Source organism: Seriola lalandi, unplaced genomic scaffold, assembly GCF_002814215.2.
Source record: "Seriola lalandi dorsalis isolate HSWRI2012SDOR001 ecotype SW California unplaced genomic scaffold, Sedor1 jcf7180002054946, whole genome shotgun sequence".
Taxonomy (NCBI): Eukaryota; Metazoa; Chordata; class Actinopteri; order Carangiformes; family Carangidae; genus Seriola; species Seriola lalandi.
The window spans coordinates 1,032,050-1,165,892 of NW_019525497.1; the positions used below are offsets into that span (position 1 = coordinate 1,032,050).

Below are 133,843 nucleotides of genomic sequence, written 5' to 3' on the forward strand. Positions count from 1 at the left end.
GGTGGGAGCACGTCATGTTGTGGCCACTCTCGGGCGAAGCTCTGGTAGTGTCCAGCCAGCTGCCGGGCTGTGGCGATGGCGTGCAGCTCGCAGAACTCCCTCCAGCCTCTCGGGGGCACTGCCACGCCAGGGCCTCCTCCTGCTGTTGTGGTGGTGTTGGCTGGATGGATAGTGTTACCATTCATTGCAGTAACCAGACCGGCTGAGAATCACTGCTGCGAGACAAAGAAGTTGAAAAGAAACAGAAAAAGAAAGAGGGAAAGAGAAATTGATGGTTGTAGAGGAGGTGGGGGTAAAGGAGTCGATTTGAAGAAAAGAGAGGAGATGATTGAGGGACAAACAAAGGAGAGATATGGAAATGTAATTAGAGGCAAATCAAGATAATGCAGAGTGTTGAGCAAGAACTGGAGCACTAAAGATGGAACTGGCAAAATAGTCAGAGCATTTCTTTGAAATATTTGAAAGTTTGAAACGGTTCAAACATTGAGAAAGAACAGCCAAAAGTCTGATTTTATCTGCACTCAATCTTAAACGGCCCAAATTGGATTACATGGGCCTGCAAAGAATCTCTGGCAATCAACCAGTCATAGAGTATCTTAATAGATAAGGACTGCCACAGTTCACTCAAAGGACAATGTGTAACCATTCAATTTGGGAAAAAAAAAAAAAAACTGAATCAAGAGCGTAAACACTCTGAGTACCTATAGACTTAGGAAATCAGTTGAGGTGAATAAAATAAAGAGAGAAAATGAGGAGAGGGAGGTGTAGTTGCATCAGTAAAGATGACTAAATCAGTTCCAAATTGCACCGATATGGATACAAGTATTTGAAATGAATGAAAACAGTAATAAGTCATTCGGACAGTCACTGAATGAGGCCCTGGCAGAGGAAGTACGGTTAGAAAATTTCTCAATCAGCCACACTGCCTGCTCGGCCATCTGTGTGTTTGTGTGTTTACATGTGACCTGTTTCGATATTCCTTCTGCTTTTTTTCTTTTTTTTTCTCTTCTCAAACCCCAAAATGAAGACTTCATTATGTCAGGACCATTACATGGACTCTGCACCCTATTTATTCAATCAATTTGTCTCCTTCAGCAGATAATGATAGACCAGGCTTGTTTACCTCAGAGAAAAACGCACTGCTGCTCCGCTAAATTTCTCACTAGTGAAGGGAATAACTGCTTACAAATGGGGTTTGACGATTATTTATAATATGTCATTGTACTGCACGCACTTGCTTGTCATTTTTCTCAGATTTTTTTAAAGCAGATTTTCCTTGGATACATTGAGGTGGTGGTGCTCGATAAACCTTGGACAGCTTGGCCTCCAATAGTTTGTCTCGGCTATTTGTTATTCTCTGTTCTGTGCTTTGTTTCACTTCCCTGCTCCTGTGGCTACACACTGATACACTGTATTCTGGTTAGTTTCATCTCAGTAGGCTTGTCTTTCTGAATTATGAATTTAGAAGAGTCAAACATTTATCAAAATGTAGTGTTTCCCATCATCATCCTGTGCAGAAAGACAGTTCTGTACTTCAACAGTGCACATCCTCATAACCATCCACCTTGGTTAGCTCCTCGCTTCTTTTGTAATTAGACGGATGAGTGAGTGGTTTTAAGAGTGAACCACATAAGTTCCACTGAAGAGAGGAAACAGGATGCATTCCTAAGTATTCAATAAGAGCCAAACCCTGTGCTTCATCTTTTCAGACACCCTTATGCCATTCCTTGGTGTGTATATACACACACCGCTGACCCACAAATACAGTCCCCCCTTGGTTAAAGAAGATTAGTAGTGGGAGAGACACATTTCTAAAGAACGTCATCAGGCCTTAGCTGATGCAAGAATGGAGCTTCTTGGTTTACGCAGAAAGCCCGTGGATGATACAGTGTTGTAAAATCAGCCACAGAGATGCGAGATTTTCACACTACTGTGCAGCAAAACACTGACCTTTATATGTGCCAATCATGAGATATAGGGACATAGAATAACTTTGTCTGATTGTAAACTTTGGCATGATAGGATTCTGCAGTTACATTTGTTGCATAGGATGATAATGGTTGATAATGGTATTTGGAGAAAAGCATAAGAGACAGGTAGAATATCTCACCATGAAACACTTACAGACAGGAAAACATTGACAACAGACATCAAAAGATAAAAACATGCATTACACCTAACAACTGCAGCTCATTTCTATACACTATTGTGCACATGCTTCCCATAAATGAGCAAGCTGAACAACAGTTGAATACACTCACAGTAAGACTTCATCTTCAGGAGTATTAACAAGGGTTTGTCATTCTCACACTACAACATGTGCCTACAGTACATACCATCTTCCTCCAGTGCAGCAGAGAAGTGTCTATTCAAAATACAGGAAGTATGAGTATGATGTATATGCATACGGGTGTGTGTGGGTTGGTGTGGGGGGAGTCACAGACTGTGGTCCAACAGATCACAGAAAACCACAAGAAATAAGGGGGGGGGGGGGGGGGGGGTGTTGCTGTGGTCGGGCCAAACATGGAGCAACATGTCTCGTTATCTGTTGGCTAACATCTCTCTCCCTCTCCGTGTCCTAAACGACGATATTCAGAGAAGAAAAGCTGTGAATTCTTGAGACTGTGTCATGCAACGAGCCTGCTGCACTTTATGTATCGTCAAACATACCAGGGGACGCATACGTCAATGAGGGAGTGAAAACTTGGCATCGTGAAATATTGCGTCACTAAAGTTCCTGGATGTGTCCTGTCACAACAACCAATTCCCTTCCTGTACTTTGCAGAGCATGCTCAGTGCATGCCCCCTTGTGCCCCTGCAGCTGGCCCCCCCAGAAGCCTGTTTCTATCTGCCTGGCCAGCCCAGCGATGACTCAGCACTGACTGACTACAGAACACACACACACACACACACACACACACACACACACACACGCGCACACATGCACACGCGACACACACACACATACAGACATACACTTCCTCTCAATGTATCCCTCTGGGGGCTCGGCCGTCACTGTTCCCATGGTTTTCCCTTTCATTTCATCCTCACTGTCCACTGGTGTGAGGATCTCCAGATGTGTTTGGGTTCATGCTTCCTTTACTGTTACCTTGACTAAGGGCCTAACAGAGCCACAGTCCAGTTGTGAAGGAAAACAAAGAGGCTAATACAGTTTGGTGTCTCCCTTCTCTGTTCTTATCCAGAATCTCTAACCTCAACGTGGTGCTTTGTTATCGTATTATTGTTTTGCTAGACACGATCAGCGGGGGATGACACAAAAGAAAGAGGCCAATTCAAACACACGACATTTCAAATGGAAAACTTTCCTGCACAATAGAGTCAAAGTTCCTGCACTCCCTCCTTTCTTTCTTTCTTTCTTTCTTTCTTTCTTTCTTCCTCACCTTACTCATCACTCCCTCCTCGTCCTCATCTTCCCCTACAATGCCTACATTCTTCACTGTGACACACGCACATGCGCGCACGCACAAACACACGCACGCACAGGCACACTGATTGCTTTCTTCGTCTCTCTCATGTGCTTTACAGAAATCTGGCACAGCTTTTTCCTGCAGCGTCAACACCACAAGCAGCCTGAGAAACTGCTGTCCTGAGCAACTGTGGCTGATGTCGACATCAGTCGCAGGTTTTCTGACAAGAAAACAAAAATTTGTTTAACCAAACAAGTGCTGCTGTTTTGCATGCCTCACCTATGACTATGACTGTAATGCTGCAGCTCAATTGCCACTGTTTAAAATAGCAGTCAGTAACAGAGAGCGACATCTACAACACTTGCCTTTATTGGGCAGATGCACGTGTCAGACAGGTGCTGGAAAAAATAGTCTGCCAGGAAAGCAGCTTGTGACTGACTGACATTCAGAGAAATATAGCAGTCTCTTCATCTGAACCACTGACATGCACTGTGCAGTCCACCAAATAAGGAACCATAAGTCAAACTACTTCGATCGGCTTCTCAAATGTGATGATTTGTTTCTTTTCTATGTCTACTCTTAGTAAATTGAATGTATTTGTGTAAATTAGCCAAAAGCTTTTACACAATTATCTAATGATTAGTTAGGAACTGATCAGCTCGATATCAATAATGTTAATAATTACCCTGATGCACTATTCGGGAGGTTGTCTTCTGTGCAACTCAGTCACTTCAAAATCTTAGTATAACTGTGATGTGAGTTGTTTAGTTTAAAGAATCAATTTTAAGATCTAAATGTGTTGAAAAGTGAAAAAAGATATCAGCCCTATACCAAATTAGGATCAAAGACAATAAAAGTGAGTAGCACAACATCTTACCTTCCCTCATAACTTTGGTGCTTCCGACACCAGAAATGGAACTAAACTCCCTTTTTAGTTGGGACAGCCTACAACAGTTTTTAATCAAGCAGGAAGGAAACAGGATGCGTGAAAAGACACACATGAATTGATCTGGTGAGCATGAGTAAACCTCATGACTTGTGTCAGCTCACAGAGCTGATTTGTAACACAACATAACATTGAACGGGATGAAGGTGTGATGCTGTGGTATGTCATTCCCACTAAATGCCAAGACACCACGTGGAAATGGAGTTAGGAGTATGCCTAGTTTCAGTACGCCTGAAACCAGCATCGCCTTCAGTAAGTCTCGGACCATAATGCTAAAACACAAACATTATCATTACATCTTTAAGATTAAAAAAAGAAAAAAAAAACGAAAAAAAAAAAAAAAAAAACATAGGAGAGATGGCATTCATTTTTGTGCACAACCAAGAAATTTAAATCTACAAAGACACACAAAGACTGAAGCTTATACAACACAGAGAATTATCAGTTCTGCTGGTGGCAACCCCGTTGTTGGGAAGCCCTATTTATATCTCAAGAGCTTGGTATCAGCTCTCACACACCACTGTTTGCTCCCTGTTGTCCCCAGTTGGGGACAGCTCTTGCTTGATGCAATGGACACACACACACATAGGCACAAAAGAGGTCTCTGAGCTTTCAGGTCATGAAATCATAGAAGGCAACAACCACCATGGCTGCATGCTACGGCCAGAGCCAAAGTGCCCTAGATGCAGTACTTCTAATGACCACTAGATGTCTGGTTGTTAAAATCTGACTGGGAGGAAATATATGGAAAACACCCCAATTAATGATTCGTCCTTATCATTTTCACAGTTATCAATCTATTAAAGATGATGTTGCGTTTTAAGGGGTTTAGGTGAGTGTGTGTATAAATATTGACCTGGTGGTAGAAATAATTAGTCAACTAAGTGATGTGTCCATTGACTAACTAATCAGCAACTACTTTGATTATCAATCATTAAAGTAATTTTTTGGCTGAAATGCCACACATTTGACGATGGTAGCTTCTCCAATGTGAGATTTTATTTATTTTTCCTCTCATCTCCCGTCTTACATTATAGTAAACTTAATCTCTGGATTTTAGGCCGTCAGACAAAAAAATCCATTTGAAAATGTCATTTTGGGGCCCCTCGAGAAACCTATCAGCAGATTGATCGGTAATGAAAAGAATGTTTACCTACAGCTCTGATGCACTCCAGGACGTTGTGGTGTGTATTTTTCTCACTATCTGATGTTTTATAGACCAAATGATTTATTGATTAAGTGAGAAAATCATTGTCAAATTAACATTGGAAATAATCACACCGCTATCCTTCTGCTCCTGTGCTCAAATTTGTGTTTTCTCACATCAACTAACATGATGTCAGCTAGCAGTAAACACAACCTCCACTCCTACAAGAGTCCCTTGCAGAAAACTATGTATGACGTCACAGACACTACCTCCATGTTGTTACAGTCATACTTACAGCAAGCGTGCACATCTCACTGTTAGCTGACAAGTTGAGCACTTCTCTTGTTCTAGCACACACAAAGACATAGACATGTGTGAGCAACTCGTCGGAGAATGTGTTCACATGTACACCTCCATGCGCCGTTTGGTTGTTCATTACTATAGAAATAGGATGTTCTCCTAATTGTCATACTCATTACATAAAATGCAATTTACAGCAAGCCACATCCTTCTGACCTTTATATAGCCCCGGCCTTATTACCGAGATCAGCCGGATCCAATCTACTGCTTACGACTCAATTAATCTGCATGGCATCAAGGCTCTCTCAGACATCAAACACTTCAGTTTTTCCCGTAAAAACTGAAGTGGAAAAAATAAATTAGAAAAAAAATGTGGCAACATGTGCATCACAAGGTCTGGGATGAAAAACAGATTTTGTTACCACCTTTGAATTTTAATTCTCTGAATCACAGAATGAATCACAGAGCTAGGGATAAATTTACAAAGCCGGGAGAGAATAAGTGATTGTGTGAGCGTGGGGGGTGGGAGGGTTATTAAAAAGAGAGAGAGAGAGAGAGAGAAAGCAGAAAGGAGTGAGGGAATCAAACAAAAAAAAAAGGAAGAGGAGGAGACATAAAACAAGAGTCAGAAGGACAGAGAGGAAGAGGGATGAAGGGATAATGAGAGGGCAGGCAGGAAGTGAGAGAAACAGAGCGGGAGAAAGGCGAGAGGAGAGGACATGGCGCCAGGTTTGTGGGTGAAGTTCCAGGTGGCAGAGGAACATAGACCAGAGGATCCCTGCTCTGCCTGGGCAGCATCACAGCAACAGGAAGCCCTGCCCTGCCCTGGCAAGCAGCGACCAGCACATACATGCAAAGATATTGTACACTACACACACACAAACACACACACACCACCTTTATGTCAGGGGTGGAAAGAGAATATCAAACTCCAAGTACAACAGCTGTTACTTAAAATAGTCTGCGAATGTAACAAAATCTTGTTTGTGCTGACAGCTACAGTTATAAGATAACATCATTATATACAGCCTATCAAACAGTTCTTCTTGTACGCAAATATCTACAGGGAGAAGACAGGTGATACTGAAGACTGATAATTAAAAAGTGTTACGTTGGGTTAATCAAATGACTAATTTCTTAGTAGGTGAGTTTGTGACAACAGTATATTTATTATGCATACTTATTTATTTATGATAAAATAATATAATTGGCTGTAAAGATTTAAATATATATATGTTTGCTTTCTCACAGCCTGTCAGCTTAGCTTAGCATAAGGACTGAAAACAGAGGGGGGAAGGCTAAAGCTAACAAAAATCTGCCTAAGATTTCTCTGACCAACAGCCCACAACAAAGATATTCAATTTACCTTTGTGAATGACAAAGAAGAGCATTAAATCCTGACATACGAACTGCTCGAGCCACTTATTGCTACGATGACTACGATGATGAATTATCAAAATAGTTACAGATTCATTTCCTGTCAATAGACTCATTGATCAAGTAATCATTACAGTCTGCTCCACTGTTAGCCAACACACCAGTTAACATGAACTGACGCTGTGTGACCTTTATTCATCCCTTTCACTCTGTGTTATATACCTGGGTACGACAAGCTGCCATGTGCATCTAAAAGTGTTTTTGTTTTTTTTATATGCTGCCTGATTGATCAGCTGCATGAACAAAGATTTGCAGTTGCAGGGATGGGATCGACTGAGTCGCAGTGTTCCTGTTTGTGTGAAGTGAGATGTGAAAGAGCTTTGATAATAAACAGAGCAGACGTACACAGCTTACATAATTGAAGAACATATTGTAAAGGAGGAAGTAGGGCTGAAACATGAGATAACCTTGGCCTTAACTTCTCATAACCTGAGGAAAGGATCAGCTGATTCAGGGTAAAACAGGAGAGGAGGAGCCTGCAGCTACATCGCAACTAAACACAGCCAGTCTATTTCAAATATAGATAAAATGTTTTTTTTTTTATTACAAAGTCATGGAAATTTTTTGTGCAAAGCCTCTTCTAAAAGTAAAAAATACTCAGCATTGTTGTTTCATAAGACGAATTAGAGAGATACATTGTAACACGTGATATAAAAATGAGAAAATACTGATCTATCCACATTACATAAACAAAGCTATTGGGCAAGAACAACCTTTAATCCTCTACGTTTGGCATTTAGTGTGGCAGAAGCTCTTATTCAAAGTGGCTTTAGGAAACACATATACTACGTCAACACTTTGTTTTCAACAAACAAAGAAAATATGAGGTAGTACCAGCTGTAAACTGAAGAAGCCATTGTTCCAACGCTGCCTTTGTACAACACAAGCTGGGGAACCTGTAGGAATCATTTGCATTAAGTTTCAAGGCTTCATTTATTGCTGCAGGAAAGCTGTAAGTTAACAAATTTCTTAATCTCTGAAAAAAAGGCCTGTTTTCTACGAAATTGACATGATTTTTTTTTTGTTTTTGTTGAGCTAAACTTTTTTTTTTTTTTCTCCCCAAAAGGTTTTTAGAAAGGTTGCTCACTGGACTTGAACTTCTGAAATTTCAATAAGAACTGTAAAGATTTTGACCGGTAGTATAGGGTTTTTGTTTCGGTTAGAGTGTTCTCCCACTCGGCCCTACATTCCCACAACAATGCAGGCTCCAGCACAACACAATGCTGCTATTCTTAAGACGCACAGAAATAAAGCCCCGCCGCTTTCTGGCTATTTCCTGTGGTCTGGGAACAGAGAGAGGGAGGTAGGTTGGGAAAGTAGCAAAACTGAAGGGCTGGATCTATGACGATAAGAAGGAAATTGCACAGCTATAGAAAGGATTATGAGTATCAAAAGCTAGATACAAAATCCAATGGAAAACATCCTATGTATCCACTGGGTCCCTTTAACCTAGTAAAATTCTCACTAACAAGCATCCTTCCAGCTGTCCGGCATTCTACCAACGACTAATAGAAAATGTCTTTGCACAGCCTGCAGTCTATCATTATCCTGCAAAGACAGACCCTAGCATGTCAAGGAAATATTAAAATACAGGGCTCACAGAGACATAATGACAGGCAAAAAATGAAAAGAGAGGTGAAGTTTTGACTTTGGCTGCATAGATGCGATGTGTGGGGAGCTGAGACTACAGGGGAATGAGGTCAGCGGTGACTGTCAGGCATCACAAACACTGCAGGCCTCGCACTGCAGCTGACAAACTACAATGCACAATGAGATCTATATTAGAGGTTCGAGCAAACAAACATACCATTTCAATCAGGGCTGGGAAAAATCAGGCTGAGCGAATTTCTATATTCCAATCTCAGTCAAATGTCACAACTTCATAAATGAGCGGGAATCCTAACCTGTTATTTAACGCTTTTTTTCTGTGTGTTGTTTCATTACATTCTGCTACCATGTCTAAAAACTGATGCAGTGTGCCGAGCGCTGTGGGTGATATAGACAAAATCTGTATTGTGATCATTACTGTAGTGCTCAATAATAATAATAATAATAATAATAATAATAATAATAATAATAATAATAATATGTTACTATCAATACGCAAGTATTCAGAATTGCAAGTAAAAAGGTTACATATGTTTATCTCATTTGGTTAAATGGTTTATTAGTGTTTAATCTGAACAAATACCTAAGAAGAAGTTAAATGAACTAAGAAGTTTTCAGGATCTAAAATTAAATGTATCATCCATTCAGCTGTGAGAATGTGAATCACAGCATGATTATAAAAAGACATGACTAATAATCAGGTCAAAACATGTTAAGAAATAGTGAAAAATATCCATTACAAAGTTTTCTGTTCAATGTACTGTGCATGCTGTTAAAATGAAAAAACAAAACAAAACAAAAACTGAATACTTACACAGAAACCTTTTCCTGCACACACACTTGGCAAAATAAACACTGGCCGACAGTGCATGTTACACAACATTAAATATGCATACACTGAATAATTAAACAGTTTAAGTATGTGTCTCAGCTACAAAACCATGAAAAGCTGAACTCAAGTTACTACTAGAACCCTTAAGCACAGGCTTAGTTTCTGAAAAGCTGAAAACAACAATCCATCATTCACAACTCGGTCGAGTCAAGTCAACACAATTCAGCCAATTCAAGCATTCAAGACTCAAATGTTCCAGTACGAGAGTACGACAGACAGCTCTGTCTGAACTCCACAAGCACTTTATGAATGAGTCATGACTACTCGTGATGTGTTTCTGATTCATTGTGAATTGTGGGACGCATGATAGTATTTAAGATTTGCAATACTGTATATTATGTTTGCGTGTGTGTGTGCATAACTGTGTGTGGGGTTGTGCGGGTGGGGGCGGTGAGATATAATTGACTCCTTCAGTAACTCTGATCGGCTGTGAATCATCTGCAGGCATCTGACTTCCTGGAAGGCTAATTCAGGAGTTATAAACTTTTCCACATTGGGACTCATGAAGAGCCAATTGAGTTCCAGGGTTAGCACTTACAAAATACCTCTTCCTGACACACCAAAATCACCCAAGAATCCTCTTTTGGGGGTATTTTATTTCTGCAGTGATAGCAAACTGTGCGCATGTTTGTAATAACCTGAAGTGACATTGTGCAAATTTTGTATTTTTGCATGAGAACGTGTTCCTACTTTCACTTCAACTTAGACATGACTCCTGTTTCCACTAAACACACACAGAGGAACAAACACACAACAAGCTATTTCATGTAGGCCTAAGTGTACGTATGCCGAGCTTCAACTAACAAATATTACTGCAGTTAACTGATTCGCTGTTTGGTCTAAGAAATATTTAAAAAATGAAAAAATATTTTTCACAATTTCTTAGAGCCCAAAGTGCTGTCTTCAGTTTGCTCATTTTGTCTTACTTGAAAAGATGACTGAAACAATTAATCCACTATCATAATAGAGGATGATGTAATTTCATTGGCTAATCCATTGATTGATTTACCATTGCAGCTCTATATGTATGTAAACCTGGAGACACTTCTCGTGACTAAAAAGAAAATATTCAGGGTGTGTTTCTTTTCTCAAATGTGACTGGACAACTTTTGACAACTCTTGACCTCATCCCGCATCGTACACCCACAACCCCCCACCCCACCCCACCCACCACACACACACCAACTACACAACCTACTATCACACACGTTTTGAGCGACATCCTCTTACTGCTGCAGCTAAATCAGGCCTATAATCAACATTCTTCCAACAACAAGAACAGGGGCTCATTGGGGTAAACACATGCAAATACACACAGTCTCTAATTATTGCTGCTCTGGGAAGAAAAAAAAAAAAAACACAAACACACACACACACACACACACACACACACACACACACACACAGGCACGCATGTGTGCCCCCCACCAAACGCTTGCACAAACGCATGCACACACACGCAAGAGCTTTTGTATGCCTTGTGTCTGTGTGTTTAAGTCTGAGATTTTAGGCTTAGCTGTTTGGGTGGCCAAGTGCCATGCAAGTCACATCACACATACACACACTAACATGTGTGCTATGTTGTAGAAGGTCCCCATTGTCACCAGAAACAAGCTTTCTTTTTCTTCCATTTTCTGCCCTAATTTGTCTCTTCCGTTCCTCTCTGTCCTTCTTTTACAGATTCCTACTCCTGTCTGCCTGCCAAGTTATCTCCCATGGCTCCTCTCTTCCTCCTCTTTTCCTCTGTTTCTCCTTTTGCCTCTTTTTCCCTCCCCCCAGAGGGCTGCTGTGGGTCAGACCTCTCTCGTGGTCTCATCAGTAGATTTCTTAGAACCCCTGAGGGAAGCGGAAGAGCTGGCGTCCGATAACATCTCAGTTAAAGACATGAAACCATGACATTGTCTGATCCATGGCATGTACATCAAATGTGCACAACGCTTCAAAAACATTGGAGGAATTAGCATCGTTGTGTTCAAATTCCAAGAAGCTGCAGCCTTTTCTTTCAAGGAAAGATGTCTCAGGCAGCTACCAAGACAAAAAATTCCCAACCAACTAATCATGTTAAGTTGGAAAAAAAGAATCACATTATAATTATGCTGAACAAGTGTCAACCCCCTCTCTAAGAAAATGTAAAGCAGAATCACTGTTATAAGCCATGGTGTTCAGATGGTCATAGAATTTGGGATAAATAAATGATTTCTGTCAATTAGTCATTATGTATATATATATATATATATATATTTAACAATATTAGGCTGTGTATGGGGCCACGTGCACATTTATGCGGCGAGAACAGAACTTCTCTTGTCTATACCACACTGAGCAAAAGAGAAGTAAAGACAGCACCAAAATATCCAACTGTCAGAAACCAAGGAGGTCTGTGGGGAAGTAAAAACATTTCTGAAATTCATCAGACACACTTGAGAATATACAGGCCAATTAGGCGTGTGAAACTGCACTGGACCTTTAAATTATAGTCAACCTTTTGTCTGGGGTTAAGCCTGTCTGCCATGGAAAACATTAAGTACAGTGTAGCTGGCGTTACTTCCCCACCCGAGAGGCATGTTTTTTTCTGTCTTTTGTGCTTTAATGACTGAAGGTGTGACAACTCTCACATCTAAATGACTGAACCAACAAAGAGTGTCACCCTCAGCCTGTTGCTGACAGTACTCCATTACTGATAAGTATGTACACTCTCAATGTGTTTTCACCATCTCTGATTTGTCAGGTGTTTCATTGGCGGGATTAACAGACATCAAAACATACATAAATCATTCATCACTGACTGTATCAATTTACAGTTTGTCAATTGATTTTCCAGGAAATGCATGTGTAAGAGATTAATCAATTAATCAGAATTAGGAACTGACGTATTAATTAATAGTGAAAATAATCATTAGCTGCAGCTGTATAATGGATTATTTGACAAACCCTTGGTGTTTTTACACTTTGCTATTACTACCTTTACCTAACTAAGTTACCAGTAAAAGTCCTGTATCCAAAGTATAAAGATATCATACACAACATGTATCAAAAATCTTAATGCAGTACTATTAAAGTATCACAAAATTTTACTTAAGTACAGCGTTTGAATGATACATTGTTATTTTCCACCACTGTATGAAGGATTTTATCGATAGCCGCCACCCCTGCCAACTGTTCAGCTATTTTAGTTTTGGGAACCACCACAACTACACACCTGTAGCCTGAGAGTCTCTACGCAAACAGACAGTGACGGGGCACCTCCTGTACACCAACCTGTATTTATGCGCGCGCGCACACACGCACACACACACACACACACATGAGCACGTGCACAGAAGATATGAATAGAGGTGAATCCTTTCCAACACACACACACACACCAAAATTACTGTTTTGATTTGCTGCTGCACAACACTGGATTGTGAAACCAAGTGGCTGCTCCCCATTTGTTCCTGTTCTCCATCCAGCAGTCATGAGGGAGGACCTCAGACATCACCATGGTGACCACTAATAGTTTGGTGCCAAATAATGTTGAAAATGTCACAGATGTTCACATACACTTAAGATACTACTAAGTATCATGTATCACATCAAGCACATGTTGTGTACACCTTTTGTGCCAACCGCCCCCCCCCCCCTGATGTGATGCCAAGCAGTTCAAAGACAGAAAAACCCTGCTTGGTGGCCACGGCTGGATTAATCTCCTGAGAGGCCCAGAGGGAAAATTGTGTTGTCGGACCCCTCTTGACTATACTACACATGGAAGTTTCATTACTTCTTCTGGCACCCACAAAACCAAACAGTGGGTCTAGGGCTCAACTGATTAGTTGATTCACAGAAATGTAATGGCAACAATTCGGACAATCGATTAACTGTCATTAAGTCATGTTTTAAGCAGAAATTCTGAAAATGATCTGGTACCTGCTTCTAAAATCTGAACATTTGCAAGATTCATAGCTTTCTATGATAATAAACTCAACATCTTTGGGTTTTGGACCGTTGGTCAGACAAAAAAAGGAGATTTGACCATGTGAACTTGGGCTTCAGGGAATAAAAATGGGCATATTTCACTATTTTCCAGCACTATATACACTGAACGGTCAATTGATTAGTATATAGCCGTCAGATGTATTGACAATGGATATAATAGTTGGTTGCAGCCTTAAAGTTCTCAAATGATGAAACATACTTTGTCCAAGGTTTTCTGTGTGTAAATTACTCTGCATAAAAAAAAAAAAAGAGTAAAGTGATTTGGTAAAACATAACTTTACAACAAATGAGCTCAATATAACTCCAACATCATAAGGTATTGAAAGCAGATTCTGAGATTCTGCTTCAGTGCTGCACATTTCTAACAAATTTGCGATTGATCAAATTGTATACATAGAAATAAAGTAGAGTAAACCTATGGCTTTTGGGGCCCCTATGGGTCTGGGACCCCTGGGCAATTATCCACTTTGCCCATGTGGGTAATCCAGCCTTGTTAGTGGTATGATAGGGCCCTATTTTTTTTTTTTTTTTTTAAAGAAAACTTCTGCGTAAGACAAAAAGTCTGCGCCTGCAGCACCGGCCCCGAGCCGGAGAGAGGCTAAAGCCCTTTAAATTTCACACGAGCACTTTTTTTTTCGACGATTAGTGAAGAAAAAATATGTAATTTTGGACGGAAGCTTTGTCCACATTACTGCTGCGGTTCGTCATTTTGCAATTATTCCACATGTGGTTAAGAGTTTAGTGATGTTATTAGCACTTTGAGACAGGAAAGTGATAAAAGCTGACAGGAGCTCAGTCCTCACAACATACTCACGTTCTCCGTTATCTCGGATGGGCACCCACCGCAGCACGACAACTAACCAACAAGTTGGACTTCGCATAACGGAAATGTGTTGAGAAGCATCTAAAGTAACTCAAAACGACGTCGGCGAGGACCAACAGACACTGGGCATCAGAGGAGAAAGCTGCATGCTAAAAAAACCCGTCGCTTTCGTTCTCATTGTGCGTGCATGCGACGGTTCCTCCGCACACAGAGAGGGAAAAAAAAGGAGGAAAGAAAACTTTCAGCCACGAACTTGACGCGGAAAAAGTGGCGACTCCTCATTTCCGCTGTCAAAAAAAATGTGCCGCGGTCCAGCTGCGTCAAGTTAGAGGAAATTCAAAACATCACTTCCCACTCCGTCTTTTCAAAATAAGAGACGTATACCAAGAGGAGGCACCAGTAACCAGGGCCGGATTAACCCACTAGGGGGCCCCTGGGCACAAATGACCTCTGAGACATAGTTGACATAGGTGGATGATTTAGTCCTATTCCTGAAATACATTTTTTTTCTGATGACACCCACTCTAGTAGTTTTGCTTTAGTAAAATTTGCAACGAAGAACTTTTAATTTGGTATTTCACAGTGTGGTATTGCTTTATTCTAAACACTTTGTCCACCTTCAAGAAGTAGTCTTTTTTTAAACATGCCACTGTGACTCCGTGTAACTGGTGCAGTTAATTTATATGTCAACATGTGCCTTTTATCAAGCATTAAAGGGTCTAATATCTGCAAGATCGTAGAATGGTTAATAGATTTAATAGACCATTTTTACAATTTTACTAGGAAAAGGCAAATATTATACAACTCTTGCTCTTTCTGTCAATGCCTGTTGGCTTAAGTAGTTAAATGATGACTATTGCTGTCTTGGAAGTTGCAAATCCTTTGCCCAGATTTTTATTTGATTTCATAGACAGGCACATATAAATTTTGGTAACACAATGTGTGTCTAATCCAATAAATTATACTACGAAATACACTGTCATGTAAACCCAACTATACAGGGGACTGTGATAAGTCAGACATAAATTGCAACAAGCTTATTCAGCTGAATTTTATTAATATACTAACGAATATGTCTGTGGAAAACACGTCCTCTACCTCACATACACTTGGTGTCCACTTGATTAGGTACACCTGTACAGTCTAATGCTGTCCAATACAAACATTCCTCCATGAATTCAACTTTTATGATGTGCATAATGCAAAGTTTTTGTTGAGACTATTATAGAGGTAACAATTAAATGATATGTTTTACCACTGAGGTCACAGTGTGTTAGAAAAAAATTGATATTATGGCAGAGCTGTATTATTGCAGAACTCTTATGTTGAAATTATCAGACAGGAAACTTCGTGTTGTCTGCAGCCGGTTGCCCCATTGACAAGTACAGTACGTGCAAGATGCAGAAACTGTCCAGACTCTATCAACAGGTCTTTTGAGATACTGTACATTTAGTTCTGTTACTGTAAACCATAGGTGTCTGTCAGTGCTTCAATAGTTATTTCTATGGTTTCACATCCTACATTGCTCCTTTCATATAGTCTAAAATCTGGTTACAATAATTCCTTTAACTGATTGACCATTACAGAACAAAGGCGGATTAAGAAAAACATTTCTATCAACTTCAAGTCAAGTGGTGCAACACTGTGCAACTAAATACACCATACTGACCTACCGTGCAAGGAGACAAGTTAAACATCACGTTTATCTTCCATGTTTCTGATCTTCCCATTGATGACAAAAATGTTTTACTAAGCGCTTACCACATACAAGATAAGATAAGCTTTTACTGATCTTCAGAGAAGAAGTTCAGGTTCAGAACAAGAATAGAAAAAGTACAGATGAAGAGAGAGAAGTAAAAAGAGAAATAAAATACAGAAATAATGCATTGAAACCTGTGGGTCAAGAGGTCAAAAAAATATAAGTATATAAAATTAAATAAATTAATAGTGCAGTACTGTCTCAAGTGAAGTGTGATAGTGGTGTAATTATAGCAGCAAAGTATATTACAAAGTATATTATCTACGAGTAATAGGATACCATGTCCTATAACAGCATCAACCAGAATAGTATATAATATGAAGTAATGATACTTTGTCTGTATTAATACTAATATTGTATATTTAAGAAGAACAAGGAAATTTCAAACACACACTTTATGCAGGTTCACATTTGAAAATGTTGTATTTGTTGTTCTCTAGAGATCCAAACCTTTGCTAGTTTCTGTCTCCAGCCCTGTCCCAAAAGGTGTAAACTAGTAATCGATTTACCTGATGTCAGGGGGTTAAGACTACTGCCTAAAATTGTTGCACAGCGACACCTTGTGAGAGACAGGCTGAACAGCACCAAGAATGTACGTGGTTTCATAAGGCCAGCCCAGACCCATGCATGAGCGCAGAGGACCCACCACACTCTTTAAAAAGAATAACAAGAACATCTAATGCTAACATCAGCCATACTAGTAAGTAAAAACTTGGCTTTCACATAGGTAACATTATTATAAATAAAGACAACTAAACTTCAGCAGATATTGTGATCAAAGAAAAATGAACTACTCACAACATAACATTAACAGTTTATTGAGCTGTTTACAGCAAATGCTTCATTCTTCATTAACAAACATCTTTTCAGGGTACCATATCAAGACAATGTGTTAAATATTTTTTATTATTCAATATAATACTCAATGTGTATTATAACATTGAAAATTGTTACTAGAATCATAAAAGTTAATGAAAAAAAAACTGACAAATTGGTTATTGTGCATTTAGGTTGCATTCTTCATTTGGCACTCTTGAATAAAGATAGATACTACTATCATTTATAGGGTTATTTTTGACACATTCACATATTCCTTTGAATATTATTGTAAAAAAGATTATTGTCTTCTGTGATTACAGTAATAGACTTCTGGAATGATACAATTGGCAATAATACAACCATAAATTTAGATGCTGCTTTGATATTGCTGTTTTAAAGAAACAAAATCCACACTGTACCACTCCTTCCCACATCGTCATTTCTGCACAAGCCAAGAGTATAACAGTAATGACAGTGCTGTGCATTGATGCAGACTGAGGGAGCTGAGCCATTGTCAAAAAGTGATTGCAGAGATGAGCCTTTGGCAAGAAAATAGAAAAAAAATAACAGCAGTACAGTGGAAAAAGAGTCAAAAGTTAACCCTCCCATCGTTGTGGTCCTATGATAATGGTTGCGAGTGCAATAACATTATAAAGATAAAATAAGGCACCTATAAAACAAAAATGTAAACAGCTATGTGATTGGATGCAGACTGCTGGTGTTAATTTCCAACATGGAATAGTAAATATTTGTATAAAAACCAAGAGGTTAGATGTTCACGTACAGTATAGGCCTCCAACAGTTACACTCATTCAGTAACATTAAGGGTTAATATGTTGTAACAAAAAAAAACCAACAGTTGCATAAAATTAAGATGATTTGATTGTTTAACATGAAATTATCAGAGAATTATGAAGACAAATGTTAAGTCCTGTAAGTTCAAGGATAAAGAGAATCAAAAGAGAACTAAGTGACAAGCACTCTTATGAAACAGCATCATCTGGCCGCTGGCTAACAAGGGCTAAAAATACCGGGGTGTGTTGCTCTGAGCTAGACATCCAGCTCCCACCACAGTCCCCAGTGACTGTCGAGAGGATGTTCTGACATTAGCAAACCACAAGGCCTCTGGGGCGAGATATGCCCCGGTGGGAGAATGGAGGAGAATCTGGACTAGTTTTTCTCCAACACCGTTTCTTATTTCCAGACTATCCACGATTCTTTATAAAAGTGTGTCTATTAAAATGATGTCAGTGTTGAGGCGGTTCAAATTTGCAGGAAACTCGAAATCATGAATTTAAATGCGAGATGTCCTGGTGCCCATGCCATTAGATTGTAAAAATATCACCAACCGTTCAGTGGTCTCTGCTCTGCTGTTTCTTTACTTTAATCTTATCTTCTTAATTTCCAGATTCAAACACTTTGTTTCAAACAGTTGTGTATTGTTTCATCTCCGACAGGGGAAAGCTTTGACATCACCACATGGGGACTTCAGTCATACAGCTGCAGTATTTTCTATGCGCTATGGTTAATGTATCACTATAGCAACCTGTAATTTGTTATTTCATTTGAATTTAACAGAAACCACCCAGGGCCTTTCACTTCCATTAGAAAAATACTTAACTGTGGTGACTTGTTTATTTATGTGTAACTATAGAAAAACATGACTTTAAATCGAGGTCTCTATAGCTTTAAAGAAAACTGACCCCAAAATTGCATCCCCAACAGATGCAATTTTTCGAAGTACGTTCGGAAGCTAGAAGGGCAGAAGAAATCTTGAAAGTATAATAATAGAACAGAATACTTTTTTGTGAGTTTTATCTACTAGAAGGCCAAACTCTTTGCATCTTGTTAGAAAAACAGATTATTTTAAAAACTGTACTTTTAACATTTTTACACACAAAACTGTGGAAAAGAGCATTTTTGTATTTTACATGTATTTTTAACTTTAAGGGATTGCACAATGGATAGTGTTATTCTTTAAGAGCGATTGATTCCCCTGTGCCAGACAAGATCTGGAATCAATCTGAAATTTTTATTTGTCTTTTTTGATTGGTGATAAAACTGCAATTTGCAATTACGTCACAGTTCCCTCCCCTTAGTGTTGGGTTCAGAAGGGTGTTAACATTTCAGGATGTTCAAGAAGGAATGATGGAACTGTGGAAAAAGAACTGATCAATTTCCATCAGTTTACTGGCTCTGCAGCCACTGCACCCTCAGTTCCTCCACCTCTTTGCCGTACCAGTCATGGAGTTTGGAGAAGCAGCCAGTGCCAGGGGAGACGGGGCTTTCCAGAGATGCTCCCCTTCTTCTGGGTGGCACTGGTGGAGCCCTCACCCCATCAGCCCCATAACCAATCACACTGCCATTCCCAGAGTCTCCATAGCCTTCCCAGGCCACACAGGAAGACCCTCCCTCAACAAAACCGTTAGCCAAGGCAACTTGTGGTTTACTCCATGCAACTCCATTCTCTTTGGAACACCCAGAGATGAGCTGCACCTCATCCTGGAGGCCCTTTTGAGCAGAGAAGGGGCCTGACATCGGAGGGGCACTTGATGATGATGATGATAAGGAAGATAACGATGATGAAGAAGAGCATGCTCCAGACCTGGACCGTGCCACCTGGTTTCGCCTGGAGGATTTAGGCTTGCCCTGCAAGCCTACAACTCCAGCCCCGACAGAGCCACCTCCTGCAACCTCCTGGATCTCCTCCAGCTGCCTCTCCAGCTCCTTCACCACCAGCCTCATGTAGTCGAAGCTGGCCCGGGACAGCGCTTTCACCCATGACTCCATGGCTGCTTGGCTTTCAGCAGCCATCTTGTACACCCGTGCTTTGGCACAGTCAAATTTGATCGCGAAGGCGAACTCCTCAGCTGACTCGCACAGCTCCACAGTGCATCCCTCAAGGACAATGACACCGATGGGCTCTCGGCTTTCGCGCTCCTCAAAGTAGAAGAGCATGTTACCCTTCAGGACAAACCAGCGCCGGTGATAAGCTGTGTTGCGCTCACCCTTTTTGAACAGGAAGCCTGTCTTGTCTGGCGGTGAGTCACAGGTGGCGTAATGCGCCACGCTGCGTTCATTCAGCTTCATGTTCTCCCCTTCTCCTTTTCCTCAGAGGATTCTTTATTTACCTAAAGAACAACATAAAGACAGAGGTCATCTCCAAGGTTAAATGGATTAGGCCATATTCAAGGGTGCAACAAGAGTCTGCAGCTTTTATTTACAATGAGTCACTGCACCAGCACATTTTGCTTATTAGTTGCGCTTTCTGTTTTAAGTTGTACTAATCAGTGGTTGCTGAAAAAGAAATCTGCTCTCAGTACTTGATGATGATGTACACTTTTAGTTTATTGACATGGTAATATAGCAATACTAAGAATGTGTTTTTGCTCTGCTCCTGTTAAGAGGAAGTCAGGGCAGGGGGGTCAGCAACAAGAAAAAAAGAAAGAAAGAAAGAAAAAAGAGTTAGAGGGAGCAGATGCATGCCAATCAGACTTCAACCTACATCCTCTGGTCTCCTCCTTGCTGAGCCATCCTGGCGGCGTAAATACTGATCTTTTATTTTCATTTGATATGTCACAGAACAAGTGTGCAGACATAATCTAATACATACTGTTGCCAAAATCAAAATGTAGTATATACAGAAGAGATACTGGATAGACTTGATCTGGTGCAAAAGTAGGCCACCTTGAAAGGCTGACTTGTACTACTGTGAGAAATTGTTGGGTTATTTGCTCTGTAATCACATGTTCAATGGTAAGCTAGGGCTCAAACTGTGTAAACAACAACTAATCCAATTTTAATCTGTTAAGAAGGAAGCAGTTAGGTTAAAGTAAGGCTACCACCTTATTTATCCTAATCAATTTTGTCTGTGTTGCTGACCGGACGAAACGCTATCAAACTACGCTTTTTTGTACTTACGTGTTTTTTCTCATATCCAGCTGCCATCCACCTCTGTCCTCCCGTCACATCAGGAGCTCACAACTTATCATATCTCCATCTTCTTTTGTCTCCCTCCGTCTGTCCTCATGAAAGCTAGGGGAGACAACGGTTTCAGGTAGTATTACACACTTATGCTCACAACAAAACTGCCAGTGACATCCATGGGGTTCACCAGCTGCGACACGACAGGACTGAAGCGTCGCTGGTTCCCCACGAGCCCCCTCAAAGTGGAAATGATGATTAGCTGGTTTCAGACACGAGAGGCTGACATTTTACAGATATGAGCTGTTTTTTTCCACCTCTCTGCGAGCTAATACGTGTTTTGGACGAATGATTCAGTCTCAAGCGGGGCTGGCTGGTCACAAGATTTTGACACATCAGCACTATGTGGGGATTTGTGTCGGGCTACAGAAATAACACGTTCAATTAACACACACACACACACACACACACACACACACACACACGATGCTACAGATGTACGCTACACCGTCTGAAAGCTAGACTCTCTGTGCCAACGCATTTAGCCACTTTTGGTGAATACAAATGTGCATCCAGCGTCAGCATTTTGAGTTCAGCAGCTAACAGAGCTGTACTCAGGCAGTGAGTTAAACCCACACATTATTATAACATTAAGCTAAGAAGCTAAGCGTCACTAATTAATACCTTCAGATGAAGACGCCTCCCTCTGTCAGGCTGATATTCCCCCGGTTGTTTATTTATTTTTCCTTTATCTCTCTTCCTTCTGGCTTTTCTTTTTTTTCCTTCGTTTTCTTCACTGTCACGTGACCTGTAGGGAGGGTACATGTTATATTGTACGCGGCGAGCTGGACTGGGAGGGAATTTCACTACAGCCTTGCTGCCGTCCTGGTGAGACGTTTGGCATGCGGATGAGCGGTAACATAAAACAAGCGCACCACGTCTTTGCCCTTGGAAATGCGGCATGTGGGCAGCTGCTACACCTGCACAGATGGACCATAGATGCTTCGGTTTCTCAAATCTGAAACTGTCTTTTAAACAGGATTCTCTTGGTTAATGTGGTCCAGAATTTGACTAGTGTATTAGTGGTTTTAGATCTAGACCTGGTACAAAATGTGGTCTGGTTGGGGAAAAACAGTGAAATTGCCCTTTTTTGTGTCCTCACAAATAAGATAAATGTTTCACAAATCTAAAACAGTGTTTTAAATAGTCTTTACACTCTTTGTTAATCTGGTCCAGATTTAACAAGATTAAGTAGGCTAGATATGACAAGAGTAACTATAGTGGCTTTTATCTAGTTGCTAAATTGCTTCTCTTGTGTTTTCACAAATAGAATAAAACTTTCACAAAACTGAAACTGTGTTTTTTATCAGTCTTTAGCTTCTCTGGGTTAATGAGGTTTGAGGTTTTCACAAACCAAAGGTTTCACAAATATTGGACTTACTGGAGTCTACTTGGTCATTATGGCCAGTTTTGACAAATATAAATGAAGGATTTTCTAAACGTAGACCTGGTCTACTTTAGTCTGGATGGAAAAGTGAATGACTGCGTCTGACATTTTTGACATCTATTCAACATTTATTCTTTAACCCTTACTGTTTGTCTTTATCCACCACTGCAGTGAGATTTTTTTACTTGAGTAATATTTGTAGAGCTGAAACAATGAATTGATTTATTGACTGACTGAAGATTAATCTACAGCTGTTTTGATACATCCGTCATTTTCTTGTTCCAGCCTCTCAAATGTGCTATTCTTTGTCTCAGTTAAAAAAAAACGGCTGATAAATCAATCATGAAAATAACTGGCAATACCTCAATGTAAAAATACTCATAATTTCATTCACTGAACGAAAGATATGGCAGCAACATGTGCTACTTTCTTGTCTCCAAGGGGAAAGCCAGATAAAACACAGAACACATGCAAGGCATAAACATGAAACGTAGTGAAATGCATAAAGCAAGTGCAGCAGTAGATTATATCAGTGATGTATTGACACGTAAGTAACATTTAAATGCCATAGCTTGTAAAAGAAAAGCTAATTAAAAAAATTTATACTGTAGAATAGTTTAATCTCTAACACTGCATCATATTTTATGAGACGATCATATGCTTTTACATGCAAAATGTCAATCTTAGAAGCTGTAGCTGTTAAAAAAAAATGTGAGTGTGTGTGTGTGTGTGTGTGTGTATGCACCTTTGTGTCCATTTATTCTGCTTTGGCAAAATTGTACATTGACAGAAATGAACTAAAAGCAACTAAAGATTTGCTTTTCATTCACATATGCCACAAAGAGCTGCACAGTACAACTCCAGTCCTCTTTGGGGTTGGGTGCTTTGCTCAAGGGCACCAAGGCAGTGAGTTACACATGCACCCTAGTTGTGATTTTTCCAGTTCATGGATTTGAACTTGTGACGTTCTGCCCTGTTGCTACAACCACATCCTTCATCCTGAACTGCTGGCTGTGGACTGGGTTATAGTGTGTATGACTGTGACAGGCCACTATGAATTCATTAGAATATCATCTGGAGACAGATGATGGCCTTATCACCACCAGCCTGCTATCTCCTCACGCTAATCTTCAATTAACTGATGTAACTGCTGATGCCATTTAATGTATTTTTCTTTCTGAAAGGTTTATTCGCACTGCTTTTTGGGAGCTTTGATTAAGTGTGATGCGCTTGCAGTCAGTTTAATTTCCTCTATTTGACTCCCAGTTCACAGATTCTTGATTCTGTGAAAGATTAAATTGCAAGAGCACCGTTTCTAATAGAAAATACAAACATAAAATTATCAACACTCTCTGTAGTTGAAATGATTTTTCAGTCCATAAAATATACACAGACACACCAACATTAAGTGCAAAGTGTTTACTTTTTCACAAGTTTTTTTCCAACAGTTTGTGGACACAAAACAAACTATCACTGACAGCTTTTTTTCCCCAATCATCTTTAAAACTGATTCTTGATTGATCCAGAGTTTGGTCATGAATTCAGTCTCTGTGTCCAGTGAGAGGTGGAGTTTACAAGTGTGGTGTCTCCAGTCTGAATGTGGAGAGAGGCTGTGTGTATTAAAGAATTTTTTGTTGCTCTCCAATGTACGTTTTTCACCCTTTTATTGATCCAAAATGGCTTCTAAAAAAGTTCACCTCTATATATACATATTAGAATTCTTCCTTTTTGTTCTCTGTTTCTTTATTTTTATCTTGTCCTTATAAACCACTCTGTAATCTCTGGTTTTGATAAGTGCTGTATAAATAAACTTTTAATAGTTTTATTTAATTAGCGATGCCTCATTGGCCTAAGCAGCGTGGTAATACCCAGGAAATTTGTCAGGTTTATAGTGACTGCAGAATCAACCTGATGGACATCATATGAGGAAATGAGAGGGAATACTCCTTAACTCTGTATCATGGAGAGCAGAGCACCCTGCATGTTGGACCCACCAACAGACAGCCTCTCCACAGAAATGCATAGAAATACACAGTGATGGCAGGACAAAGTGAAGAGTCAGTCATGCATTCATTCAGTCCCATGCCTCCTGTCTGATAAAGCACAACTAGGTATTTGGTTTACGCCATTCATCTTCTCCACCTTACATTTTCTTTCTCATGGTACAGCCCGTTCTGTTAAGTTTTTTGAAGTGATAATACTGAAGCACTTGTTTTTCAACCATACAAACTCTATTCTGTTGCTATATATAAATAACTCATCCTGCTAGGCTCTGCTGAAAAACACGTACCTCGAGGGAATGTCAGCTTTCGTCAAAATACCTCTCAGTCATCCAACACAACAATATCAAAAATATCATCTCTTTAAATGTTAAAGTCTCTGTAGAAAAATGCCTGAAATATAGAGATATCAAACATGTACATGTATATTTGTATACAAAGAAAATCTGATGCAAATTATTACTTCTTCAAGGATCCTTTAAAGCTGTAACTATGCCACACTGTTCTGTATTTCTGCATGTTATCGTGGAAAAAAACATAGCTTGCATGGCACCAATTTAGCACATAGATTTTGATGTAATGAACATAATGTCTGGACACAGATCAGTGACCACGTCATCATTCATTTCAAACCATTAGTCTTTCCAAAATACGCTGTGATTTGTGCATATGGCACGCGCTGACAGAATATCACTTTCTCCTTATCTGCAGTCCAGCAGAGCATTGTTTTGCTCACAGGCAGACCTGTCAGACTCTCACGACACAAACAATTACAATTCTTAAAAGGCAAATTCCATCGGTTGAGTGGAGCTATTGATTTCCATCTGAGTATACACAGAGAAGTCTGTGTCGACATGAATCACATAGTGGCTGACATCATTTCACCCCATCTTGTACTTCTTCATTCAAACTTGCCTCTTCACTTTTGATGATAGGGTTTCAGCAGCGTTCTAATCTTTAATTCAACAATTTCTATGTAACAAAAATACCCCCTCCACAACTATAACTTCATCTATCTGTATGCACTTACATACAGTGACTGCCCTTGCTGTTGCTTCAGTTTCACAGTAACATGAGCCTGGTGGTTGTTTAGTGCTCAAAAGTCCAAGTATGAATTTGTCTAGAAGATCATGTCTCCAGTTGATTGAGAGCCATTAGTGCTTTATGTAAGAGAAGGTTGATGCTTGGCCTCAGCTGTGGCTCCTCCGTCCCCGATCAACCAGGGTCGATCAGTGTATGAAACAAGCATCCCTCCCACTCGTATCTCAAGTATCTCAATGGGTCCTGCAGAGGAAAAAGGGGAAACACATTAGTGTGAAAATCTGACTGCACAGAGGAGAGCCACTTGACAGAGTAGTCACAGTCGCTTTTCACAGAGCAAAATGAAAATATACCAAGGTATGCCCATTCCCCACACACAAGCATCCAGACACTTACACAAGTCATCAAAGTTAATAGCACTGAACTGTCTGGCACATTTTCTGTATGGATTTAAATATTTTTTAAACCTTCCGTTTTGTTAAAAGACAAAAGGGACGGCTGACTCTCCTTAAATAGCTGTGATTTTTTTCAGTTTTTTCTTAGTCAAGTCTGGAGTGGTTCATTGAGCAGAGGACCCATCTGGGTCATTGTGGCTCTTACAAATCTGATCCTGTTGTTGAGATATTGTTTACCTTCTCTGAGTAAGGTGCAGCTGATGCCTTTAACTTTTAACAATCTCCAAAGGAGCGTGAAATCCTCCGATTAAGTTTGCTTCACCACCAAAGCTTTCTAAGTTGCACTGAGCCATCTCACGCCCTTTGACTTTCTCACACACATTGCTGCATGTACTCATGCATGCCTTTTTGCACTCTCATGCACCTTTAAACACATGCACATGTATACCTTGAATATTAAAATGTATGCATATGAGTGTGCAAAGACATTTTGACACACCCACTTACTTTCATCATAACTTTGTCTGAGTCACAGATATACTGTAAGCACCAAGACAAGCCGGTATCCATGCTTAATGTGCACTAGATTTACTTTTGAATGCTCTGATGTTTTGCAATGTAGGTCATGTCTATTTTGTATTCTAGTGAACTTTGCATACAGTATCTCTATTACAGATGTAATGCCTCTGGCATGCAACACCACAATTATTTACCTTTCATTTTGTTTAATGCTTTTCAGTGATCATAATGAAATGTAGTTGATCGAAGGAAACAAAAATCTAAGTAAATGATGCATGCAGAATGGGGATGAGCAAACAGACAACTGTGTCTCTTGGCAGACTATCACCACTAACAATCAGACAGAGAAACAACAGCTAATTAATATTCATTGGCAAAATGTGTCTCACTCTGACACATTTATTGAGTATAATTGCACACCGTGCACTTGCCAGGTTGGGAAATGGGATGAGGACAGTACAGTTAGGAGACGCACTATAAGCACACATATGACTATTGTGTTATAGGACAACAAATCAGAGCTACAGGTTTATGTTTACAAATGTAGCTGTAGCAATCTAACCAATCACCTCAATGAGATTTTGAATTAATTATGGAAGCAGCAGGTTCGCTCATTTACTTGATTAAATGAGGTGTCGCACTAGTGACGTTGGCAGAACGTGGGGTTGAAATCAAAAGCACGCAACCTTTAAAATGGAGGAGCAACGGCACACAATAATTCATTAGCATCAAGGAGCAGGTTTTTTTTTTCATCGCTAGAAGGTCATTTGTAATCCAAAGGTAAGAAGTGAGGGATACAGAGGCTGTTGCAGCTCTGGGAAGACAAAGTCAGTGGACCTTTTGATTAAACATACAAATGGAAATGCTGCCAAAGGTGTTCGCTGTACAAAGTATCTGATATGTTTTAATAATAGTTACCCCACCCACATGTATATAGAGATACATGTGCACAGAAGAGATTGTTATGCATACAGCTGCTGCTTAGTGGGAGTGAAACACCATCCAAGGGGAGAAGAAGAAAGAAGAAAGAGAGAGAGAGAGTCAGGGAGAGAAAGAGAAAGAGGGAGACACACAGAGAGAGAGAGAGAGAGAGGGAGAGGGAGACAGAGAGAGAGAGGTGGGCTATGAACTAGAGCTGTGAGCTGTAGGGAGTAGGTCAGTGCAGTTGAGTCAGTCCTGACTCATGATGGAGGCGGTGAAGATCCACCTCCTCCTTGCCCATTACAACTTCATCCTCAAGCCTGGAGCACTGGAGCTCAGATAGCCATTTTAAAAACAGTGAAAAACACCTACAACCATGGTCAGAGGAGCAGAGCTTTGTGTGTAACAGGAACAATCAGATAACAAGTCATGGCTGTATTAAACAATGAACGATGAATCCAAAACTGACAGACCCATTTTTGCGTCTATAGCTGGTCAACTTGTGCAAGTGTTTCTCCCACTTCCCGCTCTGGGTGCCGTCAATGCATGCACATTAGTCGCCTTCCATCAATGCATTCTCTCCAGGCGGCTGGTTAAGGTTTGAATTGATTCATGTAAAATAATGACCTTAATATAAAATTTAAAATACATTTTGAAAGCATATTAATATTCATAGGCTACGACTTAATGGCATATTTTGTTAAAGTGCAAAAGTACCCATAAATACATATGTTTATGCCGTATTTCTAAGTTAGAGAAAAAAGGTTTCTTTGGTATTAGTACCAAAACTCAGGTGTTGTACAGGAAGTAGTATCGAAAAATTTGGAACAATACCCAGACCTAGTAAACACTGCACCAACACTGTGTGTGTGTGTGTGTGTATGTGTGTGCGTGTGTGTGTGTGTGTGTTTGTGTGTTGTGTCTGTGTGTGTGAGCATGCTGCTGCCAAACTCATTAGGATCCATTTATACAAGGTAAATACAGTGAATGTTGTTCACTGAGAGCAATCATCTTGAGTTCGAACATGCATCCACATACGCTCCTACATTGCAGCAACATAATACAGCCCAAACACCATTAGCCTCCACTGCATTACTATTTCTCTTTCACCATCTCTCTCTCTGCCTGCCTCCACCACACATGCTCTCTTTTCCCTGTCTCTTTCTTTCTCTCTGTCCCACATTTTATTTCTCCCTCTGTATCCTTACCCCACCACCCTCTCAATCTTTCTCGTATTTCTCATGGCTGAATATCTACTGATCCCTAATCCAGACGCTGATTTTAGATTGTGAGGCCGGCGGGGTCATGCATTGGATTTAGAGTCATCAGTGTGTGCTATTCATACTTTTCAGCCTTAACCTCTGAGCTTCCAACTCTAAACAGATGTGTGTGTGTATGTGTATGTGTGTGCATGTATGTATATACACAGAGTGCTGCTGATTGGTGGCCATGTTCACATCAGCCTGTGGATGAACTATATTTGAAAATTAAATACAAGACTTTTCATGTAGAATTTACTGTAAAGCCATCAGTTTTGTCCACTAACACTAACACTTCTCTCTCTCTTCCCCAGCCCACCGAGTCACTCTCATTTTCGCCCCCACAAGAGGCGAGGAAGACACAAGATGAGGAAGAATGAACTCACTCATCTATTTCACAACCCTAATTGTTCATCTGCAGAGGCTTGTGCAAAGGTACAGATTCCACTACCTGTGTGTATCTCTTTGTGTCTCCTGTAACAGCCTTTACTCGTGTATATGTGTAATACATATGTGTGCAATAAAGAATTACTTAGGTGTCAGTGTATAGGAAGATCTTAAGGCTTTGGATGAAATCTGAGGGAAGCAGGTTTTCTTGTTTCAACCAGAAGGACATGAATTAATTAGAGCTCCTCTCTGAAAGAACTTCCTGAGTTTGAGACTCGTTAGTACCAAGAGCTTCCAGAAAGACACAGATACAATTTAGTTTTAGTGTTGTCAGCAGTCTTTCGTGAAAATTTTAAAGTCCCTGTACATTTTTCAGTCAATGCTCACTGCCTACAAACATCACACTCAGCACACATGCATCATACTTGGCACGCATACATCTATGCACCTTCCCACAAATATATACACTCATAAATATACATAAACAAATACGTGTATGCATAGACTCACAGGTGTGCATCAGTGCATGCAACTGCTCTTTTTCTTCCTCCTTTTCTCTTCCTGACAAACACACTCATACATGCACAAACACTCACCGCTTCTTGCTGATCTGTCTGCGTACGTCTTAGCAGTGGCATGGCAGTGCCTTTCTCACTATTCCACTCACTTTATCCATCCTTTTGTTTCCTATTTTCCATCCTTTCCTCTCTCTCTGTTTGGATAATCCAAAGTTCAACTGGAGTAGAAAGCACTCTTAAATTAGAAAACACTATGAATGATTCAAGAATGTTTAAGTTGGACAGAACAAGGGATTGTGTGTCAAACCGTTGTGGTGGTTGATTTGCGTAGGATTGTTTTCTGGGGCTTGAGGGAAGGTGGGTGAGGAGGCACACAAGGTGGAGGAGTATTTGCTGTCGGCGGGAAACTGTGGCTGACGGAGAGGCCACCGTTTTCCAACATTAAATCATGAGGAAGAGCATGAGGTGGAGGAGGGGAGGAGGAAGAGCAGCAATGCACTGGGCTGAGCCTCAAGTCATTCAGCTCAGCCTGTAAGTGTAGTTCTGTGTCGTCTACATCATATTGGAGGTCACAGTCAGGACAGTAACCGTGGTACTGGACCTTCTCACTGAAACGGACACGCTCCCTCTCGCGAGGCTCCCTGCCGGGCGCCTTGGGGCATTTGTTCTTTTCATGACGGAGTAGTGGCATGGGTCTAGGCAATGTAGGAACAAGCCCCGACTCAGGGATCCCGCTGTCACTAGAAATGAAACACGGTGTGGAGGAGAATAAATCCCTGTTTGGTTTCAACGGGAAAACCCCGCCATTCCTCAACAGAGACCCGTTAGCCTTGGATATATTCCCTGATAACACTAATGTTGGATGAGGCAGATTCTTAATGTTGTGATCCTCGGCTCTTAGCGTGGTATGTCTCGGAGGTGGTAGGGGCGGGTGGGGTTTCTTGAGTACAGTCAGTACTGCAGGAGGGGTGACAGGGACCGGGATGATGGGCGCAGGTGTTTTAAAGATGCAGTCATCGGGGAAGAGCTTCATCTTCTCTAGGCTGGAAGCAGTGGTGGTGGTGGTGGTGGAACTCGAACTGGAGTTGAGCGTGTCCGTCTTAGAGCTGTCTGTCAGTCCGTCCTCCTCCAGTTGCAGGTCACAAGTCAGGGTGTCAATCTCATGAACAACCTGGTGACAAGAAGAAGACATGTCACTGTGACAGCTGAGGTTGGGAATAATAAACAGTGTTGCATGAAATACGACAAACACAGCTAAAAAAAAACACTGACACTGCTAACTTGGAAAACAATGATGATCGTAATAGGAGCCAGGTGAGAAAAGAAGATGAAAAATTTGCTCTTGTTTAAAATTAATGTCTTTATCTCCTCATGTTCCTAAATAATGAATTAGAAAACATATTATATAAAATTTAAAGATACACTTTATGATTTATGAGTTTAAAAACTGATTAAGATATCACTATGACAACCATGCCAGAGTGAAAAGAAATATCACTACAATTTATGAGATCAGCCATGAGCCTGCCAGCCTCTGACTTAAATGATATACTACAACAATTCCATGCACCTTCAGAACTGAGAGAAGTAACGATATCAACTATTTTCTGGAAAAAATTGATCATTTGGAATACAAAAGCAGTGTTAGGGATGAATGAAAAAGACATTATAAACATTTAACAAAGACACACAGGGATATAACAAATAGCAAATGGTACAGATATGAAAAATCAATAGACTGCAAGTCTCCTGTTGGGAAAATTAGCACAAATGTTTGTTATGTTCTGCTGAAAGACAGCAAGAATCCTTAAAATACTGCAAAAAAAAAAATGTGAGCACAACAGCCTGCACAACAGGAGACAATTCATCATGCCATGAATTAACTCCAAGCAACTTTGGTATGAAAAAGAGACAAAGAAACAAACAGATATTTTACAGAAAGCAAAAGACATGCAAAATCACATCAGCAATCCACTCTGCAAGCAACACAATCTGAAAGAGCAAATACTGTCAGTTGCAGTGGTGCAATAATGTACATAGTGTGCCTGGGTGGGGAAGAAGACATAAGAAATGCAGTGTGGCATAGCCCATTGAACATTTTTGGGAAAGGAACAGGGCTAAACAAAGAACTATTGAAATATTTGAATGAATTTGCAATCTAGAACTGTAACATCATTTATGAATACGATACACTGTAGACCATCATTACAAATGTGGACAATAAACAAAATTGTAATAAAGAGGAAATGGCAGAGATGCTCAGCTCATTGTAGTAGAAATTAATATAATATTTTGTCTCAGTTGTAGATAGATATTTAGATCGAAAGATACTTCCTTTGTCCTTTAAGAGGAAATTTGTTTTCACAGCCTGCATAGGGAAATATGACAGAACTGTTGCAGCAGAAATTTGGTTTGCTGGCACCATAAAGGCAACGCTGGAAAATGATGTAAAGATGCGGCAGCACAAGTGGAGGCAATACATAAAACATACACACAGTACATACATATACACTGTGGTTGCAGTGCTCAGCTGAATTTGATTTAATATCCACCAATCAACATGAACCAATCTAAAAGGCAAACAAGGAACCCACTACAGAACTAAACAGTGACATTAGTGCCACAGACCATTAAGTGAAATGCCTCTAGTTGTGAGCTACTGATGTACAACATATTGCATTTTGTCCACTTGCACTGTGGGCACATCCATGGACAAAGTTACTCTCCCATACATTTATGTGTGCAGTGCTGAGGCAATAATGGAATCTGCAAGGACTGAAATTGCAAGCACATGTAATAAACATTGCCCAAGGAACCATTAGCATGGGGAATTAAATTAAAAAAGCAGTTTAACAAAAGGAAGTACACATGGTGCTAAACTCTGCTGTGAATGAATAACTGATGTACTGTAATGTAATGTCCATGTCCTTCAGCCATTTTCCTGAAGTCTATCAAAAAATATTCCCATTGGAGAAGAGTTCCTTACTGGTTTACTTCCATTAGTGCAGTTATTATTGCTTTGATGCCCAGAATTGAAGTGCGGTGTTGGACATTTTATTACTAGCTGCGTGATTACTGAGGATCCAGCAGTCAATGAGTGTAATCTAATATAAAATGAGCTGAATTCATAGTATCCTATAGATGAAACACTGTAGAATTAACCTGCAAGGAAAACTCATCAGAAAGAGAAAGTTAATATATTTCCTTTTACAACATTCATAAAATAATTACGATAATGACAATGAGCTTATGTTCATTTTCTGGATTAGTGATGCTTATCTCAGAGGAGCCCACTATAAACCACCATTGCTATCATCTAAGGGTTTAAAATGCATGTCCAAACAGTGGCTGGAGAAGAGGCTGAGAGAGAAATCAAGAGAGAGAGTGATGAGGAGAGAAACAGAGAGCGAGTGACTGAGAGGGAGAGATAAATAGAAAGATAGAGCAGGGGCAGAGAAGGCAATGGAGCTAAACTCTCCATGCAGTCTTTAAATGGATAATTTGTTGGGACACACACAAGAGGTAATACCAGTATCCCAGTGTGCAGGCCCTGCTGTGGGCCAGGCAGCCTCAATGGCTGTGCCAAGCATCTGGGCAGGGTCTCTCCTCAGAGCCAGGCTCGGCTCCAGCCCTGTTTGTGAGTTATAACAGATAACTGCATTTCAAATGGATTATACCCCAAACACTGGCTTTGATAGCAACACTCCCTCGAGGTATGTGTTTAGTGTGTGCAGTGTCAGAATAACTGATCATCTACACAATTTCCTGCAAGCAAAAAAAAAAGAAAGAAAGAAAGAAAGAAAGAAAGAAAGAAAGAAAGAAAGAAAGAAAGAAAGAAAGAAAGAAAGGGCACATCACGAAAAAATCACAACATAGATTACAATGCCTTCTTGTTCTCATTTATCTCTTGCGCCTGCTGTGAGACATTGTAAACTGCTGAAAAACACAAAAGAAGTCTAATTCAGCTCAACTTGAGAAAAGGGGAGCAGAGAGGCAGAAGGAGACAGATGCTGTGTCGACTGCCCATCCATAATGTAGGAACCAGAGGCTGTACGCAATAGGGTTTTATTAGAATGACAGCCTGTCATGTTAGGGTGAGATGTTTGGCATAGCAGGCCAGGTGCCTGGTGGCTGGTAGAGGAATGTAAACATAAAATACAGGTAGGACTGCAGGTTATTACAGCTGAGGTAGTAGCTAAGGATTCAGTGATTGGCATGAGAGGAAACACTGATTTGAAACAAGCACTGAAACGTGAAAACAGAAAACCTATGCACGGAGGTGCTTCTAGATATTATTTGCTCTGAGAACAATTTACTGCAAATAAAAACATTAAATATGCTCATATAATCCCCGATTCCTTCAGAGAGACCCCCCCCCCAACTCCTATTCAGCACCCCTGTCTTTGCATCACTGAGATTTGAATAACCAATCAGACAGCTGAGAGTTTTGATCTTTAACAAGGACTCTGTAGAGAGAGGAAGACGAAGGAAAGCAAACAACGAGATAAAGAAAGGATGAAGATGAGTGGCTGTGATAAATACAGACATGTGGTGGAAGATAACAAAAGACAGAGAAAGATGAAGATAAAGAAAGAGAGAGACACCACGAGATACAGAGAGAGATGAGAAGTGAAAAGACAACTGCTCTATTATTTGGCAAGAGATAATTCACAGCAAACAACAGTCAGCATTAAGATGATGAAATGCAACGCAAAAGCGCTTTCCTGGTTGAACCAACTTGTCCATTAAATATTAATTGTGATTACATTTTTCTCACTTTCATCAGAGCCTGTGAGTCAGGGTGAAGGAGCTGTCCTGTCATTTCACACCCCACATCCTGATGTGCCAAATGTCTCTCATATGGGAGATAATGATCAAATACATTAGTGGGCTAGGAGCACAGGCTGTATGTTTTGTGTTTATGTGTGTGTGTGTGTGTGTGTGTGTGTGTGTGTGTATTGTCAAAGCCGTTTCCAGGCCCCAGTGAGGTGGACATCAGCCTCCCAGCTCCTCTCAGACAAGAATGCTTAGAAAGATCATCCTCAAACCAAGCTTGTATAAAAGCTGTAACACAACATATGGTAGACTAGTGCATATATGCAAGGTGTCTTATGGCGTTTCCTGTTCATTTACCTCTTTGAGCTCTTTGGCTACATCCTTGAGGTCTCCCAGGATGGTTTCCAAATTCTCCACGATTGTCTTGATCTCCTTTTTCACTTGTACTTTGGAGACTACTCCTTCAGCGTCTGCATTTGGTGTCCCTGACATTCTTCAGTTTCGGGCACAGTCTATTTCGTGAAGGATCTCAGGTCAAATCCTTTGGTCGCCACGCTGCCACTTTGCCAACGCATTTTTATTCAGTCCTCCGCTCCCTTTTACTTTTGCTCCTACATCACGGCCAGGACGGAGCGAAGTGGCGTCGGGCAGTGTTGTGTATCTACCACTAGGCATGCGCAATAGAGCGTAACACCAAAAATTACGGTTATGTTAAAATATTGTATCATACTGTGAGAGAAACCGTCCACAGGTTTGTGCACCTTACACGTCTATGTCCAGCAACAACAAAAGATGACGTGCCAGGAATATCCTCCACGTCGAAAGGGCGCTAAATTCAATGAAATGCCCAAACACTAACACGTTAAAAAAAAAATGTGTTAACTGTAGTAAATAAAGAGAAGAACAGGAGGAAAGAGTCCACAGGCAGTTATCCAAACCGCTACACCGTCGGTCGTTATTTTAATGGTCCATAATCCTCAGGCATCGACAAAATGGTAATACAGTCCCCCTTTTTTCTTAAATAGTATACGGTTCTGGTTGTGATGCACCCCTGAAAACTGCCAAGTACCGACACCCCGGAGGGACTTTCCTCCGAAAAATACCCCGTCAGTTTCATCCTGTCTCCATCGCAGCCTCCTTGAAGAGTCTGAGCAGCCAACGTACAGGCGCTGAGGATGCTCTTGCTCTCTCTCTCTCTCTCTCTCTCTCTCTCTCTCTCTCTCTCTCTCTCTCTCTCTCTCTCTCTCTCTTTCTCTCTTTTTCTCTCTCTCTTGACACGGCTGCTGTTAGTTTGTTCCCATTTCATAACGCAGGCATGCCAGGGTTGAAGAGGTCCCCCCATTTATTAGTGCTATGACGAGGACTGTTGTGTTCAAGGACGCATCATGAGAAAATGGGCCCCTGGGTACAGACTAGTAAAAGGCCCCCAACTCCTCCTCTATAGGACACTCAGAGACATAAAATTATTACATTTGTGTAGGCTATACATGTAGTTATCTTGCCTCTCTTTGGTCATTTTTCATAGATTTTGCAGTTGTTTTGTGTCTGTTTGTGGCCATATTCTTTCTCCTCTGGTTGTTTTACATCTGCTTGTATTTCTTTGTGGTTGTCTTGCATCTCTGTGGTTGTTTTTTGTCTCTTGTGGTCTCTTAGCATCTCTTGGTGGTAGTTAGTTAGTTAGTTAGTTAGTTAGTTTATTCACTGGCAGAATAGTAACTAGATCTGCCTTTATCATTGTCATCATAGTCACCATCACTTTAACCCTTAGATGCATAAGTGGGTCAAAAATGACCCGGTGAGGTTGTTTTCTTGAAATATCTTCGTAATGAAAAATTGTTATCATTTCATATTCCAGTTATTCCTCAAAAAACATGTTTTTGATATAATGCCATTTACATTTTTAACTTACCTTTTATACATTTTAAGAAATTGTAGTTTTTGTATTACTACACCAAGCTTCCATAAGTGGGTCAAAAATGACCCGCATGCATTTTCTATGGAATCCAATGGGAACCTTTGATTCTTATCAACTGTGGTTGTCAGGAATAAATTAACTGTGGACCACACAGACTATATCAGAAGTGTCACCCCTCAGGAAGATTATCTTGCACAGCAAGAGCTGATACGTGTAAGTATTATCTTCATATAATATTGTGTGTGTGTCTTTCATGACTGTTTTTATTATTATTTATCAACAAATTAGCCTACTTTATAACTAGCTAACACTAACTAGCTAACTAAGATAGCAAACATTACTATATATATTGTGTGTGTGCGCGTGTGTGTGCGTGCGTGTATGTGTGTGTGCGTGTGTGTGCGCGCGTGTCATTCATGATTGTTGTGTGAAAGAGTATGTTATTATTATTTATCAACAAATTAGCCTACTTTATAACTAGCTAACACTAGCTAGCTAACTAAGTTAGCTAACATTACACAATGGATATTCACATTTTTCTATTGCTGTTCTGGGTAATTTTCTTTTTCAAAAATGTTAAAAAGTGAAAAATAAAGATATTTCAAAAATGAAATTATTCTTGTGTGGTCCTAAATATAATACTAAATATTATACAAGTGATTATTCTTAACCAAAATGACAAAAATGGCATAAAAACACATTGATTCTAATATGGGTCATTTTTGACCCACTTATGGGTTTTTAAGGGTTAAAAAAAAGTTTTTCTCATTTTGTTGCAGACATAGAGAAAAGAGCTGTAATAAGGTAAAAATCTGTCAGCTGTAAAATGAAAAGTTACAAAATGTGTTAATGGTGAAAGCTCATAAAATAACGAATTCAATTTTTTTTAAGAATTAAAACTAAAAAATCTGCAACTAACAATTACTTTAATTATCAATTAATCTGCTGATTATTTTCTTGATTAACCAATTGGTCATTTAGTCAATAAAATTAAGAAAATGGTGAAAAATGTCCATTACAGTTTCTCAGTGAGAATGTAAGTATAGTTACAGGTTTTTATCAGTACTGCGTAATCGCTTAATCAACTAGTTGTTGCAGCTGTGATTAAAACATACTGAAAGAAGACTACATGTGTAAATTCATTGGTGGTAAAGAAAACAGGGGTTAATAAAATCCCGGTTTCTGATTGGTCACTGCTGAGTCCGTCCCTTCGTGATGCGGAAGTGTAAGTTACAGAAGTTCACCCTGCTGTCTCTGAAAAGCAGTGTTGATCTTGTAGCCACTGTGCTGCTACTGTTCTGAATCAGAGAATAATATCCCACAGGAATGTCTTTGTCTTTCGAGGGGAGAGTCGTTCTTGTCACTGGGGCCGGAGGAGGTAAATACTCTGTGCAAACATAACTGATAGTTAGCTAGGCTGTCACTGCTGCTAACTGTAACTACGCTAAAATAGGCTTTTGCAACGTTAGCTCCTTATGCTAACTTGTTAGTTACGTAGATCTCTGTTAGGCAAACGATCAAAACAGTGAATGCACAAGTCTCGATTTCTGTCTGTTGTATGAGCTGCCCAGCAGATAATCTCGGTATATTGCCGATTGCTAACACTTGCCAAACAGCTGCAAGTCGCAAAGTCGTTAAAATAAACAATCTATGAACCTCCTGGAAACAATTAAACAACTTTGTTGATGTTGCTATAGGACCTATACTGTATGAATTGGACTAGCAGCAGACGTTTGTCAGTCTTTTGACTCATTCATTTGAATAACGCAGAGAGCAAAGTACACGTAACGCAATGGCTCCAAATAATACCACTGTAAGTATGTGAAAGGGCACATCCACCAACAACCCACAGTCAGTGGCCAGCACAAATATATGGGCCTCGTATTACCCATTCAATAAACCAAGTGTGTAAACCAGTGCATCTGTGGGGCTTATCATGTCAGTAATGAAGTGTTTCAAACAAATATAAGAGGATCTGAACAATCTGAAATGTTGAGATATTTCAACCCTTTCCCCCAACATACTTTTTCTTGCTGTGTGACGCTTTCACTGTGAGATTTTCTGTCACTAATTTGAACCCCCTACATCAAGAGAGGATTACTGTATTTCATAATAAAAGAAAGTCAAACAAGACCTCACTGGAGTAGTGTTTTATTTGCAGAATTAAGGTAAATTAGTTTCCAACAAGTGCTTGGCCAGGCCTTTGCAACATAGAAGTATCATATTAAAATTTTAGAAACCCTAAGATCCATAGATATATAAAATAGGTAACATGTATTAAATCTAAAATCACAGAATAAGAATTAAGAACTACTATCATTTTCAAATTGATTGCTAATAACCCAACCTTAGTTATTAAAGCTATCTGATAATCCTGAAGGTTTATTTCCCTCATTAAAACAGATCAAAACACTATAATAAACTAATGTACAATAAAACAGACTACTTGATGTTGGTGTTGCAAATCTTTCAGTTTTAACTCCTGAAAATGTCTGAAATAACTTTTATTATGCAGTTTATGAGCTCTAGTTTTCTCTCATGGTAGCTTATTTTTTTTATTTTTTATTTTTTTATGACATGGCTGCTTTTAATTACAAATGGTACGTCAAATTATTTATTCAGCCAACATAAATGGTTAACTTATGCTAATAATACAAAATTTCCATATTACAGTTCAAATCAATGTTTTGATTCCAGGTTTTGTAGGGCCCTGGTTCCACTATTTACCTCGTACGTTCCCCCTGATAACTGTGGATATTGATGGGTGTGTTTCATTCTGTAGACTAATCTGTCTTTCTTTCTGCAGGCCTTGGCAGAGAATATGCACTGGCTTTTGCTGAAAGAGGAGCCTCAGTTATAGGTAAAAAAAAAAAAAAAAAAAAAGATCATCATTTTGAGCCCCTTATATCTCATTTTTTTAGAACAGGTTTAGTGGATATACTGTGGTTAGTTCAGCCAGGACTAGAGCTTATGTACTTATTGAAATGCCTGCTGAAACTGAATCCTTGTAACCTCAATTGATGTTTTTTTGTTTTTTGGCCATCTGTGTCATGTTGACATTTGGCCCAGCATGATTCCAGATGTTTTATGTGAGTTGTTAGGGACTGAACATCAGTTTCATTTATCAAATATCTTATTTAAATGTTGGCTTTTTAACACATGTTCATAATCATTTGACTACACATATGGAAAAGCAGTGGCATTGATTTCATTTATGTGATGTGTAGATTCTTGCACCTGCATGACTCAATGCTGGAGATGATCACAGGTTTTAGAGATGTCCTGGGTTTCAGGGATGCACCGATATGATAAATGGCAGCCTTGACATAACTCATCTACAAATCTTGGTAAAAGTGTCCAAAAGTAAATACAAGGTCGTTATGAAAATACACTTTATGCCACCAGTCATTCAGTCACAAACCAGACTCAATTTTCAGTCTGACGGCAATCCCTGGTTTCAAGTTCAATTACTTAAAATAATATTCCAATGAGTTTCATGCTGTGAGTTAGAAAGATTTCAAACAAAGAAGGGCTTCTGCATGTAATTGGGACTCAGTATCAGCAGATGACCCCGAGCGAAGGTATCGAAATTGGTGTTGCGAGAGGAAAAGTTTGATCGGTGCATCCCTAGATTTAAGTGATTTTTGGATATAGATCATACCACAAACTGTGGCATTCCATTCAGAAATATGCATTGTATTGACTGTCACAGTAATGATGTTACTTTTTAGACAACACAGTTCCAGGTGTTGGCATAAATATTTGCCCTTCCCAAAATAATAGCTTTCCCAGCTGCCTGGACTGGATTTGCCCTTGAACTCTGACAAGGAATCAGCTTAGCTATACTCTTCTCCTAACCTAATCACTCGTGGAGAATTGCAGAACTCACCCCATTATTGCTAATCTTTTTCTTCTTGCTGCAATAAAGTGAATGACCTTGGGGCAGACACTAAAGGGGGTGGAAAGAGTTCTGCAGCCGCTGATAAGGTGGTGGAGGAGATAAGAGCGAAGGGAGGCAAGGCCGTGGCGAACTATGGTGAGAAGTTTGGACTAGCCTTCTTGTCTTGAGTCTTCTCTGATAAATCATTATCTACGTCTGTGTTTTTTTTTCTTTTATTGCTTACTGTGTAGTAATAAGCTTATGTAATTGTCGACTTAAAAACAATATTGATTTTTTTTTTCAGTCTGACTAGCTCACTGATGAAGCTGTTAGCGAGCATTGAAGACAAATCTATTCCCTACTTAATCTTTGTGCATCTCATATACGCACAAAAAAAAGTTTTAAATAACAAAGCAAGACTTTGATCAATGTGTCTCATAGGTGGTTTTGAACCAGATTTGCATGTGGATTTGATAAAAAAAGGCATCATTTACCCGAAAACTTTCATATTTTCTATCCAGTTTAAAGCAAAGTCCAGCAGTCAATAAAAATGTTATTTCACACATCATTACTTAACAAACTGAGCAAGGGAAGCCTATCGAGATTCTCTTGTATACAATAAAACTTTCTCACAAGCTTTCTCATTGTAACTGTAACAAGTAACATTGTTTTTATCTGTAAACAGGAATTATGTAGCCTAGAATCAGCTTTATAAATGTAGCCAAACTATGAATGGTAAAACTAGATGCAGTAATTTTGAAATTAAATTATTAAGTTAACATTTCATCACTTATTAATTTTTGGTTTTCTATTGTGCACATACAGATTCTGTAGAAGATGGAGAAAAACTGATCCAGGCAGCGCTGGATGCATTTGGAAGAATAGGTGCGTATTGTTTTTGTATGGCAGAGCTGTGGCTGTCAAAGTTGATAACTATCCTAAGTGCTGCATAATTAAAATAACTCAAATGAAATGATTGTTAGTAATGTTATTGCTATACATAATTAAATTCAGTAATTTGTCTTTTCTTCCAGATATTGTTGTAAACAATGCTGGGTAAGTCATTTCACAGCAATAATCACACTTTATCTGTTTTCAGAGTGGCCATTTATTGCTGGCGTGTATTAATGGGCATATGGGCCACTATAATCATGTAAAAGAAAACCTTAAGTTTGGCACAAAGAGTGAGAAGACTTTAATTTTTTTTTTTCTTTTTCTTTTTCGGCAAGGATACTTCGGGACCGATCATTTGCCAGGACGAGTGATTTGGACTGGGGTAATTAAATTATTTCTGATATTTACATTCACCCTCATTCACTAATGCTGTGTATGGGGTCATCTCATACCATCACATTATTTCCTTTTGTTTGGCTCACCTCATTATCAAACAGTGTCACTATGTTATATGTAGTACACTACATTTGTTTTTAACTTGGGTTTCTTGTCCAAGTACCTTCTCTTTAAAAACAGATTGTGTGTGTGGGAGTTTAAAAATCTACTGTAGGCTGGATCTGATCCACAGTGTTCTAATGGGAAATAGCAGAAGTGTATAATGTTATGTGTTGTGTGGTAATGTTTGTGTAATGTTCTGTCATTCCTCTTCCTCTCCATTTCAGACCTGATTCAAAGAGTTCACTTGAGAGGCTCTTTCCTGGTGACTCGAGCTGCTTGGAACCACATGAAAAACCAAAAGTTTGGCAGGTAACTCGCCCAGTTACTGACAGCTATTGACATGGACAAAATGTGGGCCGTCCTCCTATTACGTGGGTAGCACTTCTGCAGGTCCAACAAAGTTACAGTATCCTCAGCAGACAGACCATTGCTGGACAGTATTCAAGAAGATATCAGTACGGCATAAAATTCTGTGTGGCAAGGTCTGATTCAGATGTCAGGCAAAGGTACAAAAGATACTCAATGATTTTCATGTGCTGCATTTTAAGTGGGCTCTTGAGGATGTGCACTTGAGGTAAAGATTATATAAAGCATGTGTGCCATCACATTATTATACTCATAATCTGACTCTGACTTTAATACCACTTTCACTTGATACCCTTTAATATGTCTGGCTCCATTGGTTTCGTGGTGTAAAATGGGAAAAAATACGCCCTGCATACTAATAAAAGCCCAAGACAGCACATTTAATATGAATATGTAAATCAGTAAAGAAAGAGGGAAATTACTTAATTTGGTTATGCAGCACTGTAGGTTAATCTCTGAACATTTTAAATGCTGTTTAAATTGATGACTCCACAAGAAGCAGCAACGATGTCTGTGGAGGCTCATCTCATTCTTCCAAGTAGTACAGCTTAAGAAATTCAAGTATCCAGTCGTCTGAAGTTTGTAGAATTGAAGGTGTTTTGCCACTCGGCTGAGATTCTTCACCTCTTGAATGAGAAATCCAGCGGATAATTAATACTGACCTGAAGCAGTGGGGATCTATGCAGATATGTACTTAGGGCTGTTACGATACCAGATTGTCACTACACAATTATCGTGGCCAAACTTTTTTTCAAATTTTCGATAGTTATATAGAAAATATCGCTAGAAAAAAAAAAAAAAATAGAGAAATGTCATCAATTTTGTTATCGGTTTATCTGTATTCATCTTTAACGTTGTTTATTATGTGTTTTGTCTCTTTTTTTTGTCTGTACAAAGGTGTACAAAAAGAACAATTACACTTAATGGATGGTGAAAAGGCCACCAGATGAAAATGACAAATATTACCAATATTATTATCAAGTGTATTATTAACACAATATCAGTATTTACATTTTTTAAATAACATTAGATAACTTTCTCACATGAGACATTTAGACTTGACAAACACAGGTGCAACTAATAACACTAACGATGGCTGCATTGCGATACTGAACAATCGTTAACGTTAGCAGTTACACCTGAGAGTTAAAAAAGGCCTAGTGAGTGAATCATAATTTGCAGAAGGTCACACAACCCATCTTACTTTCTTACATTAAACTGACATTTTGCAGAAGGTTTTACTGCACTGAATTAAAGAATGGCTTATTATTGAGTAGAGAACAGTTGCAAATAATGCAGTTGGCTTTATATCAAGGTTTTGATGTACGGAGACAAACACAATAATCAACAGCATTTCAGATTTTGTAGTACGAATATACATTTTGCAGTGCTCACAGGCAAGCTCGAAATTGTAATCTTTCTGTGCAGTCACCCCAAACAAAAGTTTATGCCGCATTCAAAGGTAAAGCCATAGCTGAAAGAAATGAAAATGAGAAAGGTCCATGGCCTGGCTCTGCACAATACAGGAATGCTGGATATAGAAGCCAAGGTTGTCAATAAAGCTACGTGAAAGCATGGAAGAACACATATACATATTCCTACCACGTATCAGGTCCCCAATGCAACATTTTATCATGTGATGCGCCATAAGGATTGAAAGATGTGTTTTTGTAGTAACACTTGATAGTTTGAAAGGTTCCCTTAGAAACTGAATCATAGTATATAAAAAGTATGGATATGAAAAAGGTACTCTGGTGGTTCCACGTTAGTGTACGGTATGATCGTGCTGGGATATGGATCACTGCTTTCTGATGACCAGTGAGACAGTGTGTTACAGATGTCTCCTACAGTTAATGTAGCATTGATGCTTAATTTCATTACTTTTCCTTGACTGAAATGAAATGTCTGCATGAGATTACTAGCAAAATTGTATGTGTAAGACTGTGTGTGTCCGCTGTGCATACATGCATTTATTTCTGCATTGAGCCTGTGTTCATGTTTGTTCAAGTAAAATGTTTAAGTAAATTTAATGTGTTCAGTTGTGTATCAGAGATTAAGTAGTTGGGAGCTGTGTCTGTGTGTGTGAATGGACTAGCATTGCATGACTAGGTGCCTACATGTGTGTACTGTGGTGTGTTTATGCATGCGTGAAAAGTATGTACCACTCTGTGAGATTATGCGTGTATGTGGGGGGCCGTCTGTGTCTCCCATTACTCCATAGTGATTTCTGTCACTTTGCATTAACACTGACTTGTTGCCTGGGGTTGTCTGTGGCCAGAATCATCATGACGGCTTCAGCCGCAGGCATCTATGGTAACTTTGGCCAGGCCAACTACAGCGCTGCCAAGCTGGGCATGCTAGGGCTGGCAAACACCTTGGCGGTCGAGGGACGCAAGTACAACATCTACTGCAACACTATTGCTCCTGTTGCAGGGTCACGCCTCACTGAGACCGTCATGCCCCCAGGTAAGCACAGAGATTAAACAACACTCATAATTGCATACAGTTGGTCTGTGTAATACATACTGTGATGTTCTGCTAGGTATTTGGATGCACACATGCTCTCACATATGCACGTTGTTTGGACAGGCCAAAGTAGGCAAATGTTTTCTTTTTTTTTTTTTTTTTTTTTTTTTTTAGAGCAGCTGCATAATGTAATGCCCATGTAATGTTGATTTATGAAATTTGAGGCAACAGCACTCCCGTTTGACATGCAAATTTGTCATCTAATATTCAAGAGCTGTGTTTTTTTTTTTTTTTTGCTGTTCCAAGAGCCATGATGAAATCATGCACCCTGTAAGTGCTTTAAAAGTTTTGATGTGTCAGCCCTTGATTTAATCAGGCGGCTCTGGCCTCCCTATTTTATTGTAGGTGTTAGCTATGCTTCCAAATATTCAAAAAAATGAGTAAGTATGCTAATGAAATGTTTATATTTTCATGTTAAAAATATTTCCTAAGACAGCAGGTAATGCAGCATTGGATACATAAAGTGAACAATGAAATATAGCCCAGAACAGCTCATACGCCTGGGATGCTGTGTGTTGCATATGAACTTTATATCAAACAAAAACTAAAATATCAATATTCAAAATAACAACCAGTCAGAGAATAAAGACCCATTAAACTCTATTGGTAAATGTCTATAAATCAATAGCATATTGTACATTATGCAGACTTTGGGTAGTTCAGTGTACAAAAGCAAAGCTGGCATTATGGAGGGTCTCCTTAACAGCAATACAACGGGATCTCTGTTTAAAAGGGACTTAAGTGACAAATTAAAGGACTGGTTTTGTAGCCCTGCGGTGCAGGTCGACAGTAGCATCTGTCACACAGCGCTGTGCCAACTGTCATGGGATGGCCTCACCTTGGTAAATGACATGGTTCCATATGTTGGCGTTCACTGACTCGAGCTTCTCTAAAAAAAAAAAAAAAATAGACACCAAAACTCATCTTGCTTAGCATTTTTTTAATACGAGACATATGGTGAGTAGGATTAAATCTTTAGTGGTTCATACAGGGAATTAAAAGCCTGTTCCATTTCAATATGTTCAGGACTTGATTGCGTATAATAGTAATTCATACTTTTTTAATACTTCAGGCAGTTCAGTTTTAACTTATTTTCACTCAGACCAGTATTAGTTTGTTGTTTTATATTTAATATTTGTCCAGCAGGTTTTTTTTCTATCACCCTCTGTCGTATTTGTAAGGAATAATCAGTGACTATTAATCCACGTCTATTAGTTCTGTAGAAAGAGGATGAATACTTTAGGCTTGTGTAATCACTCAGACGTTGTATCTCTAGTATTTTCAAAATGAGAAAATTGAACAAACACTGCATCATTTTAAGATACACTAACTACCAAGCAGAGACACTGAAGTGGTAGCACTTGTTTAGGACTTATATGTTTTGTTTTGTCTTATTTAGACCTTGTGGCATCTCTGAAGCCTGAGTATGTTGCTCCCCTGGTCCTCTGGCTCTGTCATGACCAATGTCAAGAAAATGGAGGACTGTTTGAGGTAAACAGAAGAAAACATCTTCTTTCTTTCTCTTCAGTAAGATAAGAGTAAAGTCTCACTGCCACTCTACTGCCTGCAGTTTTGTGTCTATTTTTTTCATTTGTCATTGAAAACAGTAATGTACCAATGACATATTCAGCTTCCATAAATAGACAATATTTTTTTGTGTCATCCGCTCATGTTTCCTCTCCTTTCAGGTTGGAGCAGGCTGGATTGGTAAATGTAAGTACTGTGTGTTTTTCCTAAGGAAATGTCTGAAAAGTCTGTATGCATCTGTGATATTCATTAGCCCCTAGTTCACCAGTACTGGATGTGTGTGATGTTCACTATGCAACGACCTCTTTATTTGTGTGTTTCCATTTGTGCAGTGCGCTGGGAGCGTACTCAGGGCCACATTGTGAGACAGAAGAACCAACCCATGAATCCTGAGGCAGTCAGAGACCAGTGGGACAAAATATGTGATTTTACAGATGCCACCAAGCCTACTAATGTACAAGGTCAGAAATACACAAACTAGTAAACACACACTCAAATACACATAGTAACTGACAAAAGCACATATATTGGTGCATGTATGTACAAAGTTTACATACTGTACATGCAACTTTACATATGCATGTACATTCATGCACACACAGACAGACACACATTGACATGCAGACAGTAGATGTCATGTTAAGACTTTCCTGTGATGTAGATCTTTATGACTTCATTCCTTTTGTCTTGAATGGTAATTTTTTCATTCCAAACATGATGATTTCTCTTAAAACCAGTAAACGCTCAACTGCTGCTTGGATGTCGTTAAGGCAGGTTTTCACACAGATTTTGTTTTGAGTCCAACTCTGAGTTGGATCGCCCCCATCCGCCTCATAACCTTGCTGGTCTGCTTTCACTGGTTTGACTCACTCTGTGTTGAGTCAGAATGATTCAGTTTGCAGATCTGCTACACTGCATGTAATCAAATATACTTATCAATGAAGTAACCACGGTCATTGCTCTTTGGATTTGTGTAGGCTGACAACCTGGTACTCTTTAGTAACAATTATTTTTCATGTTTTCAAAAAGGATTTTTAGCAGTGGAACAGAGACCCAAATACCCAGTATTTGCAGGTCTAGAAAATAGTCTTCAAAAGCATTGAATTCTCTTTTCCTTGAAAAAAGGTCTTAGAAGGTATTAACAAGTCTTACGTTTAATCAGCAAAAAACGCTTGCCTGCTGTAGGCAGAGGTGTTGATTATAAAACGTTTCTGTATACGATTGCAGGCTGTCAGGAGACGTCATACACCTCTAAACTAAGAGTGTTGCTTTGACAGTGGATTGAGGCTGTTCAGGCAGCACCATCAGACCTGTACGAAACACTGTCACCACTGCTAGCTACAGTGGCTAGGAAGCTCATCAATTCATAATAATGTCAGTTTTGGTAAAAACTTTAATGAACTTCAAATGATTGAACCATTTTTAATTGGTTAATTCATCCATCCATTTTCTTCTGATTCTCTGGGTCCATGCATCGTTACTTTAAATGTACCACTGAGAATTACTGTAATATACTGTGGGGAAATACTGGGGAAAATAGAATACAATAGATGATGATAAAGATAAATAATTCTTTGCCAAACCACGTGGTTTTCCATCATATGTTCATACTCCGGCCAGTATGATCATGTAACAGGTACTGAATCGCTTTCAGTGCGGGATCAAAACGGTCTTAAAACATCTTATATTCATCTTGTTCAAGAAATGCAGCGAACATTCACCAGAATCTCTGACACAAAGTAGAGTCGAAAAGGCAAAAATACAGATGTGTCAGTATTCCACTGATTTGCACCAACTCCCAGAATAATGCAATGGGTGTGTAATTGAAATGAACATTGAAGGAATGCAAGATTTTGATCTTTATTATTGGGGCTTTTAGTGTGACATTAGTGGATTATTATGATATGAGAGGAAAAAAGGAAAGTTGGTAATAGATAGTGTTTATACTCAGTTGGGACATACTTATGATTAAAGGTGCCATTGATCTGTGGAGTGGAACAGAAGGCATGGTAAAAAAACACCACCTTTGGAAAGCTCAAACACATTATTTTCAACAAAAAATTATCATCATGTAGTCGCACTGTTTGACCAAACTTTCGTGAGAGTGAGAAACTTCTGCAACTACATGAACTCCGATTTCAACCGAACGAGCCCTTTTACGATCAGTTCATCTGTATGTACAGAGAGGACAAGATGGTGTTAGAGATCAAGAGAATGAGGTGGAGAAAACAACTGGAGGTGAATAAGATGATGAGTATGAACAAGACAATAGTTGTTCCTGATTATTGTTTCTCTCCGCCTCTTCCATCCCTCTCCACGCTCTCAGATGTACAATTGAAGAAAGGGCGGCAGTGCTAACATTAACTGAACTGGGGTGGCAGTCCCACAGGGCACTAGCTGGGCTCATTAGCATGGCTTTGAGGTGCCTCCTCATTTGTAGCTTATTACAGAGACTTGTTGCTGCCTCTGTTCTTTAACTGCCTGCCACTGAGTGATGGTAATTAGTAGCTCTGGTCTTCCCAGTCTCACTGTGTTTCTGTTTCTCTGTTGTCTCAGCCGTCTTCCATTGTTTGTGTTGAATCTGCATAGGTATTCGTAGCTTGTGTTACCGGGGTGGATATATTTACATTCTGTTTTTAGGCAATCTCTAGACAAACAAAGAACACACAGTGTAGACTCAAAGTTTTAAGTGTGTTAACAACTAATGTTGGAACAGGGAACTCATCATGTTTATTCTTAGTGCACGTGGCTCTTGCATCCTTTTATCCATTTTAAAGCTGCTCCTGGATCATTATATGTTAGATTGGAATTCTATTTAACTTTGCTTTGATCCATTTAACTTGAGATGAATCATTTTTTCTTAGCTGTCAAAGAAAAAAATCCCCAAGCTCATTCCTGAAAAAGTGCAGGTTTCATGATAGTTATCTGGGTCATGACTTAAAGATGAACCTGATATGTGAATAAATTGTCAGATATGAGGTATATTAGCGGGAGGCAGATTTTTGTTACTTTTGATAAGAGCCGGGCCAGCTGTTTCCCTGTTTCTATTCTTTATTGTAAGCTAAGACATCTGACTGAGTGGTAGCTTCATCTTTAACCTATAGACATAAGACTTGTATCTTCTCATCTGACTCAAATAAGTGTATGTTCAAAAATGTTGGTATTTTCCTTTTAGGAATGTAGTTTGCTCAGCCTTCGATTAAGTAATACGCAGCTGCAGTAAAATAGTGCAGCCTGAAGCCGTTGAGCAATGTCAGCCAGCCAATCATGAGAGCTAAACTTTGTGTATCCAAGAACCCTTAAATTGGAGTAGATTATGTTACATCAAACAGAAGTCTCTTGTATATTCATCACGGAAAGTGAGAACCGAGTTTTCCTTTTGTATCACGCAGCAACAAGTTGTATCATCACGTTAGAGTTGATTTGCTTGCGTAATATACAAGTATTTCTGTCTTTCTGCTTGGTCTGTGGAATAAGAAATTCACATTCATAAGGCGTTATTGGGTGACACCGATGAATCATTTTGTCTATGACCTCATCTTCCGCTATGTCAGTGTCTTGTTCTGGTGTGCTTCCACTCATCTGTCATCTCTCACCTTTTGTGTAGAGTCTCTACAGTCAATTGTGAGTGTGCTGTCTCGAGTGGAGTCGGAGGGAGACGTCGGTGCAAGTCCAACAGCTGCTGCAGCCTCTGCAGCCTCGACTTCAGGCATTAATCCTGTGAGTAGAGACTGCTATTGCTGCTTTTTTTCTTTGACACTAATGTACTGTAATGTACTTGCGGGTCTTGGAAAGTCTCAAAAAATCAATGAATTCGTTTCGTCAAAAAAAAAGATGGTATCCAGTTGTGTTGGCTGTTGGGAGACTTTACACGCCTGTTAAGTGAAAGTGGGATTGTTTGTGACGGTGGATTGTGTGCACTGTGTGTGTTTCAGTCAGCGCCACCAGACCTGTAGCAAACACCGTCTCAAGTGCAAGCTACGTTAGCTAGGAAGCTCATCGATGAATGAATGGATTATTCATTTTTATTGGGTCATATCAACCATAAATTTTCTGCTGCTAATGCAGGTCTCGCTCGCATTAATATAATCAATTATATCATTAGTCATAATTGCCGTGTACTGCTGGGAAGTATTGAAAAAATTTGAATAAATAGTTCTATGCCATGTCATCCCTACTTGTTTCCCATCATACTTTCATACTGCTGGTATGATTGTGAAAGAGGTATTAGATTTTATTTTGTGCAGTATCAAAATTGTCCTTGGTAAACTTCTCTGAAACCCTGATGTGAATACATGTCAGGCTTAGACGTGTGGGCTCCCTCTTTGTTCCACTGTCCTCCTCTTCCTCCTTTTGTCCTTTTTTTTTTGATTCCTTCATTATTTTCTGTTCCTTGCAGTTTTTAACCTTATTTTCACCACAGTTACTTCATGCCTATCAATGTTTTTCTCCTTCTCATATACTTATATTCTGTCATTTCCCCCACAGAGACTGTAGAAGTGTTGGTTGAACGGTTGGCTGACAATTACTTTTGAAAGTCTGGAGCTGTAACCTCTTAGACTGTTTGAAACATGGCAGCTCATGACTCTTTAATACCACCACACTGTATTTAGTAAGAGACGATAATAACCTTCTCCTACAACATACATAAGTACTTTGATGTCTCCTGTAAATATGAAATGGTGACACACCAGACGAGTGGCAACTCAGATTAGCTTTTAAAATGTAACGTACAAAAGATGTCAGAGCACAATGGTGCAGCGATGGCTCCCTGGATGAATGCTCCTTCACTTCGCTGTGTTCCCTGTCACTGAATCACAGAAAGTGAACTGATTACAGCTCACACATGGCTGAGTTGCTTAAATAAAACATTGACCCACAAGTATAATTGCATAACATCAAATAATTATCCACAGAAACCAGCCACCATTTTCTGTTAAGATAGTTGTAGTGTAACAGTGAGACTTTGTTTAAAGACTCATTTGTAGTATGACCCAAATGGAGGAATGAGACCTTTCCTTGCTGTGTTGAATTACTAAAACATTTAGAAACTAGCTTATTCTTTGGGTCTGTGTATGATAGTAGACAGATTTTAACTATTTTTTTAAATGGTATGTGATGAAATCTCCTCTTCTTTTACATCCTGTGAGACATTTAACACTCACCAGCCTGCTTCAGTAATATCATGATTCAGTCCCTAAAAGGTTAAATGATGTACAGTACACTCAGTGTCCTCTCCACTGTCTTTAGGAGGGGTGTGTGTGTGTGTGTGTGTGTGTGTGTGTGTGTGCGTGTGTGCATGGTAGGGTGGTTGTCTAGAGAGGAGATTTGGAACAGAGTCACAAGTAGCCCCAAGACAAACATCACCATTGTGTCCTCAGCTGACATAGCTTTGTGATAAGTGCGTACGTGTGTGTGTACATGCATTTGTGTTACCTCTTTGGGACCATGTATTGCTGAAGTTATGCTACACTGTGCCCCTTCTGTGTTTTTACATTTATTTCACACAACTCTCCCGCTGCATAGAGGTCTAATCATCTTAAATATTGTTCTATGTCATAATTTATAGATTGATTGATATATGAAGCAAAACATCTGGAGCATCACATGGTTATATTGTGTGTCCTTAAGCATTATATTTTCAGTTTGTTCATACATCTGTCCGTCCGTCTGTCTGACTGTCGGGTCCCATTCTTGTGAACGCAATCTCTTGGGAACTCCCTTCAAATGTGTCCATTTGGACTCTAGGATGACCTGATTAGACTTTGGTCCTGTGGCCTCACAAAATACGTTTTTGGCCACAACTCACAAATTCATCTGCTAATTATGACATAATTTAAAAGAAATGTCTAATAGGATAAAATGATGAAGTGATTACATTTTATATCCAAATGGTCAAAGATCAACTCCACTGTGACATCATGATTTTCTGTAAAAACACCTCTGGCCATTATTTAACACTGTAACTTGGCAGGTTGGCGGAGGTAAATAACAGTAAGACTGGAGTGTTTCAGAGGGATGTTGATTTAACGTGATGATCGTTTTGGAGTTTGCAGTTTGTGGTGCTGTTCAACTGTATTGCATTTTTATTATTACTTGAAATGCATTATACAGTTGTACAGCACCATGAACTGCAGACTCCAAAATGATCATACAGTTGAATTAAAACCTCTCTAAAACATTTTCACACACACAAACTGAACATTATAGTCTTCATTAGGTCAGAGTTATTGCAGGGCTACATTATTTCAGCTAGGATTAACTAATAAACTGGAAGCTGAGTATGTAACTAGACCCAGTCTTAATATATTGAGTACAGTAAAGTTATAAACGTGCTAACAGGTTTTGTATTAATTATTTGTGTCACCTCACATGAGATTACAAGGCTTCACTGTATGTCAAGCATCAAAAATGCAGGAGACTTTATTTTGTAAAACTAAGCTATTCTAATTTCAAGTAACATGTTTAAGTACATAATTTCAAATAAATTAAACATTGAATAACAGAAGAAAGTTAGACAACCGCTTTTTCAAATTTTTTGGGGGCAATTTTTTTTGTCTATATTATTGAGCAGACAAGAAATGAGTGAAGACAGATGGGGATGATGTCCTCTGCTGGAATCGATCTGGGGTGTTGTCCACCAGGACGCTCTTAAAAAAGAAATCAGTTTTGCTTCAAGCCTAATTTTTGTTTTGAGAAACAGATTTTTCTCCTAACTTGACTTACATCTTGTATGAACCACGAACACTGCTGTTTTTGTATTTTACCTCCTTAGCTTTAGCTTTAGGGTATATAATATTAAATCCCCAGTACATGGATGTAGGACTGGTTCCCACATCTGCATTTAAATGCAGTTTTAATTAAAAATAGGCCTCCAGAGGTCGGCCTTTATAGTGATTTTCGACCAGCTGAGAGGTGGCATTACGCATAGTGTGAATCACACCATTCTGCCAAGAAATATTGTTAATTATGATATTTGAGTGTGGTTCAGTCAGATTTGAGGACCAGAAATATCGCTTTAAAGATCATTCCTCTAATTAGTACTGTGGCCTTTCTCCCCTTTCCTTCTGCAAAGCTAACTTCTTTTTTTTTTTTTAACAAATTAGTTTATTGGATTTTCTACATCACAAAAATGTCAAAAATGTTGAATTACAAGTTGCATTGTTAATTGTTGTCAAATATAACATAAAACAGGATATGTCTATAACAAATACATAAGCAATGTTATAGAAAAAGATTATATACTGTATATATATATATATATATATATATAGACCAAAAGAAATGATCAAAGACAGATGATCATAAATATTATGTAACCTGTACATACGGATGACTTTATAATGACTGGTTTCTTCATATTCCATAGGAACCATGATGGAAAATTCATGATCAGATTGAGTCTTGAAATCTCAGAGAGCTCACACAGAGGATCTCAGGGTGGGATTCAAAAGGGTTTTAAAACATTTACAATACACTGAAGGGATAAACCTTCCTGAGCTTTAAAAGGCATTCCTTATTTTGTGTCACTAACACTTGATTGCTGCGATGCTCTGTTCAGGAATTTGAGCTCATTTTCAGTCTGCTCGTTAACTGAAGTGCAAGAGCAAATTGAACACCGCTGTTTAATCTCTTGCCTCTCTGTCCCAGCCACCAGTAAAGTTCAGGCTCCATTTTAAAAGCTCTGCCTGGTCCGGCCCAGGTGTAGATTTCTGAACTGCTGATTCCTCTTTATTCTGTGAGATCCCACGGGTCTTCAAACTGCTGACCGTGGATGGTTCCACAGATCACAGATTACGTGAAACCAGCGATTGTGCCAACTCTGAGCTGTACATCTTCTGATACAGTCTTGTTCAATCTGAAGATGCATTTCTGAAAATCTGTGGACTTGTCCTTCAAGTTGTGATCACTTTAAAATTCTGAATCGTGTGTCTAATGTCTCTGATATTCCTCGTGTTTGTAGCTGCTTTTACTCTGAAAAAGCTCACAGGTGCTCTACAAACAAAGAACATTTCTTTATTCTCTTATTTTGTGTGCTCCAACTATGTAGTTTCCATTTACTGGCTTTTCCAAATACTGGCTAGTTCACTCTGACCATATATATAGCGTTTATTAAAGCATTTGTATTCAGAGGTTGAGCTGTGGATCTATTCTACCATGAGGTGAACCTTATTACTTTTCTTCAAACCCTCAAGATTGCATATTAAGTTTCTCTGTCTAAATTATAAGACAATTTCTTCATGTTTGGCTCTCAAAGTCAACACTAAAATCGTCTCCTTTCCTCTCCTCTCCTCTCAGGCTGAGGCAGTGGGACAAAAATTACCACCGACCACTTTCAACTTCAACCACGTACAGTGTATCCTCTATGCATTGGGGGTCGGCATGTCCACCAAAGACCCAGACCATCTCAGGTGTGTATCTAAGTGTTTTTGTGCTAATGACTGTCTCATAAACCAGCCTGTGTGAAAGTGAACTGAAAGAAATGATAACCACTGTACTTTTACCTTGACCTGTGCAGAGAATCTATCCAGGCCTCCAAACACGGGCCTTGTGCAGCCGTCTGTGCTGTTAATTTTTTATTTGTCTCCTATGAAAGTGTGATTTTTTTCACAGTTAAGTAACACCAACTTTTTCATTTTTAAGGTTCCTGTATGAAGGCCATCCAGACTTTAGCTGCCTCCCCACCTTTGGGGTCATTCCCTCCCAGGCAGCCATGATGGATGGCGGGCTGAGCTCAATCCCTGGACTCAACATAGATTTTACACAGGTTAAAAAACATACATATAAATGTCTGTTTTTTTTTATGCGCGCGAATAAATGTGTGTGATATTGTTGTGTGTAATATGCATATTTGTATCCATATGGTATATTTCACAAGGTCTTGTACACAAGAAGAACAATAGTAGTACACACATTAGTCACGCTAATGAGGCTTTAAAACTGTGTTGTAATTATATATCACAGCTGTTCTAATGTTTTGTGTCAGGTATTGCATGGAGAGCAGTATCTGGAGCTGCACAAACCTCTACCGACCTCAGGTATTTCCTTTTCTACTATTAAAGTACATACAGTTTGTTCTATACAAGTACCTCATGTAATTACTATAGATTTGACCATATAATAAATTTAATAAAAGCTATTTTACAGCCTCACTGAGCCATTTTACCTGGATTCATGTTACTATGTATAACAAAGCATGTAACTGGGACCAGTCTGAGTTTAATAGATTATTTAGACTTTGAAGTGAGTACCTCTCTAGGTCTTTGAGAGACCATTTTTATGATGCCTCCAAGATTACCAAATCTGATTTGGGCCAGTTTACCGCTTAAGCCATGATAGATTTTTAACTGTATGATCCAGTTATAGCATGGACTACATACGGACCGTTATGGCCCCAGTCTGTGCCTCTTGTGTATTAGCATTACATTCAAGTCACAGAACAATGTTTTTCTGAAAGATAAACCCCTGACGATTTATCAAAATAACAGAAGGTACTTTAACTGCTGTTTTGAAGGTATTTCACGACTGTCCGATGACACTTTAAACCATCCAGCCGTCTAACCAGATATTTAGACTACTGCATTATAAAGATGCAGAACCCGTTCCCCAAATTTCCTAATCCAAACAAAGGTGGTAATCAAAAATGACTTATCTTTTAGCTTGATTTGAATGTGACAGTGATATTTGTCAGTATCTGTCAATCAGTGTCTATTTTCACGCAAATATGCTTTATATTTTTTTTGTGTTATTTTCATTATTGATTAATCTGCTGATTTAAATTTTAATTTATTTGTTGTGTCTCTAAAATAGTGAAAATAAATTGATGTTTTTTTTTGTTTCATTGACATTGAAAAACCCCAAATTATTCACTTAACTATTTGTATGAAAGATGTGTAAAAATGGCAAATACTCACACTGGAGAAGCTGGAAGTGTCAAATGTTACACATTTTTGCTTGAAACTTTATTCAAGTGATTAATCGATTATCAAAAGAGTTGTAGATTAACTAATTATTTGTTTTAGCTCTAGTACAAATCAAGCAGGGAGATGATTGTGGAATTACCTTTAAAACTGCACTAAGACACATGTAGGTCTGTGACTCCAATATAACGATAATACATGTCAGGCAATAAGTGGGGCTGGTTGCAGTCATGTCATCAAGTACAGAGCTAGTTTACTAATATTAAGAACGTGCAGGACAAAATGATGATACATTATCAATGTTGGAAGTAAGTGGGTCAAACACATTTTCAGGTCAACTTACCTCTGAGGCCACCATAGCAGACGTGTTGGACAAAGGGTCCGGAGCCGTCATCCTCTTGGACGGTGAGTTTCTTTGCACTTCAGGGTGCACAACTTTTATCATGTAGTGTGTTTATTTCATATTCATTTGTTTTCATATTTAATGTGTCTTTTCCTGAAAGTTGCCTCTCAGGCTGAATTAATGAAAGTTAATTTTCAGTCTGTGTCTGCAGGGATTGAAATAATGGACTGAGAATGGCTCATATTTCTGTTTGACAATTCCATAGAGATGGATGATATTAGAACCACTGTGATCTATAATTAATCCGACTTAAAACAAATAACACAGGACCTGACGTTCCCTGAGGAGTCACTGCTGAAAAAAATATGTAATTTCTTTATACACATTAAACCAGTCAGCTTCTGTTATCCTCCTCGAGTAAAGTACATTTTTTCCTGAGACAGCATGTCACAGTGACAGCCTGCAGAAGTAGCTTTGTCTTGTCTTTATTCCTGGTTATATTTTGAACTGACCTAATGAAATGAACAAGCCGGTGAGTTGCTGTAGTCTGGATTTGTTTTGCGTCTGATAGCTGCTAATTGTCTCTTCAAAGTTTGCCTTCATGTGACTGTTTCTTCCAGCTCTACTTTCACTATAAATGTGATGTAATGAAGAAAAGTGGCTGGGGGGAGTGTTATCCTCAGTGTTTTTATTGTTAAACTTAACATGATTTTATGTGGCACTTCTGTTACTTAGTATTGAAACCTATTGCCAGGCAAGTGATACTAACTTAATAATTAGTCATTTTGCCTCTCTTCAGTCAACATCTTCAACATAGTATGATCGTATATTTCTGAAAGATAACGAAAGATACTTAACTAAAATAGTCAGAGACGGAACTTAACTGCTGTAAGTACATTTGCTCATTATTTGAATGTTTTCTTTCTCTACTACTTAAGACTTTTCCTTCATTAAACGTCCGAGGCAAATATCATACTTCTTGCTCCACCGCATTTATTTATATTGTAGGTACCTTGTGGAGTTTTCTAGTAAACAAACTGTTTCTTACCAAACACATCTTGTGTGTCCTTGAGGCCTAATTAACACACTGAATGCATTTCCTTCCTCATAGAGTATCAGTATTTGCTTGCAGGCAGTCTTCTTCCCTGCCCTTTGGCTATCGATCAATGAAAATGCCCCACACTGGCTGCGTTTGTGCGGATGCATGTGTGTCCTCAAGCGTGTACATGAGTTACAAACAAATCAGGGACTTGCAGACAAAAACATGGGGTGTCCCCCAAAGCATAGGGGATAAGACACTGACCATTAACATCAACAGCAACCCTGGTTTGTTTCTAGCCGCGGATCTTTGTTGCATGTTTTACTTCCTCATCTCGCTAGTGTCTCTAATACAGGAATAACGCTCAGAAAATACTTGTAGAAACTACATTCTGACTAGTGGTCAAAAACTCCACAGGGATACAGTTTTGATTACTTTGCAAACATTAAAACATTGATCACTAAATATGATAGATTTTTATAGATTTAACTACCCCAATCAATGCTGAATAGTTCAAATTGGCTCCACTTCAAACTGTTGCAAGATTAATATGCTGCTCACACGTTAATATACAGTAATAATAATTTAAAAAATATGATGAATAATAATATACCACTGACAGGAGACACTCTGCTGCATGATCAGAACTTTTATTGTTTCAGTGTTTTTTGCTGATTGTGAAATTTTGTAGGCAGGACTTTAACTTAACTTTTCCTATTATTTCACAGTATTGTTCATTTTACAAACTAGGTAAAGGCTCTGAAAACTTTTACCATGTATATAGTGTGAATTCTGCATGTGTGCTGTTTTACAGTGAACACCTACAGTGGCGACGAGCTGGTGTGCTACAACCAGTTTTCAGTGTTTGTGGTCGGAGCTGGAGGCTTTGGAGGGAAGAGAACCTCTGAGAAAGCCAAGGTATATGTTCCATATTTGATGTACTTTACCAAACTGGAAAAAAAACAAGACATCATTAATAAATGTTGACTCATATATGATTGGTTTTACCTGTTTTATTTCCTCCAGGCTCCTCTGCCGCCACCTCAACGGGCACCAGATGCCGTGGTGATTGATTCTACCACAAGAGACCAAGTGAGTGTGTCTGTGTGGGTTTTGTTGCAGAATAAATCAGCTGCATTGATAATATGTGGGCGGAAATGAGACATATTGTTTTTGTGCCTCCGTAATAACCATAAAGTTTCAGACAAAATTCGAAGTGTTGAACAAGGTTTTCATACCGTCTCAAAACAAGAACGCTGACTGTATGTTTGCAGCGGAAAATAAAAAAGAGAGGGGGAATAAAAAAAACTAAATCCCTTGAGCAATTTAAATGACTGCAACTGTATCACTTCAAAGCCATTCTTATTTTAGGTATCTCTTCTATTGCCTTCATGATAATTTAATTTCATTCCACATTTGTGTAGGAAAAGTTCAGGGGTTTATGAATTAGATATAGATCTAAACAACGTCTGTTTCCCCTGCGGTCACAGGCGGCCTTGTACCGTCTTAGTGGAGACTGGAATCCTCTTCATATAGACCCCAGCTTTGCTGCCATGGGAGGTGAGAGTCTGTACATCTATTGTGGCTTCGCGGGTGTTTTATTTATTTTTTTTTTTCCCATTTAATTAAATGTCTTAATTAATTTTGCTCAGGACTAAGTCTTTCCCTGGGATTTTCAGGCAAATGGTGTATTTTGATCTCATGTATGCTTAAACATGATGTACTTAAAAATGCTCTTTGGTCAGGCTTCAAGACTCCAATCCTGCACGGCTTGTGCTCATTCGGCTTTGCGGCAAGACATGTCCTCAAGCAGTTTGCCGACAACGATCCTTCCAGATTCAAGGCTATCAAGGTAAATAAGCACTGGATGGTTTAAAACCTGTCATATATTTTTTGAGTCACTGGGCCTCATGCAAGAACCACTTGTATTAACAGGTTTGAGTGATTTGAGATTATTAGTCTGAGGCCATGTACAGATAGTCTGTCTTCCTCCAAAAGAGGAGGAGAAAACACTTGTTTGATTCGGGAGTTATGTTGTGCTGAGTGAGTCTGCTGTCAGAATTACCTAAAACTAATGGAGTAACAAAAATGGACTGGATCAATTAATATTCTGTCCACCATATCATCATCATGACTCACCACTTTACTGAGAGGCTTTTTAAATTCATTTATTTTTAAAAATTTTCTTTAGATGTAATGAATTGTTTTTGGCATGGCAACTTAAACAGCTGCCTCAGGGTCTTTATGTGAGTTGTTTTCCAGATTAACATCCTCTGTCGGACCTATTGGTCTACAAAAGCAGGAAAAAAAAAGCACAATGTTTTATTTTTTTTTTATCTAACTTCACATCAAAACGTTCCCTCTTTATTTCTGTCGCAGTGCGGCTCTGCTCTGATGACATTATCTGTAGCTGTATACTGATTACTGACACTGTGGACATTTGTCAGGTTTTCACCTGATATCTGACAGTAGGACTGAAAGCTCTGCATTTTTATCTTTTCACTCATTTTTATGAACTTGAAACAAGTGGAGTGGAAGAGGCAATGTAATATGGCAATTTAAGGGGGTGTCGATTATGCAAATGTAATCTGAGAAACATGCATCTACACATGAACAGGAATGAATAACCTCATCATCTTAAAATGACAGATTTACAATAGATTTATGCCAGTAAGTCACTTCTCATACGACCACAGTTCACATAGAAAAATGAGAGAGGTTTAGGATAAGAATACAAAAATGTGCTTTCATGAGGCCCATTGACATGTACAGTTTTAACCTTTTATTTTTACAACTAAAATCTTTTGGATTGTGCCTGCACCATGGAGACATGGGAGTTTAGTGCTTGATAAACTATTTATCAGTCTAGCTAAATATTATTAATTCATTTAATTAGAGATTCATTGACTCCACCACCCTCTCTGATCCCCCGCCTCTCTTTCTCAGGTTCGCTTTGTGAAGCCGGTGATGCCGGGTCAGTCGCTGCAGACTGAGATGTGGAAGGAAGGCAACAGGATTCACATCCAGTGCAAAGTCAGTAGCTAGCATTAGTGTGGATTCCAATCATCTTAACCGATTTGTGGATGAATGAGTCTGGCTTGTAATTTCACTGCTGCTCTCTGCTCTTCTGTGATTGTGTCCTTCTGATCACTGCACTTCTCTTTCCTTCAGGTGAAGGAGACCGATGCCGTTGTGCTATCGGGGGCCTACGTGGATTTACATGCCGCTTCAGACGCTTCTCCAGTAAATCTCACCCAAGTATGCTGGCCTAAAAAATGCTCCATTTAAGCAACAATCCTCCTCTTTTTCCTTTAATCACATTCCTTCATGTAGCCCAGGAGCTCCTTTCCTTTTAGTTCTGTAGATAATAAAGTCGATTTGTACCTTTAACATGAAGATAGACCTCCACAAGTGTTGGCTCTGTCTACCTTTGTGCAGGGAGGAGGCCTTCAGAGTGAGCTGGTGTTTGCAGAGATCGGCCGTCGTATTAAAGACTTGGGCTCAGAGTTGGTCAAGAAGGTGAATGCTGTGTTCGGCTGGGAGATCACCAAAGATGGCAAGAACACTGCACAGTGGAGTAAGTGTACTGAATGCTGTGCAAGCACGGCTAACACGCCCCTAATTCTACAGTGCCATTGCAGGATGGGAAAAATATCAGTTTGTTTCACTTCAGGTGTTTATTCACAAGAGGAAATTCTTTTTGCAGTAAAAAAACAACAACATAAATTTAGTAAACTATAGTCTGTGTTTGATTGACAGCAGCTGTGATGTAGCAGTCTGCTGGCAGGCTCAGCTTGTGCTCTGCATATGATACTATGCTGGCCTTACTCCTTCTATGCTATGCTAAATTTTGATTGGCTGTATTCAAATGAGTTCTCCCTCTGTGTAGACGAAATTTTTCTCAAAGGAGAACACAAGCCAAGTCAGTTATAGAGCAGATATGTGCTGTAGCAGACAAAAAAAAAAGCAATTTAATTTCAATTGGACTTTAAAAGTGGTTTTACTTTACATGCAATACTGAATACAATAAGAAATTCATGTGATAAAAACAAGAACATTTGCAGCAGTAAGGAGACGGGTAGTGCTGAGGGGGAGCAAGACGCAGTTTATGGTACGTCAGAATTAAGAGAATTTATTATGTTGGATTTTTATAAAAGTGATAAATCAGTGCTTCAACCTGTTGCACCTACATTTTGGAAACCGGGCTCTCTGCCAAGATTGATTCACAACTTGTCTTCTGAACACGAGAGGGCTGCTGCTCACCGGTGAGACAGTGTTGCCCAGTTCATTCCCGCTCTGCACATTGAACTTCCCTCACCAGCAACTCACTGAGAGGGTCAGGACTGATTCTGTGATGGATCTGTAACACCACGAACCTCCTGTCATCTTTAAATGATTATATTGCACCTCGCTGGATCGTCACACTCTTGAAGTTTGTTGGTGACTGTTTTCCTCCTCGTAGGTCTCAACATGTTGTCAGTCTCTTGACTAATGCTACACTAACGCTCAGAAAATCAGTCAGACATCATGATTCGCTCCGACACTGGCTCATGAGACAAAGGTTGAAATATGAGTATGAGCTGTAAAGTTGACAAGTTGATTTGACCCAGATTGACATTTTGCTAACAAGCTGTCAAATAAAATCTGTGCTAATGACTGAAAAATAACTGCAAGCACGAATGAGTTGTGGGGGCAAAGCAGACCAAGGCCAGCCAAACCCAGGGAAAGTGAAGCTGTGTCAAGTTTATATGATTTATTCCGTCTTCCGTCTCTCCGCGTTGCATTTACTTTTTTTTTTTTTTCTTTTACCTCACTGTCTTCCTGTAGCCATTGATCTGAAGAACGGCAGCGGCTCCTTGCATAAAGGCCCTTACAGCGGGAAGGCAGATGTGACCATCACGGTGTCGGATGAAGACTTCATGGAGGTGGTGCAGGGGAAACTCAACCCTCAGAAGGTGACAACAAGCAGTCAGGCCTGCTCACTCATCTCTTCTGACGTGACACGCTTTAACAAAAGAGTTATTTACATGCTGTTCTCTGAATGGCCTTGATTTATCTTTTTTTTTTCTTTCTCTGCATGTTTATCCTTGTGAGTGTATCACATTAACTCCTGCTTTTGCAGTGAAGCTTTTTGTGCTCACAGAACGGAGCATTTTTCGCAACGGTTTTGCAAAACAGATGCCGGAAGGCCTTGAAATAATGAGGTGTTGGTTAAAATGCAACAACCTTTTTTTTTTTTTTTCCGACATTAAAATCACTTCTTTAACATTTTAATTAAAGCGAAAGTGTCTTTGCAGAGCCTTTCAATCTCTAATGACTTCTTCCTTGATCTACTAATGTCAAATAAAAAAATGGAAGGCATTGATCTATCAAACCAAGTTCAGGAAGCACTCAGAACGAGTAATCAATTGACGCTACTTGTTATGTCTGTAGCATCTCATCTGTCACAGGGAGTGGCCATCGCTGTACAGAATTTATATGCTTCCTGGAGCCCTTGATATTGATCTGAGGCCTGTGTGTGTGTGTGTGTGTGTGTGTGCGCGCGCGTGTGCGTGTGCGTGTGTGTGTGCGTGTGTGTGCGCGCGCGCACGTTCGTTCTCTACAAAGAGCGTCAGCAGACCGTGGTACTGAAGATCCCTCAGGCAGGGTCTTTCCCAGCCTCTCGGACGATGAAAGGAGCAGCAAGAGAAAGATTAGTTGGTGGAGCTGAAAGGGACACTACTGTCATCCAGGGCCGTCTAAGCGCCATCCCGTGATTGATTTTAGCCGAGGAACTCATTGCACATCCTCAGTGGTTCAGTTCACTCAATACTTTCCTGCTGCACCTCTCAGCTGTGAACCTTTATGCGTATGAATATTATTTCATTTGTTCTGCTGCCAAAGCAACAATGGTCACATATTCCCTTTTGCCCGAGTCCTGGCTTGTTGCTTTTCTCATTTGTATGTAGTGTTAGCTGCAGGCGTGTTGGCCCTCTTTGACTCCCTGTGCACTTGAAAAGAAGAAACAGCCGACCGGGTAGAAATCAGAAGAGACTTTGTGCTTTATTGGTAAAAATTAATCATGTGTGTGTTTTTTTCTTTTTTTCTTTTTGCTAGGCGTTCTTCTCAGGCAAGCTGAAGGTCAGAGGGAACATCATGCTGAGTCAGAAGCTGGAGGTCATCCTTAAGGACCACGCCAAACTGTGAGCCCCTCAGCCAAGCACCCAGATGACTTTAGGGAACTAACCAAGCTACCAGCTCTCTCCATCTGTCCACCTTTCTGTCCTGATTCATGTGTGCGTACTAAAATGCTTTGCCTCCAAAGAGAAATGCATAAAAAATTATCCAGTAAGATTAGTACCACTTTGGAATGAACTCTCTCATATTAAGTAAAATTTCTCTGCAGTCATAAAATGTTGATCAAGTGGGAAATGTCCTTCATTGTATCACATGGATACAGATGTTTCGAGGGAAACGAGAGATCTTTTACTTTTTCTCACATCTTCAGTTCTTGGCAACAGAAGCAATAATTCATTTCAGCTGGTTGGAGTTTAACTTGGTTGGTCCGTCCTTGCTAAATGTGCACTTAACACACCTGCCTTTAAAGAAACCTAATGGGGAAATTAACCGTTTGTCTTCATGAATTTAATTCCTTTTTTTATTTCAATCGGTCATGGTATTCAGGTGTCATTAGAAACAAGAATCAAAATGTTGCCAGACATTTGGTAAATGCACTGGGTGAAGTGATGATGATAAACCAATTTTTAATCTCAGCTTTACTAAAGTCATAATTCATCTGTTATTTCATTCTGATGACTAATTTATCTCAGTCAGTTTAAGTCAGAAACGGTTTCATGTGACTGATACTGTAATCACAACAGAAACTTTGAGATGTATAATAATGTAGTTTGCTGGTTATGAAAATAATGATTCACTTTTTTTATATCATTTCAGTGTAATTGTAATGTAATTCAATGACAGCTCGTCTATGAAAATAAATTCATCCAGAACCTTATTTCTGTATGTTTAATTAAAGCAACTATAATTGATATTTTTTTTTTGAAATAACAATGTATCAAATGACAGGGAAATGTGAGCCGCAGCTCACAGTAATGAACCTACAAAGATTTATCACCCGAATCTGCAGCGCGTCTCGGCTTTATGGAGATTTTAGTGTTTAGTTGTCTGGCTGCAGCAGTTTCTCTACCGAAAAACTCTAAAAAACCCACTGTACACTAGCTGCTCAGCACCAGCAGCTGAAGAGAGGGATATATTCACCCAGGATTTGGTAGAGGCCAAAAACGGAGCTAAAAGAGAGTGAATATTGGATTTACATTCGCCAACTCCCAATGAATGCTAATTTTGCTCTAACTGCTGGATGTGTAAGGTCGGGATTTTATGAATGGGTCCCTGTTTTGTTGTTTTGATACGATACACATTCCTGCTGCTGACAATAGGTGGTGGTAACATGCAAAGAAATTTAGCAATGTGCCAACAAAGGCAGTGAAGAAGACTGCTATCAAGTTAACGTGGATGTTAACAGTGCAGGATTTAGCAAAACAGACTTTTCAAGTGTTTTCAGAATGGAAATGCATTAATTAACAATAACTACAGGGTGTGTTACAGTCAAACATGCTTTTATTAAATGTGTAAAATTGTAGTTTACTAGCTATATAAATTATGATTTTCATTTAACTTTTAATATCAGTGCAGTTACTATTAACATCAATGGTTTTTTCTTTATAGGAAGTAAAATTATTCAGACAAGAACCAATTTAAATGTCATTTTAAAACACTTCTATAGACGGCAAGTGTTGCAATCACGGTTTAAATGAACCAGTATCTAATAAACATTTGGTGCTTTAGTTTGAGATGACAGTGTCATTTTCCATCATTTACTGAATATATTAGACTTTGATAAAAATACAATGCAGAATGTTAGATGGTAAGTAATGAGTATATAATGACTGTAGAGTATATCCGTTGTGATGTTCTTATACTTCCCTTGATTTGTGACAAGTTTGTGAATTGCGATAATGCACTGGTATGAACAAACATCACCTGTGTTCAAAATTACAAAAAAACATCTGCTCATGTTAAATAGTTTTTTTTTTTTTTATTACATTGATACATTTTCTGTATAATACATTGATTTACACATTATCTTCATTAAAAAATTAGAATTATCTGATCAAATTCACATTTGCAAGATTGAAGAGAGGAAAGCGAAGAAATCAGAGTTGAATGTGATAACTTGGTTCTTTTTCATTGAGCTGAATGAGGAAAATCACCAGTAATTGATAAAATGTGTTTTATTCTCCAGTTTTTGTCGGAGTACATATTGTCTGGCTTTGATAAAATGTATTTTAATCACCAGTTACTGCAGGAGCACAGATCATTTTCCAACCACTGATTTGCGGGGAAAAAAAAAATCGTAATGTGGTTGTTCAAACTCACAAAATGAGAAAAATGAGAAAAAGAAGCAGGAAATAAGATTACATCTGTCTTTTGATCAATTAGTGTATAATCCTAAATATGAACATATTTCATAAATATACCTGTATTTGTACAGAATAATATTCTTCATAAAGTGGCTTTTGTCATTACCTGCTGTTTGTCTACGACTAGTTGTTATAATTATGTAGGTATTATGAATCTATGTATATACATAACTGCAATAAATCTGCTTCATCTAAAAGGTATTCCTCAGTTTATCCTCCCTGAAATCAAAGCTATTGTACATTTGTTTCTCTACAGCAGCACAAGGTTCTGTGGGTCGTTCTCTTAATGGATTCTCCTCCTTCACACTTCACTGCTATAGGACAGTTTGCAGCTCCACCAACCTAGATTACAGTTTCCAAGCATGTACTGAAGGCAATGTGCTGCATTTGCATGATAAAAAAAAAAAAAAAAAAGAAACTGAATGATAAGAAAAAGTGAAGTTAAGGTAATTACTGTAATTGTTACAAAGGAACTGAATAGCAAAGCAGATAAAGCAAGTCTGCTAATAAAATTAAGATTACTACAAGGCAAACAATATTGTTTCAAAGGCAGTTTCCAATCATGGTCCACATGGAAGATTAAAGTTGGGAGTAGATGAAAGGGAAGTGCATCATTATTGGAATAAAACATTTCCACAACAAAATAAGATATCCATTAAAACTTGTTTACTGCCCCACCACAACCCCTTTCCATTGTCAAAAGCAAAGTTTCCTGCTACATGTTCTTAAGATTAATATTCAACATTTCAAAAAACAGAATGCAGCCAGAAAAGGTATTATTCAAGGTGTCCCATACCAACAAGGGGCCTTAAATTAAAGCTACTTTGTGCAACTTAACATCAGTAATAATCGATATTATCAGGACCAACAGTACTAGTACTGTGCCAGCATAGCAGAAGTAGTTCTCAGAGATTAAGGACACTTAATAATAATAGTAATACCACTGATTAAATCTAGGCCAGGATAAAACATATTGTACCATATATTGTAAATCTATGACAAGATGCTTGGGCTGCTTTATTGTCATCCCGTCTCGTTGTTATATGCATTACACTATTTATAGTTCAGCTTAAGTTTTATGTGCAAAATAGAGAAAGAGAAATGGTGCATTCAGGTAGTCCATTCCAAGTTAGGAAAACACTGGGTTCTGGCACACACGTGAACTCCAGTCACAAATTTTGACTAGCTCGATTAAAGGAAGAGTTTGACATTTTGGAAAATACACTTCTTGTTCACTTTCAAGTGGAGAGGACGAGAAGCTTGATACTCTCATATATAGCTGTTCAAAAAGAAGGGTTACTTTTTCTTTAACTGTGTGGCTATATCCCCAAAGTTTTTAAACTGTAAGGGAGGCGCGGAGGAAGCGACGTGAGGTGAAAGTGACAGGTGCATGCAGGTGCTCTGAAAACAACAGCAGGTTAGTAACTGTAGTTTGGTCTGCTTACAATCAGCAGCTTCTCAGTGGCAGTGATGCACAGCTCATAGAAGGTAGGCCACTTTAAAACCCTTAGTGCGTGAGATCCAGAATCATGTTTTTAACTTTTCTTCAGTATCAGAGTAATTTTATCATAGTTGTCAGTAAATCCACTGGTACACACCAAACAGGAACTGCTATCGGTGAACTTTTCCAAAATGTAAAACATGAATGGGAACCCCCTCCAAAAAAATGGGCTCAACTTGGAGCCCACAGCAACTCACTGAAACCATGGCAACATGATATTTTCTATTTACAGAACAGAGGCTATGCTGCTTCTCTCCTCTGATTAGTTTGATTGAGACTGAATGAATATCGGCTCAGTTTATTACAACTTGGTAAAAGTTCACATCTCTACATAGGAGTGAAGACTTTTATGTTTAACGCAACATTATCCAAAAGAAAGAAATAAAGTCAAGAAACAGTCTGGCCTGTATAATCAGCTGTAAAATAGAAATAATTTAGATTTCTTTATGTACGGATTAAAAAAAAAAAGATTTATCGTCAACTTTAGAGCTGCTGGCAGGGATATTGTTGTTGTTGTTGTAGGAACAGAGTGCGCAGAGTCGGGCTAGCTGTTTCCTCATGTTTCTAGTCTTTATGCTAAGCTAAGCTAAGCTAAACTAAACTAAGCTATAGAGCTGCTGACTGTAGACTCATATTTAATACACAAACATGAGTGGCATCAATCTTCTCACCTCACGTCTCTGCCAGAAATCAAATAACATTCCCTAAAATGTCACACCATTGTTTTGAATTGAAGAGATTCAGTATGATGTGTTTATTCTTTCCACCTTCATAAAATCAGGTTTCCTGTGTTCATTTCAGGTCAGGTATAGAGAAGGACATCAGCCAAACGCTTGAAATCAAAACGTGACTGAATAATAGTGATATGAAATTGACATCCTGTAATTCCTTAAGTGTGGTTTGATCGAATACCCGGTCGTCTGCTTTTTAATCAAGCTGGCATCATTTGTGTTAAAAAATTTATACTGGGCACTAGAATGTGCCGGGAGTCCTTGTGACTGGATCTAATGTGCTTTGTACCATGTCCACTGGCCTTACTGCATTGTGCCGAGCGGGTTTGATAGTGTTGTACAGTCTTGAGACGTTCCATCCCCAAACGGGATCACGTATATCTGTACGATGCACTGCACACACAGTCTTATTTTATCACCTGGACGCTCCTGCAGTGATCCCAGAGGAGCTTCCACTATCATGACTGTGTTACTAACATGAACTAAAGAGAAGGTGATATTATTTAAGTAGAACAATGCTGCAGCTTTAGACTCTTCACAGTCTCTTCTCACTACTGCTCCTTCTACAGCTTCACTCCCTGTGCAAAAAAAAAAAAAAAAAGCTCTCCATGTGCTCTTCAGCAGACACTGACATGGTAGTTTGTTTTGGAGAATCTCCAGGTGGGTGTTTGTCTCTTTTGAATGTGCCCTCGGCCGTTACCCTGTGCCCACTTTAACTTCCACAAGAGTTTAAAAACACTTCGCTCCTGTGCTTTGTCGGCTCTGATGCCAAGTCTGGGTTCATGTCCCACACGAAGCACTGCAGATGTGATCATTTCACTGCATGTTCACTCTCTCTGGGGCCCTGAATCAGACGACGTGCTCTTACTCTGTGAAAGTCTGTAAATCCTATGAATATAGGAGATATATATATATATATATTGTCATGAAAGCTATTCTTCCTTTAAACTGGATGATAATACTTAAACTTGATGGCCATTGTTCCAATCAGGTATTATGGTACTTTCCACAATATTGTTAGAAACTTTGCTCCATCCTAAAATGCACTTCACATTATTCAGCTCAGTTGCTTTAACTCCACATTTTTCTGTCTATATGATGAAGTTGACATCGTTCTTGAGGTTGCCGTGGTTGTTGTTGACAACACTGAAGCGGTTGGGGAGGATCCTCATCTTCATGGTTCCGTCGGCGCCGCAGGAGAAGATGTGATTGGCCGGTCCCACCTCGATCTGCATGACACCCGTGCCGAGGTTCCTGAACAGCGACTGGCGGGCGTGTTCGTTCGGAAAGGCGTAGAGGAGACTCTGAGTGGCCAGGCTCCAAACCTGGGGAAGTCCCGGGAATATATGAAAAACAACTTCAATTTATGAAGCGAAAGTTTAGCACAGGTATTTTTAAACTGCACAATGTATAAAAGATTGAGTCTGCTGATATATTGTCAGTCTGATACAGCTCATTCCTCCAAGATCACAACATGGGCACTGTAGTTTATTTAAAGATAATTTCACATAGATAAATTCTACGCACTAAATTTTGTACAGACATGCATGTCTCCTTTTTTGATAAATTGATGATCCTCACTTTTGACTTCTTAAAGAACGTATTTATGATCCGTCTTTAAAGGTTTAAATCTTCAGTAGAAACGAGTCGTTAGGGCTGAGAGACACAGGCAGAGTTAAGATGATATAAAGTAGCGACACAATCTCTTGCATTGCTGGTTTTGGTCTTTTCGCATGATTTGTTGACGGTATGAAAAATATAGAATATCAGCACCCTTATCCTATAAGATGATTGGCCTCAGACTGGCAGACAGGAAATTATTAAGACAAAATGAGTGTCCACTGAGAACCGTGATTAGCTCTGAGCAACTTGCATTGTTTGAGTCATATTCCCAGCCTGGGAGCTTTATTATTTGATAAGGTATTTCATAGACTTAATTCTGTATATTTAAGTTAATCTTCCAGTTCCATGGACTCTAATCAAACTTTTTAAAAGCTTATAAATTTGCAGCACACCCACATTAAAATTAAAATTGTCCAATATACAAGTAATGACTTCAGATGAGTAACATTATACACGGCTTTGGAGGTTTTTGCGAGCAATCATCTAGAATGAAAGTCATTTGAATTTCAAGCAGATGTTCACTGCACCATTCCCTCTACATCTGTGTGACGCAGTGGCTTCATCCTTGGAGTGACAGCTGTGTGATCTGTGCCAACATATTCAAGTCAAAAAGATGAAGGACCTGCCGCGTCTCGAAATATATTAGCTAAAGACGGCCACATCTCCTGCCTGTTCACTCAAAACAGTTTCCCTTTTGCCTTTTCCCATGTCACCCCACTTTCACCTTACACTTTAGTCTCCATCATTCGCACTATTGTCCCGCGCAGGTGGTTAATCATAAGTGTGACATTGGTTTCGATTGGGGTCACTGTCTCCACGGATAAACGCAACAGTCATCTGATTGTCGATGTGCAGGAGAGGCAGAGACGTTCACACCTGGGTGCCAGATGCCCTGTAGGACTGTTCTGTCAGGGATGCTTTTACTTTGTGCAGAGTAAATGATCGAAACTGTTTTCATAATCCAAGTTTTTAGGGTTTTTTTTTTAATAGTTTTTTCCACTGTTCCCCAAGAAGTTCTCATAAAAATGTTATGACTTTCTTTGAAAAAGTCACAGCTTCTATGACTTAAAATCCTTTCTGGGAGATTCTCTAACAAAGCCTTCTATTTTGAACAAACCTTGAAAGCCGTCAACATTAATAAATATTTGTATATTAAAATAATTACTAATTAAACTCCCTGATCACTTGTGTGGAATATATCTCTCAAAATTAGATATTTATTCAATAGAAATGTATTTAATTGCATAATTTATATTGAGGATACCTTGATGTTGCCCTCAGCTGATCCACTGATAAAGCAGTCTTCAATTGGATCGACAGCCAGTGCTTTGACAGGCGAGTCATGGGCCTGGAAGCTCTGGCGCTGGTGCTTGTGGGGAAGCTCCAGGATGCTGATCCAGCCCTTCCTCCCACCTGTGATAAGCAGCTGCTGCCTGGGGGCCATTGCGAGCACAGTAGCACCCGACTCGTGGCAGCAGAAAGCTGGTGTCGAGGATGACATTTAAAAATCAGAGGGCAAACAGCAGGATTGAGAATGAGAAAGCGGGTGAACAAGGAATGGAAGAAATATTATATTATATATCATACAATATTTAAGGGTTTAAGGGGCAACTTCAACAATTAAATGAAACAAAATTGCTGCAGATTAATTTTGTCGACCATCTACTTGATTAAACAACTGATCGTTTCAGCTCTAAAGGTGCTGTAAATCGGCTGATTCTTCAAAGTGTGTCTTGTGTCTTACCATGTACAAGGCTGTTAGCAGGAGTCACCAGAGTGTCCCACAAACACACGTTCCTGTGGAGTCAAAAATAACCACATCACGATGCATTCCAACATTTTAATCAAACAACATCATTATTCCTGTTGGTCAGAGTACAGTGAAGTTATATGGAAAAGATCAAGCTTTTAATTTGAATGGCACTGAATTCAAGTGAGGGGAAGAAAACAACTGGAGACGAAATTCCCCTTCTACGTTTCTTGTACCTGTTGTCTGTTGAAAGACCTGCAGTGGCGATGAGGGAGGAGGAGCCCACAAAGACAAAGTCATGAGCTGTCTTGTTGTGGCACTGCAACGTCTTGCAGAGAGAAACAAAGACAACGGTTAGTAATAGTGACACTAATAGAGAAGCAGGAGGAGAGTTAAAAAAAATGAGAATGACAGGAAGAAAACAAGAGGACACTAAGGTGGACTTGACAGAGAAAAAAAAAAAAATCAAAAAAATGCTGGAAAAGGTTGCAAATGAATTGGCTTTTGAGTTTCTTACCAGGAATGGTTTGGGTGTATTCCCACTTGTGTTGGTCTGCCAGAGACTCAAACCTCCATCAGCATCTATGATACCAAACTACACACAAAAAAATTCAGAGAGCAGATGTGAGACTTTGCTGAAAAAAAAAAAAAAAAAGAGTTAGGATTGTCCTTTATTTCACATTAGACAGACAGAAGCTTATTGACAGGTGCTCCTGCTGTATTTGCACACAACCGAGAACCGTCACTCCCCTCAGGGGATTTGGATTGTGCTCAAAATATGTTCCAAAACACGTCAACAGCCTCATTAGGCCAAGCACCTATTACATAACTAAAATGAAGACCTCTGCATGTCCTGTCTTTCCAAATTAAAAAAAAAAGAAGCATATTTCACTCTTTTGACCAGAACAGGCAGATAAGTTAGTACTGGCACAGGAGAGGCACCATCTGAGAAAATTATTAGCTCGAGGCGAGTGCCTGAGTTCAGAGCGGTTGAATCACTCAGCTGAAGAACAATGTGTGCTGAAGCCAAACTCCCTTCTGCGGTCCGTGCCTGGTTGGCAAAGTTATAAGAGGGAGTGTGAAAATGTTGCTGAGTCTGACAGGCTCACATCACAATGCAGTCATGCTGCAAAGATAAGAATAGTTTGACATATGTATAGCGGTAGTTAACGGTTCAAAGTGTTCAATTTCCTGGTCCATACAGTATGAGCGTGTGTGTGTGTGGCTTTGTAACCTTGTTTCCTTGGTGGTTGAATCGTATCCGGGTGACTCTGGAGTTGCCTGGACTTCTGAAGCAGATGATCTGCTGGGAGTGACCCCACTCGAACATCCTCACGCTACCATCCTGAGCTCCTGTCAGGTCTGTAAAACAGAAATCAGCAAAGGTGACATCAGTTCAGCTCATTTTCCAGTGCATCTTGATGAACGTTCAGGTCCCGACATGAGGTTTTGGCTTTTCTTTGTTCCCGAAATCATCCGTTTTATAATTGATAAAGAAAACAGTTTATTTCACAAACACTTCAACAACTGTTACTTCCTGAGTCTTACGACCTGCTGGGAATTATTCCACCCGAACACCTCACAAGTTAATCCCTACACTGCAATTTGACTGGAAACTACAATGTTGTATTCATGCAGCCTTTTCTAAATCAATAGCAGCACTGGGACCAGAGGAAATAAACTCTGCCACTTGCTAAAAATCTGCATAAGAGAAGAATGAGAGTACCTTTTTGGGTGATGTAATCATTCCCTGAAGGCTCTTTCTAACACGAGGAATATCATGATAGCGAATACTCTTCTAATCCACTGACAGACATTAGAGTCATACTTACAGTAAGGCAGTGTGGGATGCGAGGTCATTCTTCTCACATTATTGATGTTTCTCTTGATCATCTGGGAGAAGCAAAGTGAAGAGGAGGAAAGGAAGATTCTCAGCCAATGTTAACAGACAAGGCAGTGTTTCATTATGGTAAACAGTGATCTTTTACAACAGGGATAAGAACACTGCTATATAATAGTAAAGTTACACAATACTGCATAGTTCTAAAGGCCATAAACAGAGATGGAACAGCCAATTATGCTGGCTTTATCCATCTGTTAAACTCACGCTCTGACAATGCTCGTACAACATTTGGCACCTACCTGTAGTACGTGAACGGCAGCTGTGGCGTGGCAGGCTCTATCAGTGATGGATTTTAAAGTTTAATTCGCTGCTTAAGCCTTGATTACAGATCGTCAAATTCATTTTCCCATCAATTAAATAATTTATTAAATTAGAATTTTGCTGCCGACTGTGTCCAAGCATAGAATGACAAGACTCCAATTCCTATTTTCTCACATGCTTATAATATGACTGTTTTCCGTACTGTTGCCCTCCATGGTTGAGGTAAGGGCGTAGGTTATGGTTAGGCATTGTGGAGATGACTAGTTGGGTGACAGTAAGGCTCTGGCTCAGATTTATGATTATTTTTGTGATTGTGGCTACAAGGTTTTTATTTTTAAATGTGTTTTGCCATGCATCATGAGAGGGAATAAAACATTTTAGGCTCATTTCAGAAGAGGGAGAATCTCATTAAAAACTTCAGAGTGAGCTTTAAAGTTCATTCTTGAACTGAGAGGAAAACTGGAGTGGTGTATGACATCCCAGGTGACCGTGGACAAGAGACTGAATGAACCCCATAAACCGGAGAAGTCAGCAGTCTGTGAACACCAGACCAAAACTGGTTATAGCATTGAACAAAATTATCAAGCAGGAATCAACAGACGGCCGATAAGGATCAAGGACACCACTGACATCCTTTGCCGGACCATTCTTGAACAGGGGCTGGGGGTAGGATATCCTGCCAGTATGTGATCACCAGTTATCACATGACCATAATTCCACTTGCTTAATGTGATAACAACGTAACCATCTCTGTGACAACTGAGCAAATCAATCAGCTGAGGAAGGCCATTGAATGTTGTCGAAAGCTATACCAACATTTTAAGTGTAAGCAGCCCTTGGTTCATTCACTGTGTTTCATAGTTTATTTAACTGAATTTACTGCCTTTGTTAACAAGAGATAATAATTACGTGATATATTTATTATCTTGTTCTTTAGGCAAACAAGATGTGTTTTATTGCTCTCTGAGCCATTTTAACTGTGTCCTGTTGTAGCCTCCACATTAATGTGACTGCCGTCAACTCCGGTTAGAGTCACAACTGTCACTGGGTCTGAAGACAGGACAAGACAAGAGTCAGACGAGGAGTGTGTTGTGCACCAAAACTGTCAGACTGGCAAACTGAAGAACTGGTTGGTAAAATAATTATGACGGTTAGTGGATTTCACTGTCCAATCTGCATATCAAGAGCAATAAGCAAACTGGTTAATATCAACAAACATGACTCACTATTTCTCCATTCAAAGACACTGCTATCACCAGAACAAAATCAATCACCCTCCCCACTGCTGACGCCAAGTTCCTCTGATTTAGAAAAACAGCTTTTACAGACTTTTTTATAAAAACTGCATAAAATGACACAGAGTTGGGCTCACAAGCTGTAGCAGTCAACAATATCTTAGTTCCTTTGTAAGTCAATAAGAGAAGCTAATGCTAACAACCATGCTGCTTTTGGCACACTGGAGTCTGGACAAAGATGAATAATCAATTTAAATCATTTTAACTACTTTGAGTAAAAATGTGAGCAGATCTAGAGCCCAAGTGAATGTTTGTGCCAAATCTGAAGAAATTCCCTCAAGGCAGTTTGGAGATATCAGATTCAAGAGGCCACTGTGACCTTTGACCAAATTCTAATCATTTCATCCAAATGGACATTTGTGCCAAATTTGAGGTGATTCCCTTGAGGAGTTCCCAAGATATTCCATTCACAAGGCCATAACCTTGTTTTGTGAGGTCACCTTGACCTTTGACCTTTGACCACCAAAAATCAAAAAAACAAATGAACGGTTCAGATATTATCACTGAAGACAAGATAACCACACATTAAGCACCAAGTGCAGTCAAAACATCGTCATCTTCTCTCCAATATACAGTGACATAACCAGCACCTAGTCTTTGGGGAGCATTTACCATATCATTTATATACTGCATAAATGTTTAGAACTCACCACAGCTGCACCCCTGCCAGTCTGCACGCCTCCCAGCCATGGCATGTTGATGGGTGTGCCAGGGCTACTGTGGGTGTATGGTGTGGTGCCATGGAGGGCGGCAAAGTCATCTCGTGTATGGACCACCAGGAAATCATCGCCTCCAACACTAGGATAGATAATAATAACTGGACATATAATTTCACGGCAATGCAAATCAGGTTTATTTCAGAGACAGATCCAGAGCTGATTAGTTTAGAAAATTTGCAGGATGCACTTAATGAAAAAAGCAAGGTAGGACTAATCATCCTTAGCAGGAAAAAATACAGTAATTCAGCCAGCATTGCCTTGTTTGAAAGACAACAGCTTTCTTGTTAACACTGTGTACATTTAGTAAGTTATTCAGAAAAGAAAAAGAACAAATAATGACAGAAAGTGCCTATATCTAATAATCTATAACAATATCTCATAAAGAAGCAGTCACACACAATTACATACAGATTATGCTGCATGGCCATACATATACACCAAAGATACAGATGCATGTACACCACCTACACAACCATAACTGAACCAATCACACTGTCCCGTGCCCACACTCTATTTAGCTCTATCGTTATGAGGGTGAAAAGGTAAGATGATGTTACTCTGGATGAACTCTCACAGCCGTTTGCCTCATCAAATACAGTATGCACACGCAAAAACACAACACACACACACACACACACACACACACACACACACGCACACAGATAGTTCTCTTACCCTTTGGCTTCGGCCTCATCATCATCGATCCATGTCAAGATCTGTGTGGCCAAGATGGATGACACATCCAACTCTTGAATGTCATGGGTGGAGGCCATGACTAAACAATTACGATTTGCCTGGGAGACAGACAGAGACAGGAAAAAAGGGAGAGGTGAGTGCCAAAGACGATAGGGGTAGGGAAAATTGGGTGATTTAATCTATGTGCAAAATTTGAAACGTCAGAAGATCCACAAGAGCGAGAGAAAGAATTTTTCGAACTCTATTTTGCCTAAGGTCACAAAACTATCCAAGTTTTTGCTTTTAATGATGACCTGAAGTGAACTGACCCTTCTTTGATCACTGTTGAGAAGAGGCCAGTACCACTGCTTCCCTTTAAATAAATAGCTGCATTCAAGCCAGAGTATCATACCTCTTTATATATCAAACAGAAAAACACAGGCTTGACAACATCAAAGGGGCTACAAAATGGTTTAAGAGTTGTGCCATTGGTCAGAAGCAAGTGATCTTTGCACTGAATTTGAATTGTGTGCTCTAAATTTGAGGTTGTATTTGCCAAAGTGAAGCTATGACTTAAAATTCATGTTTTTTTTTAAATTTTTTTTTAATTTAGTTTGAATCCACCAAAGTTTAAAACTTCAAATTCAGAATACAAATTTTAATTACTTGGTTAGTGGCACATCAGTTTTACAATACTTGAAATTGCTGTTACTATGCACAGCTGGGCTAAAACTAATTATTGCTGTATTGATTGATTTTTTTTGCCACTTGGGGACACATTACACCAACATATTATCATTTTATAAAGTTATGAAGGCATGAAGCAACATTAACATTATTTTGTATTTCTGGCCATTTCTGGTAAGTCCAACATTCCTCCTCCTTTTTGCTCTGCTTTTGGTCTCCACCAGCTCCTGTGGGGAATATCTGTCTCTTTAGCTGCTAAATGCTCTACTGCGTTCAAAAGCTAGTGGTTAATTACCTGCTGGGTAGATAGTGTACAGTGGTGTTAACAGAGCTTTTTCTGAAAACAGTGGTATATTGTGGTATATTGTGTTGTTCAGTGACATCTATGTAAAAGAGTTGTACCTTGTTGATGGCAAAGGCTGTGATGATGTCAGATTCCTTGTGGATGATGCGTGCCTTTCCTCCGGGGGAGCCCTGATCTGACTCAGTCTGCACAGAGAAACACACACCCACACACACACATACACAAATAAATCACCACCATGGAGATTCAATAATTACAGCTGAAACATTGGTAAACATTTCCTGCAGTCAAATAACAGCCATGACTTCGGATATGTTTCCCTTCATGCTACAGAACCAATGACCTGACAAGATCCATGAGAGGAGTTGATAAATAAAATGTCAAATTATTTGCTGTAGAAGATGACAGCTATAAAAAAGAAAAAGAAAAAAGAAAGACTCGGTCTGGGCTTACTCTTTGTTTTCTACACTGTAATATGTGCACTCTATGTTTATGTGTTTGTTTGTCTTGCTTTTAGTTAGGAGAGGACATGTGCGCTGCATCACGCCACGCTGTTAACCGCGGTATCCAGCTTAACTGGTGTAGTGCCATCAGACAGCATGAGCGCAACATCCCTTGAGCGACGGGCACAAGAACACACTGTACTATAGGTCCTACGGGATGTTTGCAGTAGCAGAGAATGCTATACTGTAGCTCTGCATATTGTATGTTACATTTAATGCCAAAGTTATCTACATTTAATGCCAAAGTTACTCAACACGAGACAGGCATCCTTTTAACATGAGATTGAATTAAAGTCTACTGTATTTATTCAAGAGGAAAAGACCATGTCTGTTTCTGTCAGAGGGAATAAATGAAAACTTCACTTGCAGAAATCTAAATATGGTGGTTTGCCATTTTCACAGTGCACATAATCCCTGTGGGATGCAGATTCACTGCGACAGTGTTGGGCCCATTAATCAGAAGCTATTCAGCTTCATAGCTCGTCCTCTGAGAGACTGGGCTAATTAACACTGAGCCAAATGGAGTAGCTATAACATGGCAGCTTGCACAGTGAGAGACAGAAGATTAGAAAGCCTCTATGAAGCATCAGTGTACAGTATAATTTAAGATTTATGGTTCACATTCACATGAATATTTAGACTGCTAAATGTAAGATTAATATCAAACACTGAGGAGGGAGGGAGTTCATGGCCTTGGAAATACGTGTACAGTAATTCTGTCAAGATGACAATTTTAATGTTTCTTCGATTATATGTGACAGGTCCCATTTACTACTCTACCGTAGAGGCAAATACAGTCACATGATGTGCATGTTCCCATATCTAATCAATGGTAGTTTGTACCACCCACGCTACAGTGTGGTGATGAGAAGTTTCATATAGTTTCACAACATCTGTGCAGAGTAAATTATTCACTCATTGGTCTTGTCAAATCAGAAGTACTGGTGTTAATATGATGAAAACGTCCCATTTTTATAAACGTGCTACAAAAACTGATAAAACGATGCCATTTTATAGTGCCAGCTGGTTCTTGGAAACATATTTTATTATACAAATAACTAACTGATAACTAATGATTTAGACTTATATGGTCTGATATGGACACCACCTTTAGAGTGATGTTATGGTCTGTTAAGACTGTTAAGTGTAAAATGTGCTGGTAAACTGCGATGCCAACCACACAGTATGAAGCCAGTGATTTTCCTTTTGTCAAAGTCATCTAAATATTTTAAATGCTGTGAAAAAATGCAAATGGCATGGTCTTACTTGTTATTATTTTCCATCATCTATTACGGCAATATTTGTCCCATCCTTACAGCTGAGTAGTTTTTGAAATTTTTCAATATCAGTGCCAGTGCAATACCTTATTTTGCATAATATAAATGTGTATTTCTAAAATAAATAAAATTGAATAAAATGTTTAATGTGGTCTTAATACAAACAGCCACACAAGCACTTTACCTGATTAGAATACGGCTTAAAATTACCATAAACTTTATATTAAAATTAGGCAATATCTGATCATACAATAAATCAACAAGATAAAAAGATCAAATCTATCAAAGTTTTGGGCAGAAGATATTGCAAAAGGTACTGAGGTTTGACACCCACCCCACCCAACTCCAACTCCAATACCATAAGCAATAATTTATCTAAAGCAGCAGTACCTGATGGTTTCCTGTCTCGTCCATCCCTGAACATTTCATATTGTCAGTCTGGTCCTCAACCGACTTTAATGATTGGGGGAAGCAGCACGGGGCAGACACACCCACACACACAAAACACACACAACATACAACAACAACCAGTGATGAACCATGCAAACACACACAGAAACTGAATTACTGAGATGTTAATCAAACAGGGTGTAATTAATTGAATAAAATCAAAAGCATCATGCAACTGGAGGCAGTAATAACAACTGGCATGCGGAACAAAAAAAAAAAAAAGGTGCCAACAGAGATGTAAAAGCTATAATGATGCAGTTTGTCTGGGGGTGGGGGGTAAATACAGACATGTGTTGTGGATTTTAACAAACTAGTTAATGTGTTATTCAGTGACAATTAATACGGTGTGCAAGTTGTGCAACATGAAGGCAGTTCATGCAATGGGTTGGCATGTGTAAACATGGTGTACCTCATTCGGGTCCCGTTTCTTGGTGAAGATGTTTCTAATGAAAGTTTCTTGTACTTCTTCCTGCTTGACCAGAAACTGCCACAATCGTTTCACTGGCAGCGCCGAATGGTGGTTAGTCCTGAAAAGAATAGAACATCTCCAGCATATTAATAATAATGCTCATTGAATCAGTTGTATCGGTTCACTGAGGCACACGTGTTAAAAAAATATTATTTCTGATTCGGCGCTGATGTGAAAACTTTACATATCTGGTGCTTAAGGCAAGACACATCAAATGCACATGCACAATGTTGTTCCTCCAAGAGCTGTAATTCCCTACAGTACATACTATACAGGCCGTGTGGAAATCTACAGGGGTCAATCTGCGCAGGAATAAAACCGCTTGGATTTCACGGATGTGTTGTACAGATACATCTGGTACTGAAGGCAACTGTAGTCATCATGTTAACATTAATTCACAAAGTGTAAAAACTGATCATCTGAGGGCTTGAAGCGATGTTATAAAGGATAAGTCAACTGCAAACATCATATTCAAACTTGTTACTGATCTCCAGCTCATGGTAGTACCTGAACGGGGTGTTGGATGGTTCAAACAGAACCTTGTGTCTGAGCAGGGCGGGGCCAGATGTGGCTGTTTCGTCCTGAAGGTGTGTGGAGATGTATTTAGAAGGGGGGCCCCCAAAGATCTCCAGTCTTTTCTGCAGCAACTGCTCCCAGCGCTGCAGCGTCTTCAGCACAGCGTGACACAGAGGAGAGCCCACAGGCAGATCTACATTAAACAGAAGCAGGCACACACGAACAAGGAGGCAATAAGATTAGTTTAGACAGGCAGTGAGAGATAAGGAGGCTCTTATCTACATCCTGGATGTTAGTACATCAGGCGTATGTGCTGTATTTAAGTGTTTACCTAATAGATCATATCCTGCCATTGGGTAGAAGGACTTGAGGTTGACCAACACCAGCTGAACCATTGCCAGACGCATTAAACACCAACTGAGAGGAAAAGAATCCATTACAAACGAGACCATTACAGTTTTGAACATGAACACTCTAGATGGGTTTAATGCTGCCTTCAAAAAATCTCAAACAATAAAGATGTGTTCAGACTGAATGTGGAGCAAAATTCAAAAAAGGCAGTGCAACTGAATACAAAGTCTTTGGCCAGTCACAAACAGCTGTGAAGATACGCAGGTTTACTTTAAGCAGCTTGAAATGAGGCGAAGATGAGACACGGTTTTCTGTAATATCCAATCCGTGCCGTCATTACCTGTATGAATTGTGGTTCGAATGCTCTCGTTGTGGAGAGTTGGGGTCAAACACATCTTCATATTCATCGCCATCTTCGTCTTCATCTTGACTACCCTGGCTCTCTTCTGAGTCATACACAATTCTGTTTTCTGATGGTGGCAGCAGAGGCTAAGAGACACAAGAACACAATAACAGCAGTGAAGAGGACAGACACACATACTGTTTTAGTTTGAAACAACAGAAAAACACTTTCTTTTTCTTTCATTTGCTGCTAGTCAGCTTTAGTGTGTGTTGAGTATTATGGCGGATTAATGCATCTAAATCATTACAAATTACCAGTGTATTTATATAACATTAACTATACGCCTGATGAACCCTGAATAAAAAAAACAAATATAAGCCAAGTTACACAGAATGTAAAGGAAAGGAGTCGATATAAAAAGGGTCCTGTCTTTTTTTTTTTACCTTGGCAATAAAGTAATCCCAAATGCTGAGCTCTGGCGGGACAAATCGTTCTTTAAAGATGGACGCAGCTTCTTGCTCCACTACAGGGACATGCTTGGGACTGGATGGCCCCTCCCGCTCTATCCCAGACTCCTCTTTGGATCCACTGCGTGATGACAGAAGCCTGAATCGTCTGGACTTCCTGTCTGAGCCACTCGGGGATGCTGGGGTGTCAAGAGAAAGTGTTTGTTAAAATACAATGATTTCAGATGCCATCACAACCACACACACTTGTGCACTTGTGCATTCAAGCTTGACATGTTTTTTCTTTTTTGCTAATGACAATTATGTCACCTTTAAACATTGAATCATTTTCCTAAAAAACAAAACACAACAAGAACAAATCAAACAAACAAAAGTAGTTCAAATTGTCTAGATTTTGTCATATAAACAGGAGTTGCATTCCTGCCAACCATTAAGGAGTAGCACAAGAGAGTGAAGGAAACAGCTTCCACACTAATAGGTTGATGGATTTCTCTATGACCTACAGACGGGAACTCAATTAATTTAGAAAGGACGGACTTGATTTAGCTACTGGGTCAACACCCAAAGAAAAAAAACCCCACACAGACAGACCGTCAAAAAGAAAACCACACAGTCACCCACCTGGTGGAGGTGTTCTCATGGGGCTGTTAGGTTTCTCTATGACGGGGATCCGGGCACCTCCTCCAAACACCGTCACCCAAAGCTTGCTGTTGAGAGGGTGGGCCACGATGCGAAAAAGCTCGTTGCTGGAGTGTGTGGCCATGCCGTGAACAAACAGACTGAGGAAGACAGCAGTCAGGATCTCACAGAGCAGCACAGCCAAGCCTGGCTGGCTCTCCTCACCTGCTGAGCTCAACAGCCGAATCAGGGAGGCGATGCCTGGGGAGAATAAAGGAGCGCAGAACGAAAAAGAAGAGATAAAGACTGTAGAAGAACTTCAAGTGTGTAAACTACAAGAACTGTATTTTTTTAGACATCAAATCTTTTGGCATTTGTGAAACAAAAAAGCAGGATACTAGTCTACTGAAAGCCACCTTTTTGTGGAATACATTCAAATATTTGATTTAAGATAATGACAATATTCTATATTTCTTTTCTTAGCAACACATTCCATGAGAAGACCTAATCGAACAATGAACTCATCCTACTAACAAACAATTTCCCTGTGTAGCCAGACCCTCATAAAGAGCATTCCTTGGTGCCATTTCCTTCTAAAAACTATTAAAAACACATCAGTGAGCCACAGCATTGTGCTAGGTGTCATGCTTCTTTATTATGATGAATAAGGGCACTGTATTTTATTTCCCACATCCAACATTTACCATCCTGCTGCCGTAAATACTTACAAGAGCACTGGAAAATAGTCCCCAGCAAACACAATATTTACTCATGTTTGAGTCCTGTTTGCTAGAAACTAAAAAAAATATCAAGCTCTTTAAGGAAATTACTGAGCCTTTATTAAAAATGACTATATATACCTGACCTGTTTTTAACTATTCAAATCTTCTGTAGGAATGAATCAGCTTGGAGCTTAATGCTACAGACAGGAAAGGGAAGTTGTACTAAGTTGTTGTTTCTTTTGGTTTTTTATTTGTTGACAAAGAGAAAAGTTTGTTTCTTTTAATTCAAGCCAAAAACGTATATGTTTTGGTTGATTTACCTGGCCACTGTGCAGGAGAAGTGTTGGGCTGCACAGACTCATCCATGCTGACAGTTCTGACTGGATGCTTCTGAGACAACAATACACTCTGATACACAATCCCTGTGAAATGGTTCACATGGCTGTGGGAGATGAAACAGACAAAAGAAATGGACCCCATTGAGTCAGTATGAGGGCGCAAAGAAAAACATTTATATTAAACATGAAATACTGCACTGAAAAGAGAAATTTTAAAAAAATGGGTTTGGTGGTATAAATTTATAATGTCCACATGTTTTATTTTAACTGTTTTGACTTTGTTATGAAGTCTGGGAAACAACAGTTTCTAAGAAAGAGGCATCATGAGAAGAAACGCTTCATGATGAAGAAAGCAGGTCCAGTGAACTTTAAAGCTTTTAGGCTTCATATGGAAATACCTGTTAGTTGTTTACTAGTAGTAACTAAACCAAACTGAAGTTAATGTGATAACAGAGACAGAAAATAGCAGAACATGTATTGGAAGAACACTCAACCTCCGCAACCTACATCCTGAAATACGTTTTAAAAAATTCACACCCTCGTTCACTCGCTCTCTTGCTCACACACTCAAGAGGAAGAAATAGAAGCACAAATTCATCAAACCAAAGCAGCGACACGCCCTAGGAGAGTTTATATCATAGTTACCATAACAAAGACAGTGTTAAATTAGAAATAGCCTTGCAAATTTAGTTAGGCCGTTCAACTCCCAGCAGTATGTGATAGATGGCTGCATGTGTGCATGTGCTAAGTAGCGGATGAGGAAGGTACAAAACCAAGTGCTTATTTAATCAAATTGGTAAGAGTTGTGTGAAGTTTGAAACACTAAGTTCAGAGAGCTTACTCTGAAAGACTAATAAATGTTTTCTTTCTTAGCTTACAAAATTCCCCCTTTTAGACACAAAATTTAATTGATACTTGCGATTCTATATGTGGTGTCACAGCATTGTGGCTTTAAAGGTCCACATCTTTTCAAGCACAAGTTTAAATAACTCCATACAACATCAAACAATTTGACAGAATGGTGACAGAAACTCACACAGCAGCACAGCTGTATGCCAAATGGGTTATTTAAAAAAAGAATAAAAGAATCCCACACACAGTCATTCACCCATCCAAGGTTTAAATCCTACTGGGTTGTTGATAAAGTGATTTGGAGTTATGGTACCTACGCCTCTTAAATAAACAATGTTCCTTCCGTCTGTCAAACCCAAAGATCAAATTAAGTATTTACAATGAGAATGATAAACAGCAGCCATGCAGCTCCCATAAATTATTCTCAACATGATGATGAAAACAGACAAGTGACTGTCATATTTTTGGTTAGCAAACTTCCAACATGATTTTCTTTTTCAATGCATTAAATCACATCACAATAGAGCTTTATAAAACCCGCCTAAGCCAAAAGCCTAAAGCATAAAGCATAAAGCAATTGCTAAGATGATTTTTCATGAACAAAACCTAAGACATCCTGAAAAGCATATTCCATTTTGGTATTACATTTGTAATGTTTGACTTGAACTGTATGTGTGCATTACCCTCTCATTATAAAGTATGCTTGGTTACCAGCAGTCATGTCCCTTCCCCCTTATTTCTTATTATTCTGCTCCAATAAGCCTAAAAACCCTCTAACACACAAACAATTGTAACCAGAGGACACAAATCAACATTATTTTTGTCAGCATTTTGTCTTTTAAATGCTAATGCTAAAAATCAGATCATTCATGACAGATAAATAATCCAGTGGCGGCTAGTGCTGTTAATGGAGTCGTGTCAGGGTGAATGTGGTGGAAAATGAAAAAGTTGTATCAAAGTCAAGCATCGCTTGAAGACATATTAAGAATTCAAGAATCTTGCTTGGAGAGATGCTGCCCTGTAGATACCCACTATGAACTCAAACCTTTTTGAGTCAGGTTGCATAAAGAGCTTTTGCAGAGACTCGGCTGAGACGTGCAAAGATTTATTTCCCTACATCCCCGAATCATTGTTAAGAAATGGATGGCTTGAAAATAGCTCATGGTTTATGAAGTGTAAGTGATGCGAGGCATGGGATCAGTATGAAACTGCGAATTACAGTGCTTTGTGAAACAGTCCATGTAACATGAAAGACTAGAGGGTTAACTGCCCTAAAAGAATGGTAATAAGTGAGAGTACTGAGACACTTACCTGTAGGTGTGTCCATCACACAGACACTGATATATACAGGCAGACAAGGAAGCAGCTAAGGTGTGCATCACATAGATCTGAAATAAGAGCCGTGATCAGAGAAAAAAAAAAACATGAGATGAGTGTTCAATTGAAGTGCACTTTTTTCTTCTACATCTATGTGAAAAGGGTGGTTTGATTTGACAAACTTTGACACTCTGCAGTTCTCTTCAGCTCAGCGGAGCTTCATAGCATCTTTCAGCTCATTGTTTCACGATTCACAACCTCACTGTTTTCGTTCACTCTCACTGCTCTCAAGAGCCAGGAGTTGATGGGAGATCAAAACAAAAGCTTACAGGAGAGTGAATATTGGACTTACATTCATCAAGATGATACAAAAGCGCCTTCTAATGACTGCTAATGCATCTGCTGGATGTCTAAAAATGCAACTGTCTGCTAACAAGTTAGCTGTATATCAACTCAAAACGTGATAATATATCAGTTTTGTATTTACTACTTTATTCCATTGCCCACATTTGGCCAAAAACGAGTGTTAACACATATGAACAAAATTAAATCTTTATGTCCACATCCTTCTTTAACACTCATACATAATAAAAACTTAAAAAACAATAATGTTTATATCTATATGAATTATTTCCTTTAATTGTTCAGAAACAAACATATCCTATCTCATTGAACACACCTCCTGGTATTACTGCTTGCTTTCAATAAAGAAAACATTGAAGCCCACTCTTAGCCATTTGGATCCAAAGAATAGATTAATGCGACCAGAGGCTGTCTCACCTCATTGTTAACAACATCAGGATGTGGAGGAGAGTCGAGTGCATTGATGGTCTGCAAGATGTCATGAGTCAGGTTGGTCAGGTACACGATGGGATTGGCCACCACTGTCTTTACGTTGGCTGTGCAAGCCATCAGAAGAGGGATAGAGGTGGGTTGGGAACTTGACGTCACCACTGATTGGATAGAGTCGTCCTGTGGGCAGAGGTCAGAGAGGAACATGTCAAATCATTAGACTATGCCTGCAGGCACACTAAACAGATGGCCCAATGAACTGATATTGTTGATCACAGTAAACTAGAATTACTGCCTTGCAGTTGTATCCGTCTGCTAACCAGCCAAGCTGCAGGAAATACGGTCATCATCTCTCTTACCTGAGTTACAGCATTGAATAATGGCCAGACGAGTTTTTGCAGAACATTTTGATGTCACAGTGAAGTTGACCTTTAACAATTTGGATTTAAAATGTCACCACTTCTTCATATACTATTAGATATTTATGTTAAATTGTGTCAGAATTAGTGTATGAATGTGTGAGCTGTGGCCAAGAAAGTGTTTTGTGAGTTCACAGTGACCTTGACCTTTGAACACCAAAATTTCATCAGTTCATCCTTAAGTCCAAGTGGACTTTGTGCTTAATTTGAAGAAATTCCCTCAAGGCGTTACTGAGATATTGCACTCATGAGAATGGGACAGATGGATGGACAGATGGACAAGCAGAAAACATAATGCCTCCAGCCCTGGCTGTCGCTGATGTGGAGGCATAATAAAAACATTCAAGTGTTTAATGTTCACAAAAAATACTCTTCATCAGACATCACACCTATAAACTGGGACATAACATGTACATAACCTACCGTCACACCACAGTAAACATTCAACTTTCTCATATCTTTTTTTAGAGGGTATAAGAGACAGCTAACAAAGAGAACTAGGAACTGAGCGTTGCTGCTTTGAACTGTGAAACAATATTTTCCTGAGTCGTAATAAAGACAGGACGAGTCAACTGCTGGAGTGTCATACATGATCCGGTACTTAAGAGCAGGATGTGTTTTCCAGTGTATGTCTGAATGACATTTAAAGAGCAAGAAAGAAAACACTACCAATGGAGGAGTCAGGATTTGTGCGTGTTTACTAGATTCCTGATCATGACTTTTGTTCATTGTGCTTGATGGATCACATTCAGTTGTCACTGAGTTCCTCAACAGAAGCTCCACACACTGACTGAAGTCAAGACAAAGGAGAAATCACAAAAATTTCCTCGACAACAATGGAGAAATTTGACAACCATGGGACCAGAGTTGGGACAACAGAAACTGCCTTTATTCCAAAATCAAAGTAAAAGAGAAGAAACACTCCCAGTGCCCATCAACTGTGCTATCATTCAAGTGTGTTGTTCCCATGCCAGCTCATTGAATTGTTTATCTCAACCTTCTAATAGTCAGCCTAAGGCAGGGCCTCCCTCAGGAGGCTTGGAGATTCAGCACAACCTGTCAACCCATTGTTGGAGGTGTGCAGGCAATCGCCAATGCACAATCGAGAGTGTGTGCGTGTGTGTCTTGGGAATCTGGTTGCAATAAGACAAGCTTTCAGATGGCTTCATGTTCGTCTTTCATTCGTACTTGGCCCCTCATCTGCTCATCATCCTTCCCTTCAAACGGAATATGTGATCACTTATGCTGTTATTAATTTACTTATATCCTCTTATTTGTGTCTGTGGTTTATTTGATCATTGTGTTTTTGTTTAATTGTAATAATCAATCAAATAATCTCATAATTTAATCTGTCTGTGTATATATGTGTATATATAGATATATATAATTAATTAATTGTGTTGTCGGCTATATCCAGAGCCTCTGAAGTGGGAAAAGGAAATAGTCAAACAAAGCATTTGTGAAACTGTAATTAACAAATCTTTGTCATTTTTTTTTTTTATATTCCTAATGATAAATAGATTAGTAAACAATCACCAAAATACTGCAGCACTAGTAAGTCATCCTACTAATCTCCAATATTTTTTTTTTTGTCAGTTAATTACTAAATGATTATCTGACAAACTGTTTGATCACCACCACCAGAAACCTAAATAGGCAGTATAGTTCTTCAGTGGAAACAGTTATAGAACCGGACTAACTTGGCTGCCACCAAAAAACTGTCATGCTCTTATTTATCAGTGGCCTTTGGTGTGCATGTCTTAATTACCTGGTGAGATTCTTGAAGCAACAATATGAGCTCCATGCGTACAGAAGCCAGTCCTCCACCGTGGGAGCCATGCAAGCTGCAGTAGCTCAGAAACATCCTCAATAAGGGCTGGTTACTCTGCAGCCAGTGTCTCCTGCTCCTCTGGCTGTCACCACGAGGGCTTCCAGGCTGAAAAAAACATCTTTCCTTTATTATTTTATGGACAAATCAATCAACATCCCTGCAAATATGTCAATTTTATTCAGCTGGCTAGTGATCAAATAAAAGCCCCACATTGGAATGCTAAAAGCAATAAACTAGTGGGTCGTTGAAATGTTATTTTATTTTCTGAATACACATTATATGTATTGTGCAAGGGTAGGTATGTATAATCAAGTTTGCTGCTGAAACTGAAACAATACTGGAGAATAGAGAAAATTTTATAGCAGCATGTTAGAAGGGTTTTTGTACCCAAACAACAACAAAAAAACCCCCCTGACCATCAGAGATCCAAGGAAGACTGGTTTGACTACTCTCCGATAGAACACAATTTTTTCAAACTATGTCATGACACACTGTGCTGTTAATTTCTTATTACAGCAAGTGTTGCATCGATTTTTCCTCATGAACATTCGACAAACTTAGGATCAACCAGCTAAATATAACTACCTGTTCCTCCTCCACCAACCCAGAAACAGGGGCATCACCCTGGACAGACAGCTCTGGCAGGCAGGGCTTGTAACTGCAGCAACGCTGGAGAGCCACCACCTGGGGAAAACAGAATTTCATCTTAAAATCAATTTATCAAGAAGGAATTTATCATTCATGCGTGGGAGTGGAAGCAAAACATTTCACCAAAATGTCAAACTGTTTTCACAGGAGAAGGCAAACAGCTTCATAAGAGAAAACCACTGGGGTTATTTCCATTATGAGGTTTATATGCACTGACACACAGAGATAAAATCTTTAAACAGTGAACATGAAGACAGGAGAGATGTGTGGGAATTATGCAAGTCATAAAAGTTTTATTGAGTGAACCTAAGGGTGCAGCCAGAATAATGCTTCACCACACAGATGGATAATATAACAATATTAAAACTAAAAAACTATTATGGGTTTGACTTTTGAGTGTGTCATTACCTCTCTTTCTAACCACTGGTAGAGCTGGTAACGTAGCTTCCCCCCATCGAGCTCATACCCTGTCGACAGCGTCCGCAGCTCATTGGTCAGAATCTTCAAGCAGGCGGTAAACTTCAGCTGAGCTGCCAAGATGTCATCAGAAGGCGCTATGAAGTCATTGCCGTCTTCACTGTCCTCTCCCGTCACCGTCTCCATTAGCGGCGACATGGCATCCTGCGTGTCCTGGAACACACTGCTGCTGTCTGCAGTTCTACCGCTCTTACCATTCTTAGTTTCTTCTTCATCCTCATAATCTTCTTCATCGTCTTTGTCACTGTCCCACTTCAGCTCCAGGGGCTCATCTGGAAGCGTCACTGACGGCTGGCTCCAGTCAAAACTTAACACAGAATCTGACTTACTGTTGGATAAGCTGTTCCCATCTGACTCGTAGCCATTCAGAGCCGGCTGAGCCCAATCTGGGTCTGATGCTTGTCCATTCTTACTCCCAACACTGAGTTCACCAGTGATGCCTGTATCCTCCTGGTTCAGGAGTTTGGAATGCTTGTGGACTTTGGGCATCTTGGAGAGGACTTCAAGTGCAAGCATGGGGCAGCCAGCGTGTAGGTGTGCATATGCAGCTGTGAAAAACAGTCTTCTCTCCTCCAGGCTAACGGAATCAGCCCTGCGACCCTCAGCGGTCAGGCCAACTTTAGCCTTGTCTGAAGAGCCGAAATGGCGACGAAGGAGGAGTGGGTGGGTACGGAGGTAGGTGTAAAAGTTGAAAACCTCAGGGTTACAAGGAGACACAGAAGAGGAACCTGTCATAGATAAAAAGAGACAGAAATGGAAATTACCTTTGGCAAAAACCAGCCACTTTTAGTGCTTTGACCACCGTGCGCAGATCAGACACAGAAATGCACAGCTGGACAGACTGAATCTTTGTTGAACCTCTTGGCAAACCTATGAGGCATAGAGCTACAGTATGTGAGCACTGATACACAGCCAAACTGCATTCTGTGATCACTTAAAAGGCGAGTAGAGGAGGCGAGTGGGAGTTTGAAAACTGACCAAATGGACAAAAAGGTAATTTTGTGACTTTAAGTTCACTCTTTTTTATCCAGGTATGAAAAATGTCAGACCGAAACACCTCATACTGAAACCCAGCCAGGACAGCACAATATCCATAAAGGAGAAGAAATATTTTCACCTTTCTATAGGTCTGTGTTTTTTTTCTCTCTGTAAGCATATTAGAAGTGCTTCGAGAAAATCATTTATGAAAGACATGGGATGATCTGGGTCTGGTTTGGCTCTTGAGTGAAAACGAGGTTCATATTAAGTTCAGTACTTCATCTATTCTTAAGGCAAGCCTTGTATATTTTCTTCAATTAAGTGGTCTTCTGTGCCCTGTAGGGTGCAATTACTTGTGCTATTTCACATACTTAAAAGACCAAAAATAGTTGCAAAGCTGAGACATTTTGTAAAAGCAGAGGATTTGACCTCAGTGTCATATTACAGTCTGCAGCACTTATAGTCCACCCCCGTTTTTACCTGCAATGCTGTATTCGACAGGCCTGCGATGTCCATAAAGTGAACAGGGTATTGAGATATTTTTAAAGCTTAAAAGAGTGCAGAATATATCACTAGGAAGTCAAACTGACTCAATTTTACATAGTTTCTGGCTAAATAAATCTAGCTTGTACTGAAATCATTAAATAGTGTCATCAATTAAGTATAAAAATAATCATTTCGGTGGTACACAGTACCAAACTGTACTATTTTTGTTTCACCTTTGCATTGAGGTAAATTTAAAAAAAAAAGCACTGCAGACCTACCAGAATCACATTTGCTCTCAGAGGATCCCGAACTGTTGCTATTAGCAGGCTGCTCAAGTAGAGTGTCCAAGGCTCTGCTGTAGTCCTCCAGGACCCAGTGAGCCATGCTCCGCAGGAAAGGGTCCTGGTGGGCTGGAATCTGAAATGTACAGAGAATTACAATAACTCTTTTTTGGTTTCTGCAGTGTATTAATTATCAAATGCTGGAATCAACCATGCTGAGTATGAAATGATACATTTTCACAGTAAAAACAATAGCTTGTGGACGCTGTGACATAAACAGCCTCTATGCACCTGTTTGTCTTGTCCCAGAACACGTCTCTGGAGGATTTTTTTGTAGGTGGATGCTGTCTCAAACTCAGACTCATACAATCTGGAGATCACCAGAGCCAGCTGTAGGTCCTGCATTTTCTCTAAACACACCTGGAGGAGAAGGAAATAAAGCACAGTCAGTTGGTAATTATAAAAAGATTTTTGAGTTATTGGCACAGGGCTGAATGGGGTGAGACAAGATATATGCAGACAAATAATGCATATTGTGGATACACACTAGTGCAGTAGGACATAATGATCTTCTGAAGTTACCGCTTTTCTTGTTTAAAGGAAAGAACAAAAAATAAAAAAATGAAACCCTGTGCTCACAGCAAAGAGTTGGTGGATATAGTTGAAGTTGTTCTAGTTGCTTGCAACTGGTAAGGTGTGAGGTGAATTTCAATGACACTACCTCCCAGCCAGAGAGACTAAAAAACAAAGTCAATGATAGCCCATTGCCTGGGTGACACTCATTTCCATAAAATGCTTAGAGAAGCTCCAGTTACTCACACAGATAAAATAATGTGACTCATTGCTTCAGGGACTTTCTAAACAGAAATAACCTTGATGAATAAAAGGTTAAGTAAACAAAATGACCTGAAGCAACCCTCTTAATATGTGAGCAAAACGATGGAGAGATTTATGTTTTTGTTGGTTAACACAACAGCCATTCTAAAAATCATGCATAAACACATTAACTAACTAGAAGGGCACTTATTTGAGCGCATATACCAAAGCCAAACCATTCTTCTAATGTCTGTCTGGCTTTTACAATGAACAATAAAAGGAAAAAGGAAGTAGTTCTAAAACATAAGTGATTAATTTGACACCATAAATATGTCAGATTTTTATGCCTCCGCACTGGCGACAGCTGTGGCGAGAGGCGTCATGTTTTACCATCCCATTATCATGAACGAGATATCTCAGTAATGCCTTGAGGGAATTTCTTCAAGTTTGCTACAAATGTTCATTTGGACTCAAGGAAGAACTGATTATGGTGGTCAAAGGTCAAGATCCCTGCAACCTCATAAAACACATGTTTTTGGCCTCTTGAATGTGATATCTCAAGACAGCCTTAAAGGAATTTCTTCAGATTTTGTACAAACATTCAGTTTGAGTCAAAGATGAACTGCCTAGATTTTGGTCGAGGTCAAAAGGTCAAGGTCACAGTGGCCTCATGTTCTTGTGAACATGATACATCAGGCATGCCTACATTCTATCTACTACCTATATTTGCATTATTACCTCTGCCAAAGACGTTATGTTTTCAGCTATGCAGGATTAAGCAAAAAGTACTGAACCAATTTGCACCAAACTTGGTGGAGGAATACGACATCGGCCAGGGAAGAACCCATAAAATTTTGGTATGGATCCAGTTTAAGGGGTAGATTAAGGAATTTTCCTTAACATTGCGAGATAGCCCATTTTTCAACATTATTGTCAGTTTCTCAGAAAATAATGCATGGATCTTGATGTAAAGTAAAATTATCTGCGATTGAATGCCTCCACCACCCAGTCCAGTTGCAGGAAATATGGTAACAACCTCTCCTTCTGTTCCTGAGTTACAGCCTTAGATAGTGGCCACAGTGACCTTGACCTTTGACCTTTAACCACAAAATTCTAATCAGTTCATCCTTGAGTCCAAGTGGACATTTCTGCCAGATGTAATGGAATTACCTCCTGACATTCTTGATATCATGCTCACAGGAATGGGACAGATGTGAGGTCAAAGTGACCTTGACCTTTGATCACCAAAATCTGATCAGTTTATCCTTGAGGTTAAGTGAACGTTTGTACCAAATTTGAAGTAATTCTCTCAATGCGTTCCAGAGATATATAACATTCAGGGGAATGGGACAGATGGACGTGTGTATGTGTGTATGGACATTCGTACGTACGTTCAACCTGAAAACATAATGCTTCCAGCCATGGCTGTTGCCGGTGCAGAGACCAGAAATACTGGTGACATGGTCTCTTTTTGTGAATTTGGTTTCTCTGCTTTTTACTGTATCAATCACTGCCCTTGACAATGAACTTTATAAATAAAAATTAGCAGGACTTGGTACCTGAATCATTTTATACCGAAAGCAAGGTCTTTCACTTAGGTTTAGCAGGTTAGCAAGTGGTAATTGCAGCTGAAGGAACAAGTGCTTCTCGCAAACAATGTGTCAAGTCTATTTTCCACTTGCCTCAACAGCATCCTTAAGGGAGCCAGCAAGAAGGAAGAAGGCTGCAGAATGCTGGAACCGCTGTTTTCCCAACAGAGAAAAGGCATTTTTCAGTGCTGCTTTCCTCCACCGGTCCTCGCTGAAGTTGTTGCGGAAAAACTCAGTCATTTTGGCATTCTTCTGAGACCTGGAGAGAATGACGTTATTCAAAACAACAAAACTGCTGTCATAAATCTTCAGTGATCTGACATAATCTTTAAGTGCAGTGGCAAATGTTGAGCTGTATGTGCATGTGTGTGCACTTGTATTTCATATGCAAAATCATGTCAGTTCTGCTTACCTGTACAATCCCCAGACCACAGCCTTCTTTTTCAGTGCAAGGTAAAATATAGCTGCATCCAGAGGATCATTGCTTCTCTGAAAAGAAGCCTTGGCAACCTGACAAAATAGAGGAAAAAAAAAACATTCAGCTCAGGCCTCCTCAGTCTACAGTATACAGTCTTATTCACAGAACAAGTTGTAGCTTTATGGGTCATTTCAGGGAGTAGTATGCTGTATTTTATAGCAACCTCAGCAAAATCCCACTTTCAACTACCTGACAGCACTTCATAAATGAAGCAATCAATATGAAGTGCATAGGGCTAACACACTAATGGCCAACCTTCAAAGCCTCAATGTGTAGAAATGAAAGAAAAGTAGATGTTTTAGCATTGTCACTTGAAAAACGACTAAAACCACTTATCAAAATAGTATCGATTCATTTCCTGTGGATAGACTTTCAATTGTAGTTTCAAATATGTGGAAAAACACCAGATGTTAAACCATTTCAAAAATGCATTTGATGATTAAAATAAGGCTACAATAGCTAGCATGAATGCAAACTTAATGTTAAACTGAACTCCACAGAGGCACTGTCCTTCCCATTTCATATATACGTCCTCTTTTACTCTGATTGGCTACTGACTGAACAACCTGCAAAATTACTTCAAATTAGACAATCTATTTCAACAAAACTGGAACTGGCTCACTATTTAAGATTTGAGCAAAAGTACTAATGACATTAACTGCCTCACCTTCTCAATGCACCTTCGTAGCTTGTTGGTGCTCCGCAGCCACCAGCCCACGCCCATGGAGCGGAGCTCAGGCCAGGTGGGCTCTCCCTTCTGTAGGGCAGGGAGCATGTTCAACAGCTCCTCCTCGGCTTCAGAGTGGAAGGCCCAGGCATAATGACATGTTGACAGTCCTGTAGAGAAGAAAAGGACATGTGGAAAATGAGGAATGTTCAGTATTTCATGGGGAGAATATCAACTGCAGATATACATCTAACAAAAACCTGATAACCTGAGTCAGTAAATACAGGAGCACAGTCAGTTCACTTTTAAGCAGTGAGCTTACAGCTACAGAGCTGTACTACCACCCTCTGAGGAGCCATAGATTATGTGCCTTGCTCAATGGCAACTTTATTGCAATAGTTAAGGATGATAAACAGACTATGGCTTGCTCGCTTCTCTTGCTGAAACTTTTACTGTCAAAAACTTTCAATTGAGGCCATCAGTAACCTGCTCTCTGTCTAGCTTTAGGAGTCTTTATAGAGTAACTCCTCTAATATCTACATGAGCACTGAAACTATACTTGAAGGAGTGCAGGTGGACATCTCTTTAAGCAGCAAGCTTTGAGCTTACATTAAGTCTTGCAAGATCATACAAGGCCAAAACATTTTAAGTGTACTATTTTACAGGGGTATTTGACTTACTAATAAATACTTATCTGTGAATTCTGGTCTTATTAGATTAGAAAAAATATATATTTTTATTGATGTGAATAGGGTCCTGTACAGTGTATTGAATAGTAGAGTCCTCCCCTGCTAATTTGCATCAGCTATGGAATGACCCCAATGATGACTGTTTGAAAACCCCTATCTCACTGTACCTTGTCGTAGCAGCTGTGCTCTGTGTGCTGGAGGCAGGGAGGTAGAGAGGAAGGTATGCAGTCTGACAGCCAGCAAGAACTTCAGACCACACTCATCCAGTGTCTCTCCACCTGGTAAATAAACGAGAGACAGCTTACTGATGCTGTTTAAAAATTTTTATTACATTATGTTGCAGGATGGAGAACATATCTACTGCGTTTCTATCCATCTGAAGGGCCCTCATTTTATGTTTTTATTTCCTTTGTACCTTTGCTCTTCCCCTGACTGTCCTTCAGGTCTGTGCTTGTGGTAGCGATGGTGTCGGCCAACGCCATGAGAGACATCTGTTCCATACTAGTTAATCCCGGCAAACTGGAGTGAAGGAGGTGGCTGGACAGGACCTGGGCATGTTCTGGACCAAAGTACGTAGGACTGTACTGGGATAGGTCAATAACCTTCAGAGACAGAGGATTTATAAGACATCACATAAAAGAGAGAGGCAGGAAATAATGTTAGAAGAGATAGTGGGTCATGACTGGACTCAAACTCTCAATTAAACATCCGTAATATTGTTTTGTGCACATTAACTATTCACAAGAATAATTATATATGCAAACTTTTCCTAATGCCTCAACCTTTTGACAATATCTGGAGACTCAGCCAACACCAGGCTAGATCTTTGATGCATTAGCTAAGGACATACTGGTCTATCTTTTAAGGCACCTATATATATATGTATAATGATATATATATAATGAACCTTGACATGCACAATTATGCATGATGCATGTCTAAGGCACACACTGGAATACCATGAGCCCAAAATGTTGCTGTCCACTCTCATTTTTATAAAGTGTCTTTAACCAAGCCAAACAAGCCGACAGAAACTGACCTTGTTACTTGTTTGCTCCTGATCGTTGTCCAGAGGGTCAAGGTCCACTATGCTTGGTGTATGAAAGAGCTCATCATAAGCATCTGTGTGACTGGAACCATGCCCACTATCTCCGCTCACACTGCCCACTTTATCTGTAAGGAAGCATAAAGCAGAGCTAAATTACTTAAGACATGTAATTCAGAAGAGACCTGCGGAAAAATACCCTCCTGCTGTTCAGACAGCAGATCAAATTAAAATACCAAAGAGCAAGATCTTTTTCTTTCTTTTACTGTATACATGTTTCTGCTTTCATTCTTCTCACGTTGTATCCCGAGAGACACAATGAGGAAAAAATTCGGAAGGAAAAAGTAGAAGACCAAAGAGAAGGGTATTATTCCGAGTCTCTCAAACCTTGAGGCAGGGTGGCTAAAAATGGTAGTTACTTTCCCACTGTAGATACTGTTTCTCTATTTTTGTTGTGTGCGGCAGCCATCTGCTTAAAAGTAATAATATATACAATACTTACAATCTTGAATTTTCACCCCTTTCAATTAAAGCCTGTAGGAAATTAATCTAAACACTACCTCATTATATTTAGTTGTTATCCACAAGTGCATTCTTTTAATGTTAGCATATTAGTTTACCATCTCAAAGCATCTCTAGTAGAGGTATTGACGGGTCTCCTCGTTTCAGAGGAACTGAGACCTGATCCGGGATGCAAGTCTACCCAGTCTAATCTTAGCAACATAAATTTGTCTTTGAAGCATATAAATAAATTATCTTAATTACTATGGCTTTCTATTCGTTATTAAGACATTGTCATTATTATACTGCTGCTCTTTTCCACTGCAGCTGCTTTTTAATTGATTGAATTAATTAATGGATCATCATGCTGCTGACGATGTTTGCTTTCTCTTTGTTAGGGTCTATTCAGGTCAATCAAATTTAAATCGGGTTAATTTTCCTTGCATCTATTTGGGGTCAGGTCTGGCTGTGCTTGGGTCCCTCTTCATTGGGTCTCTCTTTTTTTAATTAATTTAATTAATTTCACATCGGGTTTAGGCAGCCACAGTGCAGGGTACATTTCTTGTAAGTACAATACATTTTTATACTAATGTGTCTTAAGAAAATTACTTAATTTGAAATTATGAATGAATGAATGTTTTTTATGTTATAGAGGCTATAGGAAATTTCTGTGACTTGTTTTATTTATTGACTTTTCAAATTACTGTGAACATCCTTTATTTATTGTACTTGTCATTTTCCAGTTCCATATCTTGCAAATATGGTTTCATTTTCTGTACTTTACTTGTCTGTTTTAGCAGAGTTTTGCATATTCTGATTTATTTGTGGTGCTCCATCACAGTATCAACATTGACCGCCACATATTGCTATTTGACATGAGTAAAATCTTGTAGATCCGGTCCCAGCACAATGGACTAGTCTGTCATAGTAGGACTGGCCATTGGGAGCACACCCCCCACCAGTCAGCTACCGCCATACAAAAAATGCTATTTGCTATTCTAAAACCAAATGTTGTATACCCACCAGGTTTTGGTGATGTATCCTCATCAGCTGCCAGAAGGGCATACAGAGGCAGGGGAGGGATGGAGCTTATCTCTGTGTAGTCAGGGGTGGAGTTCTCCACCCCTTTGCTGAACATCTTTGGATCCCTGGCTGTGCTGCCTCCAGCGCTGATGGTTCGAGAACGCAGACGTTTCTCTGGATTGTTGGAGCTGTCTTTAAGTGCTACAATTTCTCCAGCAATGCATTTCACCAGGTGGGAGAGGATAGCCTTGGCACGGTGAACCTTAGGATAGACAAATGTTGCACGTTTTAAACATAAGTGCTTTGTAAATCAACCACAAAAAATCTCAAATTTATGCCAATTTCTTTCTTTTGAGATGTATTGGTTTGATTTACTACAGCTTCAAACCTTAAGAAAGTAAATTATATTAACTGACTATCATATCAACTTGAGAAGGTTCTTAAATAAAGGGAAAAAATAATCAAAAGAAAAAACAGTTAAATATTTCTTTAACTTACCTTCCCTAGATCCATGAGCTCCAGTAACTGTACAGGATGGTATTGGGGCAGAGTGGGAAAGAGCTGGTGAGCTGCTTCAAAAAGCCCAGAATCTTCCATCTCTACAGGGAGGTCATAAGCTGTTCTCTTCCCACTGAGTTTCTGAGCCAGGCTCATCATCGACCTTGTCAGGGCCTTTTTGGGAGGGGCTAGTGAAGACATTGGAGCCCCAGGACTGGGTCCCTCCTCCTGGCTCTGTCTGACAGCTGAGATTATGGAGGAGACACTGCTGCTGATGTCTGTGTCTTGGGTGATGGCAGCATTGGGTTTGGGTGGAGTTGGAGGTTGCCACTGGGAGTAGACGTGCATCTCACAGTCCATCCCTACCACCAAAATGCCATCTCGTACCCAAGAGAGGGAGACTGGGATGGGTAATGAGCCTTCAACAGAAGAGACCAGATCAACTGATCGAAGCAAGACCAGGCGAGACAAGATCTGGTCTCTATTGGCCTCAGATGACAGACCCAGTTCTGGAGGCTTCCCAGAGAGACGGCCGTACATATAAATCTTTGTCCCTATACCAACAGTCAGAACATGAGACCCATCCTCTTGGGACACCCAGTCCAAATGAACTAGGCTCTTACTAGTGGAACCAAGACAGTTCTCGTTAGGTAAAGAGAAGTCCACGTTACTTGGAATACTTGCATTTCCATTTGTGCTACTGTTCATACCACTGTTAGCCGTCGGATCTGTGCTGTCCAGGACTATGGTCTGCTCTAGAATCCACTGTGAACCACCGGTGGACTCACACTGGAAAATGCCAATGTGGACCAATGGTCCTCTAATGGTTGCTAGGTTGGGGCTTGCAGTGAGATTTGGGCTGCGCTGTACAGTAAGGGTTGGGGTCAGGTGGGTGTTGTAGGGGGAGGATGCCAGGGTAGGAGGAGAAGTTAACAGTCCGTGAGGGTTCAGATGAGGTGTTGAGTTCAGAGGTGTGTTTGGCGTCTGCCTGTAGGCAACTGCAATCCGTCCAGTGTGACAGCAACTGACCTCTATGGGGCGACCTTGCACACTTACTGCACTGCTGTTGGGAAGCCTCTCCTCCACCAAGAGTGGCCACTCCTCCCACTGGTACAACAAGGTGTCCATACTAAAGGGCTCTGTCGTCACAACCTTACACCTCCAGAAGCGTACTTTTCCATCAGAACAGGAAGTAGCAAGGAGGTAAGGCACCCGGCCAGCTGGCAGAGAACATGACGCACTCAGGTGACCTAGGAGCAGAGTTGACAATACACTTTTAGGATATTATTAGGCAAGGGTTTTCTCATAATTCTAAACTTCTATATCTTTTCTGTGAATTTATTTGAATTCATTTGATTTTCGAGCTTTGTTTTCCAGAAGTTTTGCGTGCTTTGTAAAATTACACTGTTCGAAATTATTCATTTTGAGTCCAATTTCAAAAACCTTTTCCAGGCTGATAATGAAGATTGTTGAAAAAATATCCACCGTTGTCAGTTTCCATTTTCCATTCCTATGATAACAGAAGTAGCTTTTTAGTCGATAAAGAATTTTCTGAACCCTATTTCCTTGAAAGGGTTATTTGAATCAGCGATTTCAATCATTTGCTAACTAAGCACCAGTTCTTTAGAGAGGATAGAAACTTGCACCTTAGTCTACACTGGTATCTGTAAATGTTGAAGTAGCTGCTGAATTTCTTTATCTGTACCCTACAATTAGACTGGCAAACCTACACTGAGGACCTGTTTTAATTCCATTATTACTAAACAATTAAGGTGCAAAGAGAAATGTAATAATTATTACTACTGTAATTAATATTAACACTGCTGCTAATATGGTCAGTATACATGCATGTATGCATGTATACTGACCATGACTTGTGTTGTGCCCAGGCTCTGTGTGTTTTACCTCCAAGCTGTGATGTCAGAGAGAGTTTGTGAACTTATGTCATTTGTATGCGAGTGTGTGTCCTCATTGACCCTCACCTGCTGAGGGTGTAACACTGATGGCTTCTACCCCTTCTGGCAGAGCCATCTCTTGGCTGTATAGTCTGTGTGTTGTGAGGCTGAGGCGACAGGCACTCTGCAGATTGGAGGTGCAGGTTTTACTCTTCTGAATTACTGGAGAAGTGAACGTGTCATAGTTAAACTGAGAGCTGTTTATAGGAGAAGCTGTGGTGGCATCCTTCTCTGTCATGGTTTCCTCTGTGGGGACACAACAGGAAGAGGGAAATATTGCTTAGAAAAGCTGAAGACAGAATTTCTAAAAACCTTTGCACATTATTTATTACTTTGTGACAAACACATAATTACGATCATTATTTGAATTTTAGATCTATGAATATATTTTTCAGTAGATCTACTTCCATACCAGTAAATTCATTGTACACAATATTCTCCAAACACTGTTCATGAGTTCTTAGTGCGATCAAAAACAGTTCATATTTCTCCATGGTCAATACATACATATTTTACAGCAGAGTTATTGCTCTCTAACTGACATCATTATTTTGTCAGGAGGCTTGCAGTTATTGTGACTTTCTCAGGAGTAAAATTCTCCTCTAAGCTGCCATTCATCTATTTGGTTAGGGATTAATAAGAAGATAGGTAAAAAGGTCTTTTCCTGAAGCAACTGTTAATCATAAATGTTCCTGCATTCTGTGCATTTTAAGTCTTTTGTTCAAAGTACCCACCCATGGTGACGGGTCGAGCAGCAAGATGGAGATGCCACATGTGGAGGAGTGAGCGGCCTGTCGGGGTTAATTCAACCACCACCAGAAAAAAACGTGCCGAGAAAGTCGGATCACCAGAGGCTGCAGAGAAACACACAGATACACAGAGAAGATTAATGAACCGTGTTTAAAAGGTGGTGCAAATGTTTGATATTGAATTATATTTGAAAATATATACATTTTATAGCACTGAGTTAGAAAAATTAATTATATCAATACCAGCGGGGGAAGAATCAGGAGTGTCCTGTGTGCTCTCTGTTCTCTCACTCCCAAGGATCAGATCCTCTTCAAAAACATGCAGGAGTTGGGTCTCCTTCCCCTGCTGTAGAGAACAGCAGCAGCTATTATCAAACTACATCAGATGCAGACACTGAACCACATGTTTCATCTACTGCGGTGCAAATACGCAGACACACTGACACAGACATTTTCAGTTGTGACGATATTACGCGCCTCACGCACAAGCTGCCTGAGGGGAAGAGAGAAGGTTTGCTCTGCACCCGTTCTTAGTTTTTTTTTTTTATGATGACCTTTCACAGAGTCTACTGCAGAATGTTTCATATACAAATGCTCCAGATTTTAACAATGGCTTTTAAACATATTCCAGTTATAACTTTCATTTCAGGGGAAAAGTTTCTGTTAAATCTTTCTTATCCAAGACGTTTACAGTCTTGGATAAAGTGTCCTAAATGAGAGAGCAAGAGCAAGGGAAATTCGTTTGAATACACTCCAGTTCCCTTGGGCTTCATTGATACTTACAAAGTCAGTAATGGTATCCAGCTCTATAATACACCCAGGTTTTGCTGTGGATTGCTGACTGATGATGTTGAACACCTCCCCAACATATTTCTGAAGTGAAAAAGACATTAAAATTTCAGATTAGTATTACATAGTTTAAGCCTGCAGTTAATATGGCAAAGGCATTAACTTCTTGCTGGATTCAACTCTGTATGGGCTTAGAAGGATCACTACCATGCAATTCATCTGAGTTTGATGTTATCCAATTGTGCTTCTATGTAATCTTTCTGCCAAGTCATCCAAGGCTGATATTAGTGGCAAGTGGCAAGACAGCAAATTGACAACACCTTATTACCTTACCACATCTGTAAGCGCCCAGGAGAAACATGGATGTGCTGTTGTTGGTTTGCATAAGCAACATTGCTGAATTTAACCTGCAGAGTTTGATGGAGTTTGAGAATCCTGTTTGAGGACTTACTGATATCTCCGGGTTAGACAGCTCACTCAGGAGTTTCTTAGCTTCGATGACAGCCTGATACAGCCTGAGTGAGTGGCCGTCACTTGCCACGAAGCAGGCGCTGGGGGAATTACAGTATACACCTAAAGAGGGAAAGAAAGCAACAAAAGGAGTGGCGTCTGCTATTAGGCTTGTTTTTCTAAATAAACATAAAAACAAAAGACAAAATTATATAGAATACTGAGGTACAGCACCTTTAACAAACAAGCAAATATCAAAGACTCATATCAAAGACAGTTGTAAAGTTCTATGGACTATCTACACTCTTGCAACTTTTTTATTAGTGTGCCACTGTTTGAAAATTTAAACCTTCATGGATTTTATGGCGTTTAAATTAGTTGTTTTCACAGGAATTGTTTATTTATATACAAGCGAGTATGCATGAGGGTAAAATAGACTCAAAAACTGTTCTAAAAATGATTTTTATGGGGACTTCAAGTCCCAAAGCAAAGTTAGTTATTCAGAAAAAGATAATTGTATTTCCTTCATAATACTGAACCAAAATAACTGTTTGGTAAACAAAAGAAATTATAAAAATGAAGCTGTGCTTAGTAAAATATCTGCCTGTTAAAACAGAGAGAGAATAAAGTAGTTTACTAAAAATATTTTCTCACCTAAACAGCTGCTGGGAATGAGTGTAGGCAGCCAGGCCACATTAGCAAATGCCGATGCATGGAGAGAATTGATCCTGGCTAGCTCGGAGACCCCGCCTGATAAAGACAGTGGGCCAACAGGGTCCACTCTCCATAAAATCAGCTCACTGTAGATCGCATTGGGATCTTGGGAAACCACACCAAGGGACACTCGGCTGGACCGTGACCCACGGGGCAGAGATGTTGAATGAGAGAAACCTGTGGAGCAGGCCTCTGGAGGAGCCAGGATGCTGTCTACCTCTGGCGTCCTCAAGGCGTTGTGGTGTGAGGTGGTGAGGAGGAGAGGGAGTAATGAGTGACAGGCCAGGTCATTGAGGTGGAAGCGGTGGCCACAGTACCGTGACTTGTGAGAGACACTGAGCACAGTGGAAAAAGCAGAGTCCTCTGCGAAACTGACTGCCCACTGGTTCAGGGAACCGTCAGCATGTTTGGAGATCATAAGGACGTTCGGGGTGAAAATACTTAGTCGAAGACTACTGCTGGGTGCAGGTTTTCCTTGACCTACGTAGCTTATTAGAGCAGATTTTGTTTGAGGCAATGTGCTCCCAAGCGGTCGTTGTCTGCCATGTTGGATAGCCAGATCCACGTTCTTGTTGCAGGCATACATGACAACACTGTGGCTCAGGGAGATTGCATCACCTGTAGGGAACGCTACAGGGATACGGGACACAAACGACACCTGAGGAAGAAAGAGAGACATCAAAGCAATAAAATCCAAAACAACTAAAACTTTCAGCTCTGAGTTGATGATAAAAAGGAAGCAAAAACTCAATTCTCTTTTAGCTTGAAAGAAGACTATATTATGAAACAGCAGAAGGTCCCATGTGAATGTGGTAATGACACAAATGGCACTGAAGATCATGAACCCATTTTACAAAAGGGTTAGCTCCTTCTATTCTGCATTCTAGACTGAGTGACAACTGACTTTCTGAAATTAACTAAGTCACAAAGACAGTGATGGAGACTTGAAGGATAGAGCCCTCTTCACATGCCCCATCACGTATGTATAAAAAAGAACAATGTTCAACAATACTTATGCTAATAATAATAGCAGGATCCAGTCTGTATCATCTAATTAAAGCAGGCGGGCTTAATCAACCTGAATGTCAATGAAACTTGGGATTCTTTTAGCTGCCCTCCCCCGACTGACTAACTGCCGTGTCATAAGATTCTCATTATTTCCCTGCTAATAAAAATGCAGCAGGGGACTTTTCAATTTGATATGAAGTCACACATAATTAGAATATAATTGTCTGAATGGCTAGATGAGAAGCCATTAGAATAGGAGCTAGACCATCACGACTGTCAAAATGATTCAAAACCTTACTGATATGATAAATCAATGCTTTCCCCAAGAAACACTTCTCAAAAATGTGAATACAAACAAGTCGCTTGAAAGACTGACCAAAGCAAAGTCTACTTAGTTTAGAGTGAAAATTAAATCATACAATCAAATATAATTAATATTTGCTTTACTGTTGTTTTCCATCATAACTCTTATGTGTCTCTGTATTTCTTTACCAATCTTTGAAGTGAGACAACACAAATTAGGAAAAAGAAAAAGGGGTTATTAATATTTGTAGACAACATTAAAAAGGTGAGGGATTATGTTTGTTGATAAAAAAAATCAACATAAATGTATTAGCTGATTAATAATATTCCATTGTAACATAAATATAAGTGAATGTACCTGAGCTTGTCTGAACATTCCTGGCTGGTATTCATCTAACCAGTCCACATGCCAGACTAACAGAGAGCCGTCCATGGGATGAATACTGAACAACATGTCTGCCCCTTTATTCCACTCCTCTACCAGCACGTCCACCTGGTGCTCCACTGCTGCCAGAGGAAGCTCCACAGCCTCGGGTCCTTGGGGGTCACCTGGCCTACTATTGCCCTCTTCATCGAAGTTATCCTCATCTTCCGGCTCTGGAATAGAATGAAAATCATGGTGTCCAAGTGTAAATTCTGAAAATCAGTATGGAAGACAAAGCAGAATGGAATATGTAGAAGTCTGACTAAATATTTTTCTGTACCTTCATGGGAGCATTCGTTCTGTTGCTCCAGGCTGCCTCGGAGCTGCTGTAGGAAGACTTCCATAGCTAAAGTGAAATGAAGCTCTTTGTTGTTGAGCCAGTGGACAGTAAAAGGACCTCCAGGTTCCTCATCATCCACACCACTCAGAGAAGAGATGGAGGGCAGTAGAGGAATATCTGTGATGCAGACAATATGTGACAAAGTCATAAAGACATTACAACGTTTAGAGAAGTAGAACAGAGATTTACATTATTAGGGGCATGGAGGATGTACAGACATGCTGGAGCTAATTAACTTTCATAAATATTAGTATGGTTTTAATGCTAAAACATAATTCAAGCATAGAAATATAATCCTAGCAGAATTCTCTGCCTCAAGGCTGAAGGAGATTATGTCCTGATTCAGGTCAAATTAAGCTGCCCCACAAAAACACATAAAGGAACAAAATGAAAATGCCTTACATTTACCGTGAGCAGTTTTCATTGAGCACAAAAGCTCACTACAATGTTAAATAAACAACCTCAGGCAATGTACAAAATTTACAGCTTTTTTTGTAACTTATTATAAAAAAGCTGTACATACAGAGATAAATCCCTCTGGCTGAGAGCTGATTATATTCAAGCAGAGCTAACACTATACAGCCTGTATGGTTTAGGGATGACTAATATGTTGCAATACTGTGGCTGCCGTTTCTACTCTTTAAGAAGTACGCCATGCCATCTTGTGGCTTTTAATACTTCACCCAAATTTAGAGCATTTGTTTATCAACTACCAACAACTAGAAGAGACTGAAAGTGATGTGTTTGAGTCGAACCTGTGGCTGGGTTGATGCTGGCAGCAATGTGGAAGTGGCAGAGAGCATTGGCATGGGGCGTGTTGCTGTTGCTCCTCTTGTGGTTATAGTGTCGGCTCTGATGGTGAGGCAGGCCGCCTGTCAGGGAGGGCTGGGGCACATCTCGATATAAGGAGGAATGCCACAATTCTTGAAAATTCATCTGTGAGGAAAAGATTAATCATCAAAGCTATTAATTAACAATCAATGTGTTTCTTATGCCAAACCCACATTTAGACCAAAAATGGGTCGATTTTATGAATGATCACTGCCATGAGTTTATCAATATGCTTTTTTCATATGCTTACAAAAGTATGTGTTAAGAGTTTTCTAGGGTGAAGGAGCAAAGTGAGACACCATAGTTCTCCTCCCAGGCTGAATTCAGCTACTCTGCTTTGGAGTTTCACCTAGGGATGGGAATTTAACGCCATTTAAGTTTACAACCCAATTTGTCTAAAAAAAAAAGCGCCAGAGATTAATAGGCAGTTTGGAATAGTGAATGATAGAAAGACAAAGGTCTTTTAAGGGAAACAAAATTAACTAAATTTGGTACTGGCTTAGTTTATGTAATTTGCTTTTTTGGTTGCTTTCCAGTAATATGTAAATAACTACAGTTCAAGACTTGATATTACCCTATAAATAAAGTCTCATGTGAATGACAGCCATGAATTTGAAAGACCGAGCATCTTGGGGTCCATGTAGATTTTTCTAATAGAAAAATGGCTTTAAATTTCACTGATTTTATGCAGCTTCTCTGGTGTATAATGAGTAATATAATAGGGCTCTAAGGCTGCAGTGTCTGTGAGTACTATTGAGATTTATGTCCTCATCACACCTGAAAAGAAGTCCTTCCTCAAATATTGATAAGAAATGTGTGTAAACTCACTATTTAAGAATGCAGACGCCATACTGATGTTTACAAAGCAGACAACGCATACTTCTAAATGGTTTCATAGACAAGTAGAAAAAAATGAGATTGAAGTGGAATCACTGAATGCTAACATCACTGAGTCCTTCAGAGTTTGGCAAACAGTATCCTTATCAAGAAACTTTGGGCTTAATTAATGTCAATTGTTTTGCAAGAAATCTTGTGCTGTTCATCACACCCTGAGGCAGTTTGAGATAGGACTCTCTCAGTATTGTCCATCCCTTCAGTTTGAGAGGGAGAGAATTACCTCAGACTACTGCCTGGATCATCCAGCAGTCTACTTTTTTAAATGAATAATTCAACACATGTACACTTACAGACTTTCCTCAAGGCACAGTAGAGAAATTTGCATACCTATTTTTCCTGTAATCTTGTGTGCCCTGGGCTCTGTAAGTGCCAGTGAGACCCATAACCATTTAAATGTCCACATTAAAATGGATATAAGTATTATGTTTGGGGCCTACAGTAGTTAGACTGTCAGCAACAACCTAGGTCACTTAAAGCAGAAGAAGACATTGGCACCGTTAAAGGTGAGTGTGCAGCAGCTAAATGAAACAGAAAAACAACCATCAAAAGTCAAAGTTACAATTTTGAGGTGCTGCACAAATTATAGAAAGGGGGCGAATATTCTCCACTGATCTCTTGTGTTAAGCCCTCTACAAAGCTTCAAAAAGCATCTTCCTGTGTGATAGCCAATTCATTTTCTCTTTTAACTCCACTAAGCCTCAGTTGTATTTCTATCTCCTTTCTCAGTCTCCCTTTGCTCTTTCTCCCCCTCATCTCTGCAGTTGCCTAATGACATACATCAGCAGCGGTGAAAGTATCGTATTCAGGCTTTTATTTCAGGGTCATTTGTCCCATTTATTCCCCACTATAAAGAAAATTGTGGCATTTCTTTTTGCATTTTATAACCAAAATAGAGGATATTCTCACTGCGATATAGCTTTACAAATGATGCTTTTGATTTTGACAGAAACAAGTTGTGTTAGCTCTAGCAAGCAATTATTTCGCCTCAGTGGTTTAGCTTTTGCCAACATTAAAATGTTCTGTCATAGTGTTTTAAGCTGACAAGTGTCCAAACATCAAACTGTGTGCTAAGCTGTGTTCTAAATATTGAGTCCCCGCTCTCTTCTTGGATAAAAGTATCTAGTTATTATTATATTTAGTCAGGTATAAACTTGCCGGTTTATTATGTATACCTATCTAAAGCAGCCCAGCATTAAATTCTGCCTCCACGAAGTTGATCATTATCAGATTGTGTTAAAACTGTTTTAGAGAGGTGTTGGCAGTTGAATTATTAGTTAGTTGCTGTTGAATTATACTGTTATATTGAGTTGACTTTTTCTCAAATTTTGTCTGTCCCATTTAAACAGTTGACTACATACTGGAAACACTTCACAGTATAACGTAGCAAGAAAATGACCATGACGTCGAACAGAACAAAAACTGTTTTCTACCGTCACAAAGATAGAATTTACTGCAAGAGTGTCGTGTTAGAGTACGTTCAGTTGAGCTAGTTGTACCTGAATAAAATGGCATCCGAGTGCATTTATCTTTAGTAAAAATTACATTAGAGTTGCTTACTTCCTGTGCTGTTTTTCCTTGGGTCTTCCCATTGCAGGTGTGCTTCCTGGTAGGACCAGCACATCTGAGTGTGTCGCTGTGTGGGCCAGGAACATGGTTGTTATGGAGACCAGACAGGAGGCAGTCACCCGGCAACAGTGTCTCTGCCCAGAGCCGACACACGCTGTCCTTACAGCAGGTGAGCAGAACATTACACACTGCACCTCTTTTAGGAGAGAGGGAGGAAAAGGGAAGGGAAAAAGGAAGGATAATGGCAAACAGGTTAGGGTGAAGTCCGCTGGAGGCTGCACGTCAGTAATCATGCTAATCATCTAATGCTGATAGAACTATTCAACAGCAGGCCAGTGGAAAAATACCTGCAGAGAGATAAGTTAACAAAAGTATTAATGACATTGGTGATAAAGTGACTGAATCTAATCTCATCCTTAATGTAGGCCATGATTACAGAATACAACAAAAAGGCAAAAGGAAAGTAAAACATGTTGCCAGAGGCTGGGTAGAAGACAGTGTTGTTTTATTATGGCAGCTGATTATTGACACACCACCAACACAGCAGTCAAACTCGAATCACAACTTCAGCGCTTCCTTAAGCGTATTTTTCAGCAGCAAATAAGCTTAGTGAGAATTCTGCCTGAACATAACACTGTTTTTCTGTCTATGTTAATTCTCTGAGCTGATAGGTAGAGTAACAATATTTTTCCAAAGTAATATTTTTGCATGTTAAATCTGCTGTGGACTGTGTCACATTCAGTCAGAGAACAATTGAAAGGTTACATAAGATTAGCAATGCTGTATTAAAGCAAGGCAGCTTTAGTGTAGCGCGAGCCTGTCTACCCAGTAAAACACACCTAAAGAACACGTTTTGACAACTGAGTGTTGTTTTGTCCATTATTGTGCAACCCTCCTCAGGCTATGGTCAAATCCTGGGAGGTAACTAATGTTTGTTAACTTTGCTTTTCTTATTGGCTGCAGGAAGAGGGCAGTGAAATGGTGCCTTGACAGTGTCCATACCGTGGCATGTACATGCTGGTCTTTCTCCAAGAAAAGCCGGTAACAGAACGGGGATGGGCCAGGTAGACAAAGGAGAAGGCCAGCTCTCCCTGGACACTGACACTGGGTTCTGGAGGTGTGAAGAGTCTGGAAACACCTGACTTCCACTTACTGGTGCTGTACCAGACCTTTACTAGGCAGTCATCCTGAAGAGCAGAGACAAATAGTTGATTGATGTTGTGTTGTAGGATGTGCTATTACAAGTTAAAGCCATTATGTTGTAGACCTAAAAAAGACACCAAAGGAAGGAAGTGCTGTTAAGTTACTTTACAATTACACCTGAGTTTACAATGTTTGGCCTTGTCACTGTAAATAAAGACTGCTAACCTTACTTGCACAAGCTAGTTTGCATCAAAACCTGTACAGGTTTAGCGACTCCTGGTAAACACCACTTACCTGTCCAGCAGTAGCAAAGAATTCCCCATCAGGCGAGAACTTCATTAAACTGACTGGGGAGGCCGTCCTTCCAAAAAAAAATTAATTACAGCATTTCAATACTTAGTACTTCATATAAACTATATAGTATGTAATGTCAAGTAATGTTTAAGTCAGACTAAAACAAGTTGGAATTAAAATGAAATGAAATATTCCAAGTTAGCTCATGTGCAGATTTTGGACTTCTCAGCTCTTACTTGCTCTGCCAGATGCACCTCCAGGCAGAATGAGAGTCTCTTATGGACATTTCTGCCTGCTTTCCCCGTTCTTCGGCTTCATCTTTTACTCCATCAAAATTAGACCACAACTGGAGGCTACTAGAGCCTGTTAAGAGAGTGCTGCCTGGATACACAAAAACACATTCACTCTTTGAAGATATACACCACCAATGTCTTGTATCATATAAATAAAAAAAAATAAAAAAAGAAACATGAAGGCACTTACTTCAAGAGATTCATAAAGTCAATGAATAATGTACCAACTCAACATAACAGTTATATTGGTATGTTTGTGTAACATTAGGAGAGTAATATGTACCTGTTGGGTGCCAGGCCAGGTTCCGCACCATAGACTGTAGCACAAACTGACCAGTCTTCTGCCATTGGCAGTTCAACTTCTGTACAGAAAGAATAAACACTACATTTAAAGCAAAACATCAATATTAAAAATACGAATACGGTAAAAATACAGTACGATAAAAATACAGTTCCGAAAACAATAATTTCCTTCTATCAGTATCCAAGAATCACACATAATCACACATGGCTCACATGAGAGCAGCAGCTTTACTGTCGGATCCTGATATGCAGTTGTAAGTGTCTGTGAAGATTTTCAGTCATCCAGGTCATGGTTATCCAAGAGTTCAATAGAAGGGAGTTGGACTTGGCTGTAGTTACTTGAAGATGTTTCATCTCTCATCCAAGAGGCTTCTTTAGTTCTGACTGACTAGTGGGGAGTCTCAGGTGCAGCTTGGCTTTTTTGGACTGTGCTGTACACACTGAAGAAGACAGGAGCCTCCTCACAGGAAGCCCACAGATACAGACCAACACTTACTTTTTAAGTAGGTAATCTGCTTCATGTTTACATCAGCACATATATGCCCAGTGTATGTGAATCATCATGTGATATGCGTTTTCAGTTCTGTTAGTAAGGACAGAGATTATCTCTGATACACAGTCAAAACGTTTTTGATAATGACCGCACAGAGGTTAAAAACCTGAGACTCCCCACCAGTCAGTCAGAGCTGAAGAGGCCTTTTGGATGAGAGGTGATATGTCTTCATGTATCTACAACCAAGTCCAGTTGCCCTCTATTCAACTCTTCCAGAATAACCATGACCTGGATTACTGAGAATCTTCACAGACGCTTACAACTACATAACAAGAACCAACAGTGAAGCTGCTTTAATGTGAGCCACATGCGACACATGGACAACCGTAATACCAGGGAACTTCTGCAATGGAAAATGTAATGGCTTTTGTGCAGTTTGTGTGAAATCTTTCCATTACAAATACCTATTCTTGACATAACAAACCTAGGATTTCTGCACTGACTATAGAACAGGAATAAACAGTAAACATGATGTGCATTTGTGTTTCAAATATTTGTTCTTCCCTGGTGACTTTCTGAAGGTTTTAGAGAAAAAAATATTCTGATCTATTTTAAATAGCAAGAGAAGGATCGCCTGAAGGAGAAAGGTCTTGTTATTGAGGATGATATAAATGTATGCATGAGCAGACTGTGATTGGAAGATAATGTAGGCTACTCACAGTCAACGATGTATCTTTTTGACGTGGGTGCTGAACAGGCTCAAAGACACACACAATGCTTCCATAGGAAGCTGCAATCTGTCAGCAGACAAAAGAAAAGGCAACACAAAGGATATTAAGACATGTTTTCTCATACAGAGTGAAACAATATATTATCTACATATCATACTTTAATTCCATTTCTAAACATACAAAAAATATCAATTTATTGTTGTAAATTACAATTTTACTTAACATTTGAAAGATAAAACATTTCATAGTAAAATTATCAACTGTGTGTTTATGTAACCTAAACTGTGGCTAGTATGTTTTTAAAATAACTCATATTTCTCGTAGAGAAAAAATTTAGTTTTTGACAATTTAGATGGTGAATAATGAGTAAGCAACTATAGTCTACTCTATAAACCATGACATATCTCAGCAGTAAATGAGTATAGTCCCTGGACAACAAACCAAAAATATCTTGAACCTATTACAACCCAGTGTTGAGTCAACATTGTCTTGTCTACTGTATTCAAACCTCCCATTCATGGATTGGTTAAGGCAACATGCTCAAGTGCTTTTCATGGAAGCCACGGTCACAATGTTAAACAGAGTGAATGGGTGAAATTTCTATGGCAGTGAACACAAATAACAAGCTTAATAAGGTCCAGGTCTTAGATAATACAAGCTGTGTCTCTAATGGGGTAAATAATATGCCGACTGTCAGCGAATGAATTCCGTGAAGGAGTGACTCAGACATTCACACGAGCAAATGTGCATATATAAATCGGCACGGGTGCAAGCACAGTCACACAGAAATCTTTCCAGACAGATCACAATTCAGATAAACAAAAATACGTTTCTAGGAAATACAGATTCAATAAAAAAAAAAACATTTCTTTTTTAATTAAATTCTAGTGGAGAGCAAAATGTAACTTATTTATGCTGTTTAAAAACTCACAATACGATGTAGATTTTGTCAAGGGGATAAAATAGTTAAGTCAATAAAGGCCTGTGTGTAGCAAAAAGAAAAAAATATGAGTTATAAAACAATGGTCTCCATTTCTGTGGTTATAATGATTACTACACTCTGGTCTGGTTTTCATAAAACCCCAACCGAGACTTTGAGATCATATTATGCTGCAAGAATATTTCAATTGACATCTTAAGGCTCCAGAAACTGTTTAAACTTAACTAGGAGCACCCTGCTGTTTTAGCTAACAAACAATAATGGGTATAGTTTTTAAAAGTTGATTTAATGACCCTGATTTCTGTTTTTTAGTGGAGGTTGCTCCCTGCCCTGTCTCTGTGGTGTTGCACTGCATGCATTTATTTTGAACTCTAAAGAGATATGACCTGACGCAAGCCGTGGATAACAACAAATAGGCATTCAAATAGTGAGGTAATCTAATGCAGAGTTAAAACAATGCAATTATTTTGTGCTGTAAATGAATACATTTCTCTCAATAACACAAAGCAATGAAAAGTACTGTAGAGTCAAACCTGGTAGAACACAAAATAAAATGTATGCAGAGGCCTGGTGCAAGTTGTGATTTTGTTGCTTGTATTCATTTTATAATGTCTCCAAATAACATAGTATTCTTTAATTCTAGCTAGTTAAACCTTCAGTATAATGAGTTTGGAAATAAATGTGCCAAGGCAGTGGCTCATTCATGCTTACAACATGCATCTGAAGTGGTGCAACACTTACATTATGAGAACATGGGATATGTGCTCAACAATGTTGTGTAAAAGGGCAAATATCCGTGTGGAGGGGCAAGCATACCAACTGAGCATGCTTAAACAAAGGCTGGACCATGCTGGAGGCATGTGAGGTTAGTTCTGGCCCAAGTGAATTGGATTAAACATCACATGAGGGGAGTGGTGAAAGATTGGGTAAAAAAATCTTTTTTTCATTTGACTTAAACCAGGCCTGTCTGCTGTTTCAACAATGCTACCACCATCCCAAATACAAAGTAAACCCAGATTACAGTGACAGGTCTGGCTATGATGACTTCCTCCTTTAATATGCTTAGGGAGTAATGTGTCAAGTGTATGCACATGAAGCAATGCTGGAATTCTCCTTTTGTATTTGATTGCAGCATTGATGCTCAATAGTGGAAGTGGAATCATGAATACTGTGACTATAGTAATAATGCAAGATGGACTGCTTTGGCTTCCTCTGAAAAAAAAAGCAACAACAACAGCAGTCTGTCAAGCTAAAGACGTATGGAAGATTAACATTTGTAGTCTGTAGAGACGCAACCATTTGTGGTTTGGGGCTTTAACTGAAAGTTCATTTAGAAATCATTGCCACTGAGGCTACGGTATTTAAGGATTAAACTCGTAAAAAGTAACCAGTGAACAGGCTAGATGTTTGGCAACCACATACAGTAGGTTTATCAGAAATACAGCCTTAAACAAATGTGACCACTGAAGGAAAAAGTCAGAATTCATAAGGTCAAGACAAGGTTTTGAATGACAGTAATTAACTGCTCCATACTCAAAATGTTGAGAGATATTACAATGTTACAAAACTTTCACTTCAGAGTACTATAAATAAACCCTGCAAAGACTCCACACAACCATTGGTAGCTCTGCAATGAATTCTAAACTTAAAGCCTGTGCTGAATTAAAATGTTCACATTTATTAACACATTTGCAACTAGATTAACACCTATATTAAGTTCCTTTATAAAGTCTACTAGCAAACTGATCAACAAATTAAACTAGTCCCTCAGCAAACAGAAACCATACAAAATAAAATCTCTCTTGTCTCTGTGCTGCAGATGGAATTGGAAACTATAAATAACTACACATTTTGACAAATCTTTCTTTTTCCCCTCATGCAAATTACAAACACATCACCACAGATCTTTTGTTTGTGCCAACACTTAAAACCGTTTTGGGGTCATTAAAGGGATTATCTGTGGCATTATATCAGCAAATGTGCTTGTGTACCACTATATGCTTTACTGGGTGATTTTTCCCTCACTTGGAGTTGATGACGTCATTCCAGTTCATTACATTCGAGTTCATTTAAACAGCCTTTGATGTTCCAAAAAAATGCCTTTCCTGAAAGCATAAGCAGCCAACACTTCATAAGAGTGCAACAGAGCTTGTGCCTTGCAAAACAGTCAAAGTAAAACAAAAAAAGTCCTCTGTTTTTTCTCTCATTTGGGCCAGGTGGTTTATTTTTCAACATGAAAGTAAAATTATAGTTGATTGTGTTGAGTGTATTGTCTCTCTGATCTCCCATTTGTGCAGTTTGAACTGCAGTCTAACTAGGGTATGGACTGGGTATGAATTTGGTGCATTGTATTACTGCTGTTGCACAACACTGTCTGTAGCAAATCCTTTACCATCTACAAGAAACAAAATGCACCTCAATTTATTTTCAGTTTAGTTTGAGTTACCTATGACTACTGGAAAACTATACCCAATTAATATTTAAAAAAACAAACATTAATTTAAACTGAAATAATATCGGGACTCAACAAAAATGTATGGTGTATCAGGAACATCCATCAGTTTGCACATCAACTTGAGGACCCAATAAGACAAAGCACCAGTCCATTACTCTTACCTGTCCACCCTGCAGTGAGCAGTCGACACAGCCGACCTGAATGTTGCCATGTTTGGCCCCTGGGATGATCTGCAGTCGCTCAAAGTCACTACCCAAAATCACCACGTCACAACCTGACGCATAGGCCTATCAAGAGACAAAGAGAGAGGAAGAAGGGCAGAGAGATGAAGATAACACTCACATCCATCCAGAGAGTGTTGCATGAAAGGTCACTTGAACTGCACTTGAGCTGGAGCCAGTGTCACAGTATAAAACATGCCACTATATGACAGCTCTGGCGTACACGCAGATAAGATTAGAATTCTACACTCTATTTCTGTGGCTCTCACAAGAAGATTTTCACATGAGCTGTGATTCACTGTGACTGTGCCTCTATCACAGGAGGACAGAAGGACAGAAATAGTTCTCCTATTGATCCACTGTCAGAATAGCATGGGAATAGTATCTCTGTGTTTGCTTTGAGATCACAGAGTGCAAAAGCAGTCAGAAGTTCAGAAATGCAACAAAGTCTTAAACCCTAACAAAGAACTTCCTGCAGAAGAGGGACATGCTTTTGAACTATTGAGCGTGACGTTAATTATACAGTTAATGTGACTAACACAATAACATAGCCCAGTGGTTCTCAACATTTTTGAGTCATGGCCCCCAGAATAACAAGGTTGGTGCTTGTGACCCCTGAGCGGTATGCTGGCAAATGGTTTAATGCTCTTTGGTGTCTTGGCATATGATTACTCTAATCTCCATGAGCTAAGCAAGTGGGGGTTTGTGCTGTGAAGTCGTGAAATGAATACGGCTAAATTAGAGGGCGCATGTATAGGTGCGGCGCTGTCCATAGTACTGAAAAGAAGCAGAGGAGATTGATAAACAATAGGATGAACAGCTGTTTCTACACACCTCCCCCTGCTGATTTTGAGTGATTATTGTGAATATTTTTTAAATGTATATAAATAATAATTTGTGATGACATTTTTGTTTAGTTTTAACAGACAGCAGCTAGATGTTGTCCAAAGTGCTCCAGGCACTGTGGATCTTTTATGCGTTCCGGGACAGCACCCCCTCAGCATCCTCTGGGACGTTCTTATTTACCATTTAAGCACTGAATAACAAATTACACACTTTTGATATTTCACACAGTTTTTGGCTATGCATGTAAACCCATGCTGCAGAAAGTTATGCTGATATTTCTGAAACTTGTTGGTTGCTTGACTTAGTTCATACTCCACACAGAAACAATGCCATTAGTTAAGCCTTCTTGGCATCAGTGCTTTTTCCATGCTGTAATTCTGCTCTGCGTACTACATTTATATCAAAAAATAACTCAAGGAACAAAAAATCTCCTCAGTTTTGTGACAGATCAGTTTAACCAGAGCTCCTAAATGGCTGGAAGCAAAATATTTCCAGAGCTTGAAATATCTTACCGTGAATGGCACATTGTTGACGTTCCCTACAGAGAAACAATTGTCCCCAGGGTTGACAGCCCCTGTGAGGACCTGATGGAGATTCATGACTCTTGTTTATAGTCTCCTTGTGCTCCTTCCTCCTCTCTCCTTTCTCACAACACCCTCCCACTCCAGGTGAGAATCATGGAAAATCATGGAAGGGATGTGCTCATCTTCATCTGTCGCCTGTAATTTCACTTCAGTGTCTTTACAAACAAGCTGTTAAGAGGAGAGGAAGGGAGAGATAAAAAACAAAGATGTAAACAGAGAATGTTTTGATTCGGTAAGTGTCACTGACTTCCAGATATTGACTGCAAATTGATTTAACACTCAGCACTTGCAATGTTATCAAGGATGATATAGATGATCTCCGAACTGTTTCTGTTGCACCGCACTGTGCATACAGGGCATCAAGTGCTTTTAAACCTTTTCCACACTACTCCAAAACTGCATAAAATTACTCTCACAATGGGACCTTGTTGCATGAAAACATGCTGATAGTATTATGAGAGGACTAACTGCAAATGAGCTTTAAGTCTATTTTGCATAAAGACAACTAAAAAAAGGCATACTGGCGTCAAAGCTCAGTTGATCCTGTCTTAATTTAAAATGCATGCCATTTAGAGTGTCAGCCCTTTTAAAGACAGTCATTGAGACTTTTTTTTCTCTGCAAAATAAATGCAGTCAGCTTGATTATTGACAAACTTGTTAGCATGCATAGAAACTGGAATGACCACCAGGGATGGTAGAAACTAGAGTGGTAAATATGGGGGAGGGCTTCCAGATAGCCTAAAAAAACATGGGACCATGGACAAGCAAGGTGATGGTGTAGCAACTAATGCCGTACAAGTACAGTGTCACATTATCACTGGGGGAGCCAGAATTTCTAGCAGTATGGCCTTAGCTCCTGTGGTAGGTAGCAGGTAACAACACATGTATAAAACTGGAAGTATTGTGAGAGTCCCTACAAATAGGCGTCTAAGAAATAACTGTTTGTGCCGTGTACTGTACTCCACCTTTGTATGCTGGAAGCAAAGCCTTGTCAATAGACATAATGAGGCCATAATTAAAAGGTTGCGGAGCAGGTGTCAAATGAGTCAAGCGGGTCACCAAAGGCTTACATCTTACTTCAACACTGGAGGTCCTGTTAATCAACATTGGCAAGAAAAAGTAAGTGAACCCTTTGGAATTACCTGAATTTATGTATTCATTTTTCTTAAAATATGGTCAGATCTCCATAATAAACAAACACAATCTATTTTAACTAATTAGACACAAATCACTGTATTGTTCTTGTCCATATTGAACAAAGCATTCAAGCATTCACAATGTAAGTTTGGAACCCCTCAGTGAATAACATCAGCAAAAGCTAAACTGGAGTCAGGATTTAGCAAACCTGGAGTCCAAACAATGAAACCAGATTGGAGGTGTGGGTTAGAGCTACTGTGACTTACAGAAAACCCTCAAACATTTTAAGTTTGCTCCTCACAAGAAGTATCTGAAGAAAAGAATCATGCCTTGCCAAAAAGAGATCTCAGAAGACTTGTGATCAAGAATTGTTGATTTGCATAAAACTAGAAAGGGTTACAAAGTAATCTCAAGTTGAACCGTCTACAAATGAAGATGATTTAGCACTGTGGCTACTCTCCCTAGAAGTGGACGCTCAGCAATGATGACTCCAAAAGCACAACACAGAATAATCAGTGATGTAACAAGGAATCTCAGAGTAACAGGTAAAAAAAGAACAGAAAGAACATCATTGTGCATCTTATGTTTGTCAAAAAACAGCTTCACAATCCGCAGCACTACATATGGTATATGAAGGGCACTGCGTACCAACATGAAAACATCATACCAAAGATGAACTACAATGGAGGTAGCGTCATGATTCGGGGCTTTGCTGCCTCTGGGCCTATAATATCAGGATGGCTGTCCACCTGCTGAAGCTCAGTAGAAGTTGGGTGATGCAGCAGGACATTGACACTAAACATCAAAGTCCAATCCACCTTCCAAATCCACCCAGTCATAGGTCCAGAGGAGAGATGCTGTGAAATGACCTGAAGAGAGCCTTTAACACCAGACATCCTAGGAATATTGCCGTGCTGAAGCAGTAAGGAAAAATGAGCCAAAATTCCCCTCAAACATTGTGCAGGTCTGCTCACTAGCAACTGGACGCTTTTGTTTCAGGTTACTGCTGCCAAAGGAGTTTCGAACAACAATTAAATCCAAGGGGTTCACTTACTTTTTCCACCAGCACTGTGAATGTTTAATGGTTGTCAAAAGACACAAAAATTGCAATTGCATTTGGATTAATAGTTTAAACACATTGTGTTTGTAAACAGGTAATTCCAAAGGTTTTGTTTGCTTTTTCTTGCCACTTTATCTTACAGTCAGTGCCCAATAAACTTTGCTGCAGACACAAGTAGGGTCAACTGAGGAAACCAATCTATGTCACATGTCTAAAAACTTTGTTGGGCGCAAGGTTATTTGCTGCTTATGAATTAGCCGCTAGCAACAATTACAGTCAGTTATGACATTGTCATTCTGATGTTACAACACAGACTAGATGTTATCACCTAGTGGAAATCAAGCCCTTGAATGTCAAAGTTAGGCCTACAAAATTAATGCAAAGGGCAGCAGTAACATCAGGTTATTTTATAACTGGAAAAAATGAACACTATGTTTCCTGTGCTGTAGCAACTCACGTGATAACGTTTCACACGCAAACGCACTGAAATATAGTTGACACCACATCTGACTGACGCTGTGTCACCCGATTAGACAGAAGTGTCTACATAATATTAAGCGGACAGTATATGCATTAGCTACCTGTTTTCAAGTCCCCGAATCATCACGCTAACTTAGCTGTCAAGTTTAGCTAGTCATTTGCAGTTTATGACAGAAACACCGTAAAACGACCACGATCAGTTAGAGAAACTAATTAGCTACTCACCGTGTGCTGCTTCTTTGTAGCATGTCATGTAGATACGATCTCAACAGTTTCCCCTTTCAGCTGATCTTTTTGATGAATGTAGCTCTCTAATGTTGAATGTTACGGATTCGTTCTCCTCACTTAGCTAGCGTTAGCGCGTACTAGCTTGTGAAGCTCTCTTTTAGCGAGCTTCTGGACTAGAAAGCTAGCTGTAGCTCACTTATGGCACATATCTAGAGGCCGTCAGTCGCTGATTGCCAAGACGAGTATTTATTTACTTCTCAAAATGATAACCGCAAGAAGGAGCCAACCTCTCCCCAAGGTTAGCAAATAAGACGCTTCCAAAGAGGGGGCTTTTCCTTATGTTGAAGATGTGTCATGATAATGACTGTTTCGCTGCAATGCATTATGGTCCTTGTAGTTGCGTTTTGACAACTGAGCAAGAAGGCCGACAGTTGAAGTAGCATTAAGTGGTGGAAGGTTCCAGTGGTTGAAGAAACGTTTAGATCCTTTATTGAAGTAAAAGTACCAATACAATGCAGTAAAAATACTCATTATAGGTGAGAAAATCATTATTAAAAAAAACGATTTAATTTAATGGTTCAAAACTATAATAAAAACTATTCCAAATGGTGGTAGCAGAAACCATGAAAACTTTCTTTGCTATATATGTCCCAATCTTTTTCAGTGTTATTATTTTTATATTTTTATTGGTAGTTTGCATAGGTAGAGGATTGTGGTTCTTCCTGATTGTAGTGTGAACGTTTCCGCAGGTGTGGCAGTTGAACTTTGTTTACACTATATTATTGAGGACGTTGCTCAACTGACCTGCCTTGCTCAAACAAATGTTTTAAGTGTCAAAATGTAAACAAATGTAAATAATGGGTTACTGTGGCAGTGTCCCACAAATGGTTAGTAAATAGTTGCCAGCATCTGAAAAACAAGCAAACTCAGATCTATGGAGATACCCTATGGTCATGTCACCATTTACTGACATAAACTTGTGTACTCCTCTGCATCTCCACAGTCAGATGAGAGGTCAAAGTGCAGTATATCAATGTGTCTTTATAGTATTTAATATTAGTATTTTACTGCAAATTTCACATTACATGATTGTGTTTAGCATAGGACTATATAACACAGCTGTTTGAATGTGTCTGATTATTTGCTTCAATACAGAATAATGTGTTTATTTATTATCTTACATATTCATGTGGTCTGTAAGTGTTCTGTGCCATGTGTTCTTTGTATGTGCAGAGAAATATCACTTTTCTGTGTCAGTTATGGTCTCTTGATTTTTTGTTGAAGCCCTAGAAATATTTGCTGGACCGAGCCACAGAATCTACAATTTCCAACTTCTGCTTGTCTTGGGATATTAAATTACATTTCATTAATTTTGGTCATCGGATTTAAATTGAATTTAAATTTATATTTCATGTCCTATTCTTGATTCTTAACAACAGACAGAGGTATCTTCGTATTAAGCCTAATTAACCACAGGGTGTCACTGTTGCTCAATACCCTGAAAATTCCAGTTTACTTTGACCAGTCCAATTGTTTGTTTTTCCCTCTAGTATTCCTGAATGTATTTCCCCTTTTTCATGAGTATGAATAAATATTTAACAATAACTACTATTTTGGTCAAAAATAACATTGTGAATGGGTGTTGTGAAAGCTGCCTTTAAGTCTTGCAAATATGATAAGACTCCCATCATTGCAATATGACATTTAATGAACACAGAATAAACATAGCATAAGATGCAGGTAATCATACCAGTCAAACGTTTTAGCATGCCCAAATTTTTTCCCCGTTTTTATTGAAAATTCAGTCGTTCAAGCCCAGTGAATAATCTTTAAAAAAATACAAAGGTAAGTGGTAAACCTCAGGTTAAAAAAAAAAAAAAGTTTAGGTCACAAAAACTGAATAATTATGTAAATTTCATACAAATCAGGACTTTCTCACTGATTAAGAAATCGGATTTCCTGCAGCAATGGAAGAAAACGAAGCCTTGTAAGTTTATGCAAACAATTCCTACAGGTGCCCTAACTTTTCTCGATTACTTACTAGCCCTCTGTCTATACTACGGTATACATGTAAACGTGGCGTGGCTTCAGGGCAAGCAAGACAAGCATTGCTATCCCAGTTAATGCTAAAAATAGACATTAGAAGATATCAAAGTGGAAATGATTTCTTCTTGATCTCAGAACGGCTTTCAGTCCCATAAGGTATCTGTGGCCTGTTTACATTCATAATTAACTGCCCACTTGTGGCAATCGTAGGGTATTGTCTCTGATAGCTAGCTCCACTAGCAGCAGTTAGTAATAGTAGTTATCGCTTTTTGTCATTTTAGTGAGCGTGACCGTGTCCCATTGACAAACTCAGGGGCTCGTCAAGCAGAGAGGACAGCAGAATTGTTTTGAAGGTTTGCACATGCGCATTGAGGATAATACCTGGGATCTTTGCTTTTGCGGCTTTGCATGCGCAGACGTGTGGAAAAACTAAAAGTGACAGTAGTAGTAAGTAAATGAGCAAGCTAGACTGATTTTTTGTCTCTTCGCAAGGTTTACAGTAAGTTTGAGACAGAATATTGTTACAGGAGTAGAGCAGCTCCTTTCAGGAATAGCTCAGTACGTAGGTTGTGTCCGTAGCGGGCGAGAGAGAGAGAGCGGTGAGGCTAGCGACCGCATAGGAGAGTTAGCTAGTTAGTTAGCCTGTTAGCAGTATGCTCTGTAGAAGTGAATGTATGTGCACTTCAGGCTGTTTGTTGGGAAATGAATGCTACAACTCCTCAAGAACCAAGTTCCTGCGTCTTCCCTTTGCATCCAAACTGCAGTCCAGACATGAGTCGGGAAGATTAACAACACTGAAACAGGTAAATACCTGCATGGTCACTTGAGTGTGTCGTTGTCAGTTAATGGTAAACATGTTGAAGATTACCATAGAAGGGATTTTTACATATTTTTCCTCCACACTACACGTTTGATATTTTTACTTTCAGTTCAGAAGAATAATCCTAATACTTATTCAGACAGGAAAGAGAAAGGTGAAGATGTTCAGGCAGAGAGCAGCAAAATGCAGAAGTCTTTCAGCACAGGAAACACAGGCACAAAAAGAGAGATTTGCTACTGCTTCTGTCATGAAAAGGTATGTTTCAGTCTGGTCACCACACGCCACTGATGTAGACTACAGTACGCATATTCTACAGGTCAAAAGTTTTAAAACAACTAATTTTCCAGCTGTTATTTAAAGTTACATTATTCAATGTCCCAGTGTTTCTACTTGCACTGTATTTCCACACATTCTGTTCAAGCCCCACTGTAAAGAGCAAAACACTGTTGATGCGGGATGGGAAATGAGGATGGGGGTTTGGAGACTTCAAACTCATAAAAGCATAAAGCATAAATGGGACAGACACTTTCCATGAATAATTAAAATGGCTGACATGTCAGTGACATTAGGGAAAGTTGGCGACATTTATTGTCGTGGCAGTTGGATGGTGGTGATGATGGAACTGTTGACTTCCCAGTCAGGAAGTAGGTCATAGCATTATTAAAGATGTATCTTCATTGTTTAGCTTTGCTAAATATTACATTGCTTTTCTGTTTTGACACACACACACACGCACACACACACACATATGCAGGCGTGACCACTGTATCACTGCCAGTTCAATTTACATGGGCTAGATGCAAAAAAAAAAAGTAAATAACGACAGCTATGTTCTTGAACACATATCTATGCACATCTGCACATACACACACACACACACACACACACACACACACACACCATCCATCTTTGTGTAGCAATGTCAGTGTGTTTGGTTTGACCTTCAACAACATTCACAAGGAAAATAAAAGATATTTCTTTCATAGACAAAATATTGCTGTTCAGATCAGAGTGATATTGAATTTTCTCTGTGGAAGAGTGCCTTTGCCAGCAACAAAACACTCTCCCTTTTGAAACTGAAAATATGATAAAGTTTAGTTCAGATTAAAGAATCATCCTGTGGGATGAATTGGAATAAACTGCAACGGATACTAAATTGCTGAATACAAGTATTATCTTGTATAAAGAGCTTTCAGCTATAGCTGTTAGTTCTGTGGGGATGAGAGATAAAAGTTGGAAGAGGTCCCAAAAAATATCTGATCAATTCTGTGCATGGTCCAAGATATATTTGGTCACATCAAGATTGTTAATCTGGAGAAAATGGGCATGAAATGTCATAATTTCTTTAAAATAATGACAGTAAAAATAGACTATGGATAATATAAAATCTACACAGCCTATGCAGTGGTTGTTGCTGAAGTTTAAAGTGATGCACATTGTCTTATCCTTATCCTTATAGCAAGTATATTTTCTATTAAACACTGATACATATATATGATATCTGCTATCCACTAGGAGTAGTAAGATCAAATCATTTTACATATACTTTACAAGCTTTGTTTTTTAACACTGCTTTTTGCAAGTCACAAGACACTTATCCCAAACCTGAGTCCATTCCGTCAAGTATTTTGTTCAAGTGCAATTTTCTTTGCAAAAATCTGTTTCCCTGCGTGATATTTTTTAAAGTTAATCTTCTTTGCCTCTTTAAAAGGGAGACTTGGAAAGAAAACCAGGAAATAATTTACTTTTCATATTTATGAACGTCTTGATTTTTAAGTATTGATTTTTAATTTAGAGAAGAAAGTAATATAAAGAAGAAATATAGAAAGAACAGAAATTTTACATTATTTTTACTCAGTAAACAAGAGACACAAGAGGGCAGTGTTGAAACATATAAAACTCTCTGGTGGCAAAGCTGTCCTAACCGTCAAGGCACTGCAATTTAAACTCACTCTCTAAACTCACACTTGACTGCTGCATAATCCCATGAGAAATAGGCACCACATTTTAAATGCAAAGTACAGGCTGGTAAAAAGACCCAAAAAAAAACATGAACTCCCCAAACCACTGGCCTGCTCAGTTTTAACAATCATGTAAAATTTATTTTCAAATTACACCCACATAAATCTTGATTATCAAGTTTGGGGCTCGCTCCAGATAACATGAACTGAGCCCCAGCTGCTTTGGAAGGTTGAATCAGTCCCTCATAATGCATAATCCATGAGTTTTTATTTTTCCCTTGAAATGTGAGTTGTCTCTTTGAAGTGCTTTGTGGTATTATTATACTGTGGTTTGACGAGTAATAATGTTGATCTCTTGTATGAGCTGTAATTACTGGATCTAGAGGTAGGAGGGCAATGCCAGAATGGGCTTGAAGTTTCAGTGTGGCCGTGCTTTGATGTTTCATGGGTGGGGGGAGCGAGGGAAGGCAGCTTTTCCACAGGAGAAAATACCCACAAGTTGCTGAACTTTGTCTGACAGACAGGGACATGAGTAACTAACCATAATGAAGCATAATGGCTAATAAAACAACTGTTCTTTTGAAGAGACTAGCCATTTAGCATTTGGCTTCAGTAATCACAAAATGATAAATAGTTTCATCTCTGGGTAATTATATGTATCCTTTAAACACCCGTCAAACAATAAGCTTTAATTTTAGTGTATATGTGTTAAGCTGCACTTAAATGGATAATGGTCTTTGTTTGCACTCAGTAAACCAAACCAGCTGCACTGCATTGCATGATAATATTTTTTTTTGTTGATGCCATCTCTGGCAGACTTTCTGTGTTTGTAATCCACCAGCTCTTCCTCTTCTGTGCAGTAATTTCAACACTGTCCTTCATTTCTGCGTAATGCATTGACCTGAGTGAAAGCGTCCTTGGCTGTGAATGTTGTTGAGTCAACTGTGTGTGTGTGTGTGTGTGTGTGTGTGTGTGTGTGTGTGTGTGTGTGTGTGTGTTTTTGGCTGTGAGCATGTGTGAACCTGTGTAAATCAGCGCATGGCTCCATCTGGGCGTGTGCATGCGACCATGTGTGCGTCATTGCATGGGGTGTCTATGAGTGTATTCTCTGTGTGTTTGTCTTGCTTTTGAGCACAGTCTCATCCTGCAGAGGTGAAACGATGGGAACAGACATTACCGTCGGAGGAAGACGGGTTAGCAGGCAGGCGGCAGGATATCCCATCACATTAGAACTTCTGCTGCACCCACTTCCTTCATCTCTCCCCAGCAGCTGGATCCAGGAAGAGGTCAGGAAGGGTCAAGCAGGCTCCTCCCTCTGTCATTATCCTTCCATCACCTGTCGTCCTCTCTGTGCTGACAACAGAACTTTCTCTTCTGTCTCTTCACCCTTTACTCTTGACACCAGCTTCAGCTCTTTATGGCCCTCACCCCTTTTCCTTTTTTCTCTTCGTGTGACTCTGCCTTTATGATTTCCATGTCTTTTTTCTCTCCATCTGTTCCCCAGTCCTCTCTCCTTTCTTAGCCTTTTATTTGTCTCTGTTTGCTCTTTTGATAGGCTTGTATCACTCTCAATTTCCCTCTGTCATTTTCTCCCACAGATACAGAGAGCTCAGAGGTCCCTCTTTCTGAGACCTTTTGTTGAGTCTGCTGCTGATCTCTAGATTCCAACAGAGATACAATCCAGTGCTGCTTCCACAGACAGACTGGAGATAGAACCAAACTCTCTCCGAGGAGGATCTGTGGTGAGTTTTTAGCAAGCGAGAAGAGGACTGACTGTGTACTGTGTACTTTGAGCCTGAGAGCGCAGCCTAATGTGTGTCAAAATTACAGCTGAAATCTGGGGCAAGTGGTAATGCAATATAGATGTTATATCATCATGAATATTTCATGATACACAACAATGTACTGTGGTAGAATAATGGGTGAGTTTGGGTATTGACTAAACTGAGCAACAGTGGTGATAATTTGATGTCTATATATCACGCAAATTAAAAGTGAAATCTTTCAGCCATCTTGGCAAGACGTGATAGCTGCCTCAAAACTTCATTCATTTAAATCCCTTTTTAAACACCACTTCAATATTTCAACATGGTGGTTCAATATTTTAGCAAAAGCTCTATCTGTAGGTATCCCACATAAGACTGGAAATGACTGATTTGCATCTTACATATCAGTTTGGAAATTCACAAAGTTGTGTTCATTCTTTATACTGTAGCTCTCTCTGTTTTGCGAACTGAGATGCTCAGTGGTTCACACCTATTTGAGCTGTATTTTCCTAGATGTGTTTTGACTTCCTTTGAACTCAGGTCTCTTTATCATCAGATGCTTTGGCATCATTCTTTGTCTGGCTGCCTCCTCCTGTCTGAGGAAATGTGGAGTGAACTTGCTTAATGAGGAGACAAGAATATTTTTACATGATTTAAACAGAGATCACAGAGCAGACGTCCAGAACACATCTCTCTCAAACAACACACATCAGATAACAAATTAGATACAGTGTAGAGAGACTGTAAATGAAAAACACTTACCACGAAAATCTTTTCTATTTAAACTCATGAAATCTAGACTCACATATATATTTATATAAAAAAAGATATCCAAATTCAGTAGGCTACATGTGAAAAAGGTTCAAAGTTGCAGGGCTTGTTTGACATTAGCTATCAAATTATCCTTTAGTACTAATATGTGCAATCCAGCATTTAGTGGATATGGCAGATTGGTGAGCTATGGCTGTTGAATATACCTGTAATGGCTCTGGTTAGGTCATTATCCTCCATGATATCTGGTTATTATCCATGTCTGATTTATGCTGCTTCTGTCGACCCTCACCCACAGTGACCTACATTCACTTTCATCTCACCCATCAATCATTTAGCAGTTCAAAGCCAACGTTTGTCTGTGGAGGAACGCAGAGGGTTTGATCATAATGACATTAATTCTCCAATGACAGCAGAAAAAAAGTGCCCAATAATATGCATCTAAATGTGCTTTCACTGTACCACTGTGGTACAAACTACAATACATCAAGAGATAATAAAAGGGGAGCGGATTGTTTTGCCGCTCATCTTTTGAGAGTGGAGTTATCCAGCTGTTATCCAAGCCTGCTGTAAATCCAAATACCATATTTTTTGCAAGGTCAAAGTCCAATTTCAACCAATTCTTTCCCCTCCTAGTGTTAGTTGTACCCCAGCCATTCACCCCCAACCAGCCACAAACGACCACAATTCAACAGAAACAACCCTTGAAAGCTCCAGAGAAAATATAAATGATTCCAATAACGGTGATACCAGAATGTACAGCTGAGAGCAACTCACTAACCTTAAAAGAACATACTATTTACACACAGAGAAAGAGACACAAACACGGAGACACATGGGCAGCCAGATAGAGTGGGAGTGAGAGGTAAAGACAGACAAATGCCCCTCACTGAAAAATAGATGAGCACTATGGGTGTGTAAGCAGAGGCTGGATGACTTATTCAATAGGGACTGTGTGTACATGTCATTAAATCAGGTGCTACACTCACATATAGCCACCCAGGTGGAGTTAAAGATGGAGCTCAGCGAGAGAATGGAGACACTGGGGTCGGATCTGGATCTGGAATTGGATCTGGATCAACTGGCTGAGATGAAGATGGGAATAATAATATGCAATGTCAGGGGAACATCTGCTTCCACTTTGTATGCCATTGGAGTTCCTCTGAGCGACACTGCTCTGCAGCATCATTTCCTCATCAAATCAATTCCACTCAACACCTGATATGCATTCGTAGGTGCAACAAGGTACACTGTACTTCCACGGTGTGTACACAAATGTCTTGCTTGCTCATGTAGACAGAGCAAGGAGACAAAGGTCAGTTGTGCTTCCTGCAAAAATGTGTAATAGACTGTAAAAACTGATCGAACTTGTCAAATGTTCCCAAAAAAAATCAGTTAATCACCAAAACCAATTAATCATATTGCTGCATTTACTTAAACCCACTATAGCTCCACCGTCAAAATCATTTGCCTTTCATTGTGGTATATGGATTTTGGATTGGTTAATTCTACTTGTCCTTTCATCTTACTGATAAAGGGATAAGAACTTGTATGTGGCCAGAGAACAAGATGCATGTGGGAAGAGTAGCCACAGATGAAACTGAACTCAGGAGTTGGTTGCAGTGAGGCATTGTCTAGTCTGTACTTTCCGCAGTTTGTCTGGCCTGGGGCTGTGACTGGGCTGTGGTTGGTTGTGAGAACAGAGCTTGGCCAAGGCAAGGCCAAGAAATTAGTGCCAGCCCGTTAAAAAAACCAATTTAACACATGAATTATCAGCATACAAAGCAATAGCACACATCCTCATGACATCCTATTTTATAATATATATAACTATATATGTGTGTGTGTGTGTGTGTGTGTGTGTGTGTGTGTGTGTGTGTGTGTGTGTGTGTGTGTGTGTGTGTGTGGATGTACCATATGTTATTGTCTTCAAAGAAGGTTGGCATAAACAAATTATTAGCAAAAACTGGCAATTTACACCTCACACATTTCCAAAGTTGCTTTGGTGCATCAGCTCCCTACACAGAAACAAATAGTACAAATACAGAATATAAGGAAGTCCCAGCCAACTGGGACAATCAACAAATCATTTAGAAATAAACCCAATCAGGATACTCATACTGTACATAACCTTTGAGGGAGATATATCTATCTCAATGAAATTTGATCAATGAATCCCAAATCCAGGGAGACGGTTCATAGACAATTTAAAACAACTAAATAATCATATTTGAAGGGGGACTATATTTGAGCAAAATATTCTAAACACCCACATGTACTACACAACCACTTGTGATCACTCAACTGAGATTCCTCAATTAGGAGATGTGATGACACCTGAACAAGTTCCATTTGCTGAAAAAGGCTGTGGGATCTGGTCAAAATTTAAAAAAATTAGGTAAAAACCTTAAGTTAAGAATATTTGATCATAGATAACTGAAAATAAATGCAGCAATATTGCTGTTTGGTTTTTGAGATGACCCATTTTGTTTACCTGGACCTTCAGTGGTATTCCCTTTTCCAGATTACAGTTCCATTTGCAACTGACGTCAACAACCTTTCTCTGTCTCTCTTTCAGACTTCATCAGCAGCATGACGTCCATTTGTTGGGTAGGTGAGGGAGGGGGGAGGACACATGCTCACATGCACAAGCAACCCCACACCCTGCACCAACACACACACTTACAGACACGCACAACAAGCCCATTCTGAAATTCTAAAGACTATGCTCTCTAACTGTCACTCCTAGTTACAGACCTATCATGCAGAAATGCTGACTTATTCATGGCTTTCATGCAAACCTGGATGCACAGAGGAAACTGAAGCTGGCTGGGGCGAGGCCCAGTGGGCTTTTGTGTGTGTGTGTGTGTGTGTGTGTGTGTGTGTGTGTGTGTGTGTGTGTGTGTGTGTGTGTGTGTGTGTATGGTCTGTCTTACAGTACTTTGCTTACTGTACCTTACTCAGCCATGCTTTACATCATTTTGCCATTACAGACATACACACATAGACACAAACACACACGCACACACAAACACAATTGCTCCTTACCTTAACCTAAACCATCACAAATTCCTGACCCTAACATTTACCTAACTCTAACCTAAACCTAATTCTAACCTTGCCCTTAAAACCAAGAGTTAACCCTCTGACAGCACTTTAAATATGTGATTCTCGGCCAAAATGTTCCTCCCACTGTAAGGTCTATAACTCAAACTGGTCCTCACAAAGATAGAAATGCAAGTACACACGCACGCACGCATTCAGGATATGCAGTATGTGCTGACGTAGATGCCTCTGGCTTACACTCAGAGCCAATTTCTAATAGAGCTTTTAATATTTTTGGCAGCCGTTGACTACATATTGATGACAGCATAGAAATACAGTTTTTGCAGTGAGTAAGTGTGAGTACAATTTATCCCGGTATTATATCATCATAAATTCTAATTACAGCATATTCACTGATAGTAGTTTAGAGCACGTCTTATAAATAATTGCACCTCTGTTAGTTTAGAAATGCCATTAATTTATTTGACTAAATAAATGTAGTCAAACAAAGCAGGACACCCCTAGTGGCCAATAAGGGACAATGTAGCAGCAACAAATCTATGCCAGCAGGTTAACAATAATTAATGATGATCAAACATCATCAAATATGTTAAATAAACAAGGGTTGCCTACTTATTTGCCTATTCTTGTCAATGTTTAGATGTTTAGTGGTGACAAATGCGATAAGTGGCTGATGTTTATGTAGCTTTATGAACGTTTAAGAGCAATCATTCATCTCTGAATACAAATCATTTACCTATTGCAAACAGCAGCGCTGCTTTAACGGGTAGTGCTGGTGAAGTTTAAAAAAAAAAAAAAGATTCTGTCAGGAGAGAATTTTCCCGCAGACCAATTAAAATGCTGTAAAAGTGTTTCTTGCCAGCTGGATGGTGCTTTGAATGCTCTTCCTGTGACAATGAGTCATTCTTATTTTGTATAATACTTACTGTTGTCTACTAATTATCATAATACATACTATATAAAACTGTATATATATATATATATAACTTATTGGTTTATGTGGGTTTATGTGGGCAGGGGCCTTTGCAACACTGAATTCATAACTAGGGTGTGTGACTGGGTGTTCTTACGAAACATTCCATGCTGCGCTTACAACTGTACGCATGTACTGTGTGTGTGTTAATCTGTGTCAATGTGCACATGTGCACACATGCGCACACATGCATATTAGTTTAGTTTGAGTGACATCTCCCTGCTTGAGATAACTGTCAGGTGTGTAATGATCATTATTCAGCTGCTCTGGGGCAACACGCTCTTAGTTTATTTCGTTTTTTTTCCCTCCCTGCCTTAATGCAGAAAGTGACACTCTGTCATCCAGGATCTGTTGAGTATTGCTCTTTATGTTGAAGTGTTTGACAGTTACGTCACAAGGGGGAGACGACATATCAGATGTACAATAAACACAAACACAGATGTAAGCAAAAGTAGACAGAGGAATAACCAGAATATCTTACTTTTATTCAGTTTTTGTCTTTTTCTTTGACTTGTGACGCCAGTATGCGCCATGCCTATGCAGACAGATGTGGATGGATATGTGTATAACTGGTCATCTGCTACATCTATTAAACACCTGTGAATTCATGTATAATTTCTAGAGTTCACTTTATACATTAGCTCAGTTTCAATATTGTTTAATGAACCAGCGATAGAAACAGACTCAAGGGTTTTGGAGTGAAAAATGTTCAGTGACAACGGCTAAATAATTTGCCTCCATCAAGCCTAAGTGCCTAAAATACAGCTGGGACACCTGTGTCAACTTCTGAGCAAAGTACATTTTATTTTCCTATCCTCTGTGCAGTTTGTGCCATTACTCATCTAAAAATTTATGGGCTCCACGTTTTCAAACAAATGTTTCTTCTGATGAAAAGCTAATTGTATGACTTTGTGCAGGTAAAAGTGCAGAGTATACTTTCATTTTAATCATCCTACCTGCTCTGCACTGCCTTGCAATGACGAGGAAGCTTTTGATATAAACACTACCTTTGGATAGAAGTTTCTTAAAATATCTTTTACTTTTATAAAAAAACTACCAGTTGGAGTCATGAGAAAACTGCCATTATTTCTGAAATCATACAGTTTCTCGGTGCAGTACCACATAGAAACTTAAAATACAAGTAAATAAGTCTTTTGATATACTGTTTATTACATTCTGAGGGAAGCATCTGTTGATAGTTTGTTGTCATCTACAAAGATGGAAGTATGTAATTACCAAATTGGTTTGTTGATCATCAAAATATATCCTGTTGATAAATCGATCTTGAGCCATTCACAATGAACAGTAATAAACAAGCTACTTTACACTTTTTAACTGGCCTTTTCATTATTGTACCTGTACTAAATCAAACATATAGCAAAAGAATATTACTTATTCTTTAATAGACTGTTTCTGTCCCTCTTCTGCTGCTGGACATGCTGCAAACTCATAATACAGAGCTCCGAGCCTGAACAATAATTCCAAAAACCCACAGTATTACTTTCAAGCCTGTAGCTGTTTACCAGCGTTAGACTAGATCCTTGTAATCCCCGCTTTCCTGTCTGTTTTCAGCATGATCATCAATTATGAGATGACAGAATGCAGTCTATGCCACAAATTCAGATCCAGCTGTTGTGTTGGAAAGGTTTGGAAATCAGCAGTGTGTTAGCCACAAATTTTGGATGTAAGTACGTGTTTACTCTTTTCCACTTTATACCCTTTGGGGATAATAAACAGGCAGCAGTGCCCATTAAAGCACTAAGAGGGGAGGTAGCAGACAGATTCAGTGATTGGCCAGCAACAGTACAATGGCAGTTACCACTGTAAATGGGCTCTGTTCTGTTTCTCCGCTGTCTGTATGATCCACAGGTGAGCAGCAGCCATTAGGACTCCAGCAGCAGCAGTGGCAGTTTGAACAAATGATGCTTCTCTATTCGTCCAGTGTAAAACATGCTGTTCAGCAGGCTTCGAACAGAAATCCCATCACCTTCATTGTGTTGGGAAATGAAGCCACAAGCAGAGTGAGACCCCAAACCTGGGTGAGTCCCACATTTTTTTCTCAGAAAGAACATTTTAGACCCATCAAAGTTCTGACTTGTGTGGAAACGGTTGATTTCGAGTTTTAAATACTGTATGTCTCTTTAACTTATGGACTGCTATAGTTACTAATATTTTACAAAAAAAGAAACATTAGAAAAACATAAAAAATATCATGAGCATATAATTACCAGGACACAACAGGAATACCTCATCTTCCCCAAGTCCCAAATAACCAAAAAAACAAATTGCTAGATTGCTTGATAAATTAACCTCAACCAGCTGCAGTAAAATACATCTCACACCCTGGACATCAGTAATAACAATGTAATTATATCATATATGGTAATATATTCATCATAGGGGTCAATTTCTCTTAACTTTTGATATTTAAGGTACATTTTTCTGTTTATACTTATGTACTTTTACTTAAGTGGGGATTTTGAATGCAGGGCTTTTACTTGAAATGAAGCATTTTTACATTAATGTGTTGGCGCTTTCATTTAAGGATCTGAATACTTGTTCCACTGGTGAGGTGTGACAGTGGGGGGGGGGGGGGGGGGGGGGGGG

The 133,843-nt window shown here is 39.4% G+C and overlaps 6 protein-coding genes across 8 annotated transcripts in view; 2 read left to right on the forward strand and 4 right to left on the reverse strand.

Moving 5' to 3' along the window:
* The window catches only part of sh2b3 (SH2B adaptor protein 3), a 56,117-nt gene extending 41,272 nt beyond the window's left edge, over positions 1 to 14,845 (reverse strand). Inside the window, exons 1-2 of one of the 2 annotated variants that reach the window (XM_023394235.2) lie at positions 14,548 to 14,845; positions 1 to 215 (exon numbers count right to left, since the gene is read on the reverse strand). The exon at positions 1 to 215 is cut by the window's left edge and continues 1,036 nt beyond it. In XM_023394235.2, coding sequence (XP_023250003.1) covers positions 1 to 185 — 185 coding nt within the window. In that variant the 5' untranslated portion in view covers positions 186 to 215; positions 14,548 to 14,845. The remainder of the gene's footprint in view (positions 216 to 14,547) is intronic. The other variant, XM_023394234.2, reaches the window with a different exon arrangement.
* A 2,272-nt stretch (positions 14,846 to 17,117) lies between these two features.
* Positions 17,118 to 21,888, reverse strand: pheta1 (PH domain containing endocytic trafficking adaptor 1). The gene is made up of 3 exons (XM_023394173.2): positions 21,743 to 21,888; positions 21,056 to 21,169; positions 17,118 to 20,265 (listed from the first exon to the last, which is right to left on the reverse strand). The coding sequence occupies exon 3, from the start codon at positions 20,222 to 20,224 to the stop codon at positions 19,322 to 19,324; it is 903 nt and encodes a 300-aa protein (XP_023249941.1). The 5' UTR covers positions 20,225 to 20,265; positions 21,056 to 21,169; positions 21,743 to 21,888; the 3' UTR covers positions 17,118 to 19,321.
* Positions 21,889 to 23,909: 2,021 nt separating this feature from the next.
* Positions 23,910 to 35,410, reverse strand: prr16 (proline rich 16). Its single transcript, XM_023394200.2, has 3 exons — positions 34,679 to 35,410; positions 29,624 to 30,716; positions 23,910 to 25,789 (listed from the first exon to the last, which is right to left on the reverse strand). The coding sequence occupies exons 1-2, from the start codon at positions 34,811 to 34,813 to the stop codon at positions 29,847 to 29,849; spliced, it is 1,005 nt and encodes a 334-aa protein (XP_023249968.1). The 5' UTR covers positions 34,814 to 35,410; the 3' UTR covers positions 23,910 to 25,789; positions 29,624 to 29,846.
* A 2,045-nt stretch (positions 35,411 to 37,455) lies between these two features.
* hsd17b4 (hydroxysteroid (17-beta) dehydrogenase 4) lies at positions 37,456 to 65,906 on the forward strand. Its single transcript, XM_023394226.2, has 25 exons — positions 37,456 to 37,614; positions 39,043 to 39,096; positions 40,165 to 40,272; positions 40,942 to 41,001; positions 41,151 to 41,172; positions 41,346 to 41,392; positions 41,733 to 41,817; positions 44,153 to 44,340; positions 45,800 to 45,891; positions 46,089 to 46,113; positions 46,260 to 46,388; positions 49,535 to 49,647; positions 54,226 to 54,338; positions 54,571 to 54,694; positions 54,914 to 54,965; positions 56,181 to 56,252; positions 58,044 to 58,147; positions 58,256 to 58,321; positions 58,720 to 58,789; positions 58,975 to 59,081; positions 60,176 to 60,262; positions 60,401 to 60,487; positions 60,668 to 60,806; positions 62,057 to 62,184; positions 63,326 to 65,906. Exons 1-25 carry the CDS (start codon positions 37,563 to 37,565, stop codon positions 63,413 to 63,415), a joined length of 2,214 nt encoding a protein of 737 aa, XP_023249994.1. The 5' UTR covers positions 37,456 to 37,562; the 3' UTR covers positions 63,416 to 65,906.
* Positions 65,503 to 120,191, reverse strand: dmxl1 (Dmx like 1). 2 transcript variants are annotated; one of them, XM_023394225.2, is made up of 51 exons: positions 119,831 to 120,191; positions 116,857 to 117,096; positions 115,439 to 115,564; positions 111,871 to 111,948; positions 110,639 to 110,717; positions 110,299 to 110,443; positions 110,063 to 110,129; positions 109,628 to 109,812; positions 108,617 to 108,821; positions 106,087 to 106,267; positions 105,272 to 105,448; positions 104,926 to 105,164; positions 103,197 to 103,914; positions 102,544 to 102,665; positions 102,087 to 102,176; positions 101,547 to 101,649; positions 101,289 to 101,408; positions 100,582 to 100,800; positions 98,600 to 99,849; positions 98,102 to 98,363; positions 96,572 to 96,705; positions 95,948 to 96,134; positions 95,700 to 95,810; positions 94,844 to 95,013; positions 94,111 to 94,208; positions 93,792 to 93,957; positions 91,585 to 91,713; positions 91,291 to 91,429; positions 89,480 to 90,276; positions 89,009 to 89,107; positions 88,361 to 88,528; positions 86,162 to 86,353; positions 85,376 to 85,452; positions 83,195 to 83,316; positions 82,156 to 82,413; positions 81,511 to 81,713; positions 81,065 to 81,213; positions 80,705 to 80,790; positions 80,365 to 80,566; positions 79,798 to 79,915; positions 79,329 to 79,391; positions 77,257 to 77,343; positions 76,168 to 76,286; positions 75,424 to 75,571; positions 73,147 to 73,207; positions 72,549 to 72,676; positions 71,832 to 71,909; positions 71,551 to 71,642; positions 71,309 to 71,361; positions 70,829 to 71,046; positions 65,503 to 69,266 (listed from the first exon to the last, which is right to left on the reverse strand). In XM_023394225.2, exons 2-51 carry the CDS (start codon positions 116,941 to 116,943, stop codon positions 69,033 to 69,035), a joined length of 9,339 nt encoding a protein of 3,112 aa, XP_023249993.1. In that variant the 5' UTR covers positions 116,944 to 117,096; positions 119,831 to 120,191; the 3' UTR covers positions 65,503 to 69,032. The 2 variants fall into 2 exon arrangements, with proteins under 2 accessions (XP_023249993.1, XP_087026512.1); XM_087170386.1 differs by lacking the exon at positions 79,329 to 79,391.
* Positions 120,192 to 132,829: 12,638 nt separating this feature from the next.
* The window catches only part of sema6a (sema domain, transmembrane domain (TM), and cytoplasmic domain, (semaphorin) 6A), a 105,240-nt gene continuing 104,226 nt past the window's right edge, over positions 132,830 to 133,843 (forward strand). The window contains exons 1-2 of the mRNA XM_087170385.1: positions 132,830 to 132,920; positions 133,106 to 133,275. The gene's annotated coding sequence lies outside the window, so the exon portion shown is untranslated. The remainder of the gene's footprint in view (positions 132,921 to 133,105; positions 133,276 to 133,843) is intronic.

What these genes read in the sequence shown, in the direction of transcription:
- hsd17b4 (XM_023394226.2), top strand. Translation starts at nt 37,563, where the DNA reads ATGTCTTTGTCTTTCGAGGGGAGAGTCGTTCTTGTCACTGGGGCCGGA. An exon ending in CAAGCCTACTAATGTACAAG is followed by an intron (nt 46,389 to 49,534) that starts GTCAGAAATACA and finishes CCTTTTGTGTAG; the next exon opens with AGTCTCTACAGTCAATTGTG. An exon ending in CCAGATTCAAGGCTATCAAG is followed by an intron (nt 59,082 to 60,175) that starts GTAAATAAGCAC and finishes TCTCTTTCTCAG; the next exon opens with GTTCGCTTTGTGAAGCCGGT.
- pheta1 (XM_023394173.2), bottom strand. Translation starts at nt 20,224, where the DNA reads ATGAAGCTGAATGAACGCAGCGTGGCGCATTACGCCACCTGTGACTCA.
- dmxl1 (XM_023394225.2), bottom strand. Translation starts at nt 116,943, where the DNA reads ATGAATCTCCATCAGGTCCTCACAGGGGCTGTCAACCCTGGGGACAAT. An exon ending in ACCAGCATGTACATGCCACG is followed by an intron (nt 108,822 to 109,627) that starts GTATGGACACTG and finishes CTCTCCTAAAAG; the next exon opens with AGGTGCAGTGTGTAATGTTC. An exon ending in CAGCTGAGGGCAACATCAAG is followed by an intron (nt 69,267 to 70,828) that starts GTATCCTCAATA and finishes GGACTTCCCCAG; the next exon opens with GTTTGGAGCCTGGCCACTCA.
- prr16 (XM_023394200.2), bottom strand. Translation starts at nt 34,813, where the DNA reads ATGTCAGGGACACCAAATGCAGACGCTGAAGGAGTAGTCTCCAAAGTA. An exon ending in TAGCCAAAGAGCTCAAAGAG is followed by an intron (nt 30,717 to 34,678) that starts GTAAATGAACAG and finishes TCTTGTCACCAG; the next exon opens with GTTGTTCATGAGATTGACAC.